The 115,549-nt window shown below is 31.4% G+C and overlaps 3 protein-coding genes across 12 annotated transcripts; 2 read left to right on the plus strand and 1 right to left on the minus strand.

Annotated features, from left to right (window-relative positions):
* The first annotated feature begins 856 nt into the window (after window positions 1-856).
* On the plus strand, window positions 857-66,733 carry LOC139527692 (small G protein signaling modulator 1-like). 10 transcript variants are annotated; one of them, XM_071323306.1, is made up of 25 exons: window positions 857-1,251; window positions 1,377-1,420; window positions 9,753-9,828; window positions 18,300-18,465; window positions 26,817-26,951; window positions 31,390-31,457; window positions 31,898-32,049; window positions 41,180-41,317; window positions 41,671-41,801; window positions 45,800-45,826; window positions 47,392-47,459; window positions 48,218-48,382; window positions 49,740-49,907; window positions 52,251-52,413; window positions 53,650-53,714; window positions 54,441-54,586; window positions 57,717-57,785; window positions 58,805-59,567; window positions 60,725-60,804; window positions 61,349-61,473; window positions 61,766-61,848; window positions 62,414-62,523; window positions 62,892-62,988; window positions 63,679-63,846; window positions 66,237-66,733. In XM_071323306.1, the coding sequence occupies exons 1-25, from the start codon at window positions 1,173-1,175 to the stop codon at window positions 66,323-66,325; spliced, it is 3,375 nt and encodes a 1,124-aa protein (XP_071179407.1). In that variant the 5' UTR covers window positions 857-1,172; the 3' UTR covers window positions 66,326-66,733. The 10 variants fall into 10 exon arrangements, with proteins under 10 accessions (XP_071179407.1, XP_071179408.1, XP_071179409.1 ...); XM_071323299.1 differs by having other exon boundaries at window positions 859-1,251; window positions 31,898-32,058; window positions 52,251-52,422; XM_071323301.1 differs by having other exon boundaries at window positions 859-1,251; window positions 31,898-32,058.
* A 9,633-nt stretch (window positions 66,734-76,366) lies between these two features.
* Window positions 76,367-107,049, plus strand: LOC139526397 (uncharacterized). Its single transcript, XM_071321541.1, has 5 exons — window positions 76,367-76,410; window positions 93,781-94,055; window positions 97,319-97,536; window positions 99,998-100,142; window positions 101,609-107,049. The coding sequence occupies exons 2-5, from the start codon at window positions 93,788-93,790 to the stop codon at window positions 107,047-107,049; spliced, it is 6,072 nt and encodes a 2,023-aa protein (XP_071177642.1). The 5' UTR covers window positions 76,367-76,410; window positions 93,781-93,787.
* Window positions 107,050-107,905: 856 nt separating this feature from the next.
* On the minus strand, window positions 107,906-110,065 carry LOC139526398 (uncharacterized). The gene has a single exon (XM_071321542.1). The coding sequence runs from the start codon at window positions 110,063-110,065 to the stop codon at window positions 107,906-107,908; it is 2,160 nt and encodes a 719-aa protein (XP_071177643.1).
* Window positions 110,066-115,549: the final 5,484 nt, after the last annotated feature.

A 115,549-nucleotide genomic window follows, 5' to 3' on the forward strand; every position in this document is an offset into this window, starting at 1 on the left:
TAGATAATATGATACAAGTGATTGGCAACTCCATTTATGAATAATGACCATATCTTACACACTCCTCAGTTGGATATGGTTTAAAAGGTCTTAAATAAACGTTTCTTTTAGTATATAGATATTATGAATGATGATAATTATAAACGTTCAAAATTGATATCATGGTCTGATATTGAAATTTGAAAGAAGACGCAGATAAAATTGAGTCGACTATGTTGTTATGGTTCCTATTTCTGTCTTGTAACGTTAAGGGTTGATAATAAAAAAAAAATGTATGATTTTATAAACCATATCAAATCAAATAAAGTTTGCACTAGCTTTTAAAGCTTGAAGACAAGCTGGGTGAGATGTTTTTTTTTTATCCTATTCTATTGATATTGAGCAAAAAACAATATAGCTCTGTAATTTTTATTCCCCATCCCTGTTATTATTCTACTATTCTAGTCAGTGCCAGGTGTGTAAAGACTAACACCTTTCATTTATAGGCGGCATTTATATACACTTTAAGTTACCGTGAAAATTAATGTAAGCTTTTTATATATATGTACAATTATATGATAAAGAATTTTACTTAAATAAAAATTAAGCATATTGAATGGTGCAATTAATTTACTTTCTTACATTACTTTGAAATAACTTTGTTAATGGTTCTTTGCTAAACTTTTTGTTGGGAGACGTTATTATTTTATTAATGTTAGAAAAATAAAACACAAAATCTTCAAAATTTTGTTTTTAAGAATATTAATTTTAGACAATTAAAATAATATTTAATCCTTAATGATCAAATATATTTGTAATTTATCAATATCTATTGGAAATAACTGAAAAGTAAACCGGCTTTCAATTTAGGATCCCTGTATTTCCGGTGCATTTGTTTACCAACAAATTAGCTTCAAAAACAGACGAAAGCAACACCCTTTACCAGTCTACATACCAAAGAACAAAATTAAAGCACACATGACCTATAAACCATAAAAAAAAATATATCTGTAATGGCACTTCCGGTGGTCTTGAATACAAAATGATGCGAATATGATAATTGGTTCCTTGTTTAATCAATATTCATGGATGTTGATTATCTGTGGTAACTGTTCCGAGCATCTTCAATACACATTGTACTGTGGGCTAGTACTATAGGAGTTCAGGGGCTTATGATTTAGTATGAAATATTAATGTTACATCTGGGACTCTTGGACTCTTCTGAGCATTCAGCAGACCTGAAGCTCAAAATGGAAGGCCAGAACCCAACAGGTGAGGTTTATTGGTTAAACTTTTGATTTATTATATTATGATTTCAATTTTCAGCCAGTATGCTTTTTTATTAGAATCCTTTTTATTAAAATAAAGCATTTATATTTTCATTTAATTTTTTGCAGAATCAGAAAACCGACAGAATCTGTTAAGAGCTGTCAAGAAAGAGGTTAGTTGCTATATATGTTGTTAACTTTGTGTAACCACAAATAACATCCCTTTGATATTGATACAAAAATCAATAGGATAATTTATGTTTAATGTGTCACTGGAGATGTAATTACAGTTTTCAATTGATTAATTCTGGGACAACAATCATAATACCCTGATTTTCAAAGATAGCATAAAAGAAAACGGAACGTTAATTAAAGATATTTTTTTTACAAAGATTTTTCCTTTGATATCAAACAGATATAAAAATGATATGTTTAATCTTGGACCAATAGATTCATGTTTAACACCAGATTTAGCATCTTAAATAAACAGTTATATTTTTATCAGGCCTGTCAACTTTTTCATAACACAAATTTTTTGTGAATTTTTTATTGGACAAAAAATTGTATTAGCTCACACATCAATTAAGCAGCAAGCAAATCTAAATTTTCATAGCACGTACTTCATTCCATACAGGGGTAATAATATATATAACATTTTGCAATGATTGATTGATAGATTGTAGTCCAGTAGCAAATATTTCATGCATAATTAAGACAAAGCAAATTAATTCATTTATTTGTGTTATAGTCTTTATAGTGGGTCTCATTGGGGTCTAAGTGTGACGCGAGATTGCCAATTTTTTGTAAGCGGGACACGTAAAAGTCAAATTATTGTGTCGTGAAAACGGGAAATGAGGTCTAGTGGGACCTGGGAAATGACAATTGCTTACATACATAGTGTAAGCGGGATATGGGAAACTGACCAAACAGTAAGCAGGATCCGGGATGGGAACCCCCCCCATGAGACCCCCTTTATATTGAAAAAGTCTTTAGTTTTTTTGCTGTAAAGTCATTGTGTCGGTTATTTTCTTCATATAAATAGTGAATTGTTGATAATAAGAGATAGCTGTACAAAATGTAACTTATATACAGAATGATTTATAAGGGTAATGCTGTCATTTTAGTGATACTTTTAATATTGTTGTATTAAAGCATAAGGTTTGGCTAGCCACAAAACCAGGTTCAATGCACCAATTATTCTTAAAATGTCCTGTACCAAGTCAGGAAAGGGCAATTGTTATCTTATATAGATATAGGAAGATGTGGTGTGAGTGCCAATAAGACAACTCTCCATCCAAATAACAATTTATAAAAGTAAACCATTATAGGTCAATGTACGGCCTTCAACACAGAGCCTCATAGTTATAGTTCATTTCTGTGTGTGTTGCAATATTGTTTTTTTTTTTTTGTTGCACTTCAGTGTTTCTGTTGTATCACTTAAAGGATCTACTCTGGACATTTCAAGCTTGACACATAATGTGTAAATATTTGGTCTATTGTTGTAGAAATTATACAGATTTGTATGGTTGAATACTGAACACCTAACTCTAATTGTGACATGGTTCAGTTGCTGTCTTAAATATAAAGTCCTTACATCTGTTTCATGTATTTGTAATTAAAGTGCCCATTCTTTCAGCATGTTCAGCTGAAAAATTCCCATGTGACATGTGCATGTGATATGTCCCAAACATTTTTTAAAAGAGAAGGTAACCTTTGCATGTTATTTGCATTCTTGATTGATTGATTGATTGATTGTTGGTGGTTTAAAGCCACTTTTTAAGTACATGTACCATTTTGGGCTGTTTCTTGGCAGCCAGTTTTTAGTGGTGGAGAAAGCTGAACGTTCTGGAGAAAACCACTGACCTTTGATAGGAAACTGACAATCATTTAATTTAAGATTGGAGTCAAGTGCACCAGCGTGGTCAGGGTTCAAACTCACAACCTCAGTGTTGACTGGCTGACAACTTGACCACCAAGGCCCATTTTGCACAGAGTTTTCTACTAAGTCTTGAAAAAATGTTGCCTGCTCTTTGGCATGTTTGGTCGGGATGTTGTCTCTTTATCATATTCCCATTTCCATTTTCAATATTACTTGTTAATAAGAACAAGTAAGTCCATCTATTATGTACATGTATGAGGGGTAAAATTCATGTTTTATTTTTTTATATTTTTGTTTTATATGTTATCTGCTCTTTGGTCGGGTTTCTGTCTCTTTGACATATTCTATATTTCCACTCACATTTTCATTTCAAGTTAAACCCTCTAACCATGTTGCTATCAATTGTTATTTGATTCAAAGATAATCTATATATATTTCACCTGCAGAAATACCAGAGTCAATTTTAGAATTGCTAGAATTTGATGATAAATAAAAAGTGGAGGCTGAATTCATGACATGGAAATGTCAACTGTTTTATTAAAAGATCAACTGATATTTTTAATATAGATTGAATGCCTTCTTTTAGCTCACCTGGCTTGAATGGCCATGTGAACATGCGCAATCACTTTGTGTCCATTTTCTGTCTGTGTGTTGTAAACTTTTTTTTTTAAATCTGCTCAATGGGAATGAAGGGTTGATACCAAAGTTTGTTTGCTTCATCTGTAGAATGTCAACTATAAAGTTTGTGATTTTGTCCATGTTGATCAATCAGCATGGCTGCCATGTCTAAGAATAGAACATAGGGAACAAACTGAACATGCTTCATATTTGGCTAATGTTTAAAACTGTAGGATTTAGAGAAGAAATTAAACAGGTGATAAGCACAACAATTTTTATTATAAACCCTGTATAATTTGAAAAAATCTGTCATGCTACATTGTATATTGGAGTTATTGACCCTAAAATTTTATTTATTTTAACTTTGTTTGCATTTTCTTGCTGTTGTTTCAAAAAAAAAGTAACTATAGATTGGCTATTTTATAAGTGATCTAAAAAAAATCACCACAATAAGATGTATTCACTGAGAGATTATTCTAACTAGTTATAGCCCTGGGATATCGACTTTATAGTGTTTCTGATCCTTCATAAAATTGAGAATGGAAATGGGGAATGTGTCAAAGAGACAACAACCTAACCATCATGACTATAGAGCAGACAACAGCCGAAGGCTACCAATGGGTCTTCAATTCAGCTAGAAACTCCCACACCCAGAGGCGTCCTTCAGCTGGCCCCTAAACAAATATGTATACAAGTTCAGTGATAATGGATGTCATACTAAACTCTGAATAATACACAAGAAACTTAAATTAAAAATCATACAAGACTAACAAAGGCCAGAGGCTCCTGCCTTGGGACAGGTGCAAAATTGTAGCTGGGTTAAACATGATTTTTGAGATCTCAACCCTCCCCCTATACCTCTAGCCAATGTAGAAAAAACAAACGCTCAACAATACAGAATGTTCCTTCTTCATCCTTCAGGTTCCTCTTTCAATATTTTAGGGCCTCAGGTGGCGAAGTGGTCTAAGTAGTTCATCTAAAGTGTGCACTATGAGACTAACCCTTCCCTACTGGTTGCAAGGTGTGTTTGACTCTGATCTTAATTGCATGACTTTGATAACAGTTTTCCTACTGAACTTCAACAGTTCTTTCCATGTTCTTGGTTTGCTCCATAAATTAAAATGGCAGCAATGAAATAGCTATGGGTGCTGAGAGAGATGTTGAAGACAAACTATCAATCAGTCAATCATATTCAATACTTATCAATCCCATTTACTAAATTGACTGTTAATTACTATTCCCATGAGATATTTGTTGTAAATGATCAATTAATTCCCAATCCACCATTGAACCAGTCTTGTTATTTTAGGTAAAACCAATTAATTGAGAACCTGAAATTATCGATTATTTAAAAAAAATATATCCAATAAAAGAGAAATCTTGCTTTGTTGCACTTTCTCTTTGAAATTCAGAAGACAGTTTTTTTGTACAATGTATAGCATTATGTCAATTAAATATGTCATATTGAAAAATATTTCATTATCTGGCTAGTAATAATTTAGCAAAAAAAACAGACTTCAATGAAGGAAAATCAGGGTTTCATCTCTTAGAAAAAAAACAGGTTTGTCATAATATTTTTAGTTGTTTTTTTTAACTACCAAAGTGTAGATCGAATATATGGTAGGTAGTGAAATGAAGCATCTTTTTCCAATTTGATGATTTCTGGTTAGAATCTCAAAGAAGACTGTAAGATTAACATCATCCCCAGTTTTTGGTGGGGTTAGTGTTTCTTTGTTTTTATCCCCCTGCCATGAGGGGAATAGATAATAAAGTGTTACCCTTGACAATCTGTCTGTCTTTCCATCTTTTTATCCTTCTGTCTTTCCGTAATGTCATATTTTTAGTTACAAGCTTGAGGGGGATGATATGTGTTCCATGATGACACAATCTTCTTCTTTTTCTTTCTTTTTCTTTATTAAAAAAAATTTCTATCGAAGGTCATGGTTTTCTCTGGGCACTCCGGCTTCCTCCACCAATTGAAAACTGGCCGCCACGAAATAGCCTGAAATCTTTTATTTAAATTAATGTAATGTTTTGTAGACTGTTGTGGTTTATATTTTCTATCGAAGTGGTTTTTTTTTTTGCCTTTATTTTGTTGGCCTCTCTCCGATTTATGAATTTTGATTTTCCACTTTTATAAATGTTATCAGCCGCTGTTGTTTACTTGTTTGATATTTGACATTTATATATTTTCACAAGTCATACAAAAAAATCAGGTCAATATTTAATTTCTATTTGGAGGAAATTAATATGGAAATCTAACATTCGCATCAATTATTGTCATATGTTTTATACTTGTAAACATTATGTCAGAACAAAAACGCTTAATTTCATTACCATGACATGCTTATGAAAACTGCCATTCTAATGTTTGTTTTAGAAAATGACCCAAAAATCAATACACAAACGTGTAAATCAATGATTATAGCAGTTTCCTAAACGCCCACGTATATATGTCATAATCAAATTCCTCAGTAACAAATTCTGAAGTCAGAAGATTAAAAAAATACATTTGTCTATCACAACGATAGGTCAGTTCCTGTCCATTAGGATTCTGTAATCTATTTGTCGGTTAAATGGTAATTGTGGTTGGAAATTTATAAGGTTGTGTTGTCTTTCAATAAATGATTGCGGTGAAAATTTTATGTGGTTGTTTCAGGTTACTTGATAAAATCCAATCACAAAATATTATTGGAAACAAATACTCAGAGACTTGCTCTTAAGAGAAAGTGTCTTATCTTGTTTTGAAAATAAGTTGACTAAAAAGATTTTGTTGACTGTATTGATTGATTAATGTAGAAAAGATAAAATGTAATCACAAAAAAGAAATTTGAGTGGTTATTTAAAATTTTTGTAAATATTAAAATAAGAAGATGTTATATGAATGCCAATAAGACAACTTTCCATCAATCCATGTTGAATGAAATCAACAGATTATTCTTTAATTTTATATGGGATGGAAAAACAGAAAAAATCAAACGTGATACACTGATTGCAGATAAAAAGGAGGGAGGTTTGAAAATGGTTCATTTACAATCTTTCAACTTTTATCTTAAAGTCGGTTGGGTGAGGCGATTTTTTTCAAATTTGAATGGGGACTGGCAAAATATTCTTAAGTTGATATTGAAAAAATTTGGGGGTGCAAGATCTTTTTCTTTACAAAACTTCAAATTTTTAGAGATTGGAAATCAACTCAGCAATCCTTTTTGGAAAGATGTTTTTCAAGCTTTACACTCATCTAAACCACATGTTAAAACTGATGTCAAGGAGTGTCTCTCGATGGATATCTTGAATTTTGTGAAAACAGAAGATTTCTCATTATATAACAGATGGGGAGTTGCCGGTGTGCAAAACCTCTATCACATTTTTGACCATCAAAGAAGAGATTTTTTCACATTTGATCAGATTAAACAAAAAGTTCAGACAAATAATTATATGCACTATTACAGTTTAATATCAAATATCCCTATGGAGGTAAAACAGTGTATTAGGGAAAACACTGATACTGACTTAGAAAATTTTACTCCGCAGGAAAATTTTTTGGAGAAAATTACTAGCAGTAAAAATATCAAATTCATATATAATAATCTTATTGTAAAATGTGCACATCCTCCATTTGTAAAATTTTCAAAATGGGAGGATGAGCTGCATTCTAACATTGAAGACTGGAAAAAATACTTTTGTATACTTCAGAAATGTTGTAGAGATACATATTTGTATAATTTCCAATATAAGTTTTTACATAGGACTATTCCTACAAATACATTTTTATATAAGATTAAAATCAAAGATACAAAGTTATGTTCTTTTTGTAGATGTGAAGATGAAACTATTGGACATTTATTTTATGATTGTCAAGTGACATCAAATTTTTTATATTTGTTTTGTGCTTGCCTGAAAAATTTCTATGTTAACATTGATTTTAACAAAAAAAACTTTTTTCTTGGTTTTGTAGAAGAAAGCTTATTTTTAAATTTTCTTGTAATTTTTGCCAAAAAATACATATATAAATGCAAGCTAGAAGAAAAGCTTCCAAATGCAATTGAATTAAAAAATAGACTGAGAAACTTTTATAACTTAGAGTTATATACAGCAAGAAAATACAACAAAGTTTTTGAACTTGAAAAACTTTGGGCCCCTATGCTAATTATTTATCCTGAATGGTAATCTAACAACCAAATTTATATCAATATATATATCTTTTTGACCTATTTATGGAACAGAGCAAACAACATGTAATATATGCATAGCACATGTAAACCTTCTCTTTTTTTTTTTTTTTTCTTCTATTTTAAAATAATCTATAGATATTTCTATATGAAGAGATTGTGAAAAAAGAGAGAAAGAGAGAGTGAGAAAGAAGGAGAGAGAGAGTGTGAAAGAGAGAGAGAAAAAAAAAAAAAAGATTTTCAAAATATTTATTTTTTAGTTTGTCTAAATCTTGATAAAACAATAGTCTATTGTTGTTATATATTTGAAACCCTGTAACACCCTAGTCAGGTGGTGCTGTAAGGGTGATGTTAAATCCTGACTATTGAAAAAATAAATAAAAAATAAAAAAAAAAAAAAACTTTCCATCAGATACAAAATGATGTAGACGTAAACAATTATTGGTCATCTTGCAACCTTCAACAAGCTTTTTAGCATCAGTAGTTTACAGTAAAACACCACATAAGTCTGTATACACCAGTTTGTGTGTTACCCCCTCTTCCCAATTATTTACTTTATCATCTCTTATTCTGATGATTGATTGTTAGTTGCTTAATGTCCAGTGATTACAAAGTGGAATTACAACGAATCAAGTGTAGCATGCATGATGTGAGGAAGGTCTTCCTTTGAAATCAAGTCAGTTACCTGCCTGTTTTTTGTTATTGGACATGCCGTTGTCAATATAAAAAAGAAGATGTGGTATGATTGCCAATGAGACAACTCTCCTGGGTGACAAGAGACAAAAATGACACAGAAATTAACAACTATTATTATGCTGTCTGGGCTTTGCTCATTGTTGAAGGCTGTACAGTTACCTATACTATAGGTAACTGTACAGCCTTCAACAATGAGCAAAGCCCAGACAGCATATTCAGCTATAAAAGGCCATGAAATGACAATGTAAAACAATTCAAACGAGAAAACGGCTCAATTTATGTACGAAAAAAGAACCAAAAACAGATATGTTTTAAACATCCCCTAGTTTTAGTTAGCATCTTTTACTTCTTATTGGACAAGAAACTTGGTCTCTAGAGACAATCTTTGATTCTGATGAGACAAAATTGAAATAAACCTCCAACAAATAATTCTCACTTAAAATTAAAATAACCAATAGTTGTTCAATGTCCGCCTTATTTGGTATCTGGGTCAATATCTTTAATTGTTTTCACATAGGCGTTTATGGTAACGTTTTTTCCTGTAGCTCTGTCTCACCTTGGATATGTATGATAGCTCTTTTCGATGCTGTGACATTTTCACATATGTGGTTAAATTTTAGGGGTACGAAGTGAGATTACTTTTTTCGTAAATTAGCCTTTCGTGATGCGTCTCCTTGTGGTAAAACATCCCCTTTTTAACACAATAAGTTCTTTGAAAATTCAATACTTTGAACACATTTAATAGCTCCATAGTTTTTACACATTTATTCTATATGTTCCTCTACTTTCCTAATCACCACAAATGGTTAAGCTGACAGTCATTTGTAAAAAATAGAAACATGTCCAATATCACTCACAATGATTTTTTCTTTACACGTGGCTTTTGAGTTCCTCCTTTTGAGGCGCATTAGGGATGTTATCCCATCTGGTGGAATATCTAATTGGTAATCATACAACATCTTCTTCATTCCTTATTCATAATAATTATTAACATATAGATGGTCTTTACACAATTTGTGCAAAAAAATTTTGGCTTTACTCTTTATTAGTACATATATTTTAGAGTAATTTTAACTATTAGTATATCATTGTATATCTATGATCAATCTTAATACTGAATTTGAATATTTTTGATATTTTCAGGTTAAGCAGATAATGGAAGAAGCAGTAACGCGGAAGTTCGTCCATGAGGAAAGCAGTAGTATTATATCACTTTCTGGTCAGTATATCAGGTTTTGTCAGATTTATTGATTCTTGTTTTCTTTACATGCAATGGTCAAATTTCTTGCATATATATCAAGAATGATGCCTTCTCAGAGATATTAAAAAAATCGTTTATCTTTTTACACACAAGAATCTAGTTATTTTTTCTGATTTTTATACCCCATTCAGGCCTAAATTAATATAGTGTTTGTTTCCCCAATCCCAACCCTGCCAAGTCAGTGTGGTTAGGTAGGTAATGTAGGTAGGGAAATAATTTTATTTTTTCCAATAAGCTGAAAATGAATAAAAGAATATTTGAATTAGTTTTGACAATAAAATTGTATGAGTAGGACTGTTTTTGCAGGGTCGGTCGGGATTGAAGAAACAAACAATATTTTAGTTTAGGCCTTATCACCATTATCTTTTCTGGTCTGTGCAGCCGTTACGTTTGTTTGTCTGTCCATTCATCCATCTGTTCGTCTGTCTGTCCAGTGCTTCAGGTTAAAGTTTTTGGTCAAGGTCTGTAGACATTTTTTTTCTAGTTTTTAGGTAAAAATTGTATGAAATGCAATTAAAACCTTATGGGACTGACTTGATATCTAAATCTTCCAAGGCTTATCACTACCTTTTTGATACACAAACTATGGTGCATTGAACATAAAATATCCTATCCATGAACATTTCCAGAAATTTATCGATGTAACATGTAACATTCAGTGTGAAATAGCTTTCAACAAATGCTTTTTCAAATGTTATTTAGAAGATGTGGGATAAATGCCAATCAGACAACTCTCCACCAGAGACCAAATAACAAAGAAGTAAACAACTTAATGTCACTGTATGACCTTCAAAAATGAGCAAAACCCATACTGTATAGTCAGTTATAAAAGGCCAGGAAATGACAAATGTAAAGCAATTCAAAACTAATGGCCTGATTAATCTACAAAACAATGAACAAAAAACAGATATGATATACAGTAGCAAACAACAACCACTGATTAATAGGCTCCAGGAGTTGATTTAACAAAAAAACTTACGACTATAAGATGGTCAGAAGTATACTGAATTGTTCATTATTTACGATCAAAATTAGTTTTTTGGTGAAATCGACTCCTGATAGCTTGGGACAGGCACATACAAAATGTGATAGGGTTAAACATATTTTTGGGCACCCAAACCTCCCCTTAATCTTGGACAGTGGTTTATCTTCACAGCCTGACAGCGCCTACCAAAATAACAAAAAACTAGTTTTCTGTCAGTTTGGCAGTATTTTCTTTTTTTACATTAAATTTATTTTCTATATTCATTAACTTTTTGTCTTTCTTATATATTTTTCCTAATAAAATTTAGAATGGAAATGGGGAATGTGTCCCCTTATATATACTTTTGACAACTGCAGTGCATGATTTGATATTTCATTGCCATAAATGTTCCTTCTAATTAATGTAAACTACACATAATTCAGTTTATCTTAGAGCAGTGACTAATTTTTTCTCTTCAGTCATTCCCAAAAAATGGGTACAATTACAAAATTTCAGTTTCGCCGGCAAATAACCACAAAATGCAAGCTTAACATATGTCACAGATAATCTTTTTCGTGTTCTAAGTGATTAATATGTATACTAAAATAAAATTATATTCTTTTGTGATGTATATCGTAAATATATTTGTGTGATTTTCTATTCAAAATACGGAAATCACACGAATTCCGAATGTCGCCAAGAAAAACTCCAAATATCGGTGTGAATAAAATACTTTATTTCATCTAAATCATGATTATATTTGCTTTTTTATTTGACACTATATATTGATTTTTATCCACAAAAATATTTTAGAATCAAAAGTTATAATATACACTTTGATTTACCCATTAAACCAATGTCGCCGATAAACGTATAACCTACCGTAACGTATCTTTAGGTACAGCCAAAACATATTTATATGATTGGAAATCATGCCCAAAGTGACTTTAAGCAAAGTTGATACATCAAATTTTAAAATCCTGCCTTTAACTTTTATTGCAACGAAACGAAAAATAAAAAAAATCTTCTCTTTCTCTTTTTTTCGATTGTCGCATATAAGAATCCAACCTACGTAACGCGTATTTTGGAACGCACTAACCAAGAACAAATCAAAATGATGATTATTTCATTGAAAGCACCCATAAAGCTTCTCAATAATCAGTTTTGAGAAAGCAACTCAACAATATTGTTACATATTTCCATGTATAATGTAAATAAAACTAACCTCTGTTTAAATAACCTCCGTGACGCAGTTATTTACAGTTAAGTTGTGAGACTTTTTTATCAGTATCAGCGGCTGCCGACACTGTCGAAAGTCATTTTTGTAGCAGACATCATTTATTATAAAGGAAACAGACAAACAAAATACAGATTTTGAGAAAAAAAAATGTTGTTTTGAGAAAGGTATGTTAACTTGTTTTTTCCCTATTATGTGAGCAACATTATAACGTTTAATAAACGTTATATCAGCCATTTTCTTAGATTTGAAATAGTCTACAACACAACTTGTGTAATTACGACGACAATCATAACTTTAACAGCGGTTTATGGCAAACATTTTCAAGATTATTTAGGACTCATCAATGTAACGGAAGTTATGCAAATAAAAAAAATCTAAAGATGCATGTAAACACGATCATACCAATTGAAATTCTTGTACATTGTTATAGATACCAAATCAGTTCATCAATTATCACTAATAAAAATCAAAAGGTGATGTCAATCATAGACGACATCATTGATTTACGTTACGGAGGATAGAAATTTAAGGAAAAAAAGTTTGTTTTTCTCTAACAGGACTTTACTCTTTTTAGATAACGATTTACTAAGAAAAATGTTTAATTCTGTTGTCTTGTTTGTCATTTAATTCCAAAATTTACATTCATTTATATGTTTGCTGTTGGTAAGAACCGGAATTGTCCGTTATGGAGGTTTTAAATGTAGTTACGGAGGATAGAAATTTTCGAAATGAAACTATTTTGACTCCAAAACTTCATAGTTGAGTATAATACATACATTATGGTGTGAAGGAAGATAACATTATCTGTATAGAGCTAATAAAATTAAGTTGAACAGTATTCGGTTTAGGTAAAACATATTTTTGAGTGAAAGTTCATGAATCGTTACGGAGATTTTGACAAGAACAAGTCCACTTGACTAAAAGAAACATATAACTTGATAGAAAACAGTTTTTTAGTTTGTAATGTCAATAAATTGTTTAGAAAAGCTAGCATTAAAGAGTTAAGTGTTACTATGTATCAGCATTCAGATACTGGTTTGATATCAACCTCCGTAACAAAGATGGGGGTGTGGACTAATACAAGCATAAAAAATACATATAAGTGATTCAAAACATAAATAATAGGGTTTTTCCTGGAAAGCTGTATTATGAAACTAAAATATTATACAGCATAACATTTCATTAGTTTAAATTTATTACTAAATAAGTTGTGAAAACTACTTATTTGAATTATTTTTTAAACACTATATTAATTCAGACCTTAAAATTGGTATTTGCTTTCAATATATACAGAATAATACGTATAAATCAGTTTGCTATGGTGGTAAATGTAATCCATTTCACATGAGCCTGGATTTAAATCTTGTGTTTTTCTCTAATGCAATTTTTAAGATGACTTTATACAACACTAACCTCCGATACGTTCATACTTACCTTGTCTTACAAAAAATGCTAAAACTAGAAAACAACTAAAATGGTGTAAGTAAAAATTAAAAAAATGACAGACCAGATATAGACACAGAAGAAAACAACACTCTCTCTCTGCTCAGTTGAAATTTATTTTTTAACAGTGTCTACATTCGAATTGTACCCATTTTTTGGGAATGACTGTCTTAAGAGTTCGTTTAAATTTGAATTCTTATGCATCATTGCACTTTTAAACACTCACAAATGAATGATAGTTTTATTTATTCATGTAATAAGCTATTTATGAATTGTAAATCTTTTGTAGTAGGGTATATATATATATTTGCATGTTTTCTAATTAGATAGCATGACAAAATACCATAATGGATTTGATATACAAGAAAAACATTGATTTGCCTACTTTTGCATTGCTTATAGTCTACTGAATAATTTGTTTTGGATGAATAGATTTGTTGTTCCATTTTAAGATTAGTGTGGGATGAACAAGGATATTTTATTCCAAGGGAAAATATGTTTATTTTGTTTTACATTAAACTCACACATACCAATCACAATCTAATATATCGCCAAATAAATTAGAGGACAACATGGTGTTTAAATTGGAATACATACAATATTAAAGGGTCCAGAGGCGGATTTAGAGGGGGGCCCAGGGGGCCCGGCCCCCCTTTTTGGGAAAAAATTGCTTATATAGGGAATCACTGAAGCGTGACTGGAGCGGGCCCCCTCTTAGGTCAGTCAGTGGGCCCCCACTTATGGAAATTTCTGGATCCGCCACTGGGGTCTGTACGAAGTTTACCGACTAGAAAGAATGAAAGGCAAACACACAAGAAATAAAGGCAACAAAATAAAAAAAATAAAGGATATAAAAAGATAGGCCCAAAAATAAAGAATAGAGAAAATAATAATAAGTGGACTGCTTTAGTATAAAGAATAATAGGCAAATGAATGGAGAAAAATGGTCTAAAATAGAATCGTGACACATGATGTAAATATACTGGTAAATAAGAAGATGTGGTATGAGTGCCAATGAAACAACTCTCCATCCAAGTCACAATTATAGGTGACACATCCTTCAACACAGAGCCTCGACTCACACAGAACGGCAAGCTTTAAAGGGCCCTAAATGACTAGTGTTAAACAAATGCATACAGGAAATATAAAAAAAATTGAAGCATTTATATTTTTGTCCTGAACCACCTCTTTTTTCTAGAAATATTTCCAAAATGTACTTTTACAATGTTTTGTTTAAACAAACAAACTTACTTTGTATTCAATCAACTTTGGACTTTGAAATTTATTTAGAATCTTGAGGGACATGTACCAGGAATTATTGAATGTTTTCGTAGATTATTATGTACTCTATTAGAAACCCAATCAGGTTTCTGTCAGAAACATACATCATTCAAACCACCCACAATCCTCTTCTTGACATCGCATTTCCAACTTCAACATTTGGTTATGACATCTTTCAAGTGTTTTGTTGATGTAAGATTTTCCTTTTATTTATATTTTCAACAAATTTCCAGACATTTTCAATTTCTTTATTTACAAATTTAGAGAAAATATTATCTAGTGAGCTCAAATACCACTTCAAATTGTAACATGCGCATGAATTTATTTTTCTGGAATTTCACTGAATTTGTTATTTTTGTCACATAGTCATGATCAGTCCTTTACAAAATAATCATTTTTTTTTTATTGCCATGCATCTGAATACTTTCTCCCATGAAAATAAATAATTTTTTTGTTAATTTTTCTTACTTGGAGAATTTGGAGTAAATTTTCCTGCATTTTAGATAAAAAAAAAATAAACTAACTGCTTTCAAAACAATGTGGTTGTGTCTCTCAATGTTGTGATTGCGACAAATTGACTGTACAAGAGCCTCATGCATGGGTGGACAGGTCAAGGTCATTTAAACACCCCCTAGCGGTTATTGTGTAATCATTGGGACCAAGAGTCACAAAATAGAATAATAGTGCCGAAAGTAGCATGAAACACTAACAAATCAATGAATCAATCTTTGAAAACATGTTATTGAAAATCAACAAAATTAGCCCCTCTTTTTCTTATTTTCTGGATACCTGTGTGACCTTTGTTTCTGAGAAAGGGTAATCCAGAAAAGGTTGTGATCAAACAGTCATTCATTAATTTTCTCTTTGATGTTATAATGTCCTTCAGAACATTCAATCACTGCACTTACATCATTTTAAGGATTAATAAGATGACTTCCTTGTCTAATTGAATAATTCTCCTTGAAATACAAAACCTCTGAAACTTCAGTCTTCAAAAATTGGATATCTTTAATGTCTTTATATCCTTACATTTCATAGAATATAATTCTGATTGCTCTCAGCAGACGTCAAGGCGATAACAATATTCATATTATTGGCAGAATATATAAATTGATTTTATATCGCACTCACGTCATTGTGACAATAATGATGTATTGTGCAATGTGGTGCTGGAAGCGTTTAAGTGATTACATCTGTGGCTTTCTCCGTTTCACTAGGGTCTACATTCATATCTGGAATTAGTATTGATCCTGGTAAATAAATAGGAAATGCAGAAATGTATTTTGGTTACATACATAGAGTTATAAATCATAAAATACTGTTATATATATCCATTCAGTTTTACAAGTAGACTAGATTTTTTTTCTAAGATACCATTGGGGGTTTATTGAAAAAATATCCAAAATTTTTCATTTGATTATTTTATAAATTTAATTATATGGGAAATAGTTTTAATGCAGCATATATACAGCAACAATTGCTCATATACCAGAAAAATCATTTATCCAGCAGGCTGCAGAGTTAGTGTTATCATATTTGTTTTTTGTTTTTGTTTTGTACATAAATCAGGTCATCAAGTTTTCTTGTTTGAATTGTACTTTTATTTTTTGGAGTCTTTTATCGCTCAATTGCTATATGTGGTTAAGGTTTTGCTCATGGTTGAAGGCTGTACATTAACCTAAAGTTTCTCACTTCTACATCATTAGGTCTCTGGTGAAGAGTTGTCTCATATTGGCAATGATCCAAATCTTATTTCTATATGGTTGACATCATGTGCAACATGGGAACTGAACATTTAAATCCTTTACATATTTCAAATTAAATCTGTTTAAAAGTTTTGGTATTGAAAACAACTTCACCCTATTTTCATGCAACTGGTTAGTCAATTTTTTTTTTCTCAAATCTTTATAAAAATTGTTTTATGATTATTGAAATGAAAATCTCTTAATTAGAATCTTTCAAATTATCCAATTTTGATTTCAGAGCAATTTAAAAAAAATGTTACAAAAACTGTATTTAAATCACAAGTCAATTAACTGTGAACTTTATTGTCTTCCAAGATATCAATGAAAATCTAATCTAAAACTTGATCTGCTAAATTGATGTACCTGGATTACATTCAAATTTCAAAGTGGTAAAATTGATTTTCCCATAATTCCCTTTTACTTTTTTTGGAGACTTTGACATAACATACCATTAGTCATTGTCACTTGAGAAATCATAAAACATTCTAACAACAGAAAACTCTTAAATGTTTAAGGTCCATGACATATACAATTTTCCTTAATCAAGAAATTATTCTTGGGGAAATGGTTAATAAATTTACCCAGAAACTAATATCTATTGTCTCATGAGACTGATTCCTGGTTGCGTCAAACCAAGATTATTGTCATATAAATCTTCTTAGTCGATTTTTATGCAATTTTGATTGTATTGCCGACAAGGCTTTGAGAGCGCTGTTTCTGTTTTTGATTTTTACGTATGTTTGGTATTGGGTTTTTAGACATAATTTGTAATATATCTTTATGGATATATATGCATTTGTCGTGGGTGTTTCTGAATAATAGATGATATAACTTATACTTTTACGGTACAAAAATAACTTGTATAGATCATCATGCACTCTAAAAGATCAGCTGCTATTTTAGAGCTGTTCATTATAACAGTACGTAGAGGTCATTTATTATTACCTAGGGTACTCCTTAGAGGACATTTTTTGTGAAAGAAAGATTTCATTTCTGAATTAGTTGTCAAAATTATCATGTTTAAATGATTTTATGCCAATGCTGCAGGCAAGTGGGGCATTAAGTTTTACACTTATCCGTCTGTATGACTGACATCCATTCTTATGTAGTCCAGAAATTGGTTTCTCTTCTCCAACCTTAGTTATGCCCTTTAAAAAGGAAAAATTACTGATTTTTTTGTTTTCACTCTCTAACTTAAGTTTGCTTCAAACTCATACACATGCTTATTACCAGAAAACACAAATCAAGTGTTAATTTTAGTGGTGTCACTTTATATCATTCTTGAGTTTTGTCCCTTTATAATGTTAATAGCAAGCAAGGGAATCACTTGTGGTCTATTGATACATTCTCTATATATTCAATTTAAATTCTTATGATCCTGCTATAAAGAATAAGAGTTATGTTAATCTGATCACTACAGTGACTTTCACTGAAGTTAAGGAAGAATGATCTTAATCCAGTTTTTATGGTCAATCAATTCATTGAAAAGGTGATTTGGTATGATTGTGAAAACGTAACCAACCAAAACAAGTTAATGAAATAGGTATAAATGTATATTGATGCATTCTGGTCTTTAGTTGGGTTGTTGTCTCTTTGACATATTCACCATTTCCATTCTCAATTTTATAGATTAGTGAAAGATATATAAAATTGTCTGAGCTATTTCAATTAAAAGTTGTAAAAGTGTTAATTTTTCTTTACAACATACATGACATAATTTCATACAATTATTTAATCCTACTCTTTTCTCTTTCAGGTGCTGTAGAAGCCTGTCTGCTCCATGGACTTAGAAAGCGTGCTTTGGGCCTGTTTAAATTGAGTACTACAACAGCACTGCTCCAGAAACTCTCTAAAAGTTGTGAACCTGCTGCACACGTTCTTAAAGCATCTGAAAATATAGAATTGGCAATAGAACAGAACAAGTAAGATATTTTTTTTATACATCATTGACTGCATATCCAGAGAGGGAGGGGTTGGATTAGGTCAGTGTTGAAGCCCTCTTTTCAAAAACATTTTCAAAATTCAATTAAAAAAGCTGCAAAAAAAATTCTTAGAATCACTTCATTTACATGCTGAACCCATAGAAGGATGAGTAGAAGCTCTTTTTAGAAAAAAAAGATGAGTCTATTTGTTCCTGGAATATACTGCAGCTTGGATAAGATGTATACATAGATAGTTTTTATAACTACACTTCCAATTTGACATAGTGTTTTACTTTTGCAGTTGTTGCTGACTATATATCAATATCAAATATATATATATATATGTATCTGGCTCTTTTGGAAATTCCATGATTAAGCAAATCTTTTGAATCTAGTTTAAATGTAGTGACGCACTGACATATATTGGAAATATCCCACATCTCTTTTATTCACATTGAACATGGAATGAATATGGCGTAAGCTGGTGTGATGTATTAATTAAAGCTCATTGAGAAGGTGTCTCCTCAGTTATAACACATGTCTATGCCATGTTTGATTGAACTTCACAGCAGAAATAGAACTCAATCACAATTCTATTGATTGGAGGGAAGGGTAATTAAGAGGACAGTATGTAAAACCCTGTTCCTGATATGTCGATTAATTCATATTAATTACACAGGTGAAATGTATTATGGGAGAATTAATCAATTTTAACCCAATATTCAAAGGAACTATCATGAAACAGGATTTTAAACTTCCATCCGGCGTGGGTGATTGACTGTATACAGCAAAACGGAAATTGAAATTTTGCAATTTCAAATACAAACCTGTTTACCTTTTACAATTTTCTTGTCCCTGACTCTATAGATGAAATGAAAAGTAGAGGATTGTTTTCTCAATGTTTCTTTTTTATCACCATCATAACCATGAAATTAGTGAAAAATAAACCCTTTTTTCTCATATTCCAACAAATTATATAAAGGTGGCTCTGCTTAACTTAATCAACTTAGATTTATGCCATCTTTTTTAAAGTATGATGCAGTATATGCATGTCACATAAAACATAGTCATTGTTTCTTGAATAACCTTTATCAGGTTACCTCTTGAGATCAAAAGCTTGCAAAGCCAAAAACATGAAATCTAAGAGAGTGTACAAACCAAAATGGCTGTATCAAGAATATCATTTAATCAAGATAGCAAATACTGTCTGAGGTCAATCCCTGAGGGAGTTGCAACTTTGATTAATTGTTCTTTTCTGACCTGGTATAATGTTATATAGAAATCTGTTTCCGTGTTACAAGAATATCTTGACCTTAATGGTATTTGTTATACTATCGCCTTAATCAAGTTCTGGTATGTAGTGATATGGTTAAATGTTTTTGTCGACTACTTGACGATACATTGATTTATCTGTCTGCACATGCATTGAAACTGTAAGATTCCTTTTAAAGCAGTGAATTGATTTCAGTTACCTTTCAAATATGCTTACAATGTGGTTTTATCATTTGATCTAAATGAATAGGGTTTCCCATAGCAAATAAATGACTTTGCTATTTAAGGTTGGACGAATACAGTACAAGGAGATAACTCTGTAAAAATCAGCTGAACGTTTTAAACATGTTCAATTGTTAAGAAAATATAAAGCTTCTCAATGATCAAAATTAGTGTTTTCCAAACTGCTATATATCCATGGAAAATTTCCCAATAAAGTGTGTGGTTCAAGTTTTCTGAATTTTTTATATTTTTGTCAAATGGTCACATTTAATATTTTTTTCAAATTTTTTTGAAAATTAAACGAGCCAAATTAATTTTAATCAAGGCGTTTGGTACCACCAGGTACCTTAAACAAAGTAAGTTTTTTGTCCTGTTTCTGCATCAGTGAGTCCTCTACTCAAGGATGTTCGCTAGTCATGTTTTGGGATTTTTGTCAGATTTTAAAAATCCTAAGGTTTTATCCATTTGAATGCCTTAAAAAATTTGCCCATTGACCCCCATTTTACTTTTTATTAATCTTTTATATGTATAATTATAAGCCATCTGTAAAAGTCTTATAAAATCTTTGTTATTCTTTTAACAGTTTTTGAGGTTACTTAAACGTGTCAATGATAAAGCTAAGCAAAAACAAGAGAGAACATTTTCCCGCCAAAATTTCAATGACTGCGGATATCTCAAAAACATATTGAGTAGTGAACTTCCTTAAACCACTTACTGGGATATTTTAATTTTCAGCCAATCTGTGGTTTAGCTTATTGGAATCTGAATCTCTCATTTTGATTTTATTGGAATGATTAATGATATTCACATAGCAGCTAGAACACAGACTTTGCTATTAATTGAAACAAAAGGGTGAAGTGTTGAATGAATTTGGAGCTTTGATCTCAAATGTTTTTGTTACCATAAATTGATATAATGACGGTTCATTAACCCAGGATCTTATTAATACAAATACTCTTTATATATAACTGCCTTTAAAATGATAAAAGTTTGTCTATAGTTTGTGTACTAACACTATATATATTACAGATTCTGGCAATGCTTGTTTAATAATTAGTCCTTTTAGACCAATGTAAATCTGCACATTATCTATTTTCATATTAAACTGTAGTTATATGGTAGTAGTTTGTAACTTTTCTTAAAAGCCTATGGTATTGTCTTAAAAGTTAATGGGATTATTTATAAAAGTCACTTATAAATATAAAGTTGTGTAGTTAACCCAGAATACAAAATAAAAACTTGTTCATAATAAAAGTTTATTGTTGGACAAATAGATTTAATGAAATACTGCATGTGCTTTCTTTTATTTTCATTAATACAATTTTTTGTGGTTAGAGGAAGTTACAACTGTGTTTTTCATTATATTTGATTCCTTGGTTTTGCACACACACCCAATTGTGCTTAGTGAAGCATTTGCATTTGTGGTTTACATATGTACCTGCAAAATCCACAAAAATTGGTATCCCATGAACAATATTGAACCAGAACTTATTTTCTAGCTTACCTGGCCCATAGGGCCAATGAGCTTTTCCCATCACTTTGCGTCCGGCGTCCCACGTCCATTGTCGTCCGTCATCGTTAACTTTTACAAAAATCTTCTCCTCTGAGACTACTGGGCCAAAATAAACCAAACTTGGCCACAATCATTATTGGGGTATCTAGTTTAAAAAATGTGTGGCGTGACCCGCCCAACCAACCAAGATGGCCGCCATGGCTAAAAATAGAACATAGGGGTAAAATGCAGTTTTTGGCTTATAACTCAAAAACCAAAGCATTTAGAGCAAATCTGACATGGGTATAATTGTATATCAGGTCAAGATTTATCTGCCCTGAAATTTTCAGATGAATCGGAAAACCCTTTGTTGGGTTGCTGCCCCTAAATTGGTAATTTAAAGGAAATTTTACTGTTTTTGGTTATTATCTTGAATATTATTGTAGATAGAGATAAACTGTAAACAGCAATAATATTCAGCAAAGTAAGATTTACAAGTAAGTCAACATGACTGAAATAGTCAATTGACCCCCTAAGGAGTTATTGTTCTTTATAGTCAATTTTTAACAATTTTCATAAAATTTGTAAATTTTTACAAACATTTTCCACTGAAACTACTGGGCCAAGTTCATAGTAAAGAAAGACGTACAAACACATCACCATCATCAAAACACAATTTTGTCATGAATCCATCTGCTTCCTTTGTTTAATATTCCCATAGACCAAGGTGAGAGACACAGGCTCTTTAGAGCCTCTAGTTTCCCTTCTAACTGTGCTACTGTATAAATATAAAAATAAGATGTGATATGATTGCCGATCAGACATCTCTCAAATGACGTAGAAGGTTACAGTTTAGTTTCTTATTTCTTCTTCCTGTTAATTAATGTATATATGGCAGTCTGGTACTGTATAATAATTCCTTTGAGTGTATATTACAAATTATTTTCTTGTTTTGATTCTAATATGTTTGAAGAAATATACAGCCATCTAGTACATTACTAGTATATCCCTTTGAGGTTATGGCCATATTACAATCTTGTTCTCATTTCTCTTTCTGTTTAATAGCAAGGTGAAGGGCATTTGTCCCTTTCTACAAACAGTTTTCATTGTTGAACACACTGAATGGCCTTTAGCTAATTCTGCGATGTTTTTGAAATGCTGTTCATATCTACACATCCCACGTATCGGGTAAGGATATTGAACTTGGCATTTGAAGAATTGTCATTGAATTAATCCTGTGGTTGTTTGGTTGATCTGTCCTATTAATAAATGAAGATGGTCCCAAGTGATGCTTTCTTCTGTAATAACCATCAATACTTCTTTCTGCAATTTATGTCTAAATAAAATTAAAGAGATTGGGTATTATTGCCAATGAGACATTGCACTATCTGCAAAAGTTCAAATAAAGTCACTTAGTGGATGTAAGCAACTATAAGCAACTGCGCAGCCTTTAACAATGAGAAAACCCCATGCTGTAGTATTCCTTACTTAACTCTGTAGTGGTTGTATACCACTGAATTTCAGTTTATTTTTAAAATCTTTTAGAATTAAGTTGTACAAAACATTTTAAGGGCATATAATATAGTTTTGATTCCAAGTGATTTATGACGAAAAGCTATTTTTCACCCAGTCAACTCAAATATGTTATGAAAAATATAGCATTTAGTGCTACTTTTAAAGATAAATGTGGTCCAAATTTGATACTTTTACTCAAATTTTGATTTCTTGGACATTTTTATCTAAAGACAGACATTTGGATTCAAAAGATAAAAAAAAAAGATAAATGCCAGGGGATTTTTGTAAAAGCTTATGGAATATCTCCTTTTGCATATATATATATACAAGTAAGGTTTAATTAGAGCAAAAATGCATCTTTCCCGATATTACGCAGTTTAATGCCTCAAAAAATAACATTTTACATTAGCAATGTCATTATCTTTCCTGTAATTGTATTGGAAAGGGATTTCATTTTTGTTTTATGATTTGACATTGGCCAATTTTAGATATGTGGTAAGATTGTCTAACTACGCAATCAAATTGAAATTGACAATGTGCTACAAATATGATTTCCTAACATTTATTTATCATGGTTGCTACGCTTTCATGATTGATGTTTTTGCATTCACAAATCAATAACATTTAATTTATAACAAGAAAACAGATAAACAACAGAAACGTCAGATGTCTTATAAAAAAGTAAACAAGCGCCTACAATATGAAAGTTGTGGTTGTGTTAACCTTCGTCAGTTTATCTGTTATCATTCTTAACTAAATATGGTAGATGGAATTTTCTCAATATTTTCTGTTTGTTTAAAGTCTTTAAAAAAAAACTTAAGTAATATTTCTCTTTCTTATGTTCATAATGTTTACAACTATTATTTGCCAAATGTAAACAGTGCAATTACCAGGAAATCTTAGCTTCATCGTTCTCTTTGATTCTATTAATTTGCTGCAATTGATTATGGCTTGGCTGGTATTTTTTGTTATTTGCTTTATTTTAAAGATTTTATATGTTCAACTTCATATTTTATTTTGCGACTTTAATTTTTTTCATGACTGCATGCAGGTCATATCAAAAGTGGATATAGATGAGAAAAAAATGTATTTAAAAATTGTGAATGATAAACCAACGCAAATAATAAGAAAATAAAAAAGGTGAAAATTGTGTGGTGTAATTTAACCCATTGTTATCTGAACTCTAGATATGAAGCATTAAAGGTTGCTCATTTACACTTTGCTGTTAATTGTTATGATATGTTTTTATATGTCAGACAGTATACACGATTCCTTATAAATGATTTAGCATTTCAGTGTAATACAGTTTCATAACCTTTCATTTGTTATATGCTTTGGTCCAAATATTGACCACTGTTTATTGGCATTTATCTTTTCATAAATGAATTATGACTCTTTAGTTACTATGGTTACATAACTCACGATAACTATGATCACATTGTGACATATATAGGACTTTCATTCAGAAGTTTAAAGATTTATTTGATTTAGAAAAACCATAGTTTTACTAATTTTAACTTGAAATTGGTGAGATTACCAATATAGCTCTGTAATATTGACCACTGTTTGTTGGCATTTATTTTTTCATAAGTGAATTATAATTCTGTTGGTAGCTATGGTTACATAATTATAATCAAGCTTGACATTTATTTGACTTTCATTCAGCTATTGTTTAAATGTCATATTGTTTTGGAAAACATAGATTTTCACTAACTTATTAATTGAAAACAGAAAGAATATAAATTTAGCTCTAAAATATTAACCACTGTTTATTGGCATTTATTTTTTTCAATAATGAATTATGACTATTTGGGAAGCTTATGGTAATCAGGTTATATAACTTTATTGACAATCAGACATTAATGTGACCTTCATTCAGCTATATTTAAAGGTTATATTTGATTTAGATTTTCAATAACTTACTTATTAAACTCTTAAATAATTAGAAAGAACACAATTTTAAATCTTTAAAAAACATATTTTTCCTTACTATAAATTTATATTATCAGTGAGGTACCAATTTAGCTGTGTATAGTGTAGAGATAATCAAGTCTATATATTAAGATACATGTAAAATGAATTGTATTATTTCTGTGCCTTATGCTATTGTTTCAGAAAAAGGGAGAAGGTTTGGTACCATTAAAACGTTTTATCCCGCTGCAAATGTTTGCACCTGTCCTAATATAGTCAGGAATCTGATGTACAGTAGTTGTCGTTTGTTTATGTAATTTATACCTGTTTCTCGTTTCTCGTTTTTTTATATAGATTAGACCGTTGGTTTTACTGTTTGAATGGTTTTACACTAGTAATTTTGGGGCCCTTTATAGCTTATTGTTCGGTGTGAGCCAAGGCTCCGTGTTGAAGGCCGTACATTGACTTATAATGGTTTACTTTTATAAATTGTTATTTGGATGGAGAGTTGTCTCATTGGCACTCACACCACATCTTCCTATATCTATCTACTAACTGTATATTTTGGTTAGCTCTTCAATTTAATCCAAATATTATAGGGTTATTGCATGAATATTGGGGAATATTGTCCTGAGTAGAATTTTATATTGCAGGAGCTTGCGAGTGCAAAATATGCTCTACGAAGGACAATATTCCACAATATTCATGCAATAACCCTTTTATTGTAGCAATATAATTTGAAAGTAAAAATTGGTTTAAACTAAGATTTTGTCATTGATGACGTCATGAATAGTTATCAAAGGTTCCAGGATTATAATTTAGTATGCCAGACGTGCGTTTCGTCTACAAAAGACTAATCAGTGACACTCATTTCAAAATATGTATAAAGCCAAAACAGGTTCAAAGTTGAAGAGCATTGAGGATCCAAAATTCCAAAAAGAAGTTTTTTGAAGGTTTAATGCACTACCCAGTGCAATATAATAATTTATTGCACGCTAACTTTTGGTTTCTTTCTGTGGGAAATATTATATTGCTATGCAATAAAATAAGTTATAACCCTTTTAAACTCTAGTATTAATTTACCTTCACTTAACCTCAACTGGATAGAGGGATCATGCACTGAATCTAAAATTTACATGTTTTCCATATAAGTTGGTAAAAACGCTTTCCAGAAAGAAGGGCCCTGAGGTTACTCTGAATCAGTTATAGCTTACACAGGATTTATTTAATCTGTGTCAACCCATAATCTTATTAATAAGAGATCCTGAAGAAGTAAAATGAACATTGACATGAATAATTGGGTTGTCCTGAATAACGATGAAATATTTGCCACTGGACATGGAACTAAGAGGGTGTCCATGGAAAAACCAGGCAGTGGATGGCACACGACATATTTGGTTTTTAAAATTTGTTCATCTATTTCATATCACAAATTCATTCTTTCTCAAAGTTAAATTTTCTTTTTTTATTAACTGCAACAAATAAAGAGAAAAAAAATACATAGAAAGCACTGAAAATTCATTGAAAAGGGGAGATAACTCTTCATTTTGTACAAAATTTTGTTGCGTTGTTTAGTGAACTTTAAAATCATTTTCTGAGCCATCCACTGTTGATTCAAAAATATCTTTGACATATATGTCCTTTGTATGATATAAACATTGCATTGGAACCAAAAATTCAGTGGGAAAAAAATTATGTTGTGACACCAATATCATAGGATTTGCCTGATATTTACTTGGACAGCCTCTTAACAGCAATCATATTGTATATATTATGATGGAACATTTGAATATTTATATTATACTTATCTGGTAGTATGTTATATAATTCTCCGACTTTTCCATTAAAAACTCATTCTATTGTGTCTTTACAGAACCAAAACATCAATGACTTTATACATGTACTGATATGAAAATGTATTTCTTGTTTTCCGTTTCAGGAAGAGCATTGATTCCAACAAGAACCAGACAAGAAAACCTCCAAGAAGTTTGAATCCTAGATATTTATGGATAAGACTGTCTGTATTTGAAAAACAACTGGCCAAGATTCTGGATCATTTAGTTCAACATCACAGGTAATAAAAACAACTGGCCAAGATTCTGGATCATTTAGTTCAACATCACGGGTAGTAAAAACAACTGGCCAAGATTCTGGATCATTAAGTTCAACATCACGGGTAATAAAAACAACTGGCCATTAAAGATTCTGGATCATTTAGTTCAACATCACAGGTAATAAAAACAACTGGCCATTAAAGATTCTGGATCATTTAGTTCAACATCACGGGTAATAAAAACAACTGTCCAAGATTCTGGATCATTTAGTTCAACATCACAGGTAATAAAAACAACTGTCCAAGATTCTGGATCATTTAGTTCAACATCACAGGTAATAAAAACAACTGGCCAAGATTCTGGATCATTTAGTTCAACATCACAGGTAATAAAAACAACTGGCCAAGATTCTGGATCATTTAGTTCAACATCACAGGTAATAAAAACAACTGGCCAAGATTCTGGATCATTTATTTCAACATCACAGGTAATAAAAACAACTGTCCAAGATTCTGGATCATTTAGTTCAACATCACAGGTAATAAAAACAACTGGCCAAGATTCTGGATCATTTAGTTCAACATCACAGGTAGTAAAAACAACTGGCCAAGATTCTGGATCATTTAGTTCAACATCACGGGTAGTAAAAACAACTGGCCATTAAAGATTCTGGATCATTTAGTTCAACATCACAGGTAATAGAAACAACTGGCCAAGATTCTGGATCATTTAGTTCAACATCACAGGTAATAAAAACAACTGTCCAAGATTCTGGATCATTTAGTTCAACATCACAGGTAATAAAAACAACTGGCCAAGATTCTGGATCATTTAGTTCAACATCACAGGTAATAAAAACAACTGACCAAGATTCTGGATCATTTAGTTCAACATCACAGGTAATAAAAACTATTATTATTTTCATGATTACAGTCAAACCTATATATTTACTATATAAAGAATGCTGACCTTAAAAGATGGGTGACCTTTTGAATGAGGGTCAAAATGCATTTAGGTATTACTACAGTCGGACAAGAAGAGGGTGAACTGACGTACAACATTTGTATTAGTTTTCGAATACTTGACATCACTGAAGAGACATTAATTTGTGAAATGCACATCTGGTGCATAATAATTGGTACTGTTAATGTTATTTGAGATTCAGTCTGTTTGTGTCACATTTGAGTTATCTGTGATTATTGTTTTTTTTAGCCTTTGATAGTTTTTGTCAAACTGGGCTGGAATTTTTTTAAACTTGGACAGAAGCTTCCTCATAATCAAAAGATATTGAGCCATTTTAAAAAAAAAATACAGTTTATACTGATCAAACAGTTATTTTTTACTTCCTTTTTTCAAAAATGGTATCACTCTTTTTGAAAACCAATTAAAATTTTTTTTTTAATTTCATCATTTGAATTTAAATCATTAAAATGTTTTATCTTGAATTCTTCTTATCTTTTTTGAACCCGGAAGCAGAATCCCCATAAGATCCATTAATCTCATAAACCAAGTTCAATTTAATGAATTATTTTCAAAATTGAACGAAAACAACATTTCTCTTAATTCAAACTAAGCCACTGTAAACTTTATTATCTATTTTTGGAAAGATTTTTGTCATCTGATTAATCCATTTTGAAATTCTAATCTCAAGTTTACATAAAAAAAAAATAAAATTGAATTTTCACCGATATTAGATTACTTTCTGATATACAGAGAGTTATGGTTTATGAGAGAGCCTATTGATTTTTTGCGACGTGATCACCGAATTGTCTGAATTTTTGGGTAGTGCATTAAATCTTTTACATAAGTGACAAGCTGCAATTACACGGGAAAGATGCAATTACACACGACAGTACTGCAATCAAAGACCAATTTACTTTCTGTAATGTCAAAACATTTTATGATCACATTTTCTCAGAAATTTGCTCTATGATTTATATTTTTGTGTCATGCAAAATTAATATTTAGTGTCTCCCACTTAAATGGCCACATGATGATGTATGAATATGCAATATTGTCAATATCTTCAAGTTTTTGTCTTGGATCAAACTAATCACTATGAGTAGGGTAAACTGCCAAATTTCAGTGTTCCTTAGAGTTTTTCAATTTTCTTCTTCAAGCGCTTCCAATTATGTACTATAAAATGAAGAGATCATAAATTCTCTAGAGGTACAAACTTTAAAGATAAAAATCAAATAAAAAAATAAAAAAATAAAAATTATTTATGATCAGATAGCAAACTTTAAACTACAAATGAACTATTAAAAAGAAATACCTAGTAGAGTTGAACATACTGTCATCAACACATATCTTCAGCACACTGATTCACTTGATAAAAATTGAGAATGGTAATTGGGAAAGGTCATAGAGACAATAACCTGACCAAAGAGCAGAAAAACAGCCCTGTGCCACCAATTGGTCTTCAACACAGCAAAATAATCCTACACCCTGAGGAAGGCTTCTTATGATAACTAAGAAAAAACAACAACTTACAGATAATTGAAATATTATTTTGACAGAGATGGTTGAATGAGGGGCGTATCTGCATGGAAGAACGCAAAATTAAATTGCCATTTCACGATGAACGAACAATTAAAAATTTCTTGCACGTTAATCTTTTTACCGATGTCATGAAACAAGGTGAATAACGAACCTTTTTCACAGCTGCATGTGAAATAAAAATGGCAAAACACGTTGCACGAAAATAACCCTTTAACCACCCTCTTCAATATGTCAGTCACTACAACTCTGTTTGAGTCTTATTAATATTAATGGTGAAGGCAGCTATCTATAAATTAATGTATCTAGAAGAAACCATTAAGAAAAACTTATATAGATATTCTGGTCAGAGAAAGTGATTGTTTCATGTCAGAAATATTTTTCCGAGACTAGACGTCCATTTCCGCATACTTGGTTATAAAGTGACCATTAATGAAACCTTATCGCATTCCTTTAAAAAATGACACTTTCATTAGTGTGAATGGAAGTTGATTGTTTAAAGTACAGCTAGAATTCTGTACCACACGATACCCTTCAATGTACTATATTGTATATGTGAAACAGGGTAAATTGCTTGATTTGATCTTAGCTGTTTTGTACGTATATAAACAAATTTAGTAGTAAATTGATTTCCTTTATCTACTAATCTTGCTTATGTCTATGTCTTCTATTGTTTCTACTTCCAAACAACATTGGTTTTTATGCCCCATTTATGCCCCATTTATGGTCATTATGCTTTTCTGGTTTGTGCGTCCGTTTGTCCGTCCATCCGTCCGTTCATCTGTTGTACCATTCGTTCATTCGTCTGTTTGTCTGTTTGTCTCTCTACAGGTCAAAATTTTTGATCATGGTAGTTTTTGATGAAGTTGAAGTCCAATCAACTTTGAACTTAGTACACATGATATGATCTTTCTAATTTTAATGCCAAATTAGAGATTTTCCCCCATTTTCACGGTCCACTGAACATAGAAAATGATAGTGTGGATGAGGCATCCGTGTCCTGGGGACACATTCTTGTTTTTTTTTAGTATCAAAATCTAAATCATGTGTTCATTGTTGGCAGTGAAATGATCTGTGTGTACTTCAAGCAAACATTGGGGGCCTTGATGGCTGTTGGGTGGTCTAAATAGTTCAACTACTGTACCACTAGCCTGTCAATAATGAGATTTGAAGTCCAAACCCAGCATATAGCAGGAACACTCGATTCCAATCTTAATTGACTAGGATTGACAGTTTTCCTACCAATGGTTGGTGGTACTCACTGGGCACTCCAGCTTCAGCCATCAAACTGTCTGCAATGAAATTGCCAATAGTGGTGAAAGTGGCATTAAAAGACAGAGAATCAATCAAGCCAAAATTCAAAAAGACTGTTGTTTGCTCTATGGTCGGGTGGTTGTCGCTTTGACATATTCACCATTTCCTTTCTCAATTTTATTATGATGTTTCACCTATTACACCTCCCTCTGTGCTTTAAAAACCCAAGAAACAACAACAAAAAAACTATACCAAACACACACAATGTTAGATGTAAGTAAAATTGTGACAGCAACCAAATTGCACATAAAACATCTGAAATAAAACCTCAAAATTCTGTCTACAGCATTAAACAATTTCTTTCATATTATACTACATGTATATATATTTCAACCACTATTTCAAGCTATGTCTAGACAAAACAAGTAGCCAGTAAATTTATCAGAGACAATCAAAGAACTACTATAACACTAAATGTGCCAAAAGATCATTATTTCTTTCCCTCATGTATGCTTGATGCTTTATCTTGAAGGTTATCTGCAAATTATTTTAAAAAAATAACATAAACGTAAGAAGATGTGGTATGATTGGCAATGAGTCTATCCACCAGAGTCCAAAATTATGTGGATGTAAGCAACTGTAGGTCAACATATCATGTAAAGTCTGATATAATATATAATTTACCATATTTTGTTTCTTTTTCAGTAAGTTTTATGAAGATTATGCTTTGATCTCAGATCCTGTGGATGGCCCCATATTTGCATCATTACTTGGTATGTATAGTTAGAAAGCTACGGTTTTCTATTTTAATCTGGTTACTGATATGTTTTCACGTCATTTCATCCATGCATGAATTCCTTTACTTAACATTGTTTAAATGCTGTCTTATAGATTTTCATGTCACATATCCTTGTTTTAATCTGGTATTGTTATAATTGGAAGCATGTACTGACACTTATTTTTGTTTCCAATTTATGAGTAAAATTTAAATGTGATCACAAAATTGCATGAAACTAGTATTTATGAAATTAAAGCTAGTACTTTAATCCATTCATTTGATGTGTTTGAGCTTTTGATTTTGCCATTTGATTAGGGACTTTCGGTTTTGAATTTTCCTCGAGTTCAGTATTTTTGTGATTTTACTTTTAAAACGTCAAATACCGGTAATTCTTCAATCAAATATATCTATTTATAAATTTTATGTTTTTACTAGTTGGACCATGTGCTCTGGATTATTCCAAAATGAAGACTTCAGACCATTTTTGGACAGACCCACCAGCAGATGAGTTGGTTCAAAGACATAGAATTCATTCCAGCACCAATCACATTACAGGCCCTGGTTCCCCTAAAAGACCTGGTTTACAGGTACCAGTGGTAATATCAGTTTCTCTATCTCTATGTGTGCACACAACTCACTGGTTTTACTTATATTGTAACTGTGTTTTAGTGTATACACATAGATGAATGCACATTAGCGTATAACAACTGTACCTTGTTAGTGTTTGATCATGGAAGTGTGTGTTCTCCAGACATCTTGAGGACCAGGTAAAAACTTGTTGCTAGGGGACATCTTATTCCTCTGTATGATGAAAAAAAAATTTCCTTTATTAGTATCGTTAGGCAAAGGTGTTTTGTTAGTCATCTCAACACATAAAAAGGCATATATTAGGCTAATTAACTTTGTACCTGACCAAAGACTAGGCACATTTGAAGTTCAAGCAAAATGAGTAAAAGAATCTAAAGCTGTACTACTAGTAGTAGTAGTCAGTAGTAACATTACATTTGATAGTCATTTTTCTAATTTCAAATTAAAGCAACAAGATATTTAAATAGTGTAAAAACCATTCATAAAAGCTTCATTGGATAAGTATGAATAACTCATACCACATCTTTTTGTTCTAAAATTTTTTGATTCATAAAAGTGAAGTTTGATAATTTTGAATGTTTTTCTTCAAAGCTGAATTTCAGAACAAAAATGTGGCCTTCATAATGTCAATATTATTACCATGATTACTAAAATTTCACTTTTATAAGTTTTCTATCATAATATATACATGTAATGAGCAAGTTCTTTTCTTAACAAAATTTTAAAATTTCATGGCATTTATAATCTGTCTGTTACACAGTGATAAAAATTCGTTCATGCATTGTGGCGTCAGAAACAGGGATAATCTATGAAAAAATGGGTACCCAGTGAGATAATGCCTTTACATTGTAAAAAAAAGTTATTTTAAACACATTTATCACTTAGTGAATGTACTTTTGTATAATCTTTGAATGTTGTATATCATTTTTATATATTTTTGTTGTGATAATTGAAAATTCAAAGTATTGTTTTGATTAAGACTTATCTGTTTTGATTAGTTTTTGTTTCATGCTTTATAATATTTTTTTCTATGAACATTAGAATAGTCATAGGGTATAATATCAAACAAACCACAGGAGTATGATACATGTATATATTGTGTTTTGCTCATGCTTATATCAATCCTGTGTAAACATACAAATTATTCAGATGTTTGCAGGTCTTCCCTCAGTACAAAGCATATACCTTTGGGATAATGTCATTTTAAAATACTAATGTCATTGTATAAACGTCTGTAAGTTAAGGTCCAACAGCTTTTGTAATTTGTTGAAAATGTAAATCTCTTTTTTGTTTTCAACAATTTCACCAATTTTATATGACAGAAAGATTTCTTGTTTGGTATTTATTTAGAGTGTTATGGTGCATACAAATTTTGCTACCAGTGGAAGAAAAGAGGGGTGCTTGGTTTACATTGGAGCCTATATATACATATTGTAAATATTTAGCATTTAGCCTCATGAGAACCACTAAATCAAGATTTGATATCAGAGAAATGCTCCAGATTGTAATTTGCTAATTTAAGTCTCTTAGCTCTTATCACTTTGGCAGCTGTAGTTTTTACTGAAGGACCATTAGCTTAACTTAACTGTTGTAGCCTACAAAATCTAAGTCAGAAGGAATTTTATTATGCTGTTTATCAATTGAACATTGATGTAATTAATATAATTATTGATTAATTGGTAAATATTTGAAAAGAGAGCCTTGCAAGAAAGCATATTAATCTATTTTTCATCTGAAATGATAAAGGAATCCCATTTTTACTCTAAAAGTTCTGTCTATACCAAACATGAAACCATTAATTAATGAACAATTCTGTGTTTCTTTCATTCAATGTTAGTCAAAAGAGTTTGTTTTTTTGTGAAAAGAACTTGTCTTGTTTACTTTTTCTCCGCAGTTACAGAAAACCTTGGAAATGATTTCCTGGTCTCAGATTCCATACAATGATGTCTCTGATAGCAATGACTATTGATACAACTAATGTAGTGATCATTCAACCGATAGTTTTATTACGTGGAGCATTGATTAGAAAATTGTTACTTGTTCAATTAATTATTGACTTTATTTGTGTTCATTGAACTTTAGAAAACATTTTTTGAAGTTGGAAATGAAATGGGAAAGATGTTATTGTTCCAAGATTGTATGAAGTAAAAGGATAGGAAAATATCTGAATTTCTGAGTTTTTTTTTAGCTCAACTTGATTAAATGCATGAATAAAAGTAAATAAATCAATAGAATCTTCAAAATTACAGATTATTTCTTAATGAGATGTATTGATTAAAGTAAACAAAAATAATACCTTTAAATGTGTTGTTGGGTTGCTGTCCTTAAGATTTAAATAATCTAGCTGTCCTGGTTCTCCTGTTTTACTCAGACTGACAATAAGGCTGTGATTGATTGATTGTTCTTTTCTTAACTTTTAGTGACATTTTCAAGATAGTGGTTATTCAGAATAACTTTATCTTTGTATTCTTTTGCTTCCAAATGGATTTGTGTTTTGGTAGTGCCCGTAGTGGTACCAGTTTTCATTGAGTGAGGAAACATTGTACATAGATATAGGAAGATGTGGTGTGAGTGCCAATGAGACAACTCTCCATACAAATATCAATTTAAAAAGTAAACCATTATAGGTTAAAGTACGGTCTTCAACACGGAGCCTTGGCTCACACCGAACAACAAGCTATAAAGGGCCCCAAAATTACTAGTGTAAAACCATTCAAACGGGAAAACCAACAGTCTAATCTATATAAACAAAACGAGAAACGAGAAACACGTATATATTACATAAACAAACGACAACTACTGTACATCAGATTCCTGACTTAGGACAGGTACATGTATATTAAAGTATGCATATTAACTAGACTATAGAAAACTCCTTTTTTGTCGAATTTTTAGGACTGTGGTTCACCCTTTATATAGAAATGCACAAACATTGAAATCTAGATTTACACTGTATAATGAATTCACAGTATCTGTCAAGCTGCTGTCATCTTATATTTGTATCAATTGAAATTCTATACTGCATAGATTCAAGAACTTTATAATTTGTCAAGAATCATTACTTGATGTCCTAGAATGTAACCAGTAAAATTTTATGGCTTTTAAACAATTTGTTTTTGTCCAATAAACAATTTGACCTTCATATAATTTCTTAGCGATGTTACAATGTTTTGCTTTTAACGTTATTTGACGAGTAAGGGGAATAATCAATCACCCTGATGCCTGAGGTAATTGTATTGTTAAACCAAAGAAATTTGATTGTTCTATCAAATTACTATCGATTGATTTCACATGTTCAAATTAAAAACCATTAAAAGTTCATGCTAGGAAGATGAAAGTTATCACCTTGTTCCATCATTGGCCCAGATCTGTGATGATCGAATAATAACTGAATCACCTTGTTTCATCATTGTTTGTGTATAATTGAATAATTTCTGATTGCTGATTACAAAGTTGTAATTTGATATTCTTATTTGAATTACGTTTATTTAAACAGAATGGAAGATTGACATTGTGAAAGGTTCAAAGCTGGGGAAATACAAAAGTACATGTAACCTTCATTGTGATTAGATTGACAAAATCTTCTCTCTTTTTTGTGACATGCATACAGATTAAAAGTTATTCCCAAATATTTAATAATCAGCTATATCCTTGGGAAGATGGTGCAAAACAATAAGAAATTTAATATCTTAGAAGTTACAAGGACTACCATTTTTTTGCCACCAGATTTTCCATTGATTGATTTTTTTCTAAGTTATATACCCAGAACTTTATGTATTAAATCAGCACTAAATTTTTATCTATTGGCTTTGGCAACTGAAATAAATATGAATATACAGTTTTCCCTCAAAAGTGGTACCCACGAAATAAATTAATCCAGATAATTCATTTGTTTTCTTTTGACAAGAAATTTGCCACATTGATATATTATTCCTTCCTTTCAAGGTTAAATGAAAGTATCCTGATACTGGTTAGCTACTAAAATGATGTTTAATCAACATTAAAATCTGATATCTTGATACCTGTCAGTGTCTGAAGCATCCTATTTAATCTTTATTGAACTCTGATATCCATATTACGGTCAGCGACTGAAAGTTAGAAAGCAAATTAGATTCTGGACAGTTTGACCATATATAACAAATGGCTTTTTTTTCATCAGTATTATTAAGACATATGAGTTATCTCTTTTATCTTGTCTGTGATATTTTTCTGTTTATGAATTCCAGTGTTCTAGCAGACATCATTCATTTGTAAACCCTTTTCCTTACATGTGGTCATGCAATCTTACATTATTGTAAAAAAATCTTTAATAAAAGTGATAGCGTTTGATATTAGCATAAAGTGTAGGTAGATCTAGTGCTGTTCAACCAAGCTCAATTTTTAGCTCACCTGGCCAAAATGGCCAATTGAGCTTTTCTCATCACTTGTCGTCTGTCATCATTGTCTGTCGTCGTTAACTTTTACAAAAATCTTCTTCTCTGAAACTACTGTGCAGAATTAAACCAAACGTGGCCACAATCATCCTTGGGGTATCTGGTGACCCGCCAACCAACCAAAATGGCCGCCATGGCTAAAATAGAACATAGGGGTAAAATGTAGATTTGGAGAAAATCTGACATTTGGTAAAATTGTTTAACAGGTCAACATTTATCTGCCCTGAATTTGTCAGATGAACCAAACAAACCGTTGTTTAAAATTACTTGCCCCTGAATTGGTAATTTTAAGGAAATTTTGCCATTTTTGGTTATCATCTTGAATATTATTATAGATAGAGATAAACTGTTACAGCAATAATGTAAGATCTACAAATAAGTCAACATGACCAAAATGGTCAATTGACCCCTTAAGGAATTATTGCCCTTTATAGTAAATTTTTAACTATTTTCATAAATTTTGTAAATTTTTACAAAATGTTTCTATTGTAACTTAACTGGGCCAAGTTCATTATGTTAGAGATAATTGTAAGCAGCAAGAACATTCAATAAAGTATGATCTACAAACAAATCACCATCACCAAAACACAATTTTGTCATTAATCCACAGTGTTTTTTGTTTAATATGCACATAAGACCAAAGTGAGCGACACAGGCTCTTTAGAGCCTCTTTTTTTTTTAGAATATTTGGTTACTGCAACTGCTTAAAACTCTGTATTTAACTCTTGTAACCTTGAAATAAAATTCACCTCTTGCAAATTGATGACTTGCTTAAGAAATGATTATATGTTTTACTATTTTATTCAGTTTGGCTATATAATGACTTAGATTAATAATGAAGACAATCTTTTCAAGAATTTAAAGAGTTTTGACCACAATGTTTACAGTTTTACATGTTACTTACAGGACACTCCCTTACATATCCGTAGCGAAAACCCTGTTCATTTAGAAACAGTGATTTTTTTCACACAATTTCTTTTTTAAGATTTTAACCAAACATTTATATATACAGTTATACAGTTCAGGTGCAGTACAATTGATATCCACAAATTATTTCTAGACAGGTCATTTTATCACCCCTATTAAGCTAGGTTTTTTTTTTATTGTTATAAGAACAAAAAATAAAATAACATTAAATAGATTAATGTTTAAATTTATGGTGGAATGACAGCAAAAGTTTATACACCTCATCTGCCATTACTATAAAAAAGAATATGTGGTATGATTGCCCATGAGACAACTATCCATAAAAGACCAAAATGACACAGACATTAACAACTATAGGTCACCGTACGGCCTTCAACTGGTCATTACAAAGGTTCTTGTAAAATTTTGAGTCAATAGTTCAAGAGGGGCAGATTCTTGGGTCAACCATCAGGCAGATTTCCAAATAGTGATAAGATAAGGTGTACTGGGCGGAAATAAAAGATATATGAAAATTGGGCATGAAAGAAGGAAAACATACATCATGTTATTTCTAAAATTAGTTGGGAGAATAATGTCCTTCATTGGTAACACCTGTCTTGTGTATCATGTGTATTGAATATGAACAGTCGGTGATAAAAAAAATAATAACAAACTGTTCAAGGAGATGTCAGTGCTTTGAAATAATTTACTAATGACGCTGTTAGGCTTACAACAATAAGAGCATGTTTATAACTTTAGAGATGATCCCCTACAGTGTACGTAAGACAAGCTCCACATGCAACAATGTGGTAATTAAGACAATGCATAAGAAACGTCAGTCTAGGTAATTATGACCCATTGGTTCTCTGAAGTGTCATTTCCTGTCACGTACAGCATCCCAGAAGTCGATTCAGATGTCAAAAATCAATAGACAACAAATAGACATTAGATTATGCTAAGGTCTGTTCCTTAACTAATTGTTGAGTATTGTGTAGATCACAAGTCTAAGAAATCAACAATGAATTGAGTTGTCTCATTCTATTAGTTAACTTCATCTTGGACAATTACCAAAGGATTGCTGCAATTTGTACTTTATAGCCAATGATGGTATTGACGTGACGTAGCTAAATTTTATGTTCATAAAATTATGTGTTTTGTGTTAGGCTGCAACTCCATAGGCAAAATGAAAATAAGAATTTGTGGTATGATTGCTGAAGAGACATCTCTTCAACAGAGACCAAATGAGGTAGAAGTAAGCAACCAATTAGGACACTGCATCAACAATGAGGAAAACCCATATCGCACATAATTAAAGCTATGAAAGACCTCAAATTACAAAACGTAAAACAATTCAAACAGGAAAACTAATGACCTGTTTTATGTTTTCCAAAATTTAGACTTATGACTTGAAAAAAGGTATTTGCTGCTTTTCAGCTTATCAGGCTTCATTCTGGTTCAAGGTTATTAGATATATTTCTGTCTGTCACAGTTTGTTTGTTAATAGGAACCATTTCATTAGTCAGAGATAACAAGGCAAAGATTCTATTTCTATTTCTAACAGTTTGTTTTGGTTAACCCAAATGTTTCTGAATGAAAAGACTAATTCTACAAGTAATGCATGCAATAACAACTTAAGCTTCTATTGAATTTATTCATTACTTTTGTAGACTCTCCAGTAAAAACTTAGAGCTTGCTAAACTGTGTAAACACCTGTTTATTGTTGAAGCCTGCGCACAGTATATTGACCTTTTTAAGTCTTTTCGTTATTTTTGTGTTGTTGTTACATTTAAGTATATCTCTTATCTCCTCATATTGTGGTCTCTGTCACATGTTTCTGTAACATGTGGTCACTGTAACATACATCAATTCAAAATCCATTTCATTAAAAAATAATCTCTTTTAAAAAATTGTTGCAAATATATAGAAAGATTAATTTTATACTAATTTATACTGTGAAATCATTTATTTTGGTGAGTACCAATTTTCCTGGATTAAACAAAACTTTCATGGACATTTAATTTCAAGGTTCTGTCAAAGGTTGCATGCAAGCCTATGGAAAATTAGTAATTCGTTGAACGTTTAAATTCGTTGTTCACCTGTACCGACGAAATCCACGAAAATTGGTATCCAACGAAAAATAATGAATCAACAGTAGTGTACCCTTTAAATTTAACTTTTTATAAAATATGTATGGATGGTCACCTAAAACTAACTTTTTCACATGATCAATATAGATTTCATTTTCATGTAGCTTTATAAAATTGAGAATATTTTATTCCAGAGGTCCGTTTTTCATTTCCAGACTGCAAGCTGAATGCTATCTGTAGTGTTGTTGAAATAGCAAACAATTAGATATCAGATGAAAATGGCTTTGCATAGTTTGTCCCAAAACAGGATCTGTTTGCCAATTAGTCAACCATTTTATTTAGAAAATCTAAATATGATTGGGCTTATTATATAATGAATAGAAGCAATCTGAATGAGATTTTTTTTTAGAGCTGTAAATATATCACTTAAGATTGTAACTATCTGAATGATAATAGATATTTTCAATTTGTTTCTGTAATCTAATATTTCAAATTGCTTTATAAATTATTTGGACAGAAATTTGTTTCAAGATCGATACTGTTCTCATTTCTTATAATTAAAGACATACTTCGTTTTGTTCTTTGAAACATATAATTGGATTGTAAATGCCTTCTTTGTGCATTGTCATTGGCATTTTAGATTATTTACGTTTTATCTCAAAATTATCCTGTAAGCATTTTCCTAGAATTCCGTGCAATCTATTTATCTTTCTTAAGATAATTAAAGCCTACCAGATATGGAACAATCACTAATTAATCTAGGTCACTGCTTTGAAATGTTCTGCTAATAATACCTTATGTCAGCATTTTGAGGAATGATAAACATTATAAGCATAAAACAGGATGGGTAGCATATGACAAATTGGCAATACATTGTTATGTAATAATTGTAACAATTGGTAATTGCGTTTATACAAGGAAACCCAAAAATATTTTGTAAATTTTGAAAAAAATGTTTGTTTCGCATCACTGGGAAAGCACTTTTCTGTTAAATTTTTAGCAACTAAATATCTCAAGTACAGTAATGTTACATCAAATATCTTGGAAACTTTCTTTTTTTGACAACATGGAAAAGTGCAATTGTGCACAAATATGACATATCACGCAAAAATATGTGAGATATTACTTAAAAGAAATAATCTACATGTTGTCAAAATCATTATTGCATGGACAAGTGAATTCCATCAAAGATCATGTCTTGTAATACAAATATGTAACGTTTGCTCTCTCTAATATTGAAGTTTCATTCTGAATATGCATGAAATATTTGCCCCTGGATGTTAAGCAAACAACTTGATTTTGTTCACTGTTATTATTTATAAATTCGAATTTAAAGAATTATTATTAATTATTTTATTTTATTTTTAATTAACACAAAATTCTGTTTAAAAAAATGTACTCAGTGCTGTATAAGAAAGAATCTATATTAAATTTATTGGATACTAGTTTTAATTGAATTCATAGTTCATAAATATGATTCACAAATGATTTATGGATGAAACTCTTATTCTTTTTATATTGGTTTGTTAAATCCAGGAACCAGTGGCATTCTTAAAGCCACAAACGGAGAAAAGTTGAAATCAATAAATTTGAGTACATGTATTTCCAATCATTCTATTTCAGTTGTTGTTTTTAAAATGCTTTGTACAAATGTTGATAAACTCTTAAATGCAAATTCTTAATCTATATTGATATATTTTCAGGTGAGAAGAAACACAAGTTCCAGCAGTGAAGAAAGTTCGAAAAGTTTCCATTTGTCAGCCAAAGAATATGTGGAGTCCCTTCACCAGAACTCCAAGACAACACTGTTGTATGGCAAAAACAATGTCTATGTACAGCCAGTAAGTCAATAGTTTATGCTAACAGCTTTGAAATATAAAAGTTATTTTGGGGTATACCAGCCTTACCCTTTAGGAACAATTACACATGTTTTTTGTTTGTTTGTTTATTTTGTGACCAAATAAAGTACCAAAACATATCCCAAGTGTAATTTGTTTGTACAAAAAAGCAATATTTTTTAAATGGCACACTTATCATTTGATGTTCAAATATCATTGCCACAATAAAACATAACCTGCAATGATCCATGTTGACTGTGTACTCTTTTGGCAGATTAATGTCACTTATCTCTACCCAAATATAATTAAGGTTTTCAGCTTTGACAGTTGATGGTAGGAATTTTTTCTATTTATAGAAAGAAGATGTTGAGTCCTTAGCAGGTTACTTGTCTCTTCACCAATCAGCTGGAGGCCTGACGGTCATGTGGACACCAAATCAGTTGATGAACGGATGTATAAAAGATGAGGAAGAGGATGTTGATAGAAGGTAAGAATACAAAGGAGACTTTTGTGAAGTGACCCAGATTTATATATTGAAATTGTATGACATTTTTGGTTGCAGTTTGGGAATTATGGTTTATCTTGTGTTTTAAAAATAGAAGATGCCCTTGCCAAAAATGTCTGAATTTTTTTTTGATTATTGTTATGTTTTTGATCAGTAAACAAAGAAAAGTGGAAAGTTTAAACAATGTTTGTTAGTGCTCAACCCTCCCAATTATATAACAAAACAAGATTAAAGTGTAAAAACAGATTGAAAGGCTAATAAGAATGGTCCTGAAATCGCAAAAACAAAACAACAAAATGACAAAACACACAAATTACCAATCTAAGAGAAAGAAGACTACATATAGTTCAAAGACTTATCTCAACTTATTAAAAAACAATGTTTGCCCACACTTAAATGACAATCAGTGGACATCCAATGGATTTTTGTAGAGATATCATATATATAACTGTTTGTGATCAATAGTTTATCTTTCACAAAAACTTTCTTAAATTTTTCAAGATTCTAGAGTACTTTTGATCCTATATTTTAATGCCTTTAATCTAAATAGAAGCATATAACTTCCATATTGAACATGGCATTTAAGTACCAACAGTACTTTATAAAAGATTCATTCCATCGGAAATGATGGCACATTAAATATGAACACAAATAAATCCTACATTAAGTCATCATTAATTTATATATGCATCACAATATTTATCTATTTTAAGAATAGCATTTTAAGTACCTGGTATCCCACTTATATACTGTGCTGAAAATAACCTTGGTGCATGCAAACATCACATAATTTAAACTATGCTGAAAGTATTGTCCACAAACCAGAATCTATAAGTCTCTTGATAAAAAAACTGCCACCCACTCGTTTCCACTCTGAATTGATTTGTGGTGATTGTTCTGAAATATTGGAAATTTATTATGTATAATGATGAAAATACAAATAAAAGATAACATTAAATAGTAATTATTTAGACATGTAGATGGATCAAATGAAAGGTCAACCACAATGAGAGGTTAACCAGATGAAAGTAGAAGAAGACATTGCTTTATATGGAAGAAGATTTATCAAGGGGCAGGCAGTGTCACAAGTTAAAATATGACAAACAATGCCAATGACCTATAGAAAAAAAGCCCATGAAATACCTTTGAAAAACATAACAGCGTCCGGTCCCTCAAATGTAGAAGAATCTGCCTACCCTTCCAGAGCACCCGAGAATCTTCCACACCTCTTAAAGCAAAATTAAAGTGGGGGTCTACATGGTATAATTGGGTTCACTTTGAATAAGTCAACAGTACTGTTAATCAACCTATACAAAATTCATTTTTGTTTTGAAATAAAAAATGCCATATTTAAACATGTTGGTTCACCAGATTCAAGGAATTAAAATTGAATAGCCTTCAGTGATGATAGCCTTCCGTGATGATAAACAAAGAGATTGATTGCCAGGTCCTTTACAAAGTTTGGTCTTACTTCTTTGTTTTAGAATTTTCTTTGATTTTGTAGTTGTCCATTTTTATTGTTTCTGCACTTTGATTTTGATTTTTATGCCCCACCTACGAAAGTAGAGGGGCATTATGTTTTCTGGTTTGTGGCTCTGTTCGTCTGTCTGTGCTTCCGTTCGTCTGTCCGTCCAGGATAAAGTTTTTGGTCAAGGTAGTTTTCGATGAAGCTGAAGTCCAATTAACTTGAAACTTAGTACACTTGTTGCTTATTATATGATCTTTCTAATTTTAAGCCAAATCAGACTTTTGACCTGAATTTCACCGTCCACTGAACATAGAAAATGAAAGTGGGAGTTTCAGGTTAAAGTTTTTGGTCAAGGTAGTTTTTGATGAAGCTGAAGTTCAATCAACTTGAAACTTAGTAAACTTGTTGCTTATGATATGATCTTTTTAATTTTAAAGCAAAATTAGACTTTTGACCCCAATTTCACGGTCCACTAAACATAGAAAATGAAAGTGGGAGTTTCAGGTTAAAGTTTTTGGTCAAGGTAGTTTTTGATAAAATTGAAATCCAATCAACTTGAAACTTAGTACATATGTTCCCTATAGTATAATCTTTCTAATTTTAATGCCAAATTAGGTTATTACCCAATTTCACGGTCCATGGAACATGGTAAAGCATAGTGGGACACATTCTTGTTATGCCCCACCTACGATAGTAGAGGGGCATTATGTTTTCTGGTCTGTGCGTCCGTGCGTCTGTTCGTCTGTCCGTTCGTCCGTCTGTTTGTTCGTCCGTCTGTCCCGCTTCAGGTTAAAGTTTTTGGTCATGGTAGTTTTTGATGAAATTGAAGTCCAATCAACTTGAAACTTAGTACACATGTTCCTTATGATATAATCTTTCTAATTTTAAAGGCAAATTAAACTTTTGACCCCAATTTAACAGTCCACTGAACATAGAAAATGAAAGTGCATGTTTCAGGTTAAAGTTTTTGGTCAAGGTAGTTTTTGATGAAGTTGAAGTCCAATCAACTTGAAACTTAGTACACATGTTCCCTGTGACATTATCTTTCTAATTTTAATGCCTAATTATATTTTTTATCCAATTTCACGGTCCATTGAACATGGAAAATGATAGTGCGAGTGGGGCATCTGTGTACTTTGGACACATTCTTGTTTTTTCTTTTTTTGCAATAAAATAAAATATTTTATTTATTTACTGGTGTTACCTATGTGCCAGCCAATCATCAGAGTTGTATAAAAACTTACTGAGACGTACAGTTACTAGTAAAACCCAGTAAGTCATAGCACAAGCTTCATACACAATAAACTCTGATTAATTATAGCATAGGCTCAGTATAAAGAATGTTATGGTTATACACTCTCTAGTCACCTTGTTAAGCACTCCTATAGACACTGCTGTCTTGATTTCTTATCCAAATATAGTAAAATATATCTTTAGAATTACTATGGCAACACTGTGTAATCTACATCAAACATTAAGCTAGGTTTTACCAAATAACATGTACTAAAACACTGCTGATGTTAGGCTAGATTTTCTAATGGTTCGCTTAGTTTACCAATTTAAATAACTAGTTTTTTATGCCCCACCTACGATAGTAGATGGGCATTATGCTTTCTCGTATGTGCGTCTGTTCGTCAGTCTGTCCTGCTTCAGGTTAAAGTTTTTAGTCAAGGTAGTTTTTGATGAAGTCGATGTTCAATCAACTTGAAACTTAGTATTACATCAATTTCACGGTCCACTGAACATAGAAAATGATAGTGCGAGTGGGGCATCCGTGTACTATGGACACATTCTTGTTTGTTATAACTTATATGGATTATAAAAAGTTTTAACATGATCTGATTGTAAAAATGATATCATATACTTTAAATTCAGAAATTATTGTGTTGTTTTTATGGATGCAAAAATAAGACAGTATCATGTTTGTAAGAATTAAAACTTAAATTCATAATTTCGGTAGTGGTTTCCTTCACAAAATTTGGCAATCAAATTTGTTAATCTGAAATTTTTACCAGTAACCTGTAGTGACTTGCAATAATAAATTCACACAATAATTTCAGAACTAACAGTATATACCATATATATATATATATATAGATTACTAAACACAAGAACATTTATTATAGTGATCTTTATATATATATATATATATATATATTCATACCTATATATGCTATATTGCTTTTGATAAGAAATAATATCTAAAACATCACGTAAACACACCCTGATAGATTTTGAAAAAGAGTAGGCTTATGCTGCTACATTAAGGCAGCACTTGCACCTGCAAAGTGGAAAGGGATTGATATAAGTTGTAATAACTTGTTTCCCAACCCACTATAAATAAACATGTTTACATGTAAACTAATCATCAAACATTGTTTATGAGATGCTAGTAAGATGGATGTTACTTCAGTACATTTATTGTAAGCAATGTTGTATGATACTGAGCTTATTGCTAGAATGTACTAAAAAAGTTTGCTAGATTCTTCAACCAGCTAAATCTGTTTGCTAGGTTAAGATATACAACTGATTACAGTAGGTAAATAGATATACATATAGTTTGCTTACTTTATGGTGATGGTGAATTTACAATTAGAAATATATATTGGATTAATTTCAATCGTGATAATGCAATGGTTTCAATTGTGATATTGCATTTAGCAATAAATATTTAATTAGTTTCAAATGTGAAATTGCAATTTAATAGCAATATATTTTTAATTAATTTTAATTGTGGTATTGCAATTAGATATATACATATTATTTTATTTAATTAGAGATTTTGCAATTTGAAATTTTCATCTAACTTTTTTCAATGGTGATAAATATTTAATGCAATTAGAAATGTATATTTGTAATGTTTTCAACTATAATGTTGCAGTTAGAAATGTAAAATGGAAATTTAGTTCTAGATGGAAAATATTAAATTACAAGTCTGTGGGATTTTGTAGCCTGGGAAAAAAATATAACTTTAAATTTACTCTTTAGCTTTTCCTTTTTAAATACTTTTCACTTGTGTATGGGTATGGTATATATTTCTGTTAGTTAGAAATAACCCAATAATCAGAGGGAATAATACACATGTTATTTTTTATATCTTTTCTGACTATACCTTCATTTAAAAAGCCCATTCAGCTTTCCTAACATGAAACAAAATAACAGAAGTGCAATTTACCTAGCCAATAATGTGAACTGAGAAGATGTGGGCTTAAGTATAAAAAGAATATACACTTAATGGATATTGTTTTAATATTTTCCCAGCCGAAATCACCATTGAGTTGTTATAACATGAATAATAATTGGAGCTTTCAAGTTTGGTTATGTAACTGTAGCATGTTAGGAATATTTGATGCATTTAAAACGGATAAAATTAGATAAAATATGAAAAGCATGGAGCTTAAATGAATTATAATAAATAGCAGTCAACCTAATTGAATTATACATCAATACAAATTGATCTTGAGGGAATTCAAGCCTAATGTTTATGATAGTCAGTTATCTAAATATGATAGATAAATGTCATTTTTCATTTTTTTCTGATTTTTATTCCGATGGAAAACTAAATTTTTAATTTTCTTTTGACATTTTAATGATTAATTCATGAAAATCGCTAAGAAAAGAAATATGCATAAAAAGATATGTAGTATATAAGTATTAATAGGTCAAAATCAATAGAACAGCATTCCAGCTATTTTTTTCTAATTGAACCTGAATTCAGCTTGTGACTACACCAAAAGCTGTATGGTAGAAACTGTAGTAGCTTTAATATTAAATATTTAAAATGACAAAATCTTCCCTCCAACAGAGGCAAATCCTTTTTGTACACTTGGAAATTATTTTCCTTCCTATATTATCCCTCTTAGAAGGTTTTCCCCTCTTCACAGCCATTTTTTCCCTACTAAGCAATGGCTTTCTTTAGTCTTTTAATTTATCATTGTATTTCACAATTAGTAGATAATTCTACAAGGGAAAATTTATTTAAACTTTTAAATTTCATTTTTTTAACATTCTTAAATATGATATTATTGAGAATTACCCTCATATTTCTGAAATCAAATGCTCACAAACAGGCTATAAATAGAAATGATTATGTTCTACTTTCAGTTTATACTGGGATTATGCCTTGACAGTATACCTGGATGAAATTGTTTATATACATTGTCATCAACAGCGTAAGTAACATTATTATTTACTTTTTATGGTACTTGATTGTTATGCCTTCTTTTTAAACTATGCCATCAAATGATTAAAAGTTGACTTTGGTTTGTCACAGCAAATGTTAAAAGTTGACTTTGGTTTGTCACAGCAAATGTTAAAAGTTGACTTTGGTTTGTCACAGCAAATGCTAATCTTAATTCGTCATATAATTTGTATTATAAAGATAAAAAGAAATTACCCAAGATATTGGACAGTATAATAGATTGCAACAACCACCAACAAACAAACCTCCTACTTTACTCATCAAACTTGTAAAAGTATAAATATAAAAAAGAAGATATGGTATGATTGCCGATGAGACAACTATGATCCACAAAAGACCAAAATGACACAGACATTAACAACTATAGGTCACCGTACGTCCTTCAACAATGAGCAAAGCCCATTCCGCTACATTGTCAAGCTACTAACAGAGATCACTAACCTGAACAGGAGAGTAAGAAGATCATTAGGTGGCACATTTATTAATAATGTCAAAGTTTGTTCCCAGGTTCTTCAGGAGGATAGCTTTGTTAAAGCTGTAGATTGTATTCTACTGTTCTAGAAAAATAAATGACCAGGAATAATGCTTCTTACAGGTTTCATAAAGATGGATATCTATTTTCTTGGTTTTAAAATTAGTCTTTTTTTAATATATTCTTAGCATATTGTATAGAAAACTACAAAAATCAAATTTTTTATATTAACCTTCTTTATTTTTTGTCTTTTTCAGCTGACTGTGGCGGTACAATCGTTCTAGTTGGTCAAGATGGAGTACAACGTCCACCTATTCATTTTCCAAAGGGCGGTCATCTGTTGGCCTTCCTGTCCTGTCTTGAGACTGGCCTGCTACCACATGGTCAACTTGACCCGCCCCTTTGGTCACAACGGGGTAAAGGTAGAACCTTACATGTAACCTGAAGTAATACCATATGTCTCTTTATCAAAATCATTTTTTTGTAGTATTTTCTATTAAAAAATTTAACTTTGGCCTTTTTTCCTTTCTTCATATATTCTTTGATCCTGTATTTATCTTTCTTTATGAAATTTTAAAAATCAATATCATTAAAAAAAAATGAGCATCACTGATTTGATCACTTATCATCTGGTGTAGTAAAATTGGTACGGTTAATGTTTATACATCTTAGTAATTACTAGAACTATTTTTTTATTATTTTGGTATTACTTCAGGAGTGAGGACATATTTTAGATTCTTTGATAAATTTCTATTTAAAAAAAAACATCTATACAAAGCAGTTGACCCTTTTGTGGTGTAAAAATAATTACAAAGTTAAACAATTGCTGTCAAGTTATATTTTTTTCATCTTGTTTAATCAAACTTTAATGTCTTTTAATAATTAAGCCTGAATCTTTTCACTTATTAATATTTATTGCTGTGTCATCTTATTTATAAAGTTTGTTTCATGTATTTGCAATTCAGTGTTACAATAATGTCACAAATGTTTTTAATGTCACCAATGTTTGTAATGTCAAGATGCAGTAACTTTACTAATGTAATTTCAGTACCTTAACATTATAAGGCTTTTTTTAAATTCTAAGTCAATGTGTACTATATACCAGACCAGTTTAGTAAATATAATAATTTGATAAACAATTTGTGATTGGCTTTTCACCAATCTTCACTGTTCAAATTCAATTATGACATCATATTTACTTGCCTTCGTGTGTTTCCAGTAAGAAATCACAATTTATACTGGTCATTATGCTATGATTATTAATCTTTTAAAAAAACAAATTCAGAAACCAATGGAAATACTTTTGTAATGATTAGCTATTCTTTGTCAGAATATAAATATTGTTTTTCTTTATCTGGACTATTTGCTGAAAAGGACTTCAACAAGATACAGGAAACCCAACTTGTTCCACTAAGACCAGGAAATTAATCAATTATGAATTTAAGGAGTTTTTTTGAGTTATTGGTGATATCTTTAAATCAGAAATGTTTTTTAGATAATCATAATCCATCAATGAATTTAAGCATTGATGTGAAACAGACATAATATACTCTGTTACTTAGAAGTTTAGAATATGTTATTGAAAATGGGTGACACAAACACACTAATGATTGTTATGGGTTATTTCCCTTTACCCTTGGTGTACTTTTGGGGGGGGGGGGAAAGGTATTTTGATAAGAGAGTCAAAATTCAAATTGTACTAAAAACTACTTAAAAAATCTACAGCAAAGAACACTACATCTGTCTTACAATGTGTTCAATGTATTTTTTCTTCTTCAGGAAAGGTGTTCCCTAAATTAAAGCGTAAAGGCAGTCGTCTGTCAAACATTGTACAGTCAGACAGGGGTGGCAGTACAGGGAGTACCAGTAGTACCAGTTCTACAGATGATGATGAGGCTACCGATTATGTGTTCAGGATCATTACTACGTTCAGACCTGATATTATACGTAGGTTTATATTTCATAACTTGTATTAAGTGGGATAGTTTTGAGGCAGGTTAATTATTATACCCCCGCTTTAAAAAAGGGGGGGTATACTGTTTTACCTCTGTCTGTCCATCAGTCCGTCCGTCAGTCAGTCCGTCCGTCCCATGAAACTTTCGTCACATTTTTCTCAGGAACTACACATCCACCCTTTCTGTAATTTGGTATCAACATTTATATATGTCAGCCATACTGTGTGATGCGTTTTCAGATTCATCACTTGACAACTTCCTGTTTACCGAACACTTGTCTGATTTTACACATGATAGCCAAGTTGAAAATTTTCGTCACATTTTTCTCAGGAACTACAATACAAGGATTTCTGAAATTTGGTTTCAGGATTTATATAAATCAGCTAAACCGTGTGATGGGTTTTCAGATTCATCACTCGACAGCTTCCTGTTTACCGAACACTTGTATGATTTTACACATGATAACCAAGTTGAAAATTTTCGTCACATTTTTCTCAGGAACTACAATACAAGGATTTCTGAAATTTGGTTTCAGGATTTATATAAGTCAGCTATACCGTGTGATACATGTTCAGATTCATCACTCGACAACTTCCTGTTTACCGAACACTTGTATGATTTTACACATGATAGCCAAGTTGAAAATTTTCGTCACATTTTTCTCAGGAACTACAATACAAGGATTTCTGAAATTTGGTTTCAGGATTTTTATAGGTCAGCTATACCGTGTGATGCGTTTTCAGATTCATCACTCGACAACTTCCTGTTTACCGAACACTTGTATGATTTTACACATGATAACCAAGTTAAAAATTTTCGTCACATTTTTCTCAGGAACTACAATACAAGGATTTCTGAAATTTGGTTTCAGGATTTTTATAGGTCAGCTATACCGTGTGATGCGTTTTCAGATTCATCACTCGACAACTTCCTGTTTACCGAACACTTGCATATTTTTACACTATTAATATTATCCACTTGCGGCGGGGGTATCATCAGTGAGCAGTAGCTCGCAGTTTCACTTGTTTTCAGTAGTTTTGTAATTAAGATATCCCTTGATATCCTGTTGATCTTTTAGGAAAATCATAATTTAGTTGTTTTTCATCTGTTCCATTGATGATAACATTTGTTTTAGTCAGTTTTTAGCAACTTCACCCTTTTGAATTTGTCTTGGAATCTAATAATTTTGTTTTACTTTTTTAGTAATTCTATTGTATTGGCCATGGAAATTGTGAAAATTATAATCTCTCTACAATATAGTACTGTTTATAAAATTATAGAATTTTGAGGATTTTAATAAGCCCATAAAAATTTTGAAAGGACGTATTATGGTATACAATTGTCCGGCGTCCGTCGTCTGTCCGTCTGTCTGTCGGGCGTGAACATGTCGCACCATAATGTGAGAACAACTTATCCAAATTTCATGAAAGTTGATATAGTTGTTTCTTATGATGGTCAAATGATCTGTATACTTTTTGATGAAAATTAGATTAAAACTTTTTAAGTTACGGCACTTTGTAACTAAAACAGCCTGAGGTGGGTGTTTTTTTTCACATGTTGCACCGTATCTCAAAACCAATTTTTGATTATTGCTTAAACTTTACACTCTTCTAAGTTATATTAAACTTAAGATCTGTATACTTTTTGGTGATGATTCAAAATTACATTTTTGAGATATTGAGTATTTTGTAAAAAAAGTGAGAGGGGTTTTTTACATGTCGCACCGTATCTCAAAAACGATTTATGATTATTGCTTAAAACTTTACACACTTCTTTGTTATATTAATCTAAAGATCTCTATAGTTTTTGGTGATGATTCAAAATTTCATTTTTGAGTTATTGAGTATTTTGTAAAAAAGGGGAGAGTTTTTTTTCATGTCGCGCTGTATCTCAAAAACAATTCATGATTATTGCTTAATTTTACACACTTCTTTGCTATATTAATCTAAAGATCTGTATACTTTATGGTTTTGATTTACAATTTTATTTTAGTGATCTTTAGTTTTTGTAAAAAAAGAAGAGGGGGGGGGGGGGGTTTCACATGTCCCCCCGTATCTTAAAAACAATATATGGTTATTGCTTAAAACTTTCTCAGAAACTGTTTATGATTATTGCATAAAACTTCCACACAAAACGACGGGTGTATCATGCGCTCATGGCGCAGCTGTTTATTAGATTTGTTGTTACAGTGTTGTCAGAATTTCAAGGTTAAAATTTCAATAAACAATAGTAAGGGGTGTCTTGCACTCATTATGCATATATAGGCAATTTTCTCTGTAATAAATTAAAAACAATATTCCATTAGTTTTATAATTTATATTTTATAATTTTTCAGCTCCAGAAATGATGGACCCAAAAGCCAAAATCAAGGGAGACAACTTTTCCTGGGCCAGTAAAATACCCAGACTTCCCAGTCCTATGATACAGACAGTACAGACATACGCTCGATCTCAGGAAATACAGAACAACACTTGTCTTAAGACAGGGGCCAACCACAGGTACAAACAGTATGTGACATTTATATAAATATATCTAATCATCAAAAGACAGGGGCCAACCACAGGTACAAACAGTATGTGACATTTATATAAATATATCTAATCATCAAAAGACAGGGGCCAACCACAGGTACAAACAGTATGTGACATTTATATAAATAAATCTTATCAAAAAACAGGAACAAATTACAGTTAGAAATGTGGGTGAAATTTATGTATATGAGATCTTAGAACAAGGACCAAGGGCAGGAATAAACAGTATATGATGCTAAACAAATACATCTTGTTCAGGAGAGGTATTTGGAAAACCAAAGATGTCTAAAGATTTTTTATGCCGATATCCTTCCTGAACATGAATCTATCTGTTTAAATTTACCAAGTACCAATTGAGATGGTTAATATAAACATTAGAAGCTGTGGTATGATTGCCAATTGGACAAGGCTACACCAGTGACCAAATGGTATATAAGGTTGGCACTCATGGATCACTGTACAGTCTTCAACTATGAGCAAAACCAGTACTGCAAAGCAAGCTATAAAAGGCCTTGAAATTAAAAATGTAAAAATCAATTCGTACAATGTAAGCAATTAAAAAAAGTATGATAAACAGAAATAATCAACAACCACTGAATTACAGACATATAGTCAAATATTAAAAATTTATTCCCATAATGCTTCTGCTAAGACCTTAGCAAAAATATACAGGTTTAATAAAGTAAACAGAGGATCAAGCTGTTTCTTGAAGGGTCAATAAGGTAAATAGGTTCTGGTAAATAGGTAGATAGGTTAGAAAATACATATGATTGTGCATATTTAAAAAAAACAGCAAATAATGGAATATGAACAAATTTCTTCTAATAAAAGAAATTCATGAAAATAGCTATCAAATTATCAAAATCAGGTTTAAATATTATACATATATTAGTATATCATCAAGGGGCAGTGGCCAGCCACAGGTATGAATACTATATGATATTATGTTTGTAAAGATAGTAGGAGCTTTAAAACATTTGTGATATGGTGAACCACAATAAGAAACAGTTTGGGTATATATTAATCAGAAACTTTTAAACTGGTAATAACAAATCAAATTATCCTATATAGGTACATTACAGTTAATTTAGAAGAATCCATAAACAAGAATTATGAATTTACGCTACAGAAACTAAATATGCTGATTTTTTAAAAATTAAATTAGTTATATATAACAAGTACCAATAATTTTGTTATTTTCAGAGCAACAATCAAACAGTTGTGTGATACCATGAGGAAACAGATTATCTCTAGGGCATTCTATGGATGTAGGTTTAACATTACGTCATGCTCTAATTATGTGTCAGCCATATTGTTTTCTGCTGTAACTCTCTCTGTCTGTTCATTCAATCTGTATCAGGTTAAAGTTTTGGATAAAGATAGTTTAATCAACTAGAAAATTAGTGCACTTGTGTTTTAAGATGTGGACTCTAAAATATTTAAATTTTGAATCAGATGTTGCAGTTTACAGAACATGGAATTGTGATATTTTTAGCAACACAAATATATTGGCACATATCCTTGTATTTAGATATTTTTTTAAAATAGAAACAATAATCTTTCAAATGAATGTTTAAAGATTTTTATGCTAATTTGTTATACAGTGGCAGATGATTAGTTTTGGCATATATTTTAAAGTTTATACATTGCAGTATCAGCATTCAAATTGATTCCTGCATGAACTTACTTCATTCGGGATTATATATTCAAAAGCGTACACCAAAAGTTGTGATTGGTTAAAAACGTTCTAAACAATTGAAATTCCACCAATGACAGGATGTTATTTTCATTTTGGTGTACAAACAATGTGATTACCCAGAGTTCTTTAGATTCTGAAAAGGCAAATAGTAAAAAAACAATTTGAAATTGGACAAAAATCTGGTTGTGTATTTTGTGACAAAAAGGCCCAAATATATTCTTTATTGTGGCTGCTTTGTAACTTGCTTCATGAAAATATTGTGACTTGACTTGACTTTCCAATTTGTTTTTATTAGGGTTAGCACACTGTAGACATTTAAAGACAGTGAGAACTCATCTGTCTGGACTGGTCCTCCATAAAATAGTCCCAGCAGATAAACCTTACGATGGCTCTTGTGGACTGTCAGAACAGAAGTGGAATGAATTACAGAAAGATGGCACAGTAAGAACATTGAATTTGAGTAGTCTCCCTTTGAATGAAAAACAAAGTTGTTTTTAAAGTTTTTTCTAGTAAAGGGAGGATAAAGAAATCCATGGATAGATTTAAATTTGTCTTTCTGTTGTACATTTTATTAATACAGATGATGTAAAGATATACAAACAAAATATTATTTTATTTTCATACTTTAACTCTAATGTTTGATTAAATTTAAAACTTAACAATTCAGGAAAATAAGTTGAAAGCTGATGATAGGAACTTCCTAATATAATAAGTAGCTTCAGTTCCCACATAATAAAGTCAAAAAGTCAGGAGTCAAACATTAATAAGCAACTTTCTAAGAAGTTGTGATGTACAATGAATAAAAGTTGACCAAAAAACAGAAAACAATCACTAATGCATTCTTTCCTTTTGATTTTTTTAAAAACTGTAAATAACTGCTAGGTTTTTATAAGTGCAAACAATTTGAATTGATTGATTATGGCAATAACAAGACCTGGCATTTCGATATCTGAAACATATATCTGTTTGCAGATTTTCCTGAAATCACTACATGTATAACAATCCTTTAATTTTACAATTCTTCCAAGTTAGTAATATTAAATACATGCAATGATTTCTGAACTTACAGTAATTATATATAATGTTCAACAATCTCCAATTTTACTAAAGATTTTGTTTTTGGGGAAAGACGGCTTCAAGCCGTCAATTCCCTAATGGGGTTGGCCAGAGTATCATTCCCTCACGTCAATCATTTTGTTTTGATAGTTTGGAAACCCACTCAAAATGTCATACTGAAATTGATGACAAGGAGAACAGATCGACTTTAAATACATTTTTTACACATTTCCCTTCTGTTTCTCGTGAAGTTATCGTATATTGAGCTTTCCCTTACACTATATACGTTTCTTTTACAGTCTTACGAAATATTCTAAATATATCTAACCTAGTGACATCATTGTTGGAATGCCACACTACACAGGGGTATCTTTTATTCATTATAAAAATCATTCACAGTATATTTGTATCTTTAATACTAAAATTATGAGGTCTAATTTGTCAGCCGTCATCGGGTAAAAACGACAAATCAAAGAAATCAACTCTATATATAACTAATATAGGACAATGGTGTAGATTAAGAATTACACCACTCCAGACCCTTTTGTTTTCCACATAATTAATATTGCCAATAATTAACAAGTTCCGGGTCTAATCCGATACCGATACCAATAGTATATTCACCTGTTAGCTATTACCTTATCTGTACGTTCCGCATTTGACAGGCGCACCACAAAACGGTGTATTTAGGATTTTGCTATATACACGAGTCATAATCAAAGGGCTGACACTACTAAATTCAATCATTGTCAAATTTTTCCCTATTGTAGCTTCATTCAGCAATCAGCAAGACTTTCTAAGATAACTAATATAGGACAATGCTGTTGATTAAAAAATACCCCATTCCTGATAGCCTGGACCTTTTGTTTTCCAAATAATTAATATTTCCAATAACTGATAAGTTCCAGGTCGACGGGTTCAAACAGAAAGATTTGAAAGCAGAGAAAACTGTGTATCTTATAATCGACATGACTTTATCAGATGGCAATACCAATTACTAAAATAAGGCTTAGGCATAGTTATATACTTTAATTCAGTCACGGACTCGCGATATCACGGGTGTGTACTTGTACTAATTTAAAATCCGTATTTGTTAAATGTAAATCTAATGATGTTTGCTGTAGTGTAGATGATTCACACACCAACATGCAATGCTTTAATCTGAGGCTATAATAAGATAATTTGTAGGTCAACTTTCGCGGTAAACAATGTCAATGGGGATACATGAGATTGGGGAGAGAAACAGCAGTTTTCATTGTTTCTGTAAAGTTCTGTTTTTAGAATCTTCCTCCAATTCAGGAGCACCTCAATTGATGAGTAATTATACACTAAAATCAAAGTAAATGTTTCTGAACACTTAAAATGTGACATTTAGTATATGATAAGTAGTCTTCTATATAAAAAAAATTTTGTGTACCAACATAATTATTGAAATGGTTTAAAAAAAAATTAAAAAAAATAAAATGTTGCTTTTCGTAGTTTATACCTATTGAGATTGGGGAGAGCAACTGCAGTTTTCATTCTTCTGTAAAGTTATGTTTTTAGAATCTTTCTTCAATTAAGGAGCACCTCAATTGATGAGTAATTACCCACTAAAATGAAAGTTAATGTATCTGAACACTAAAAATGTCACATTAAGTATATATATGATAAGTAGTCATCAATTAAAAAATTATTTTGCATACCAACATATGATAATTATTGTAGTGGTCATTTTTTTTTTTAAATATTGCTTTTTGTAGTTTAAAGCTATTTATTCATGAGTTTTACAGATATATCAAAATGTGGGATCTGGAAACAAACTTCACACAGCTTATATCAATCATATTTGATTTTATAAGTACATGTATCCCTGTGATGAGAGTTGTAACTGGGAACTTTATCAATGGAAAATTAAAACTGAATAGATTTTTCAGTCCTCACTTTCTTGAGAATACTGTCACAAAAAATTGAGTATGGTCTTAGCCTGCCGTTCAGTTGTACATAATTAAAATTCTAAAATATATTGTAGTAGTTGTTAAATTCAATTGAATTTTAGATAATTAACTCCCAACTTTTATCAAATGTTTTGATTTAGAAGGTGCAGATCTCATTGGTCCAAATTGTCTCTATGACGAATTCTTGACTAAGGAAATGAAATAACAATAAACAACAATTAGTTTCATTATTGTCAGCCTTTCTATATGTTCTAGCTGTTCTTTTGCTCATTCTTTGTATGTAGACTATCAAAAGATACCCCTAAAAGTTGAAACAATGGCCGTCTTTTCCCTCAGAGCTCTTCAGCTCTTTGATTAATTAAAAGTCTGGGAATAAAAAGAAGATTTTTTTTAAATAAACTTACTCATCTAGATTTTTTTTATATTTATTTCAAATAACTTTTCTTTTGAAGTTTTTAAAGAATTATTTCCTTGTTTTGAGGTATTTTCACCAAGCAACAGTTATTATTTCATTTTTGAATAAATTCTAAACTTCAAGTCATTAACAAAATATTTATATCAAAATATATTTTCCTTAGATTACAGATGAACAAGAAATTCACAGACTGGTGTATTATGGTGGTGTACAACATGAAATAAGAAAACAGGTAGGTTCACTTTTTCACATATAATTTCATAGAAAGTTTACAAAAATTAATACCATGACATACATACAGATTTTGATAAGATTACGAAAATACTGATAAAAAAGTCATGAACATTTAAGTATACCTTATGATTGACTTGGGTGTAAACAATATTTTATTATGAATAATCAGGGGCGGATGCAGGAATTTTCGAAAGGGGGGGTGCTAACCCAGGGCACCCAGGGCAAAGGGGGGGGTGCAAAACATATGTCCCGATACAAATGCATTGATCGGCAAAAATAAAGGGGGGGGTGCGCACCCCCGGAACCCCCCCCCCCCCTGGATCCGCCACTGATAATTCAAGTATGATTATAAACACATACACAAATAGGATCCAGAAGTGCTTATATTAATCCGTCTCCGTATGATTGACTTTAATCATGAGATTTTATAGAAATGCTACAGGGTTCGACAGACTTTTATATGCAGGTCAGAAAAGTTATTGAAATTTATGTCCTTTAATAATGTTAATAATTGTGGATTAATTTATTTTCATGCCTGTTGGGTTTAAAAGTCTATGCTTTTTAAGATAAACTAAACAAAAACTGTATTTCACTTTGTCACATATTTATGCATTGCTTGAAAATGTTTTCTTCTTGAAATAAAGGACTAAATATTCAAAGCCTAAAAGAAAGCTTAACACCCCTACTCCTTTTAAGTAAAGACTGACAGGTCTATATTTATGAATAAAAAGAGATATGAGGTATATATGCCAAAGACTTCTAGAGGTTAAATTGAGTCTGCAAATAAAGACAATTGTACATATGTCATGATCTAATTAGTCAACTAGAGTCTAAAAAAATGAGAGAAAAAAATCACAAAAATAACAAAAGATTTCTGTCAACTTCAAAATTGGGCATGTTCTGTAAGTGGCAAACTAAACATATGATAAACATATGATAAACAGTTATCATTAGAAAACTCCTTCCTTTTTGGATAGGCAAGTTCATGAATATGATCAAGTCAACTTTAAATTACAGGTGTGGCCATACTTGTTGGGACACTATGCTTTCTCTAGTACTCCAGAAGATAGGGTCAAGGTTGATAAGCAAATGAGATGGTTGTATGAAAAGACAATGTCCGAATGGTTAGCTGTAGAAGCCATTGTCCGACAAAGAGAAAAAGAAATCATGGCGGCTAATCTACAAAAAATGTCTTCTGAGAGCACTGATGGGCAAATTCCTCTTGTGAGAAAAGATTCCAGTTTAAGTAATGATGTGTTTGAATCTCAAAGCTTTGATGAATGGGAAGACTTTTCACATCCTGAGACGGTCCCTGAAGAGAGTTCAGCTACTGGTACAACCTGTACACCAACCCCGGACCGAAAACAAAGCATGGATCTTCCACTTCAAGATCAGGTGATAGATAAAATGAAACAGACTAAAGAATTTTTATTGGAAAAAAGAGATTATGTCATTTCATCGTTTTCTGATAGTCCAGACGATGGACTGGGTGATTCTATAGCAAGACAAAGTTCTCAGGAACGTAGCAAGCTTGATTCTGCTGGAGACTCAGAAGGAACAGACATTTCAAAGTTAGACCAGGATGGTAGTATAGATCGGTCATATGTAACACCAAAGTTATCATGTTCTGCCGACAGTGCCGAGGCTGATGAGGAGGATGGTGGAGAGTCAGATGATGAGGCTGAGGATGATGACGAGGAGGACAAAGAGGAAGATGATGACAGTCGTAGAGAATCTTTATTGACAGTGGAAAGTGCAAAGACAATTGAGGGAGACTCAGGTAATGATAAAACTGTTGAGTGGTTAAACATTACTCCTGTTTTCTACTTTCATTTTTTTCATGCAATTTGATAACTCTATTTCCTATGTTTATAACTCAGAGATGTGTTCATACACATTTTTATTTATTCAAGGCATGGTTAAGGCACATTCTATTGTAAACAATGTGTTTATCTGACAATGTTTGAAAGGCTTCTTGAGGGAGTGTTAACAGGTTGTGAAATGTGTATCCCCTTCCCACTAGGTGAAGGGAGCTTTAAGTGTGAGGTCGTGTCTGTCCAGTCTGTCCATTGGCATATGTCCCCAAATGTAGTCTCTCTTCTCTAACTTTAGTTTGACTAAAACAAATGTTATAAAACTTATAGACAATGCTCAGAACTAGGAAACACAAATCAAGTTCTAAATTGAGTGGTGTCACATTAATCTTACATGAGTAATCATAATGCCCCTTTATAATCATAAAAATTACTGAATTTTTCGTTTCTATTTTCTAACTTCAGTTTGTCAACCAAATGTTATTAAATTTATACACATGTAGAATACATGTAGATCATTGGCTCATGTATATTTACAAGCAGGGGCATCTGTGGCCAATCAACACATTCTCCATTTGTTTGAATATAGTTTTTACTGTATCAAACAAGCTACCATTCATGGGATAGTCATTTTTCCTAGATATGTTTACAAGGTTGAGGGGATTGTAAGTTTATAATTAAGGTCTTAAGGTTACTGGGATTGTAACTAGACTGGTAGGTATACATAAATATCTTGTGTAGGTTTCCTTATACAACTACTAAATGTGATACAAGTTTACACATTTTTTAAGTGTTACTTAACCATTTTAAGATTTTTGTTGGAGATGTAAAGTTTACAACACGTGTAAACATACATTTCCAACTGTATAATTTGAACAAAGATTTATCTTATCTACACATATAAAAAGTTTTGTTTCAAATATTGTATACATTTCGTATAGCATTTCAAATATTGTATACATTTCGTATAGCATTTCAAATATTGTATATATTTCGTATAGCATTTCAAATATTGTATACATTTCGTATAGCATTTCAAATATGAGCAATTGCATCAATATAATTGCTTTTTGTAAATTATTTGTACTTGCTCAATCTCATTTGAAAAAAATCTGATTTTTAGACCACATGAGAAAGTTATCAACATCCAGAGAAAGTCTGATCTCACCTGCTTCACCAGCCTCCCATGGGGGAGTATATTCAGTAAGTATAAAAAAAATAACAAATATAGCATTGGTAACTTTTGGGGGTGGGGCAAATAAGATCTTGTCTTGTAGTCTTGATGTGTGGATGCTTGTCCATCATTGCAGATATATGTTGACTGAAAGATGGGTATTTTAGTAAGTTGTGTTGTTGTCTCATTGACATTTAATTTGCATCTCTTTTTTTCATTAAAAAAAAGATTCCAAGGAGGCAATTATTAACCATAAATTGAAGAACAAAATCTTACACAGCCAAAAGAAACAAAAAAGGAACGGTTTACAAAATAATAAAGAACATATAAAACTAAAGTTTAACAACAAAAACTTTACCAAATCTGTATGCAAATGCATGTGTCTAGAAAGGTAGGCAGTTCCAGTAATGACTGGACCCATCTAAAATATAACAGTTAAAAGGGAAAAAGCTTAATAAGTTTGGCAAGACACCAAAAAATATGTTATTGAATTATTAAGGGTTCATTTGTAAGAAATTATTTAATCAGTCAGCATTTTTCTGACCAGAGATAATTTTGTCTTGTATGTTGCAGCCAGCCATGTTGGATAGTGTAGCTTTAAATCTACACAGAATTGACAAAGATGTACAGAGGTGTGACAGAAATTATTGGTATTTTACAATACCAAACCTAGATAAACTCCGCAATGTAATGTGCACGTAAGTAATTTAGAAAGCTTTTAAAAATTAACAAATAGTTAAAATTCTTCTTCCTGATTTTAGGTCTTGAAAATCCATAAAACAGTACGTTGGACGCATCACGTGTATAAAGTGTTATTTCATGTTGAGGTTAAAAAAGGATTGCACCATATTGTTATTTACAAGTGTTTTAGTTTCTTTAATAGAAGATAAACCTCTCATACAATTTTACAACTTTCTATGTGTGAGAATATTTAAACATAAGCTTTGTACAGAGCTGTGTATTTTATGATCTCTAATTCTTTATTTTCAGATATGTGTGGGAACATTTAGACATAGGCTATGTACAGGGAATGTGTGATCTAGTGGCACCTCTTTTAGTCATATTTGACGATGGTATGTTAAATAAGTTATGCATGAAAACTTATTGAGTTTCTGTCATCTGAAAATTATTGAAAGTTAGATACTTTGGTACTTAGACATTCAAAAGAAATAGAAAACAGAATTCACTTTGTTTTGAAATATTCAGTTTAAACATGTTTATTTGGAAAATAAGTTATTGCAACTTAAATAAACCCTTTCCATTTTGCGGTGTTTTGAAATATTATTAAGCAGTCTGGTTTACAGTAATAGATATTTTGTTGTTAACATTTGTTATATTTCAAATTAAAACTACAGCAACAGTGATATTAAGTTCATATGGATACTATTGTTTCTACCTTCAATATTGAAAAGCTTGTTACTGGGTGGGTATAAGTGCCAGTAAAAAAAAATCTTAATAAAAAATCTATTTGGAAAATTATTAATTAACTGCATTACATGACAGGAGAGGGTGACTGGTTAGTGACTGATTAACCTTATTTCAGGACTGTGTATAATTTATTTCATCTCTATTTTACTTACAACACTATTAAACATATATACAATGCCATTGAACATTAATATTGACCTTCTCTTATAGAGGCCATGGCCTACAGTTGTTTTTGTGAACTAATGAAGAGGATGTCATCCAACTTCCCCCATGGTGGGGCTATGGATACACATTTTGCAAATATGAGATCTTTAATACAGGTATAAACTGACTTTACAAAATGAATATTTATCTCTCTACAAACTCTTATGATAAGTAAATTTTTAACCGTATTTTCAAAAGAAATATCTGTAATTGCTTTGTGGATGTACAGCGGGTAGGCAGGCGTAGCCCAATAGTGTCTGTTCATTAAAAAAATTCTAGTACTGATAATATTTGTAAAAAGTACTTCATTCCTACATGTATTTTAAGCCATTGTGATATTGATGAGTTGTATAAATGCTTGAATGACAGGAAATCAATTGTAACTAATGAAGAAGAAAAATCAAGCTGTATAAAAATTAATCTTATATGCTATTCAAGCATTTCCCAAATAAATCTTTTAATTCTTCTATGATTTTTTTTTCAGATCCTTGATTCTGAATTATTTGAGCACATGCATCACCATGGAGACTATACACATTTTTATTTCTGTTACCGGTGGTTTCTTCTTGATTTCAAAAGAGGTAATGCTAGAAGATACACATACTTCTATGTTTTATGTATTATTTCAAATGTTTGCTTTGTAGAAGATTCTATATCAGGTGATATTTTACTTGATTTAAGTGTATGTCTACATCAGAAAGACTTATTATATTTTAAGACTATTTTGAAATGAAAGAACTCTTTAATTTGTAATCAAATAAATAAAAAAATAATTTATTCAGTAAATTATCATAATATTTAAGGCAGAACAAATGTTTATAGTTAAAAAAAATATGAATAACTAGATTTTTATTCATAATAGGTACCAGGGTTTTTTTTTATCACAAAATAAGTCTTTTAATTATCAAACATATTTATTTTACAATGAAAACTTTACTATTAAAGTGCAGTGCTTGAACTAATCATATCTTACCAGTTGTTATAAGAAAAAGAATGTTTCACACAGACAATCATTTGGTCCTTCCAATTTATAGATATTAAAAATTGTAATAAAATTAAAATGTGCATTAAGGCTGTATAATGATCTAGGAATTGTCATTCTCATACCTTTTCATTTTGAAAAAAATTTCTATGATTAGTTGTTGGATTTCTGTTAATTACAGCTGCTTAAGTTTGTAATTTTAATGAACGTTGGCAATTGATGATGCAGAATATAAGATTTTATTTTACATATGCATAGACAGCTAATTGATTCTGTAATTTTATTGTAGAATTAGTGTATGATGATGTGTTCTCAGTATGGGAGACTATATGGGCAGCTAAGTATATCAGCTCTCCACACTTTGTATTGTTTATGTCCCTTGCTCTCGTTGAGTTCTACAGAGATATTATTTTGGATAATAATATGGATTTCACAGATATAATCAAATTCTTTAATGGTGAGTTAATTTAATAGATATATTGTGTTATTTAAGACAACTTTAGTGAGTAGGAAAAATAATGGAACATAAATCATCTAGAATATGTCAAACTTGGATCTTTTTTAATATATCAACACATTAACAAAGTTAATTCACTAAGATAAATAGCCACAAAGTAGACTAGATAGATAGTAAGCTAGATAGTCGGTTTACAGTATATTCTTTCATATTTATATGCAAAACTCCACTGTGTTGCCATGATTTCTTCATCATCAAATTAAGAACATGTACATGTTTAAGAAAAAACTCATAAAAGATACTTTGCTAATTAGGAACAAAATTCATCGAGGTCAACATACTGTCTTCAATTTTAGACAAGTTTCTACACAGTATGTCATTCCAATATTCTCCTAGAATTGTTTAAAATTTGAATGAATTGAGTTCAAAGTATTTATTTAGGTATGTTATCAATACTCAATATCCTAACTGACAAAAACAAACAACAATATATAACTAAAAACAACCACTAACACGGGTCCTGTCTGGGAACTTGGATATAAACTTGCAATAAAATTAACGGTATCAATTTTCTTGCACCAGATGCGCATTTCGACAATACATGTCTCTTCAGTGATGCTCGTGGCCAAAATATTTGAAATCCAAAGCTTATATAAAAGATGAAGAGCTATAATCCAAAAGGTCCAAAAAGTAAAGCCAAATCCGTGAAAGGAATCAGAGCTTTGCATGAGGGAGATACATTCCTTAATTTATAATAATTTCTATCATTTTGTAACAGCAAATTTTAATAACACAAAAAAAAAAATCCGTATTTTCATGCCAGTACCGAAGTACTGGCTACTGGGCTGGTGATACCCTCGGGGACTAATAGTCCACCAGCAGAGGCATCGACCCAGTGATAGTAATAAAATTAACGGTATCAATTTTCTTGCACCAGATGCGCATTTCGACAATACAGTGAAACTTCTCTAAACCGGTCCCTCTTAATACCGGTTCTCCCTTCATACCGGCCAAAATAACAAGTCCCGGCCGGCGTGTATGTAAATAAACGGTCAGGTAACCTTATAAAACCGGCCACCCCTTTAAACCGGATACCGGCCGATATTTGTGTATTTGTGTAATCAAAATCAATAAAATATCACCTCATAAAACCGGCCTTGTCATTTGTAATCATTAGTCCATATAATACTGTTATATAAACAAACAAGTTAATCCGGTCAATTAGACACCTGCATGGCCACTGAGTAGTGTTTACCTGTCAATGTCAAATCAATACCCGAATAAATTATCGGTTGAGAGATTGTGATCTTCACCCACGCTAATCAATGATGATAATTAATTTTCATTAAATGTTTTAGCTTGGCTACTTTATTTGATCATTTTAAAAAATATTTTTTAGACAAATTACAGAAATTAATCACTTTGATCTTTCAAAATAAATCGTAAACAGATATCGTCGGGATAATTTATTGTTGTTTATTTTAATCTAATGATACACGCTTATATCAAAATATAAAGGATATTATTAATGTCTCGTACAGTGAAATGTCAACGCTTATTAAAAGTATTATCATCGTATGGTACCGATGATAAGTGTATGTCAACTGAGTTCAATAACATGATATATTGATATTAAAACTGTTTTGTTATATAGTTGCATTTTATTTGTTATTACTGCAAAATAAAAAATAATAAAGATACAAATGATGTTTTAATATTTATTTCATAATCAATTTAGAATACAAAGCTAAATTTGCACAACAAAACAAACTTTATGATTGAGGTACAATACATGGTAAAAAAAACAAATGCACGTATATTAAAGGGAAGTAACTCTTGTTAATTTCAAATTCAACAAACCGGCCACCCCTGAAAACCGGCCGAATCCCGTGGTCCGACGGGCGGCCGGTTTTGAGAAGTTTCACTGTACATGTTTCTTCAGTGATGCTCGTGGCCAAAATATTTGAAATCCAAAGCTTATATAAAAGATGAAGAGCTATAATCCAAAAGGTCCAAAAAGTATAGCCAAATCCGTGAAAGGAATCAGAGCTTTGCATGAGGGAGATACATTCCTTAATTTATAATAATTTCTATCATTTTGTAACAGCAAATTTTACAACATGGTTACACTTTACTTTTGGGTTCTCAGTCCTCCCCTTTTCAATCTTTATCTGTGTTACAACAAAATACCATGTTATTCAGTACTTGACATATAATAAATCAGTACATGAAAGTCTCAGTATATATTTCAGAAACAAACTTTCACTAGTCCAACATTAAAGATTGGAAAAAATAAATTTCTCAAACACTATTATTTTGAATATATATTTTACACCTTTACATTTTATTATGTGAATAAATTAATGTTTTATATATTTCTATTTTTATAGAAATGGCTGAAAGACATAAAGCAAAGCAAATACTTAAGCTGGCAAGAGATTTGGTGCTGAAGTTACAGACTTTGATTGATAACAAATGACTGGAGTGCCCATAAACCATGTAAAATAGTTATAATATTAACTAGTGAGAACAGCTACACATAAATCATGAAAAAAATATTCTGCAGACCAAAGCATTCATCGAGATATATTCTACCAGTGATTTCAACTACATCTAGATATCAAATTATCATCTAGATATCTGATATTCATCTTGATATCTCAGTAATAAATACAGACACAGGACAGTACAATGTATCCTTCACATTGCAAATGAAAGTGTAGTGTGTACCTGTACTAAATAGTACACATGGTAACGTAGTGTGTACTTCAATGTGTATGTGTATATGTATAAAAGAAGATCACATCTTTAAACTTTATTTAACCTTGGATATTTAGCCTTGGAATATTCAATGCTTGATCATGATGTTATACTTAAAATAGAGAAAGGATTTAGAAAGTGGCCCTAAATAACGAATGTAGGACAGAAAGTCACAGGACAAAAAGTCACAGACAAAAAGTCACAGACACAGGACAAAAAGTCACAATTCATTTTTTCTGAATATTTTCTTTGAATAAAAAACACTTATTTCTACAAAAATATTTTTGTATTTTTCTTGAACTATTGTATATAAACCAACATTGTAAACAAAATTTATCCAAAAAATATCAAAGATGATCAAATAATTGTTAAAAAAAACAAAATGTCAACGTGGCTTTGCACTAAAATGGCTTCATGGTGCCAAGAAATATACCATTTGCATGATTAAAATTAAATAAATCTTCATTTTTCAAGTATAATGACACATTTCCTACACTTTAATATGAATATATGTATTAAAAAGTAAATGTTTCAAGATATTTCTCTTATATATTCAAATAATTGTCAACAAACTATTTGTGACTTTTTGTCCTGTGACTTTTTGTCCTATCAAATTTGTGACTTTATGTCCTGTGACTTTTTGTCCTGTGACTTTCTGTCCGTTTACCTAAATAACTAGGCATAGGGTTTTGTGAAAACAAAAAGGTTGGGTAGAAGCCATGCAGGTAAAACTTAAATTTCCTTTCCTGTAAATTTTTCTAAAGGACTCTAAATTCAACAAAATTATGTATTCATATATAAAACAGCTTTACATATTTATAATGATGTGAATCTTTTCAAATATTTGCATATTAAATGAAATATGCTAGTGTTAGTAGTATAGGGCAGGGCAGTATGGGGTGTTTTCAATGTTTTATGATCAAACATCAGGGGTCTTTACCATTTTAAGAGATATGAAACAATGGTTTATAGTTTTTGTTTTGAACAACTGAAATTATTCTCTTAAAAAAAGAAAATATAACTGTCTGAGGTGTTTATTAGAGTGCAATATTTATTTAAGTCTTGAATTTCATCTTTTGTACTTGCATGCCAATTTCAGAGTATTTTGTATTCTAATTGATATATATTATATGTTAACATTTTGTCTACTGTAAATTGATGGGATATTTCATTTCCTAATATGGTGATGTTGAAAATTATACCTGAGAGTAAAATTATTATAATTTCATAAGAGTGACAGATGTGGAATCGATTTCTCCATGTAAATGTGTAACCCCCATTTTAATTACAAAACTACTTTGGAGTGATAAAAATGGCGGTTTGGTGTGCAAGACTTTTAGAACTATACGTTAAATGACAGTTTAACCCATTTATTAACAAAATATTATTTTTTATTCAGAATTCACAAAGTCAGGTGACTTTTTTTTAATTTCTCTTGTTAAATAGAAAAAAATAAAATCGTTTATTTGATAGACAAGAATAGAACAAGTAAATTTATTTAGTACACATATACATAAATGCACCAATCAATTATCCACATTTTATTAACTTTAAGGTCACATGACAATGGTAGAAGTATTTATTTGTACAGCTAATAGGCTTTTTTTTTTATTCAGTCACAATCTGCCGATTTGTATTTTTACACTTTTATGTATTCCAATAAGATTTTAGATCAGCCAAGATATGATTTACTTGAGTCTGATACACTTTATACTTTATACAATAGTTGAGAGATGCTAGTCATATACCTGAGATGCAATATTATATATATAGTACACAAAGTATTATAATAGTGGCATTCAATGCAATTGTTTATAGAAAGGCTTTTATTAGTCAGTAATTTTAACTTAAGCATTGTTTAATTGTATTTGAAGATTTAGCTAACTGCAATAATGACTTCTTTCTTACTTTGAATTACCTACACAAACACACAGTAAAGATTGATAATAATTTTGATTAAATTTGATTTTGGAATCTCAACAAATACAAAGAAATTCTGAGGCTGCATGGAAGTTTGATTGTCTTTAACTTTAGGGAAGGGAGCACATTTAAAATGTCAAAAAGAAAATAATTTGGATATCATAAAGGGATTTGATGTAACCATGTATTTTTATCTTAATTTTGCCAAATGAACAACTTGTATATGTTATTGTTATGGTGCCAGCTGAAGCCCCCTCTGGGTGCGGAGAAATGTGTGGACTTATCATAAGGAACATTTTGTGTGAATTTATTACTTCTCATTGACGGCATTAGTGCATATCATATGACATAAATTTAGATAAATGTACCAAGTCAGGAATATGACAGTTGCTATACATTCGTTCAATGATGTGTTTGAGCTTTTGATTTTACCTTTTGATTACAAACTTCGATTTTGAATTTTCCTGAGAGTTCAGTATTGTTTTGAATTTACTTTTTTGTACCAGATTAATGCTTTATTATAGAGAAAGATCAGAAATATTTTCATATTTGTCCAAAAAAAATTTGAATTATTTAAAAAAAAAAAAAAAAAAAAAGGAATAAAATACATTTTATTTTAAGTCATTATTGCAGTTATCTACATGTATTTTTATGTTACGTAATTAGTATGTATTGATGAATTCTAGGAGGTTGTTTGACTTTTGCCAAATGTATTGTTGTAACTAAATATGTACAGAGTCTCTATATTTTGAAAATTATCATTATCATCTGTACAATATTCATCTAAATGACTTGTATAATTAATGTATCTGTGATTTTATAGTTAATAGTTTTCGTATACCCAATGATCGGATTCCTGTTAATTCTTATTATCTTGTAGTATGTAAAACATTATCAATACACATACCACAGATTTTTGTTTAAAGACAAAAAAAAAAACTTGTACAATTGATCAACTTCAGTTGTAGAAAACTGACTCCTATTTAGTCCCTTTCGTGTATTAGGAAGATTTTTGTTTTAAATCACTGTTATAATATACAAAATAATTTGCTAGTCAATTTAAAACACTGATAGGTTGGAAAGATTTTTTTTATTCCTTTTATAAGATTATGTCAGTTGTTAGTCTCTGATGTATGTGATTTTAACTTTTAAGATTTTTAAGTCTATATTTTGCATTCATAAAGTTCTTTATTTGTTTATAAGATTATTTAAGTGATGTATATATTTTATTTACAATTTCTGTGATACTGATCTCAAATCTACTTATACACCAATTTAAGTTTCTCCACAACTGAATTGAAGTAACATGTTTTCCCAAATAAAATCAATAATGACACATCTTTCTCATGAAAACACTTGTTCATTGTATAGGCATATGCATATTTGTTATCTGAACTTTTTATCCTGTTTTTTAGCTCACCTGGCCTAAAAGGCCATGTGAGCTTTTCTCATCACTTGGCGTCCGTCGTCGTCGTCGTCGTCGTCTGTCGTCGTTAACAATTTTTCAAACATCTTCTCCTCTGAAACTACTGAATGGATTTGAATGAAACTTAACATGATTGTTCCTTAGTATATCCTGCACAAAATGTGCGCTTCGATTTTTGATCCGTCAAAAAACATGGCCGCCGTTACTTAAAATAGAACATAGGGGTCAAATGCAGTTTTTGGCTTATATCTCAAAAACGAAAGCATTTAGAGCAAATCTGACATGGGGTAAAAATGTTCATTAGGTCAAGATCTATCAGCCCTGAAATTTTCAGATGAATCAAACAAACCATTGTTGGGTTGCTGCCACTTAATTGGTAATTTTAAGGAAATTTTGCAGTTTTTGGTCATTATCTTGAATATTATTATAGATAAAGATAAACTGTAAACAGCAAAAAAGATCAGCAAAGTAAGATCTACAAATAAGTTAATATGACCAAAATTGTCAATTGACCCCTTAAGGGGTTATTGTCCTTTAATGACAATTTTTCACAATTTGTTCATCATATTTGCTAACTTTAAAAAATCTTCTCCTCTGAAACTACTGAATGGATTTGGTTAAAACTTAGCATGATTGTTCCTTAGATTATCCTGCACAAAGTGTGTGCTTTGATTTTTGATCCGTCAAAAAACATGGCCGCCATTACTTAAAATAGAACATAGGGGTCAAATGCAGTTTTTGGCTTATATCTCAAAAACGAAAGCATTTAGAGCAAATCTGACATGGAGTAAAAATGTTCATTAGGTCAAGATCTATCAGCCCTGAAATTTTCAGATGAATCAAACAAACCATTGTTGGGTTGCTGCCACTTAATTGGTAATTTTAAGGAAATTTTGCAGTTTTTGGTCATTATCTTGAATATTATTATAGATAAAGATAAACTGTACACAGCAAAAAAGATCACTAAAGTAAGATCTACAAATAAGTTAATATGACCAAAATTGTCAATTGACCCCTCAAGGGGTTATTGTCCTTTAATGACAATTTTTCACAATTTGTTCATCATATTTGCTAACTTTAAAAAATCTTCTCCTCTGAAACTACTGAATGGATTTGGTTAAAACTTAGCTTGGTTGTTCCTTAGATTATCCTGCACAAAGTGTGTGCTTTGATTTTTGATCCGTCAAAAAACATGGCCGCCGTTACTTAAAATAGAACATAGGGGTCAAATGCAGTTTTTGGCTTATATCTCAAAAACGAAAGCATTAAGAGCAAATCTGACTGGAGTAAAAATGTTCATTAGGTCAATATCTATCAGCCCTGAAATTTTCAGATGAATCAAACATCCAATTGTTGGGTTGCTGCCACTTAATTGGTAATTTTAAGGAAATTTTGCAGTTTTTGGTCATTATATTGAATATTATTATAGATAAAGATAAACTGTAAACAGCAAATATGATCAGCAAAGTAAGATCTACAAATAAGTCAATTTGACCAAAATTGTCAATTGACCTCTTTAGGAGTTATTGCCCTTTAAAGACTTTTTTCACAATTTGTTCATCATGTTGACTTACTTTAAAAAATCTTCTCTTATGAAACTGCTGTATCAATTTCAGCCAAACTTAGGCTAAATGAGTTTCAGAGTTTCAGAGTATCTAGTATAAATTTTATATTTCATTTCCTTGTATGTCAAGAAACATAGCTCCTATGGCTAAAATAGAACATAGGAGAAAATGATTTTTTTTTGCTTTTGAAGAAAATAGGACGATTCAAAGAACATTTAAATAAATTGGAAAGCCAAAATAATCATTGATGAGAGATTAAACCAAAAAAATTCAGGTGAGCGATTCAGGCTCTTGAGAGCCTCTTGTATTTAATTGAATTTAAACTGGATTTATTATATTTCATAGATTTGTTTTGTCTAGATTTATAATGTTCAGGATGGGCTTATTAAATACTGTTAAAGTAGTATTTTCTTCTGAATGGATTGGTCCAAGTAGATTCATCAATAACCAAGTTTAATACATTCATCTTACAAAAAGATATGAGACATAGACTCCATTATAAATATATCATATATGTGCAATATAAATAATTGATTGTGCCATTGTATTATTGTGGAATAGATTTTAAAATTTAACCTGTTTCAGCGGTTTTTTTTCTAATGGTGAACTATTTCATGCAAAGGATTAATTGGAAAATATAATTCTTCAACATTCACATTAAAAAGTTTCTTGGGATAATGCATGTTCTTTACATTCATACATCAACATTTTTAGAATACCTTTTTTTTTTCTTCATATTTACACTGTGAATATTTTTTAAAAGATGTATTTTATATTTAAAAATGATCTCAAATTTAGGTTTAGCTGAAAATAAACAAGTATGTTTAAAGGCTAAAATTTGTGATAATTTTCATATTTGTACATTGCCAATTTACAGTTTAAAGAAGAAACAAATATTTGCCAACATATTCTATTTTCAAGAATGGCTATTGTTCATTAATATTATTTCTTTGATAATTTTCACAATGATGAAAATTGTAACACCCTAAATAAAAGCAACAGTAGTATACTGCTGTTCGAAAGTCATAAATTTATTTAGAGAAAACAAATCTGGGTTACAAACTAAAACTGAGGTTACCCTAAAAAGTTGACCATTTGAAAAATTTGATAAGAAATTAAGTTTTTTTTTGTAATATCACACTAAATGTATGAAAGAAAATTAGCTTACCATATTTGCATGGAAAGAAATATCTATATATTCAAATCACTACGATCTTAACAAACTTATAACATTTGGCAGATCTCAATTTGCAATTTTGAACTGAATATAGATGTTTAGAGAAGCTACTGATAAAATTTTGAATAAATTGGTATCAAGTGTCAATTTCGGTCTTGTCATTTTTACGAAATTTTAATGTGGAAAATCAAAGTAAGACAGATTGATTTAAAATGTTGACAGCACAAGTAATATGTCATGTATTTGTAAACTTTAAAATTTGCCACAGTAGGCAGGTTGTTTCCAAGATGACTTTTTGTCTCAATCACGCATATTTTTATTTTTCAGAAACAGTCCAGATTTCCTACATTCCATCTATTTCAATCAACTTTGCAGAACCTACATAATTGATTTATTGTTGATATTTTTACTTTTTATCACTTTTTTCTCTAAAACATTCCATGGTGATGATTCAGCACATTTAAGGTCAAAAAAGCTTTTTCGATACTTTTATAAAAAGACATTCCAATCAAAATGTATTTCACAATGATAAATCTACTTAAGTTGCTTTTCAGAAGGGCAATTATTTTCTGCTTCAGCTTTCGTTTGGTACAGTTCTACTTATACATATATATGTGTTGAAATTAAACAGAATGTAGAAAGTTTTATATCATAACATGTTTTTTTTTTATTGTAATGCATTTTATTTTATTTTGAATTTCTGACAAAATATTTTTTTACTGATACCTTATAAGATCTGACAAGTCATATTTTAAATTGCTTTTGTTGATTTTTTCAATATGTTAATTGACTGAACAGGGGAAGACCATATCAGAGATGTAAATAAAAGATGTATGACTATCTATCCAATACAAAATTTGATCTAAGAGAATATAGTTTATAAGTCTGTCATACAAGTGAGAGGTTTAGCTAGCTTTAAAACCAGGTTCAATCCACCATTTCTACATAAGAAAATGCCTGTACCAAGTCAGGAATATGACAGTTGTTATCCATTTGTTTGATGTGTTTGAACTTTTGAATTTGCCATTTGATTTGGGACTTTCCATTTTGTATTTTCCTCGGAGTTCAGTATTTTTGTGTTTTTACTTTTTACCAATTTTGCATTATGAAAACTTTAGGAGTGTTTAATTGCTACTAAATTATTAATTTATTCCCCTCAATAACTTCATGCTATTATTAATGGTGAATATTATTACAAAATATTGTTTATGAAAGCTGAATTTGAAACAAATACTGTATATTCAGAAACAACTGCATTAATATTGCAATTTTTTAATAATGGACAAAAATGTGTGTTTAATAATTGCGATTCTTTGATATTGCAAAAGTCACCCTCTTGTATTATTTGGTTTTATAAAAACTCTAATTTCTGAATTTACATAGTTGATCAGCAGTTTACATACGGAAAGTAAACATTGAACCAAACTAACCCCCCTTAAATAAGATCTGACAAGAAAGCTTATTATACAAAGGAGTTGGTCTGTATCCCCTATAAATATACATAATGGTTTTAAAAAATCATATATACATGTATTTTTTTTTAATAAATAGTTTAATTAATATTCATCTTTTACATCTTAGGAAGAACAGTCAAAGATTTTTAAGACAACATGTGGAATAAAACTACTTTAGTTTAATTCTACTATAAGTTAATGTAGCTTTAAATTCTTTTTAAAAGAGATTTCCTAGATACTGATTTAAAAAACAATATCCTAAAGATCTGCACATTTGTTATATACTATTCTTATCTTGTATATTCTATTACTTGCATATCTCTTTTACACTTTCAAGATAACTTATTAGAAAAGTCCAGACATACTATTACTTATTTTACCAATAATACATAATATAATGTATTTGCAAGGGTGTGGGGAAATTATTAAAATTCGGTTATCTCCCTTTGACCAGAAAAATCATACGAAATGTTCAATAGGTATGTCTGATAGGTCTGAGACACGTATGGTTAACATAGAAAGCTCAGATATCTCTAAAAATGTCTTAAAATATGAAAGCCTACCTCCTACAGGAATTAAATCCTTGATGTTTCTAGACTGAATTATATATGTTTATTATACTAATCCCATCAAATGTATTTACCAATATTGTGTCAAGGATATTATTTTGTGTCTCCTAGTATTAGATATTTATAATTTCCCATATTATTAGACTATTATTTAATGACTATATATGATCATGTATTATATTATGATTTATTGTTATAATTCAGATTTTATGTGATGTTATTGTTGATCAATGGAATAAAAATATCTGTGATTGATTTGGTCTTCACTTTTTCTGTTCTCATGAGTTTTTTCCACATAAACATTTTTGTTTCAGGATTGAATGTTTGCATTCACTGTTCAAACCACTTAAATTAAACTGTTTTATTTAGGTTCTGTGTGCTCTTACCACCACTTTAGCTTTTATATTTGTCAAGCTGCCTTAAGGTTTGATGGCATTACTTAAAGGAGGGGTGAAAGATACAAGAAGGACAGTCAAACTCATAGATCGAAAATAAGCTGACAACGCCATGGCAAAAAATGAAAAAGACAAACAGACAAATAATAGTACACATGACACAACAAATTAGATTATATTGGAAATAAAAAAATATTGAAAGTATATTTAAAGACTGAGGTGACCAATCGAAAAACAAACCAGTATTAATTGTCTATGTTCAAAAAAATGAAACCCATATTTGTAATGGTGCAACTTATGCACAATGAAAATATACAAATATATTATAGAAACAGTTTTATTGGGCCAAATTATGAAAAGGTTTACTATAATTGCTAACATTTTCAGTGGTTGTTATTTTCATGATTTCTATTCCTAAACGCTTGGTATAGGACTTAAATTCTCGCATCCAACACCAATTTGCACTTCACATCAATATATCTCTTTTCTACAAACATTAGCACTTGTGAAATTTTGTGATTATGAAATGAGCAGAAATAGCTTCAGCATGCTCAGGAAGGACATTCCAAAGTTTATAGTAATCAAAGGTCCACAAAGTAATTTCTAACATAAAAATTTAAAAAAAACGATTGAGGAAATCAATGCGATAAGAAGCATAGAAAGCATGACTGTGAATGACTTTCTGATAGGATTACCACAAAGAAGACGAAAACCTTGATGTTGGTTGGCGTATCTGCAATAAATTTTCACCAAAAAATATTTACATTTATGACCAACACATCAAGTAAGGTATAAACTACTTCAAAGACATTTATTGTGAAGACTTAGGCTATTCATTTAAAAAGCAATTAAAATGTAACCTTACTTTCAGGGATATTTAGAAAAACAATTAATTCTTCATGCATTCATGGCTTCAGACAAAAAAAAAATGAAATACGTAACATTGGATGATAAAGGGGTTGTTGAGGTCGTGCAAAACTTTTGATTGGAAATATTTATAATTTTTTTGCATAAAATATTCCAAATTATAATACACACACAACCAATACACACACTTTACCACTGGGTTAAGTATTCATCACATCATCATTTAATCAATAGTTTTGTATTTTTTCTATAGCCTATATACAAACTTCCTATGAAGTAGGAAATTGCCAATTGTGACTTTTCACCCTTTCACTTCCTGTTTTCCGACTACCAACTTAGTACTTTGTTGGAGAGGAAAAAAGGTAAGATTTCACCCTTTCACTTCCTGTTTTCTGACTACCAACTTAGTACTTTGTTGGAGAGGAAAATAGGTAAGATTTATTTTAATAATCTAAATTTGTTAAATCAATTAAAGATGCTGTTCATTATAAAATATTGTTTTATCTTCGACTAATGAGTTTGAATATTCCTTTGATATCTTCCACTTATCTTCTACATTTGCATTACATAATGTGGTAAACATTCTAGATATCAATAACTTTGTAAAACATTCAAGGAATGAAGTTTCTTCATGATCATGTTATTCTTTCAAGGGGATCGTTGGATTAAGTTTGCCTTTACCCTTTTAAACCATTTTACGACTGGCATACAAGTCGGAGGTTTAGCTATCTTTAAAACAAGGTTTAAACCACCATTTTCTTAGGAAAATGCCTTTACCGAGTCACGAATAAGGCAGTTGTAAGATAATTTGTAATTATCAAAGAAAGCAAGACGATACTTTTGTTTCATTTGGTGATTTTTTCGTTTAAAAAAAGCTATATTTTCGCTGTTCATTGCATAATCCTAATCCTAGTTTGTGATGGCAATGGCTAGTCATTCTTGCACTTGTCAAAGGTGTTGGGTTTTGGAATTTAATCATTTGGTAGAATACTTTATAGAATCGAAGTAGACATGTCGTTTTTCGTCTCTCCAATAGTGATGGTCGGTCATGAATACTACATTGATTTGGTCTAGAGAAAACTCATGAAAATGGCTACTCTATTTTTATGACAGTTGTTATCAATTCGTTTGGTGTGTTTGAGCTTGTGATTTTGCTTTTTGTTAAGGGACTTTCCTTTTTAATTTTCTTCGGAGCATTTTCGTGATTTTTGCTTTTTGGACCATTTCCACTCTTTATATGTTTATGGAGAAGCGGATCCAAGACATTTCTAGCATATTCTAATGTTTATCTTACAAAGATTATATAAATCTCCTGTTATATATTTATAGGACATTTATATTGTTTTCTACTTAAAACTTCTACTGTTCGACTGTACAGTTACTTTCGTATGTGATAATTTCATGATACAGTGCTACACAGTTCAACACCTAGGTATGGATGGTGATTGACTGTTCAAAGATGTACCCTTCTTTATCGTAGAAGTAGTATGGGTTGTCTTCCATTTTTATTGTAAAAATGAGGCATTTGTTTGACAAAAATATCATTTAAAATTGTTTATTCCAGTTGACTTTTGTGGTCATGTCCATGTGGAGTTGTAAACAGTGGTTCATTGACTGTATTAGTACTTACGAACGATTATGTCTTCATTTTACAACAATGAAAGTATATGGGACTATCGTTTACGTTGTACAGCAGCATATTTGATTCATCATTACTGATCCATAATTCATAAATGTGGACAAACGGCCGCACCAACGGCAACCAAGACCTTTATAACAAAACCACTTCACGAATATTCATTGCATAATAATTCTGTGCTACTAAGTGTCGATTCCCTTCGCAACATGATTCTAAGAATTTTGATTGTAACATGATGCTATTAACATGGTTAAGGAGTCTCCCAAACAGAGTACAAAAATATTCTGTAGGGGTGATGATCACAACCGTTTTCAATTTTGAGCATTTATAAATGACTACGAAATGTGATGATCCCTGGGAACTCAGCTTATATTTCCATTGATTTGTCTTGTCATGATGAATATTTCCCATTCATTATTCTTTTAGCCCATAAGCTATATATTTTTTTGTACGAATGAAGAAATGACTTATTGACATTACACTTCCTGTTTTCTGACTACACACTTTATACACAGTTGTCAAGGGAAAGAGGATAGATTTAATCAATTTATTACTTCAAATTTGCTGTTCGTTTCCGAATAAAGGCGTAGCTCTATTTCTCATCTGCAAAATACTAGTACAATACAATAGCATTTGTAAAATATATATTTGTTTGTGCACTTAGTGTTTATCAATTCATTCGTATCAGTATTAGTTTATGATGTCATTTAGTAGTGCATTGTCAGCAATGCGACAATTTTCATTTACTATATAATCGTATAAGTTTACAGAAATAACAAAGTCATCTGCATTCTGACATTGCATAACTTGACTTTAATTTGATATGATCTTTGATTCTTCATCAAAGGAGTAGGTCCAGTAAGATCCCTTTTTGGCCCCAAAATATAGCAGTTTTACAAAATTGTTAAAATGTAAACTTTTAGTTATTTATTGGACAGTAGAATGCTTCTGCTACATAAATGTGGGCTGTTTTTGACAATACAATGCAAATATATCGGTTACTAGCACCATTAAGTCATGCTAAATTACTGAAATCTTCACAATTCTAGCATTTTAGTTAAATTTTAAACAGTTTTCGTGTGAAACGAAAGTGGCCGCATTCGTGTTCATCCTTAATATTGAAATGTAAGTTGTGTTTTATGATAATACATAACATATATAAAGGTTGAGAATGAACACGGATGCGGCCACTTTCATTTTTGACAAAATTCATCTGAAAAGTGACATTTTTCGGCATATTTGGTAGATTTTTCATATTTGAGCTTGAATCGGGTTGTTTTTAATGGCTAAATCAGTTAAAATCTTTCACATAGGTTAATTGATTCAAATGAAATAGACACTTAAGTGTTTAAAAAGTGGTCAAAATCTTTCGTAAGATGAACCTGAAATTTGAGGCCAAAATCGGTCCTTACCGGACCTACTCCTTTAAAAATAACACTCACAGTCAATTTTTATATTAGCATTCTTTGATATTATATTCCTTTTGTCATTGTTGTCTGCATTTTTGTTGTCATTTTAAATAACCAATGGTTTACCACAGTGATTCTGCTATGACGTGCTTCTTTCGCTTTATGACCCATGCTCTAAATCCAATAATTTGTGTTGGTACATGCGTATATTGACTGCTGCAGAACAATGAATTTTATCAAATTGGCATGCATTCAATATATTTCATTAACTTGAAATACTTCCAAACTCTTAAATGATGCACATGTTGTTTCTTATTCTTTTACTGTGACTGTAATGTGTTGCATACCGAAATTGACATATTTGACCTAGATACGACAACCGTTCATGTTGCCTGTTCCAAAACTCATCCCTCTGAAAAAATCACAGTGCCAGCTGTTTGCTTCTTTACAAACAAAAAAAGGGAGGTTCATGGAAGAGCCTACACAATCGCTTTACCCTTATACACATCAGACATAGCAATTACCTAAATTGTCCTAATCAGAATCGAAATAATTGATGCAAGCTATACTTTATTGTAGTTTTAACATGGATAGGCATTAGATTCGTGTTATTTTAGCTCTTACTATCGCTCGGGCAAAAATAATTACCAACATAATGCCTACCCATTATAAAAATTACAATAAAGTATAGCTTGCATCAATTATTTCTTAAATAAAAACAGAGCAGAAACAGTCACGGTATTTATCTTTGAGGGATTAACGTTTTATTTATTATGTTGTTTTAGAATGGTTTTCTTTCCTTCAGCAGTATCGTCGAGGACATACTCTGCTCGGCGTGACATTTTCCTTACATATGGGATTTTCTTACACCGACTAGTTTCTTAGCAAATCGGATGAAACATTAAAAGATTTAGATAGACTTATTTATTAAGTTATATATTTAATATAAATATCATTGTTAGCAAAAGGGGATTGGTTAAAAATCATTATATCATTTTTTTTTTAGAACGGATCTAAAATACCAGTTATGAGTGTTTGAATCATAATAATATATCTAGTCATGTGATTTTGTTTCCTATTATTATTCTCGGAATCTATCTCAATCTTTTGAAAAGTATATTAAAAGGTAGAATAAAAAAATGTGTAAGTGCTTTGCTTATGCACTATATGATATTATAAAACGCAAACCCACCAAAGTCATGTGTAAACACCAATTCCGTCTTCAAGACGTGATTACCGTAAAACTTTTGCATTACTGTCATGTTTAAACGACATATAATTCAATTAAATTATGTAAGCTTTAAAATCTGGTTTTTTTAAAATATTCAGTGTCATAAATAATACTGCTCTGGTAATCAGAGATTTCAATTGTATTTTTTAAAGATTAATTTCTATAAAAACAACTTGAATTCAAATTATTTTATAGAAATAAATCTTTTAAAAATACATTTGAAATCTCTGATCACCAGAGCAGTGTTATTTTATATGACACTTACTGAATTACCGAACTAGACTATTTACCGGATCTGTTATCTCATAAAACAACACGACGGGTGCCACTTGTAGAGCAGAATCTGCTTACCCTTCAGGAGCACCTGAGATCAACCCTAGTTTTTGATGGGTTCGTGTTGTTTATTCTTTAGTTTTCTATGTTTTGTCATGTGTACTATTGTTTGTCCGTTTGTCCTGTTCATGTTTAGCCATGGCGTTGTCAGTTTATTTCGATTTATGAGTTTGACTGTTGCTCTGGTATCTTCCGTCCCTCCTTTACTGAATATTAAAAAAATAGGTTTTAAAAAATCAAGAATAAATTTACTAAATCATTCCAAATTCTCACAAGCACAGAACTCGACAATAATTTGTTCTTTCTTAAAATATTCGGATGGCTGAACTTTTACATCGTTTTGTGTAATATCTAGTTTTAGCACTTCGACCACATTTGGAGAAAACTGCATCATGACACATTTAGCTTTTTCATTATATCTTTACTGATAAAACACTAAACGAACATTAACACATATATAACTATAGTCGAACATAATTAGTCAATTCAAAAGCACTTCAGTTTCAATGACTGTCGTTAGAAGGAAACTTCTACTTAGGTTCATATATTTACAAAACCAACAATGCAGTCACTGTAATTTGAATTTGAGATGTGGGGTTCAGTATTAGTTTTTGTTGATTTGTTCCATCTTATATCAAAATGTATGTAGGTCTTGTTTGTTACTTTTATGTTCTTAGAATTGTAGTTCATCATCGCATTTCAACTTCGTACTATACTTGGTTATCATAGCTTTTTATTTATTACTGATGAGTTTTGTATACGAAATGCAGGTCTGTTATATACAGTTTTAAACCTGTTTTTTTAGGATGGTTTTCTTCCCTTATATTTTTGACAAATTAAGAAGAATTTTACGTCGTTCTATATATTGCAAAGAATGCAGAGTCTCTAATCTCCATGGATGTTATAATGTCTGCCTTTTCGTACTAAAAGTGTATGTTCACTCATTCTAAATTTAGTAATTAATTTTCTAAAATAAAAATTGGTCTGATTATTTATGTCAACATTGTCTCTTTATACCTTAGTTTACCTGTATGGCTTTTTATTTAGTTGCTGTCATTGAAGTCATTCATTCTTTTTTAATTTTTGATATATACATTACATCATTATTTGATTAAAAAAAATATTTTTCTAACGTTAATCTGTCCACATATTTTGTACGAAAGAGGAAATAATAAACTCATCATAGATACCAGGTTTTAAATTCCATATTTACGCCAGACGCGCGTTTCGTCTACAAAAGACTCATCAGTGTCGATCGAATCAAAAAATGTTTAAAAGGCCAAATAAAGTATGAAGTTGAAGAGCATTGAGAATAAAAACTTCCTTTTTTGACATTTTACGTCCTGTTTCCTGACTACAAACTTTCCCCAATGTTATTAAGGGAAAGAGACACGATTTAATGTAATAATTCAACATTTCTGTTTTCAACAGAATATGCTTATAGCCGCCATTTTTGCGCCTGTCCCAAGTCAGGAGCCTCTGGCCTTTGATTGTCTTGTATTATTTTTAAATTTAGTTTCTTGTGTTTATTTGGAGTTTAGTTTGGCGTTCATTATTAATGAACTAGTATATATATTTGTTTAGAGGCCAGCTGAAGGACGCCTCCGGTTGCGGGAATTTCTCTCTACATTGAAGACCTATTGGTGACCTTCTGTTGTTGATTGTTCTATGGTCGGGTTGTTGTTGTCTCTTTGACACATTCCCCATTTCCATTCTCAATTTTATATTATAAGACTATTTCTCACCTGCAAAATACAATGCAATATTAACACTAGGAATATATATATTTGGTAAACATTCTAGATATCAATAACTTTGTCAAACATTCAAGGAATGAAGTTTCTTCATGATCATGTTATTCTTTCAAGGGGATCGTTGGATTAAGTTTTCCTTTACCCTTTTAAACCATTTTACGACTGTCATACAAGTCGGAGGTTTAGCTATCTATAAAACAAGGTTTAAACCACCATTTTCTTAGGAAAATGCCTTTACCGAGTCACGAATATGGCAGTTGTAAGATAATTTGTAATTATCAAAGAAAGCAAGACGATACTTTTGTTTCATTTGGTGATTTTTCGTTAAAAAAAAAGCTATATTTTCGCTGTTCATTGCATAATCCTAATCCTAGTTTGTGATGGCAATGGCTAGTCATTCTTGCACTTGTCAAAGGTGTTGGGTTTAGGAATTTAATCATTTGGTAGAATACTTTATAGAATCGAAGTAGACATGTCGTTTTTCGTCTCTCCAATAGTGATGGTCGGTCATGAATACTACATTGATTTGGTCTAGAGAAAACTCATGAAAATGGCTACTCTATTTTTATGACAGTTGTTATCCATTCGTTTGGTGTGTTTGAGCTTGTGATTTTGCTTTTTGTTAAGGGACTTTCCTTTTTAATTTTCTTCGGAGCATTTTCGTGATTTTTGCTTTTTGGACCATTTCCACTCTTTATATGTTTATGGAGAAGCGGATCCAAGACATTTCTAGCTTATTCTAATGTTTATCTTACAAAGATTATATAAATCTCCTGTTATATATTTATAGGACATTTATATTGTTTTCTACTTAAAACTTCTACTGTTCGACTGTACAGTTACTTTCGTATGTGATAATTTCATGATACAGTGCTACACAGTTCAACACCTAGGTATGGATGGTGATTGACTGTTCAAAGATGTACCCTTCTTTATCGTAGAAGTAGTATGGGTTGTCTTCCATTTTTATTGTAAAAATGAGGCATTTGTTTGACAAAAATATCATTTAAAATTGTTTATTCCAGTTGACTTTTGTGGTCATGTCCATGTGGAGTTGTAAACAGTGGTTCATTGACTGTATTAGTACTTACGAACGATTATGTCTTAATTTTACAACAATGAAAGTATATGGGACTATCGTTTACGTTGTACAGCAGCATATTTGATTCATCATTACTGATCCATAATTCATAAATGTGGACAAACGGCCGCACCAACGGCAACCAAGACCTTTATAACAAAACCACTTCACGAATATTCATTGCATAATAATTCTGTGCTACTAAGTGTCGATTCCCTTCGCAACATGATTCTAAGAATTTTGATTGTAACATGATGCTATTAACATGGTTAAGGAGTCTCCCAAACAGAGTACAAAAATATTCTGTAGGGGTGATGATCACAACCGTTTTCAATTTTGAGCATTTATAAATGACTACGAAATGTGATGATCCCTGGGAACTCAGCTTATATTTCCATTGATTTGTCTTGTCATGATGAATATTTCCCATTCATTATTCTTTTAGCCCATAAGCTATATATTTTTTTGTACGAATGAAGAAATGACTTATTGACATTACACTTCCTGTTTTCTGACTGCACACTTTATACACATTTGTCAAGGGAAAGAGGATAGATTTAATCAATTTATTACTTCAAATTTGCTGTTCGTTTCCGAATAAAAGCGTAGCTCTATTTCTCATCTGCAAAATACTAGTACAATACAATAGCATTTGTAAAATATATATTTGTTTGTGCACTTAGTGTTTATCAATTCATTCGTATCAGTATTAGTTTATGATGTCATTTAGTAGTGCATTGTCAGCAATGCGACAATTTTCATTTACTATATAATCGTATAAGTTTACAGAAATAACAAAGTCATCTGCATTCTGACATTGCATAACTTGACTTTAATTTGATATGATCTTTGATTCTTCATCAAAGGAGTAGGTTCAGTAAGATCCCTTTTTGGCCCCAAAATATAAACTTTTAGTTATTTATTGGACAGTAGAATGCTTCTGCTACATAAATGTGGGCTGTTTTTGACAATACAATGCAAATATATCGGTTACTAGCACCATTAAGTCATGCTAAATTACTGAAATCTTCACAATTCTAGCATTTTAGTTAAATTTTAGACAGTTTTCGTGTGAAACGAAAGTGGCCGCATTCGTGTTCATCCTTAATATTGAAATGTAAGTTGTATTTTATGATAATACATAACATATATAAAGGTTGAGAATGAACACGGATTTTTTTTTTTGTTGACAAAATTCATCTGAAAAGTGACATTTTTCGGCACATTTGGTAGATTTTTCATATTTGAGCTTGAATCGGGTTGTTTTTAATGACTAAATCAGTTAAAATCTTTCACATTAGTTAATTGATTCAAATGAAATAGACACTTAAGTGTTTAAAAAGTGGTCAAAATCTTTCGTAAGATGAACCTGAAATTTGAGGCCAAAATCGGTCCTTGCCGGACCTATTCCTTTAAAAATAACACTCACAGTCAATTTTTATATTAGCATTCTTTGAGATTATATTCCTTTTGACATTGTTGTCTGCATTTTTGTTGTCATTTTAAATAACCAATGGTTTACCACAGTGATTCTAATATGACGTGCTTCTTTCGCTTTATGACCCATGCTCTAAATCCAATAATTTGTGTTGGCACATGTGTATATTGACTACTGCAGAACAATGAATTTTATCAAATTGGCATGCATTCAATATATTTCATTAACTTGAAACACTTCCAAACTCTTAAATGATGCACATGTTGTTACTTATTCTTTTACTGTGACTGTAATGTGTTGCATACCGAAATTGACATATTTGACCTAGATACGACAACCGTTCATGTTGCCTGTTCCAAAACTCATCCCTCTGAAAAAATCACAGTGCCAGCTGTTTGCTTCTTTACAAACAAAAAAAGGGAGGTTCATTGAAGAGCCTACACAATCGCTTTACCCTTATACACATCAGACATACCAATTACCTAAATTGTCCTAATCAGAATCGAAATAATTGATGCAAGCTATACTTTATTGTAGTTTTAACATGGATAGGCATTAGATTCGTGTTATTTTAGCTCTCACTATCGCTCGGGCAAAAATAATTACGAACATAATGCCTACCCATGTTAAAATTACAATAAAGTATAGCTTGCATCAATTATTTCTTAAATAAAAACAGAGCAGAAACGAAACGAAACGAAACGAAACGAAATAAAACAGTCACGGTATTTATCTTTGAGGGATTAACGTTTTATTTATTATGTTGTTTTAGTATGGTTTTCTTTCCTTCAGCAGTATCGTCGAGGACATACTCTGCTCGGCGTGACATTTTCCTTACATATGGGATTTTCTTACACCGACTAGTTTCTTAGCAAATCGGATGAAACATTAAAAGATTTAGATAGACTTATTTATTAAGTTATATATTTAATATAAATATCATTGTTAGCAAAAGGGGATTGGTTAAAAATCATTAGATCATTTCCTTTTAGAACGGATCTAAAATACCAGTTATGAGTGTTTGAATCATAATGATATATCTAGTCATGTGATTTTGTTTCCTATTATTATTCTCGGAATCTATCTCAATCTTTTGAAAAGTATATTAAAAGGTAGAATAAAAAAATGTGTAAGTGCTTTGCTTATGCACTATATGATATTATAAAACGCAAACCCACCAAAGTCATGTGTAAACACCAATTCCGTCTTCAAGACGTGATTACCGTAAAACTTTTGCATTACTGTCATGTTTAAACGACATATAATTCAATTAAATTATGTAAGCTTTAAAATCTGTTTTTTTAAATATGCAGTGTCATAAATAATACTGCTCTGGTAATCAGAGATTTCAATTGTATTTTTTAAAGATTAATTTCTATCAAAACAACTTGAATTCAAATTATTTTATAGAAATAAATCTTTTAAAAATAAATTTGAAATCTCTGATCACCAGAGCAGTGTTATTTTATATGACACTTACTGAATTACCGAACTAGACTATTTACCGGATCTGTTATCTCATAAAACAACACGACGGGTGCCACTTGTAGAGCAGAATCTGCTTACCCTTCAGGAGCACCTGAGATCAACCCTAGTTTTGGTGGGGCCGTGTTGTTTATTCTTTAGTTTTCTATGTTTTGTCATGTGTACTATTGTTTGTCCGTTTGTCCTGTTCATTTTTGGCCATGGCGTTGTCAGTTTATTTCGATTTATGAGTTTGACTGTTGCTCTGGTATCTTCCGTCCCTCCTTTACTGAATATTAAAAAAATAGGTTTTAAAAAATCAAGAATAAATTTACTAAATCATTCCAAATTCTCACAAGCACAGAACTCGACAATTAAAATATTCGGATGGCTGAACTTTTACATCGTTTTGTGTAATATCTAGTTTTAGCACTTCGACCACATTTGGAGAAAACTGCATCATGACACATTTAGCTTTTTCATTATATCTTTACTGATAAAACACTAAACGAACATTAACACATATATAACTATAGTCGAACATAATTAGTCAATTCAAAAGTACTTCAGTTTCAATGACTGTCGTTAGAAGGAAACTTCTACTTAGGTTCATATATTTACAAAACCAACAATGCAGTCACTGTAATTTGAATTTGAGGTGTGGGGTTCAGTATTAGTTTTTGTTGATTTGTTCCATCTTATATCAAAATGTATGTAGGTCTTGTTTGTTACTTTTATGTTCTTAGAATTGTAGTTCATCATCGCATTTCAACTTCGTACTATACTTGGTTATCATAGCTTTTTATTTATTACTGATGAGTTTTGTATACGAAATGCAGGTCTGTTATATACAGTTTTAAACCTGTTTTTTTAGGATGGTTTTCTTCCCTTATATTTTTGACAAATTAGGAAGAATTTTACGTCGTTCTATATATTGCAAAGAATGCAGAGTCAGTTCTTGGTAACACTGACTTGTTATCCAGCCAATCAATTGAAAGATTAATATATATTTTAAAACTTATTCGACAAGTTATTTTAAAATTTTGTAGGTGATAATAGTATGCATTATCTTTAGCAGACTCTTTTTCATGCAAGTAAGAATGTGACCTTGAAAATGTTTACATGTATTTGTTCATCAAGAATATGAATGACATTATTATCAATTGCATATTGGTTTAGAATCATTAGGTCATTTCCTTTTAGAACGGATCTTAAATATCAGTTGTGAATGTTTGAATCATACTAATATAGCATCAAGTCATGTAAATTTGTTTCCTATCATTTTTCTCGGAAATAAATCTCAGCCTTTTGAAAAGTATTTCAAATGGAAGAATAAAAAAAATTGTGTTTGAGTTTTGCTCATGCACTATATGATATTATAAAATGCAAACCCATTACAAGTCATGTTAAAACACCAATCCCGTCTTCAAGACGTGATAACATTAATAGTTGTTCACTACTCTCATGTTTAAACGACATATCCAATGACATTATGTAAGCCTCAAAGGAATCGGATAAACAAAACTTCAAATCAAAGAGAAAACGAACGGCCTAACATTAAACGAAAAACAATTGTTACATATGCATTGCAAAAAACGATCACCACTGTCATACAGGCGCGTGGCTTGAGACAGTAACATAACAAAAAAAGTAGCTATTAGGACCCCTACAACAAATCGAATTGAGATTGATATTTCACCCATTAATATACAATTTATTAGGTTCAAGATAAAAAAATTGACAAATTTGTCAGTTTTTTTTTTTAATACCATGCATTATTCAGCTAGGGCAATGATACTGTCTTAATCCAAAATTTTCAGTGCAACAGACTATAATACATTTGCCGTCTTGTTTTCTTACACATTGATTATATTTTTAAGGCACATTTGCGGGGTCCAAACAGTACTATTGATGATGGTGTAATACCACTTTCAAAAGCTTGTGCAGAATTTATCTTTGTTTCAGATAAACAAGTAAAGCTTGGCATGTGTAAAGTTTTATTCTGTCCAATTCTATATATAGACAATGTTTCTCATAAAATCTCATTGCATATAAAAAAATAATAATCACGGGAAGTTAACATATCAAATGTTCTCTCCTTTTTCATTTGTACAAGCTTAAGTATTCTATAGAAACACCAAAAAGAAATATAATGGTGTCTACGAACACCAAAAATATGTGTTTATGACATATTTAACTGCAATGAAATGTAGGAATAATTTCATACAACTGTCAAATTCAAGGGATTTTTTTCGACCCTTTTAATATGCAACTGGATGTGACGTACTATGAACTGGTAAAATTACACCTTAAGTTGGAAAAATCTCGAAGGCAATAGATAACAAGAAGTGAAAAATTAAGATTTTATATCGGCAAGACATTTCAAAGGTGATCTTTATCCTTACACTTTGTCACATTTAGTTTTTAGATATGTATTGTAAGTCTTTGTGATCTGCCTACAATCAAGATTTCCCCCCTTTATAGTTAATGGGGTGAAAATGTAAAAAATACAGGCAATTAGAATAAATAATACTCGTATGTAAATTGAAACCTAATTTAATCGTAGATTAATATGAAATTCTAAATTAAAACCATATTTAAAATGAGGAAATAAAAATATTTATTTTACTTGTCAAATTCCAATGCACAGAAAATTATGTAAAGTACTGTTCGAAACCTTTTTTTAAATGCATGAAATATCAAACATAATCAAACATTTCGTTTTGTGCATTTATTGCCTACTCCCTGTCCCAAAAAGGGAAAAGCAAATGTATCCTATAGGCAGAAAATATCACGGGGAAATTCAAAATCACAAGTATATTAGGGAACTGACAACGACATTAGAACACGAAAAACGACGAAAAGACAAATAGATCAACAAAACACTACATTGAAAACTATAAACTGGAAAATTTTGGCAATTTAACAATTCTAACATTCGCGATATCCCATATGTCTCATAGATTTTTTTTCACAAATGATTTTAAAAAAACCTTATAGATGCATATGTATCAATAGATATAGGAAGATGTGGTGTGAGTGCCAATGAGACAACTCTCCATCCAAATAACAATTAAAAAAATTAAACCATTATAGGTCAATGTACGGCCTTCAACACCGACAACAAGCTATAAAGGGCCCAAAAATTACTAGTGTAAAACCATTCAAACGGAAAAACCAACGGTCTAATCTATATAAAAAAAAACGAGAAACGAAAAACACGTATAAATTACATAAACAAACGACAACTACTGTACATAAGATTCCTGACTTAGGACAGGTGCAAACATTTGCAGCGGGATTAAACGTTTTAATGGTACCGAACCTTCTCCCTTTTTCTGAAACAATAGCATAACATCACAACATAGAAAAACACACCATAAAATATCAATTGGCAGGCTTAACTCAATCAAAAAACGTAAATTAATACAGTATGAAGTCTTATAAACAATCAGTAATCCTGGTTTTTTTTTGTTCCTTATAAATGTAGATTTAGTCATTTTTCTTGTTTTAACAACACATACACAATAAACAGAGAAAAATTATAGAATTGCTGCTAATAATAATCTTTTGATTGATCTGTGTTGCAGATACAATAAGATTAATGTTACTAAATTTACTACACCAAATACATATTTCAGCAATAAATATCAGTGATGCTCGGGAACAAAATATTTTAAATCAAAATCCGATAAAAAATAAACAGCTGATAAACAAACAAGGACAAAAAGTATAGCCAAAGAAAAGTATTTTCAAGCAAGCATCAAAGTACTGACTACAGGGCTTATTATCCCCTCGGGGATTTACAGTCCACCGGCAAAGTATCCATTCATGTGTTAATGGTTTTACTGTTAAAAGTGTTGTCTATATCACAATGACCGTGATGACCGCTTGTTTAAGATAACTTAAAGGTTTACTAGACTTTGAAGAGTCAAAAGTTTGATTTTAAACATGGCCTTTTATCTAGAAATGAGGAATAACACTGGCGTTTTTTATCTATATTATGTAAAACCGATCTTATAAATTGATCCTTTAAATATCATTTATTTGATGCTGTGTAACGTATTCGTTTTTCGTCCATTGTTTTGTACATGAACTATGCCGTTATGTAATTAGTTTTCTCGTTTGACTTGTTTTACATTTGTCTTTTCGTGGCCTTTAATAGCTGACAATGCAGTATGAGCTTTGCTATGATTTTCAAATTTTCAAATTGAATAGCATCGATTGTGTTTACCTGTCTGAATTACAAATTGAATTTTGAAATACAAATATACTGATCAATATTTGTAATTGAAAATAAATATAATAACTTACACGATATAGATAAATTAAAACATATCCTCAATCCTTAAACAAAACAGGACACTAACAAATTAGGCTCCTTTTTAAAAAAAAAGTCACTAAAACTGAGGAAAGAGAGTCCTTGATATTATCTGAATCTCTTTATGTATGGATTTAAAGAAAGGATTATAGTTGAAAGTGTCTGTTTATTTTCATTGTTGTACTGTAATATATTATCTTGTATAATGTTTGTAAGCCATTGGCACATATGGTCGTAAATTGCTTTTTCAATAAAGTATAAAGATATAAAAAAAAAATTGGCTGTAGTAGTTCTGTAGTATATTGTTTTTTCATGATGTATCCATCTCGATTTTTTCTATAATGAGTGATACATTTGGATTTTGAGTTCATACCTCACTGATATTTCTTTTTTGCTCGTCATCGGTTGGTCATACCTCAATGATATTTCTTTTTTGCTCGTCATTGGTTGGTCATACCTCAATGATATTTCTTTTTTGCTCGTCATTGGTTGGTCATACCTCAATGATATTTCTGTTTTGCTCGCCATTGGTTTATAAGACTTGCATTTGAAGGCGAACACAAACACTCTTGAGCTTACTTTTATTTTAGTGTACTTCACTTTATTTGGTTAAGTTTTCCTTTGATTTCTTATAATTTATTACGCTTGATAAGATAACTTTAATCCAGTAACATGATTCTCACGAGAACAGATTAAGTCGGATTTAAAGCGACGAATATTGTTGCATTGAAATGACAGTATTTTCGTTAAATAAACTATTCTAAACAATATTATAAAGAACTATATTATAATTGCTTATGGTACGACAAAAGCATACTTAACCACTGTTTACTTGTTTGATCTACTTTGAAATTTCATATGATTCTAGATTCAGGAAAATTAGACTTCAACGAATAATATTGATATAGATACTTTGGAAATGAAATCATATGACCTATTTATATGTAATACACACAACCGATAGTTAAAAACTCAAAATAGTAAGTGTAGGATTTAATAATGTTATCTCTTGACACTTTTTACTATTCAATTTGGCCCTTGAAAAGTAAATGAGATAATGTAGGATTTAATAATGTTATTTCTGGGCACCTTTTACTATTACAATTGACCCTTGAACAGTAAGATAAATGTAAATCGCCCGATGAAAGAATGTTTAATTAAATTCATCACATTCGTTTGTGCCTGTACCTAATAAAGCAATCGTTATTTTTTTTGTATATTGATTGTAGATTATGAGGCTGATCTAATTTTAGACCAGCATTTCCTTCTGGCCAGTTAAGCTAAAAAATGTATTTTCAAATTAATGAGGATGTACATAATCTCATTGTCACGAGAAAGTAACCTCTTTCTAAATTATTAACATCCATTTTATCAGCAATCAAAGACGGGCTTCAAAGTTATTGTGAAACTGCCTGTTCTAGAGGTGGCGTGAATCAGATGTGGATACTTAAAAATTCCAAAGATCTTTTAGAGTACATACAATCTAACTCTCTTTCATCTTGTAACAGTATTAAAACATTTGACTTCTCTACTCTTTACACAAGTATTCCACATTCCAAACTTAAAGACAAATTAAAAGAGTTGGTATTACTTTGCTTCATAAAAAAGAATGGCCAACGTAGATACAAGTATCTTGTCTTAGGGAGGGATAAATCCTACTTTGTAAAGAATCACTCTGATTCAAACAAAAAATTCTCTGAAACCGATATTATCAAGATGCTTGATTTCTTGATTGACAACATATTTGTTACGTTCGGAGGACGTGTTTTTCAACAGACTGTCGGCATACCAATGGGAACAAACTGTGCCCCTCTACTTGCTGACTTGTTTCTTTATTATTATGAGGCTGACTTCATGCAGGAACTTCTTAGGAAGAAAGATAAGAAGTTAGCAATATCCTTTAACTCTACTTTCCGCTATATAGATGACGTTCTTTCACTAAACAATTCAAAATTTGGTGACTATGTGGAACGCATCTATCCCATCGAATTGGAGATAAAGGATACTACAGATACAGTTAAGTCAGTTTCATATCTTGACTTACATCTAGAAATTGACAATGAGGGTCGGTTGAAGACAAAACTTTACGACAAAAGAGATGATTTCAGCTTTCCAATTGTGAACTTTCCATTTCTAAGTAGCAACATTCCAGCAGCACCTGCATACGGGGTATATATCTCTCAATTGATACGATATTCCCGTGCTTGCATTTCCTATCATGATTTTCTTGATAGAGGGTTACTGCTCACAAGGAAGCTATTAAATCAAGAGTTCCAAATGGTGAAGTTGAAATCATCCCTTCGTAAATTTTACGGACGCCATCACGAGTTGGTTGACCGTTATGGAATAACCATTTCACAAATGATATCGGATATGTTCCTCACGTCGTAACTACAATCCCCTTCCCTTTCATGAATTTGACCTACCGAATTAGACTATTTACCGGATTTGTAATCACATAAGCAACACGACGGGTGCCGCATGTGGAGCAGGATCTGCTTACCCTTCCGGAGCACCTGAGATCACCCCTAGTTTTTGGTGGGGTTCGTGTTGTTTATTCTTTAGTTTTCTATGTTGTGTCATGTGTACTATTGTTTTTCTGTTTGTCTTTTTCATTTTTAGCCATGGCGTTGTCAGTTTGTTTTAGATTTATGAGTTTGACTGTCCCTTTGGTATCTTTCGTCCCTCTTTTAAACATTCAAATAATTAATACAACATTTGATCAAAATTTAGATGACGTTCGTAAAACTAAAAAAATAATTCAGGATACATTTGTGCTAGTCATTAAACTCATAAGATAAAGGAAATTATGAAAACTATCATTAATTACTCAGCAACCTAATGACACGAATAAAATGACATTATATTTGAATTACGGTTTCAAAACCCACTGGCATATTTGACAAGGGTCATTATTTAAACATTATAAAATAAAGCCTTTGTCAATATGAGTTTAATTGGGAAAATGAAATGCTGAAAAGTATTATATATATTCCAGCATTTCAGTGTCAACTATAATGAGTGATTGTCAAACTTTCATCATATATAAGTTTGATTTATATATGTTTGGTCTCCTTCAAGTTTATACAGAGTGTAAACTTTTGATACAGTTATTGTTAATTGTATTTCAGCATCAATATGGCAGTTACTGAATGTTCAGCGATATCCCTTTACAATATAAAGGAAACACAGAAGGCCATTACTGAGGAAGAAGCAAACTACTTGCGGATTATCAATCTTATACTTAGAGTAGCGCCACAAGCAGTAAGAGTCCAGTTTGACCACGAGTTTTTCCCCGGAGGATTACAAAAAGTTCTAAATCAGAATAAATTTAAGGTTCTTGTTCCACTGAAGAGAAAACGCGTAATCAACCAGAAACAGTGGGATTTATTATTTCCCAGAACAGGTAAATATTCGATTTGTAAATTTGTCAATATGGTTAGCAAATAGCTAAAACTGACATACAAAACACACCTCAAAAATCAGTTTTCCTAAATTGCTTAGACTGACATTTTCAGAGCACATGCTGTTTATAAGTTTCTTTATATCATTAAATGGATGGATAGTTTACCATATAAAATCATTATTGACATAGGGTACACTAGTTGCATCAAAAGTAGGATCTGATAGGTTTGATGAACCTTCTGTTTGCTCCTCCAGACAAATTTTGAACTAGACTTTTGACTTAACGTTTTGTTGAATCTTGTCCTTGAGTTTTTTTTATTTTGAGCGTTCTTGTTGCAGGTAGGTCTTTGGATGCATTTCGAACACAAGAGAGTTAAGATTTCATACAGTGTTGGTTTTATTTTGTTTACTCTTGTATTTATATTTTACTTAATTTTTGCTCTATCAAGAAAGTGTATACTATATATGGCGGTACTAGTATTCAAAAACCTAAACCACAAACTTAAACTAAGGAGACGTGAAAATTTTGGAAATGATCAACCAACTACCAACCAAACCCCATACGACAAATATGTACTATGCATATCCGAAAGGTGTTTGTTTTTACAAAACCAATTTGCTCAAATGTTTTATCAAATTGCAGTTTGAATTTATATCTTTAAATTAATCAATCGGTTAACTATTTTACTTCATTTCTATATACCATTTGATTCGTTTGTACAGATGCATGAATTCAAACTTCAATTTGGTAAAATATTTTAACAATTTGGTCTAATGAACGCTCAAAGCCTTTCATGTATGCAGGTATTCCAGTCGAGCTGGTGATAGGGACCGTCTTAAACTTACATTGAGGTGAGAGTTATTTAGCCCTGTGTTGAAGGCATCACTGTGACTTTAAGATGGAGAACAGCAATAAAAGTGCTGTTCCTCTGCTTTCTATGGTTTTGTTTTAGATGCTCATGTATCTATTTTGTAACATGGATGTATACGCAATATCCTTTGTTTTTACAGAAACATAAATAATACACCTTACGATAAAGGTTTCAACATTGCGCAAAACTCATATCAGAAGGTAGGCTCCAAAAGGCACCGCGATGGCAAAATTTTTTAAACACATTTCATGAAATATCGAATTTATCTCATATATATAACTCCAGTAATCTAATATTTTTTTTGTTGAAAGTTTATTTTGATGATTATTTGTTTCACAGGCGTTTGTAAATCGAAGTTTAATTTCATGTACTTTTACTCAGTACTATCATAGCTTTCTTACTTGTTCATTATGTGACAGTGATGACTACCGAATGAAAAGACGTTAGGTGCTGACGAAAGTATGTATATTGGAATGAAGAATAAATTGACCAAAAACAGGCATACATAGTTTAGTGGCAGTCATTATTTATAACATTGTTCATGTTTGAAAATCTCAATATAAAACTAAACATATGTCATTGCTGTTTAATATTGAGATGTTAAGACAGGGCTATGAATCTATCAAATTAAGGTCATCACGTAAGAAATTTTACGGTCGCCATCATGAGCTGATTGACCATTATGACAAAAGCGTGTCAGAAATCATATCTGATATTCTTCCTCAGTCATAATAACCTTCCATCATTACCGAAATGAACAAAGACATAAAACGACGGGTGCCGTATACGGTACAGGAAATGCTTATCCTTCCGGATCACCTACTTTCACTCCCGGTGTTTAGTGCAGTTCGTGTTGTTTCTTATTTATCATTTATAACTGTTGATGTAAATGTCCTTTGGTTTTGTGAGTCTTTGTTTACTCCTTGGTTTTGATTGTTATTGTCTAGTGCATAGGGTAAAAAATCAACATCAAAAGATCATTTATATTATAACAGGTTTCCATTTTTTTAATTTCAAAGTGAAAATAAACTAATATGTCAAGATATAGACATATAGAAATATAGAAAAAGATAAGTTCTATTAAATGTTTCGAAGTTTAATGTGACATCCATTTTCACTGAACTAGTACACATTTTTGTTAAGTGGCCAGCTGAAGCCCACCTCCGATTGCGGGATTGTATCGCTGTGTTGAAGACCATTGGTGGCCTTGTGTTATTTTCTGCTCTTTGGTTGGGTTGTTGTCGCTTTAAATTTACTGTTCACAAAATTTAGAATTATTGAAATACTAAGGCTTTTCTACCTCAGGCATAGATTACCTTAGCTGTATTTGGCAAAACTTTTAGGAATTTTGGTCCTCAATGCTCTTCAACTTCGTACTTTATTTGACCTTTTTAACTTTTTTGGATTGGAGCGTCACTGATGAGTCTTTTGTAGACGAAACACGCGTCTGGCGTATATACAAAATTTAGTCCTGGTATCTATGATGAGTTTAATTGACACATTTCCCATTTCCATTTTCAATTTCATGGGTGGCACATTCACTTCTTAAACTATCATTTTCTTGATGAAAGGGATAAATTATCTTAAGAACGTTTAAAAAAAGATTGTCATCATCCTTTTATATGTGACATTATTATTATTTCCCTCAAGTATTTATTACAAATCTTATGTATTTTCCTTCATAATGCTTTTTTTGTGTGTACAAAGTTACTGCATAAATGCTACGTTACCACAATAAGATTTGCGTTGGAATCTGATCAAGGTATTAAGAACCTTATGATTTTACTATTTATGTAAACGAAGGTCTTTAATTTAAAGCCAAGGATTTTCAAACATGATTTATAAAATCGATTGTGAAAACATACATTTCCTTAATTTGGGACACATAATGTTCTTCCAAACTAGCTAGTGGCTTTTTTTGTTCTAAATGACTTGATTACAATACTGTAAAAATGGATAGTTATTTATTTTCAATGTAATATATTTTAAAAAAAATACTGTATAATATATATATATACTTCATAATACTAATATGTTACGAACAATGACGTTACGTCATAATACAAATGTGTTCCCCATAACGACGTTCATAGTCTTAAAATTTCCCGAGATGGATGAAAGCACTGACAGTGCTGCTTTTATATTTACTATAATATAAGTGCCTATAAATAGCAGCACATGACCTAGATATCTATGGGAGTATTTAAGATAGAAATGTAAATCCTTTGAAATTGTCCCTTCTGTTAGGTTATGTATCAAATTAGTAAGATGAAAGCATTGTTAACTTCGACAAAACATATTCAATTACCTTACAATGATAAGACAGACGGTTAAAGAATAACAAATAGTTGAAATTACTTGCAAAATTATGTTGAACCTGGAATAATTTCAGGTGAAGCTTCTTCGAAAAGTTTTGACCTAACCTTAATGGTCTGTCTTTTGAGAAACCTAGCTGATATTCTCGTTGGAGATCTACTCCCATTGCCATCAGACGTGAGGGTCGGAGCTGATTTGTCCAGGGTGAAGCATTATAGAAATTTGGTAGCACACTGGGATAATGCAACATTATCTAACATAGAATTTCAAGAGATGTGGACTGACATTAGCCAGGTTATAATTGAAAGTTATAGAAATATTCTTAATCATTGTGAAAATTCATAGTAACATTTGCATTTTCCATCTCTACTCTTATTCGAGATGTTAATAAGATCTTCAACTATTATTTTTAATAATATTATTGTAAAGGAGCTACCATTTGATTTTTAGGGGGGGATGGGGCTAGGATGAAATTTGAAAAAAATAGGCAGGACAGGAGTTTTGAGTAAAAAAAAAGGCAGGATGAGACACTTGCAAAAAAAGAGTCAGGACTACAATTTAGGTAATAAAAAGTCAGAATAAACTATAAAAAAAAGCAAGACCGAACAGAGTGAAAAATAAAAAGGCAGGACAGATTACAGCTAAAAAAAAGGCAGGACAAAATTTTTCATCCTAGCCCCCCCCCCTACCCCCCCCCCCCCCCCCCCATAAAAATCAAATGGTAGCTCCCTAATGCTGTTAATAACCGTTTTGAAAATATCAGCCAGACGTTTAAAACAACTCAAAACACAAATGGGATAAAGTTTCTCGCGCAATAAAGCGTTATTACAGGTGCGGTAAATTGTAAACGAGCTCATGATACTCAGGACCTCAATGTTTTTATACCTTCTGGTTTGAAACAGTGTCATTATAGTATCATCCCATCCAAGTAAGAATGAAAAAATACTGGAGGAATATATATATATAATGAAATTGCCTTATAATTCTGTTTTAAAATTTAAGACAATTTGGTTTTAACCAGGTTATAGTACTAGTATCGACAAAGCAAATAAAATTTTATACGATATCTATAAAAAAAAAAAAAAAAAAAAGCCTTTTTGAAAAAAAATATAGTTCTATTTGTTTCAAATTTAAACTATTGTAGTAGTTCATGCATACAAATGAAAATATACAATGTACTCATACTTCTAGTCATAGTGCATTCCAAATTCCAAAGTTTAGTTCCTTCATTTAGAAGGGTACACAAAAGAGCAACCACATATAACGAAAATAAAATATTTATACTCGAAAGGTGATAAATGTTTGGCTCATTGCGATACTCCATTTCTTTTGTACGCAATCAATTTGACGAATCAAAACTTGGTACCGTTAATGTTATTCACAAAATCTGAAACTTCAGTATAAAAAAAAATCGAAGAGAACGTCAGTTGAGACCTTATGTAAACACACATGAGCTAATACCAATATTCAACTTGACCTTTCTACTTTAAACAAAGTTATTAATTGAACTCTGAAATGTTGAATGGAATAACCGGTTCAGAAATGCTATCAGATATGTCCCTAATGTCGTAACTACAATCCCCTTCCCTTTCATAAATGTGACCTACCGAATTAGACTATTTACCGGATTTGTTATCTCATGAGCAACACGACGGATGCCACATGTGGAGGAGGATCTGCTTACCCTTCCGGAGCACCTGAGATCATTCCTAGTTTTTGGTGGGGTTTGTGTTGTTTATTCTTTAGTTTTCTATGTTATGTCATGTGTACTATTGTTTGTCTGTTTGTCCTATTCATTTTTAGCCATGGCGTTGTCAGTTTATTTTCGATTTATGAGTTTGACTGTCCCTCTGGTATCTTTCGTCCCTCTTTTAAAGTTATAAAAAGAGGATTGTGAACAAATGCTGGGAAGCAACTCGCAACTTTGGTTTTTTATTTACAAAAATCCACAACTCTCAGGGACATATTACCTATCGAAGGTGTCGGATAAATGAACATTGCTTGGAAAGTCGTATGAATTTTACTACCCCGATATTTTGACAGAACAGTGAGAAACCCTTCGTCGCGTTAATTAATAGATCATAGATATACGCCTGAAGCGCGCGTTTCGTATATACCAGACTCATCAGTGAAACTCGAGTTAACAACAGTAACAAGACAAAATAAAGTAAGAAGTTGGAGTGCATTGAGGACCCTAATTCAGATAGTTTTGACAAAATACAGCTTAGGTTATTTTTCCTGGGATAGAAAATAGTATTTCGAAAAATTTTATTAAATATTAGTCAGGAACATAGCAATTGTTATCAATTATTCCTACACTACTATTGCCTTTATTCATTAAACAGTTAATTTGTGATTATAATCTCAGTGATAATTCTTTTCAATAATAATAAGCTGAAATTTCAGTAGTCGTGAACTTCTTATTATAAAACAGACCAACCAAAGGTATAAGACCTTTTTTATGACAAAAGAAGCCAGAGTATCGGTAGAAAGCAAACTTATTTCACGAGGAAAACTTTCGTTCCTTGTAAAACAAATATCACATTTGAACAAACCTCGCCACGAGTTAAGTTCATAATTGCAACACCAGAGTTAAACAATTAATGATCACTGTAGACCACTCTGAATTACGTCCCCCTTTCCACATTTGACGTAACTTTAGTCAAATACCAAGATCATCTTTGTCCACTGGAATTTTTTCAGCAAAATACCTTTTAATATTACACTCTGACATTGAGGCGGATATTTTTTACAGGCGGTGGTACGTTTAGGTGGTATCGACTTTCAACAAAAATGTAATGATCTAAAAGTGTCCACACTAGACAAAAATGATATGGAAATATGTAACGAGTTTAGAAATAATGAGAGGTCAAACCATCCAATTCCAAAAGGATTTCAAGGTATGTAAATTTGTCGTAAAGATGACTTGTATTCCGTGTACTCTATGTTCTGTGTATAATATATCTGCTTTGGTATATATATATATATATATAACGAACGGAAAGAAAGGATATACAATTAATCAAAATTATGTAAAAGAAAAGGACCAGTATAAGCTTCTGCTTTCACTTGGTGTCCGTCGTCTGTCGTCCGTCTTTGCTAATTTTGTTTTCAAAGAACTGCTCTTTCTTTACCACTGAACCAAAAAAATTATTGACAAGTATTTGTCCTCAATGTGTCTTGATTTTAGATTATTCATTATATCACTATTTGACAATCAATACGGTAAACTTTGCTGGAAAAAAATAAGAAGGGTAAAATACAATTAATTGTTTATCTTGAAAATCGGAATAGAGACACACAAAAAAACTGACAGAAAGCAAAATATTTAACTATATCAATATCTATTTTTTCTCCTTATTCTGCAAAAATTTAAAGAGACGATTGCTGTGGGTTTTTTTTTGCAATCATAGCGATGTTGCCAATTGATTTGAAAAAATACACATAATATAAAAAATAAAACAGAAATTGTGACTAGCAAAAACGATCGGAACCACAACTTCAATATAAATATCTACAGAAATATCAATAGAACTGAAACAACCACTAATCTTCTCTGGTGCGTTACTACGTTTGAATGTTTTACCAGATTGTACATCTCTGCTAGTGATTTTGAAAAGGGATAACAACTCTCATAAAAAAATCAGAAGTACAAGATCTACATAAAATAATGAGATAAAAACCACCAATAGACTTTTAATAGTGGTTTTGGTAAATTTTTGTGTTTTTTTTTATTACATAGAAATGTTTTACAGACAGAAAGAAACTTTTATCAGGAATACATAACCCCGATAACTGATACCATCAATGCTTTTATTAGGCCAAACACATCTGTCTTTCTGGTAGCACGATCGACCCCAATATAAAAGCATCAAACCAATATCCTTAATCCGAATAAAACATTAATTTTCGCTGTGTTCGCAAAAAAATATCAATATAAAGTTCGTTGAGAGCTATCTACAGTAAATATTTTTAGGATGCCATAGGTTCACCAAGATATGTCAAAGGAATTGCAAGGAAAACGACACTTGCTCTGGCATATCTTTATTCACGGGTCGCGTGTGTGCTTAATTTGCGTGAGATATAATGTTTAAATACTTGTTTTCTAAAGAAAGTTTGAAACTTGAACTTAGAACCTGTTTTAATTTTCGTCATAGTTTGAAGAGATGCTTGACAGTATAATTGCTAAAAAAAATTAAGAAACCGATTATGAGGGAAAATGATTTTTTATTTGTTTGCAGAAAAATATTCTGCTTTATAATTGTTAAATTTTTTTTTCCAATTCTGACGTTTTAAATCTACCGAATCCCTAAAGCATTAGGTGAGATATTTGGAACACATATTACTTATTTGCTATATTTTGTAGAGGTGATTGATCTTATAATCGATGGATGGAAGATACTGGATCAGCAAGTGGTTGAAACATCAGCTATTCAACATCTTAAAAAACTCGCCACAACTGCAAATACCATAACAGTAATAGGGTCTCCTGGTTGCGGAAAGTCCACTGCTGTGCACCATCTTGCACTACAATTGAATTTTTATCAAGATTACGATATTATTGATAGTCATGATCCCATAGATTTGAGAAACTATTTTAATCCTGAAAGGAAACAGATTTTCGTCTTCGATGATGTTTATGGAAAATATATGTTACAACAGCCGAAAATTGAAACTTGGTCGAGCCTGTCAGAGCAGATTAACAAGATCTTGCAAAAGAAAACTGTTAAGATTTTTTCTTCATGTAGAACACACATATATAATCAAATTAAAAAAGACAATGACGTCATTTGCAGAACTGTTTGCAACTTGTTGTCAAATGAACACACTTTAACTGTTGATGAAAGGGTAATGATTGCAGGGAAATACCTTCCTGAAGATACTGTTGCTTCCCTCGTGTCAACAGAACACTTTAACAAATACGATTTTTTCCCGCTCCTATGTAAGCTTTCTGCTAACAAAACATCCAAAGATATAGAAAAATTATTTTCTAGACCAGTTGATTTTGTTCAACAGGAGTTACATTATATGATGGAGCTGCCTGACCAAACGATTGTGGCTACGTTATTTTTATTTGTAATTTACAACAACAGTGTACCAAAGGCACTTTTATGTAGAACGTCTAAAATCAGAACTATTTTAAAAGATTTGTCAGAAGAATTTAAAATTCCCTTTCATTTTTCTATCAAGATAGTGAAACAACAGTTAGAGTTATTAATGCAGTCTTTCGTCATTGAAAATGAAAATAAGTACACTGTCATTCATGATAAAATCTACGATATTATGATTTCGTTTTTTGGGCAGTACATGTTTGATCTCGTTATTGAGTATGCTCATTCAGATGTAATACGTGATCGTTTTCAATTTAAATCTGTAGGAGCACCTGAAAGTGAAAATATTATTATCGTATCCGCTGAAAACGAAGAAGACTACCTTGAACGTTTGTGCACGGAAATTAAACAAGGCAATGTTGAGAAAGTATTTTTGAATTACCAGTTACAATATAAATTATTTAGAACAAAGCTTATTTCATGGTTTAAAAAGCATAAAGCTGACCTAGAAGTGCCAATGTCCATGCATTCAAACAAGAAATCTTCTCCTTTGCTGAAAATGACAAAACAAGGATACTTCGATATGATTTGTTTTTTGATAGATATAAATTTGAATATAAACGTGTCCGATGAATATCAAAGAACACCATTATTCTTAGCATGTTGGGATGGAAACGTTGATGTAGTTAAGTTACTATTAAACAACAAATGTAACCCTGATCTTTGTAGCAAATATGGTATGTCTCCTCTGTATGTCGCATCTTGGATGGGATTTCAGCCTATTGTTAAGTTGCTGTTAGAAAGTAAATGCAATATGAATATTGATGAACATAACAATTGGAACCCACTTTATATTGCCTCTGATCTAGGATACAGCAGTATAGTTGAATTAATGTTTCAACACAATTGTTTTTTTGTTCATATTTATCTTAATATGTTTGACCCTAAACAACTTTTTTGCGTTAATTTTTTAAAGAAACACTTCCATGTTTTAAAACCTACATGTTGTTCAGATACCTGTACTAAGTATAGTAATTCAAAGTTAAGCATTGTCTTGCACGAGATGCACGCAATACTTTTTGAATCTATTGTTAAAATTTTGAAGGATGAAAAAGGTGTTGCCCTACAACAGTATTTTAAAAGTGATAATATTCATGTAGATGTTTTAGCATTATTATCATCTCACAAGTGTCATTCTGTTCCCTGTAATGATATTTTAAGAGAGTATAGACTGTCTTTTTTAATTGCCATATCATACGGATATGAAGATGCTGTTTCACTGCTGTTGAAGGATGAAATTAAAGCTGGATATTTTTGTCAAGATGAAAAGTCCCCTCTTTTACTAGCCGGTGGAAATAAAAACATCTTAAAGATGCTATTGGAAAACAAATTCCTTCATACGTGTAAGTCACATGGACAGCTTTTATGTGGAGCAGTGTTTGATGGATCGGTAGAAATTGTCAAGTTATTATTACAGTATAATGTAAATGTCAATGATTGTGATAACCTTGGCAATTCACCACTTTATTTGGCAATTGAATATTACAATGAAGATATTGTCACACTTTTGATACATAATAAGGCCGATCCTAATATATCCAATTTGAATGGGAATTCACCTTTACACCTAGCAGTACAATATAATAAAATGGAAACAGCAGAATTATTGCTAGCACATGATTGTGATATAAACTTGATCAATAAAGACAAAATAACGCCTCTTATTTTAGCCACATTAAATGGCAATCAAAAAATAGTCGCATTACTACTCTCCCATGGCTGTGACAATTTATGTAACACAAGTTATGTATCACCACTTTATATCGCTACTAGCAAAGGTTATGTAGAAATTGTTACTCTATTACTGAAGTATAAAAAAAGGGGTACAAAGGTGCAATGTATAGCAACGCCAACGGAGTATCAAGGTCCGTATAATGTAGAAGCTATAGGATCATCAACAAAGTATCAGTATGAACCTGATGACGACTTTGTAGGATCCACATCATTAGAATTAGAATCATTACCTACGTTGGATTGTTATAAAAATATAACAAGTTCTAATCCTAATGAACAAAGTGAAAAAACATCAAGGCAGAAAACTCCAGACTCTGACTCCGACTCATCCCCGTATAATGACGATGAATTGTCTGATGAAGATTTGATAATCGGGGACGATTTTGATAAGTGTAATCCGAAATGGAAACCATTTGATGTAGATGAAGACTTTATCTCTAATGAATTTGTAATAAGAAATGATATTATTATAGAAGAAGGAAGACCGCCAACGTTTGCTCCTCTGTATATTGCGTCAAAACTTGGTTATACACGTATAGTCAAAATACTACTTGAAAACAAGTGTAATCCAGACTTTGTTAATGAATACGGCAACTCTGCATTGTTTATTGCGTCAGCTCAAGGACATACTGAAATAGTTAAACTATTGCTAGATCACAAGTGTAATCCAAACATTATAAATAAACGCAGTACCACTTCATTGTATGTTGCGTCGACTAAAGGATACACTGAAATAGTTAAACTATTGCTAGAACACAAGTGTGATCCAAACATTATTGACGAAAACAGCGACTCTTCATTGTTTATTGCGTCAGAAAAGGGACATGTTGAAATAGTCAAACTATTGCTAGAACACAAGTGTAATCCAAACATTGTTAATGAAATTGGATACTCTGCATTGTATATTGCGTCAGATAAAGGATATACTGAAATAGTCAAACTATTGCTAGAACACAAGTGTAATCCAAACATTATTGACGAAAACAGCGACTCTGCATTGTATATTGCGTCAGATAAAGGATATACTGAAATAGTCAAACTATTGCTAGAACACAAGTGTAATCCAAACATTGTTAATGAAATTGGATACTCTGCATTGTATATTGCGTCAGATAAAGGATATACTGAAATAGTCAAACTATTGCTAGAACACAAGTGTAATCCAAACATTATTGACGAAAACAGCGACTCTTCATTGTTTATTGCGTCAGAAAAGGGACATGTTGAAATAGTCAAACTATTGCTAGAACACAAGTGTGATGTAAACGTTGTTGATGAAAACGGATACTCTTCATTGTTTATTGCGTCAGAAAAGGGACATGTTGAAATAGTTAAACTATTGCTAGAACACAAGTGTAATCCAAACATTGTTAATGAAATTGGATACTCTGCATTGTATATTGCGTCAGATAAAGGATATACTGAAATAGTCAAACTATTGCTAGAACACAAGTGTAATCCAAACATTATTGACGAAAACAGCGACTCTGCATTGTATATTGCGTCAGATAAAGGATATACTGAAATAGTCAAACTATTGCTAGAACACAAGTGTAATCCAAACATTATTGACGAAAACAGCGACTCTTCATTGTTTATTGCGTCAGAAAAGGGACATGTTGAAATAGTTAAACTATTGCTAGATCACAAGTGTAATCCAAACATTATAAATAAACGCAGTACCACTTCATTGTATATTGCGTCGACTAAAGGATACACTGAAATAGTTAAACTATTGCTAGAACACAAGTGTGATCCAAACATTATTGACGAAAACAGCGACTCTTCATTGTTTATTGCTTCAGAAAAGGGACATGTTGAAATAGTCAAACTATTGCTAGAACACAAGTGTAATCCAAACATTGTTAATGAAATTGGATACTCTGCATTGTATATTGCGTCAGATAAAGGATATACTGAAATAGTCAAACTATTGCTAGAACACAAGTGTAATCCAAACATTATTGACGAAAACAGCGACTCTTCATTGTTTATTGCGTCAGAAAAGGGACATGTTGAAATAGTCAAACTATTGCTAGAACACAAGTGTGATGTAAACGTTGTTGATGAAAACGGATACTCTGCATTGTCTGTTGCGTCATATAAAGGATATACTGAAATAGTCAAACTATTGCTAAAACACAAGTGTAATCCAAACATTGTTAATGAAATTGGATACTCTGCATTGTATATTGCGTCAGATAAAGGATATACTGAAATAGTCAAACTATTGCTAGAACACAAGTGTAATCCAAACATTATTGACGAAAACAGCAACTCTTCATTGTTTATTGCGTCAGATAAAGGATATACTGAAATAGTCAAACTATTGCTAGAACACAAATGTGATGCAAACGTTGTTGATGAAAACGGATACTCTGCATTGTTTGTTGCGTCAGATAAAGGATATACTGAAATAGTCAAACTATTGCTAGAACACAAATGTGATTCAAACGTTGTTGATGAAAACGGATACTCTGCATTGTTTGTTGCGTCATATAAAGGATATACTGAAATAGTCAAACTATTGATAGAACACAAATGTGATTCAAACATTATTGACGAAAACAGCAACTCTTCATTGTTTGTTGCGTCAGATAAAGGATATACTGAAATAGTCAAACTATTGTTAGAACACAAGTGTAATCCAAACATTATTGACGAAAACAGCCACTCTTCATTGTTTATTGCGTCAGAAAAGGGACATGTTGAAATAGTCAAACTATTGCTAGAACACAAGTGTGATGTAAACGTTGTTGATGAAAACGGATACTCTGCATTGTTTGTTGCGTCATATAAAGGATATACTGAAATAGTCAAACTATTGCTAGAACACAAATGTGATTCAAACATTGTTGCTGAAAACGGATACTCTGCATTGCATGTTGCGTCAGATAAAGGATATACTGATATAGTCAAACTATTGCTAGAACACAAGTGTAATCCAAACATTATCAATTAAATAGTTAACTCTTTATTGTATTCTGCTCCAGGTAAAAAACATTCTGAAACAGTCAATTTATTGCTAGAACACAAGTGTGATCCAAACATTATTAATGAAAACGGCTACTCTGCATTGTATATTGCGTCAGATAAAGGACATACTGAAATAGTCAAACTATTGATAGAACACAAGTGTGATCCAAACATTATCAATGACGAAGGCAACTCTGTTTTGATTTTTGCGTCAGCTGAAATATTTAGTAAAACTATTTCTAAAACGCAAGTGTGATCCAAAAGTTATTAATGAATACAGCAACCCTGCATTGTGTGTTCCATCAGATGGAGGACATACTGAAAAAGTCAAAATATTGCTAGAACACAAGTGTTTTCCAAACATTATTACTTAAACATTAAGTCTGCATTGTATTATGATCCAGGTAAAGGATATACAGAAATAGTCAAACTATTACAAAAATGCAAGAGTAATTCAGACATTATTACTTAAAGCATTAAGTCTGCATTGTATTCTGATCCAGGTAAAAGACATTTTGACATATATTCTAAAGAAATGATGAAGAACGTCTTCATAGAACGAAATCTTTATCTAAACTACATGTAGGAATACAATAACGTCGCTAAGTAGCGACGTCGAATATACAGTTACGTAATTACCGCGGTAAACGACGTTAAGACGTTTACCAATTAAACGAAAATGTCTATAATAAAAGAATGTAAAAGTATTTTACAACATTCTGGGGGCCTCAAAATGAGTTTACTGTTCATATTTCAAGAGGAAGTTAACAATTGGCCGTGTAGTAATAAGTCCATTTGGTTCTGTTGATGCGTTCATATTGTCCTCTGTGTGCATAAAGTTCTCAGGTGATATTCTCCTCCCTTGAAATAAATGTGACGGTGTCAATTGCTCTGGATCTCGGATCCCGCGTAATGTACGATACTGGACGATAGTTGTAAACGCTTTCAATCTCCGTAAAATCTGTTCGTAACATATTTGCATTAACAGTGGGTGGTTTGTAGTGAATACGGCTTGTCGTAAAGTTCTCTGATGTCTTGATTTTCTCACGTTCTTCATGTCTGTGCGGGGTTAACATATTCATGATTGGTGAAAATGACGGACTGTAATGTTCTGATGAATTTCGATGCATAGGCCCAGATAATAAGTAGCCTACTTTCGATTTCACTGCGGTTGATCCCGGTCCTCGAATAACTTTGTCCTCTACAATATCCCAAAAGTAATCAGCGCCAATTAATATAGAAACTTCAAAGTCCTCGTCACGTGATACAGGGTGTGCTAATTTAAATCCATTTAAGTACGGAAAATGTGACTGATTTCTTGCGTATGTTTGTATAGGGTGAGCAATCTTTGGAACGATAAGTACATTAATTGGTATTAATTTTGTAGTCTGGGCTCGTAAATAAACAGTAGCCACTTGAAGATGTCTTACCTTCGTATTTGTTTCACCGAATCCGGAGACCGTTATATCTTCATTTCTCACGGGTTTCAAGTTTAATTTATCTGCCATATCCTTGGTAATAAAACTGCGCTGTGCACCTTCGTCGAATAAGGTGTTTGCTTGACTAAAATGGGTTTTGTCGGACGAGACTGTAACTATCGCGGTTTTCAAAAGTACTTGAGCTCTTACTGATGTCGTTAATGATTGCATGCTTGCTACTGAGAGATTGCTGTCTAGTTTTTCTGAATTGTAATTTTCCGTTTCTGTTTTTGCTTCGTTTTGCGTATATTGCTCCGCCTTATTGCAAATACTTGTGTGATGTCGTTTACCACAAATTTTACATGTATTTATTGATTTGCAGTTTGCAATTCTGTGTCTTCCCAAACAATTAAAACATAACTGTTTCTCCTTAACTGTGCGCTTTCTGTCATCAATATTTATTACCGTCATGCATGTAGTTGGAGCGTGAATGTCGTTACAATATATACAGGGTTTGCTGGTTAAATCTCTGTTATTTGATTCGTAGTTTCGTTTTGTACTTACTATAAATGCTGACGTAGATGTATATTCTGATTCTGATTCATAACAACTTACGGACTGACCTGCTTCTTGGATAGTAATTTCATGCTGAATTGCGTCACGTAGCAACTGTAAATTCCATCTATCATTTCCATTAACGCGTACCATATTTTGTCGGATGTTTCCCAGAATTTTATTTAAGATAATTGGTACTAGAAGGCTCCCGTACGATTCATGTGTTTGTCCCATTCCCTCAAGACCTCGAATGTAATTCTCCATACTGTCGTAAAAGTTCTTTATGTCTCTAATATTCGCGGATGGACTAGGTAGACTAATAAGGCTTTGCATATAGGCATTCACAATTTTGTGGGGTTGACCAAATCTCTGTTTCAATATATGTAGGGCTTGAGCGTAATTTGTGTTTGTAATTTGTAATCCTGAGATGCATTGGCTTGCTTCTCCGTACAATTGAGACCTTAAATAGTTAAACTTCTGAACGTCGTTTAAGGACAAATTTTCATGAACTGCTGCACAAAAGGAATCCCAAAATGGCTGCCATTCCAGTATATTTCCTCCGAACGTGGGTAGGGTAAGCTTTGGTAATTTATGGTACATACTGGAGTTTGAAAATGTAGATGAAGAATTATTTGCTGGCGTGAAACTTACTGGAGTAGGGTTTATTAGGTTGTTTGAAAGTGTAAATTCTGTGGCGTGCGGGTTTAATTGTTGCTGTTTCGAAGATGTTGTGCTATCTGCTTCCCGGATTACTTTTGCTAATTTTGTTAGAGTAATTTGAATATCAAATTCATACCTGTCGGCTTCTTCTATCTCTTCTTGAATATCCTCTTCCGAAATTTCTTCCACAATTTTATCGTTGAGCTCCGAAATAACTGTTTCCTTTTTCCGTATCATTTCCCTGATTGACATAATTTCATTGACATCGTATTCCTTTGATAACTCCTCGAAATTTCCGCTCACTCGCTTCAGTAGTTTCGTGACTGCACCACGATGTCCAGCTCGAATAGCTTTGAGTTTAGAACTCATCGTTCTTTTTGTCACGGCACCAATTTGACATATATTCTAAAGAAATGATAAGAACGTCTTCATAGAACGAAATCTTTATCTAAACTACATGTAGGAATACAATAACGTCGCTAAGTAGCGACGTCGAATATACAGTTACGTAATTACCGCGGTAAACGACGTTAAGACGTTTACCAATTAAACGAAAATGTCTATAATAAAAGAATGTAAAAGTATTTTACAACAGACATACTGAAATAGTCAAACTATTGCAAGAACACAAGTGTAATCCAAACATTATTAATGTAAACAGCAACTCTGCATTGCACTTTAAGTCAGCTCGAGAACATACTGAAATAGTCAAACTATTACTATAACACAAGTGTTATCCAAATATTATTGATAAAACAGTAATTCTGCATTACATTTTGCGTCACATAAAGGTCATAATGAAATAGTCAAGCTATTGCTAGAACACAAGTGTAATCCAAAGATTATTGATTAAAACATCAACTCCACCGTGTAGAACGCCCCATGCGGGTTGTCGGCTATGTTTGACACGAGGTGGCGGTTTTGAAGCTAAGAAAAACGATCAATGTAAGATTGTATGTATTACACGGAAGGAACTGAACTACAATATATTTCCAGCAAGCAGGATCAGACGTTTTCAGTGCTCTGTTTTTTAAACTCTTCTCCCAAGTTTTCCGTGTTGCAGATTTCGAGGCTTCATATGCCATTTTCAGGATAAAAAATTACTTAGGACGATTTTTTCCCGTATGATTTATAGAGAAATGAATTCTTATCTTGGAGTTAAACAATATGCCAGCTTCTTAGTTAAAATTTATTGGTTTTAAAACTAACTTTTCATCAAAACATAATGTGTCACTCGGGATGTCAAAGTTTGCGTCTCGAAGGGTAGAGGCATTTATCGAAAAAAGAATAGATTTGCAAATAATTCGGTCTTTATCTGAGTTTGTAATTCAAACTTACGGTATTTCATTTGGCCCATGGTTAAGTATTTTAAGTAACGTGCATTCTTAAGATTAGAAATGGAGATAATAGTGGGAGATATTATGGACATAATTGTGCAAATCGTGATACAAGCATGAAATTTGGTATAAAGGTTGACTAAATGATACTTATAAAAAATCCGCTGCTGGCCAGAAAAAAAATCAATTTTTCAAGATGGCCACCACACATTTTGAAAATGGCGTCATTACAAATTGGCAATAATTCGTTAATCCTTTTAAATGTGTGTTATATGTAAAATCAAATGTTAGATTTCATAAAAACTAAATAATAGTTCCTAAATTAGGACTAGAGAATACATTAATGAAACTAAAGGTGACTTCCGGTTTCAAAATGCCGGCTAAAAAGTCAAAAATTTCAATTTTTATACTTTCAAGCAAGTTCACAAGGGATGTTAATCCTTGAAAGATGTGTTATAGGTATAATCCAATGTAAGTTATCATAAAACGTTAAAAACAGTTCCTAAGTACGACAAAACAACACATAAATGAAGAGAATTAGTGGTTTCCGGTTCCAAAATGGAGGCAAATACGTACAAAAATATTTTTACAATTTCCATCAACTTAACAAGTGATAACACTCTTTGTTATGTTTAAATACCTAGTTTGGTTAGAAAGACAGGTTGCTTATCTTATAATTAACTGACAGTTGCCTATACAACAGCCCGTACAAGGAAGGCCACAACGGTAGCATTTACAGTTACCAACACATCTGGTTTTTTGCCTCCGCATTTCAAAAGTTCCTGACACGAAGATGCAACGGCAGTCACAGAAGTCCATTTAGGTTTCCAATTAATTCTTTCTTTCATCCAACCCCAGTGTTCATGACTTGGTACATGTACCTGTCAAATACATGAATCAGGCTGACCCCAAACAACTCCTCCTTTATTTACTTCTCTTTTGATGTGCTCTGGAAAAAAAACCTCTTGTAGCGGAAGTGCATCACAATACCGCTGCTTCCTGGCAAACAATTCACATCGTGCCTAGCTTAATAATTAAGCCAAAACAAAACGTCCTTTACATCTGAAAAACGTTCCATTGTTAGCCAAGCTGACCTCTTCCCTTTCCCACGACAATTCGACAAAGTGTCACATCCACTGAATGCATTGACGAAAGGAAGAGCAGCTACACATTTGATCTGTCACGTACAGATAGCCATCAAAAGTCTTTATTCCTTCCATAATCTTTCCCCAATGTGTTCTACCTAGTTTTGCGATTGCTGAAATTCTTGACACTATTACATCTGTGTCAGTATTACCTAAAATTACATTTTTCAACATTTTTCATAATTATGCCGAACATGGGGGAAAAATCGTGTATCTGCTTCTTCGTGATTACAAGGCGGAGATAGGAAGTATACTTATTGAAATTGCAAAAAATATTTACCATGAGTAACATACACATTTTTATAAGTCTCTTAAGAAGCAATTTTTTCAGCAAGAAACCTGAACAATTTAGTTTCGTTGTCATCTTCACAGAGAAAACTACTCCAAACCCTTGGTGTTCTACCAGAACCAAAACCTTTCCATCTGGCACAAAAACGTGGCGTTTGTAATGTAACAGCCTTTAAATTATTCATTTATTAAACATCAAATACAATGTCTCCTCTGTTGATTACTTATCGATGCATGATTTTATGTCAGGCAGTATGACATCATTTGCATAATTATCAATTATTTTTGCCCACCTTTGTGACCTAGAATTAACCATTGCTGCCTCACCAACGATAACTGCGTTCAAATTTGGATCAGAAAATCGCAGAATGTTTCAAGTAAACCCATTTGCAGCGATTTAATACCACTATTTCAAGAATCATTCTGAGATAAAGACGGAGGAGAAGTTTGGTTTTTATATATAAAGAAATATTCCAAGTAAAACTATCTACTGTGACAAGAAATGAAAAGTCTAGAAAAGATATCGAAATAACTTTTAAGGTTCTCTATCTTTGTTTCTGACAAAGACGTTTCCAGTTTCATTTTGCGGCCAAAATAAGAAGTTGTTATTTTTTATTTGGTTATAAAAAGAAGGTTCTACTTCGTTTTGCATTTGCTTCAAAAGATCTTCGTATTGTTTGGACCAATATCTTACCTGTTCAACAATTTCCTAAATGGAGTATTTTTTTTACAAATCTGACGTCTCTTCTAGAAATGAATTTTCAAACTCGTTCATCACTATACAAAGGCTTTGAAGCTGTTTAAAGACATCTTTTAGTGTTTTCGTAGAGTCTTCATAAGGTCGTTCATCTGTTATAGATTGACCCAACCCACAAAATCTTTCAAATTCATCTTCTAGTATAATGACTTCTGGTCCAGCTACCATCCATTTGTCTAAATGGGATCTTCGGTTAATCCTATGGTACCAACATCGCCCTTCACAATTGCATTGTTCTTGTGCCTAATCAATTGTGTTATAAGAAAAACATTTGCTGGTCTTACGTACAGTGAAATTATCATTTTCAAATTCCATTGCAATTTGTGGGTGATGTTCGGGAAGGGAAGTCATATCTTGAGATGGGTCAGTAACGATCGAGCATAATTTACACGATCAAGACCTAAAACAAGACGCTATCATGCTTTATGTGGACTGTTTGTAAAGTACGAAATCTCACTCATGAAATGAGCATAATTCCAAAATCAGAAGAAGTTCTTAATTTATAAATTGAACGCCAGGAATGAAATTGCGGTCTTGATGACTATATATATACACCAGTCTTTTAAATCTTTTGCAGTGCTGTGTGTATGCTGTAGAATGTGTCCCCTTGCTTTTATTGTGTGCCCTTTTATTTTACGGTTATGGGTTTTTGCTTGAGAGAGACTGTCTAACATTTATCATTACATGTTTTCTATTTCTTTAAATTCAAGTTCATGAAATTTTGGTGAATAGTTGTCTGATTGGCAATCAAACCTCAGCTCCTTAATTTGATCGTAATACCATTGTGAACGAAACATTTACCTTTGACTCAATATGTAGAAAAAAATTATTTTGAATTGCTTCCCTAACACAATAATAATTATGGAAGAAAATGAGATTTATTGTGCTATTTAGCGGTATGAATATGTCAGAAAGCTATGAATGGTTTAATGTGATACCAGAGACAAATAGATTAAGATAAAAGTAGTTTACGGATGTTATTCAAATCTCGAAAATTAGTAAGAAGAGCAAACAAAAATTGAGGAAATCGTATGCACTCCAAAAGGACCGCGACTTGCAATATCGATAAGATAAGTGTCTCCTGCCATTTATATATCACACATCATGTGAATCTCAAATTAGTCAAATAATTGTCAAAGGTATCAGGCTAATAATTTAATAAGCAAGACGCGCCTTTCGTCTACATGAGACTCATCAGTCACGCTAAGATCAAAATAGTTAGAGAGCAAAACAAGTATAAAGTTGAATAGCGTTGAAAAAACAATCAAAACGTTCAAATAATATTTCAAATAATTCTTTCTTTAGCGTCCGTGTTTTTTTTTAAATTACCATATAGTTGATATTCATGTCAACATCTACAACATGTAAGTGCTGGTCTGGTTATACCCTCGGGATTAAACGCAGACCAGCAGTGACATCGACCTAGTGATATAAATTCGTAATTTCGGGTAGGACACACTCAGCAGCTCGTGCTGTTACAACTCATTAAAGATACTCGAATGAATGGGAGACTATAAATGATACTTTTTTCTCAATACGAGAAGGGTATTAAGGGTCGAATTGGGTAAGTTTACATTACATTATGTTCTAGTGAAGCTTTGTGATTGTTTATCAACTTGTTTTACAGTCTCCTACAGGAAATTGTTTGTCTAATGTCTCGTCCATGCTTTTTGATATTGCATATTAAAGTTGACGACAGTAGTATACCGCTGTTCAAAAGTCATAAATCGATTGAGAAAAAACAAATCCGGGTAACAAACTAAAACCGAAGGAATTACATTCACTATAAGAGGAAAACAACGAAACAATAGACAACTGAAGTGCAACAAAAACAAACGACAATGCAACATACACTGAAACGAACTATTAGATAACAACTGCCATAGGTCTTAACTATTACAGTACATTTAAGACAACTTGTAGGTTGAACCTGGTTTAATGTCTAGCCAGACTTTTGCTCTTTATGGCATGTTAAATAAACCGCTAAAATGACAACATTGCATGACGGGATAACAGTACAAATAAATCCAAGAACATCAAGAAAGAGAAATACATTGTTGACGATCAATGTACTCCTTCATGTTTTTCATTTTACTAACTGTTTTTGTCATTTGTTTATCTTTGTTTACCTACCTGTATTTGTTTGTTTTTGTAGTGATTAAGATTGTAACTGTGTTGACTGCTTATACATAAAATTTAGACATATTTAACTTTTATGTGTGTTTGTTCTGCTCACAAGTTGTGGTAAATATAATATAATTCGATGCGACTAACATACAAATGAGAGGTTTATCCACCATTTTCTACTTAATGTTATGCCCGTACC

The sequence above is a fragment of the Mytilus edulis genome, chromosome 6 (genome assembly GCF_963676685.1).
Source record: "Mytilus edulis chromosome 6, xbMytEdul2.2, whole genome shotgun sequence".
NCBI classification, from domain to species: domain Eukaryota; kingdom Metazoa; phylum Mollusca; class Bivalvia; order Mytilida; family Mytilidae; genus Mytilus; species Mytilus edulis.

Excerpts from the sequence above, each read along its gene's own strand:
- LOC139526398 (XM_071321542.1), bottom strand. The coding sequence starts at position 110,065 with ATGAGTTCTAAACTCAAAGCTATTCGAGCTGGACATCGTGGTGCAGTC.
- LOC139527692 (XM_071323299.1), top strand. The coding sequence starts at position 1,173 with ATGTTACATCTGGGACTCTTGGACTCTTCTGAGCATTCAGCAGACCTG. Across the intron at positions 1,421-9,752 it reads TAAGAGCTGTCAAGAAAGAG|GTTAAGCAGATAATGGAAGA; the intron begins GTTAGTTGCTAT and ends TGATATTTTCAG. Across the intron at positions 48,383-49,739 it reads TTGGTCACAACGGGGTAAAG|GAAAGGTGTTCCCTAAATTA; the intron begins GTAGAACCTTAC and ends TTTCTTCTTCAG.
- LOC139526397 (XM_071321541.1), top strand. The coding sequence starts at position 93,788 with ATGGCAGTTACTGAATGTTCAGCGATATCCCTTTACAATATAAAGGAA. Across the intron at positions 94,056-97,318 it reads TTTATTATTTCCCAGAACAG|GTGAAGCTTCTTCGAAAAGT; the intron begins GTAAATATTCGA and ends GAATAATTTCAG. Across the intron at positions 97,537-99,997 it reads TGTGGACTGACATTAGCCAG|GCGGTGGTACGTTTAGGTGG; the intron begins GTTATAATTGAA and ends TATTTTTTACAG.